The sequence below is a fragment of the Colias croceus genome, chromosome 17 (assembly GCF_905220415.1).
Source record: "Colias croceus chromosome 17, ilColCroc2.1".
In the NCBI taxonomy this organism is placed as follows: domain Eukaryota; kingdom Metazoa; phylum Arthropoda; class Insecta; order Lepidoptera; family Pieridae; genus Colias; species Colias croceus.
Window position 1 is genome coordinate 761,134 of NC_059553.1, and position 144,179 is coordinate 905,312.

The 144,179-nt window shown below is 31.9% G+C and overlaps 2 protein-coding genes across 3 annotated transcripts; both read left to right on the plus strand.

Moving 5' to 3' along the window:
- Positions 1–7,525: 7,525 nt before the first annotated feature.
- On the plus strand, positions 7,526–93,575 carry LOC123699409 (transcription factor SOX-4-like). 2 transcript variants are annotated; one of them, XM_045646357.1, is made up of 2 exons: positions 7,526–8,044; positions 90,701–93,575. In XM_045646357.1, exons 1-2 carry the CDS (start codon positions 7,925–7,927, stop codon positions 91,412–91,414), a joined length of 834 nt encoding a protein of 277 aa, XP_045502313.1. In that variant the 5' UTR covers positions 7,526–7,924; the 3' UTR covers positions 91,415–93,575. The 2 variants fall into 2 exon arrangements, with proteins under 2 accessions (XP_045502313.1, XP_045502314.1); XM_045646358.1 differs by lacking the exon at positions 7,526–8,044 and adding an exon at positions 76,092–76,194.
- LOC123699408 lies at positions 33,632–35,065 on the plus strand. The gene is made up of 2 exons (XM_045646356.1): positions 33,632–33,775; positions 33,870–35,065. Exon 2 carries the CDS (start codon positions 33,944–33,946, stop codon positions 35,063–35,065), a length of 1,122 nt encoding a protein of 373 aa, XP_045502312.1. The 5' UTR covers positions 33,632–33,775; positions 33,870–33,943.
- Positions 93,576–144,179: the final 50,604 nt, after the last annotated feature.

The following is a 144,179-nucleotide window of genomic DNA, read 5'->3' on the forward strand; positions in this document are numbered from 1 at the left end:
GGGTATCAAAATATCTCCATACTAAATTTCATGAAAATTGGTTTAGTAGTTTAAGCGTGATTGAGTAACAGACAGACAGACAGACAGAGTTACTTTCGCATTTATAATATTAGTATGAATATAAAGTTTAAGGATATAAACTGGATTGAAATTAGTAATATTTACGATGTAGTTTTTAATACTAAAGTTCATAATAAATATAGAGTCTATGTAAGTATGTGTAGAAGTAGAGTAAGTGATTACTTACAATAGATAGTCAAAAAGTAACTTAAATCAAAATTTCATCTTCCCAATACCCCGTGGTAATTAGATTAATATTAATTGATTCTATTAATTTCCAACTATACATCATCCAGTATTGAATCCACGACCATTGCAACTGCTTTAACCTCTGAACCACCGGGTCAATCATATTAAAATATAACAGCCTATATTTCCGCCCGAGGCTTCGTCCGCGTTTTCAAAGAAAATAGTATAGTTCCCGTTCCTTTGGGATTTCCGGGATAGCAGCTATGTCTTATTCGAGGTCTTCAGCTACTTACATACCAATTTCATTGTAATCGGTTCAGTAGCATTGCGTGAAAGAGTAACAAACATCCATCCTCACAAACTTTCGCATTTTTAATATTAGTAGGATCTCAAAAGAAAATCAGATTACAATTACTTGCCTTTAACTCTCTTACACTATGAACTCGACCGGTTATAGTGTAAGAGGGACAGACACACAAACAAGATAGAGTGAAAGAGACAGCGTAGCGGGACCACTAGATGACCTATCTAATATTGTTCACCAGGCCGTTACCAATATACGAACTTCAAAACGAACCTTCGATGGTACAAAATTGTTTAACGTACATTGCTTCTTCAATACTAATTGTGTTGACGATCAGTGGTAGTAACAACTCATTGTATCTTGAATTGTGTTAGTATTATTTGGTTGTATGCTGTTGGGTAAGTTAAAAGTTGATCTTGGCCGGGTCTCTTGCGCATGTTTTTAACGCAATACATATTATAATAATCATATGACTCTTGTGAGGTTATGTTTTCTGAGGCTTTAAGCATGATATACGTTTATAAGGGATTGCATGTTACCTATAGTTCTAAATTTTTTTCGGACATAAAGACGATTAGAATTCATTTAAAGCGAAGGTGTATATATTATAAAGTTTAATTTTCATACCTTCACCGTTAGGTTAGGTTATATACAGGAATAATGTAATTACCAAATATTGACCTGAAAAGTCATATTTAAAAGCTGGCTACCTAAAATGTTATTTACTCTACAGTGTTTCCGACTCCTTTTAAACTGGTCGGGTAAAAAATGCATGGTACCTAGACGATAACTCAAAATATGTACTGTTTCCAAACGCAATCTATACAATTTTTATAATTATGTAGATCTACTAATATTATAAAGAGGAAAGCCTTTTGTTTTTACACGCTTTATATTAGCTTCACCTGTATGTTTGTATGTTTGTAACCGACTTCTTTGGGCGCGATTTTGACCCACTTTAAACGGCCAGATTTCGTTCAAACTTTGTAGATTTATTGAGAACCGATGACAATACACTAATTTGATAAAATTTTCTATTTTTTAGTTCGGTTTTCTATAAAAAGCGTGTTTTTTAGTTTTTTTAAACTATTATTATTTTTTGTATTATCTTTACATATTTAGCTACCTATACAACTGACAGATGTTTAATGTTTTATCTTATAATTTTATAAACATAAAATTATTTATTTAACGAGACCACGTTTTGAGGTGCTATTCAATCGTCAAAATACAGAAAAATAGTGATTTACGATCAGTACACACTAGTCTGTCTTTGTCCTTCCATTACATATCATACCATAAAGAACAATAACATCAAAATAATTGGATCACGTTGAGGTAGGTAACTAATGTTTTAGTCATATTATGTTTATAAAGGTATCGAATATCTGTGTCTGAATCATTGGACGAAGGAGTCAATGTAGAGTCAGCGAATTTTGTGAACTACTGTTTTTGTCTTGCTTTACTTTTCATTTTAATTCCCTAATATATGGTGTTATAATTATATTTATTTTAAAACTTTGAGTATCACGAGATGGTAAGCTGTCATTTGGAAGACTTGGAAGCCTCCAAAGAACTTAAAACACGCAGCATTGGTAATAATATTATGTAGTTGCTTTTTAGATAATAAACAAAAATGTATTGTATTGGAGACATAGGTATGATAATAAATATGTTTTTCTAAAAAATGAATACCTAAAGATTGTCTTACTTCGTTTATTAATGATGAACGAGGATGAATAAAAGAATCTGTTTCGAAATTAATGTGATTTAGATTAGTATATTAAAATATTGTGATCTAATTAAAATATAGAGCACTGAAAAGCTCAGTCCATCTATGTTAACCTTTACAAGAACTCATTAACTTTTATTAAACGACAACCAATCTGTTTAATTTATATCTCATTCGATTATAAATGTTATGTTTAATTTGTATATATCTTTAATCTGTTACACTACTTAGATATGAAAAAAGGACACACTAAATTGAAAATATTCAATATCAAAAAGAAGGTGGGTACCTATTATAATGAGACTGCTTCTTTTAGCATCCATCATCTTTTAAATCTCAATCATTAAGATATTATTAAATTTTACTGATTTATATATCTATTGATCAATGACACATAATATGATGCATGGCTGACTATACTGTGTCAGCATTTTGTTGATGACTCAATATTTCCTATGTGTTTAATTGTTATAGCAGTTATAATTGATTTTAAATGATTATGACTGTGAAATTGTATCAAGGTTCAGAAATCTATATTAATTATTAATAATAACACTATTTTATGCTTTACATAAAGCAGATGAGTTTGTTTGAATGCGTCAATCTTAGGAACTACTGGACCGATTTCAAAAAATCTTTAACCATTAGAGATTCGTGATCCCTGAGTTCCACGAGCGAAGCCTGAGCAAACCGTTAGTAAGTAATAAAATTATACATAGCTTAATGAATATTGCTAATATAATATCGGTAGGTACTCATTATACATTGTATAGGTAGTCAGACAGAAATGAGAAAAATGGCGTATATTATGCCAAGCACACGTGTCAGAAGTGAAACTTCTTTGGCAAGATTCAAAGGTACCAAAATCATCGCCTTACTCCACATCACGTGACGGTATTGCCATGACGCGACCTTGAAATATAATGCTCTCAACGCACCTAAAGAAGTTTCATTTTAAAATCGAATTTTACCTTTTATAGTCTTATTAATACTACCCGAGCAAAGCCGGGTCGGAGGTCTAGTATTAACATAAATATATACATAAACAGGTAGCCGATTGAATATGAAATATTTTCAGTAAAGAATTTCAGCCCCTACCGAAAATAAATCTTTCGCGTGGAATAAAATTCCATAATTACCGAGTCGAGCCTTTAACAGAATTCCAAATATTTTGCGTTCATAAAATTGATGTGCTTTTGTATGTATGGTATGTTGTATATCGGGAAACTCTTCGATACATTTTTGTTCAATAATTACTTGTATTTTAAAGTTATTTATTTTAATTAGTTAATTATTATTTAGTTGCGTTGCTCAAATATGATGAGATATATAAAATCCTACTAAAATTATAAATGCGAAAGAAAGGATGTATGTTTATTATTCTTTTACGGGAAAAAATTACTGAACGGAATGTGATAATACTTGGCAAAGATGTAGTTCATGTACCAGAATAACTCTATGTAGAGTTACTAGCTGCTGTCTGGGCAAACGTTGTTCTGCCTTACTCTTATCACTGAGGGATATGAAAAATATCTAGATGTTGGCCGATTTTCAGGCCTACCCGATATGCACATAAAATTTTATGACAATCGGTCCAGCCGTTTCATAGGAGTTTAATTAGAAACACAGCGACACGAGAATTTTATATACATACATACTAGCTGTGCTCCGCGGTTTTACCCGCAGTGCTCCGCTCCTGTTGTTCTTACCGTGATGATATATATAGCCTATAGCCTTCCTCGATAAAAGGGCTATCTTACACCGAAAGAATTTTTCAAATCGGACCAGTAGTTTCCGAGATTAGCGCGTTCAAACAAACAAACAAGCATACAAACAAACAATCTCTTCAGCTTTATAATATTAGTTAGATTAGACAGAAATTCTATAGATACCTATACAATTAATATTATACATTTTAATATACATTTTGAAATATGTTTATTCAATATCAATAATCAATTGATATTGACGAAGCCACGCAATACAGCTGCTGGCTATTACATATTTTTTGTGCTTTTTTTACGAAATAAAATGGTTCTCGATTATTCCATCTAACGTGTTAGATAAAGTATGAAATGTATCGAAGTAGGTATTTTTATTTCATTATTAATGCTTATTATATTAGAGAACATCAGTTGAATACGTTGAGTAAAAATATATTATGTACCTACCGTGGACACCTGATAGACATTTGTATGAATATTGTTTATAATATACGGGCGGAACTGGGATATTTCTGTTACTTATAGCTTAAGAGCTGGTGAAATATTTTTATTTTATTATGTGTTATTTGAATACAAATTGCTAGCTAAGGCTCCGCGCAGACAGAGAGCGTTCTGCGTTAATTTATTTTTATGTATGTAAGAGCGACCTGTAGGCTGTACGTTGTATAAACACATTAGGCTCCGCGCAGACATACAGCGTTCTACGTTCCGCGTTCTGCGTTCTGCGTTCCGCGTTCTTTGTGATGCGAAGGATCTATAGCGCAGCGCCGCGGTCTGACTGCGTTTTGTGTGCGCCGGCGCTATAATTCCTTCGCATCACAATTCACAAAGAACGCGAAACGCAGAACGCAGAACGCGGAACATAGAACGCTGTATGTCTGCGCGGAGCCTAATGTGTTAATACAACGTACAGGTCGCTCTTACATACATAAAAATAAATTTAACAAATAATAATGTTCTTTCAACTACTTACATTTTTAAATTGAGAGAGGAATTTAATATGTTAACAATAATAACGAGAAAAAATTACGTTATAGCCGTATCCCATTGCCCGTTGATTTCTTTGACTAAAACAGAGTCTAGGTTTCTTATTATCTTAAAGTTATACAAATACAGATGTAGCTTTCCATTGATAAAAAAATCGATAAAAAGATCGAAAAAATGTTTTCAAATTAAATTATAACAAATGCGTAGATATCTAGCTCTTACGCTAAGCCAAGGTAGGTACCCCTATAATGCAAGTAAAGACCATGATAATTTCTAGATATTATGCATATATTTATATTTTATACTAATCCCCATATTTCCGTTGACATGTGCGCAAGTTGTTGCTAGGCTGAACCTGATTAGGTTTTGATAGTTTTATTTTAGTAGGTATGTACTTTTAAATCGAACTTCAAACTTGACCGATTTTAAACATTATTTCTGTATTAGGCGGTAGACTTACATTTTATTAGCGTGTAACTACTTACATAGGACAATATAAATACTATAAATATAATAATATTTAGTATTTCCTTCTCTAAGGATTTACCCTTCAGAATTATGTCTTAGGGTTTTAAATATCTCATAAAACACCCTAATCGATATCTTAATTCTTAAATTCAATATATTAAATTTTAGTATCAATACTAGATGTTATCTACCTAGTACCTAGGCATACACCTAATTCGATACGCATTTCCACCTGTGTGTGTCAATGAGATCAAAACTCCCAAACAGATGAACCAATATTGATGAGATTTTAGTCAAGTGACTGATTAGTAAAAAATGTAGCTAGGAATTTCATACTTTACTTTTTCATTGGGGATTGTTTTTAATTATAAATGTATATTTGTAAGTATTCAACTGAGGACATCTTTAATTGATTACTTACTAAACAAGTTATATTAAATTATTATCTGAAGGAAGATGTCAATGTGACTAATGGATTCAATTGTTCATAGGTACAATAGTTTCTAATTTACACGTAATAATTCCATTACGTTTTATAGTTTATCTTCATGATGGATTATGGTAATGGACTAAAGTATAATATTGTAGAAACAATTCATATGTTTTTTTAGTACGCAATAATATAATTTTGTTATTTCGTAGTTACAACTCTAATTGAATACATTATAAATTATAATATTTGTTTTTCCACATACAAAACGATCTCATACATCAACAAAACACGTTCACGTTCGTGTCATAAATTCAATGCTGCATACGAATCGGAAATAAACTATAAAACTAATTTTTATCGTGCATTAACGTGTCGATGCTCTCTGGACTGTAAATATGTGCGTTTAGCTCGACGGGTCGAGCGCGAGTGAGGCGCGCGGGGCGGGGCGCGTGCGCGGCGCGGGGCGGCGGGCCGCGGGGGACGGGAGGCGGCGAACAGCTGAGCGTTAGGAATGGGTCGTCGACGCATTTTTCATCAACGAGACTAGACCGTTAAATGTCGTTCATCAACTAGTCGATCAACTAGTTAAAATCTTCGACTAGTCGATGTGTAAACTGAAACGAATTGACAACGATTGACACGGTCGACCGACGCGCGACGGTATTGGTAATCGAACGTTCGTTACCTTGAACTGAGGTCTACACTCTACATGTAAAATTCCACATTCTTACCACGAAGTTATTACGAATTATAGATTTTCAAAGAATTCAATGTCAGGGTTGTCTCTAGTAAAGAAAAAAGTTGTGTGGTTTTATGAAACCACGGTAAAAGTGAAACTTTTTTTCACACTATAGACATTTAACTAAAAATTATCGTATTTGTACGATAATTATCGTACGTATCGTGCGTCACGCAACATGCGCTACACAGACCAATAAGTTTGAGACGATGTAATAAAAGTTTCACTTTAAAAGTCAAAGCTATTTTTTAACAATTATATATAATTATATCACCTATCTATTATCAAGTTTTTGTTTATGATTTAACTTGTCGTTTTAAGTCGTTAGTTATAGTCGATATATTAACATTATTCAATACATTATTATAGGTAGGTAATCCTTATGATATGTAATAAATTAACTGAATAAAAAAAATATCTTAGATTTTTAAGACAATTCAATAATATAAATTTATATATAATATTATAATATTTAATTCAATAATATCAAATTAATACAAATTAATCTCCTTTTTTTCAATATTTCGAGCATTGATCATAGTAATCTCATTAAAAGTCAAACGGAATTAACGGTAAAAATATTGAACTATCAACTCGCGACGCGTCGCGTCGCAAGTTGATAGTTAATACAAACGTGTCGACTGACGAGCCGTCTACGACGAGTCGTTTAACCGTCTACGGTGGACTATTATACGGCCACGTCCGTCGAAGAGTTAACCGTCGCGACGGTCGCGTCGCGGACGCGTTGACGAGCGTTTCGACTCTTTTGTTTAGTCGTTGAATTCAACTAGTGCGTTGGTGAGCGATGGACTAGTCGAATCGTTGAATGTACATAGACGGTTAATTTAACTAGTCCGTTGATTCAACGCCCATGCCTACTGAGCGTGTATATTGACACCACTCTGCATGTTGCCGAGTAGTTAGTAAGATCTCTGTCACCGCGGAGTGCGCACGTAGCCGCCAAACGTTATGCGACTTACGCCGCTTGATAAATAAACGTACGCGGCACACTGAAATTATGACTTTTGGACTAATCGCCGAAACAGAAGAAAGCGGCAGATTATTAGTTCTCGATCGAAAATTAAGAATAGTGTCCAGATATTGGGAGGTCGACGGCGATTGCACTGCCGAGAGGCTCCCCAAGCAGAGGCTACTTTTTGGACTTTAAAAGTTTCGCGAAAGTTTTTTTTTTTATAGACACAAACAAATTTCTATTAGTGTTAAGTGCAATAGGTGAACTGTGTTGTGTTGTTTTTATTTTTGGGGGATTTTTTTTTGGATTCACAAAATGGTTCCGCAACAAATTTCGGATGTGAGGTCCTTAACGCCTACGTCCAATGGTGTTCCTGTTTTTGGTTCACAACTAGTCGACAAAAATTCGTCGACACCATACACTGATGCCACTCAGGTGAGCCCCTAGGATTCATTTTGAATTTGGAACTTAGGTGCTAGAAAACGGTTGAAAATTAACGGTCCGTTTCGTTCGAAATTAGAACTGTCAAACGTAAAAAAATATTTTTATTTTTTTGTTTTAATCGCGATTGTGAAAATAGTAAATGGAAATAAAACTGTGTTTATAAATTAATTGAATAAAAATATCGTGGTTATTTAATAATTTTGTTCTAAATGACGGAAGTGGAAAATTAAAATATTATTACTGTTTAGTTCGAGTTTTTGTAAACATAATGTAATTTGCAAATATAATATATTATTTATTTATCATACATCTCATTAATTTATGGGTTACGTTCAAATGATTTGTTTACAAACTTCACTAAAAATTTTGCAATAATTAACAACAAAAATGGTTCCGCGTTCAAACTACAATCACATTTGTTAGTAAGTATTATTAAAATATTAACAATAGTAAATTAGATATATATAGCTTATGTATATGTATAATACCTATTCGATTAAATAAAATGCGTAATATAATGATGACTAAATTGGATATATTTGTTAAATAAAATTGTAAACATGTTGTGAAAATAAAGTGCGTAGTGTGGTTCAGAATATAGATAAAAACGCGTAAACTTGGTACCTATTTTTGATAAAATAGAAAATGCAAATTCGTTATCACATATCTCATAAAATCATTTCCTACACTTCGGTAAAATAATAAACAAACTAAATTGTAAAAACTTGTACCTATCTAGGTACCTAGTTAGGTATATAAAATAAATATTTTAACATTTAAATAAATTAAAATTACCTACCTAGTTCAAATGAAATCAAATTCGAATTAAGGATACATTTAAATAGGTACATCAATAATTGGTAGATAGGTAGGTAATAATTGCTGGAAAATGTTAAAATTTATACCTAGGTACGTAAGCATTCAATTCACACATCTTTTTTTCTATCTAGATCTTACCTATTATACCTAGGTAGGTAGGTAGGTATGTATTAAAATACTTTTGAAAAAGCCTGTGACTACATATACCTAGGTACCTATTGCGCTATGTAATATTGAAATTTTGACAACAATATCATAACCATATTTTATTATAAACGATATTATTTGTAAATTACGTAGATACCTCTTACCTAGGTAGATCCTGAAATAAAAATATTATATCACGCTAGCCACTAAAAATAAAATGATCAATAGTTCTACAATATTTTTATTTAGGGACTTGAAAAATATAATGTAATCAAATAAACCGTAGAGACTAAAGAGAATATCATAAATATTGATTTCAGAAGTCTATGTACTTACCTATGTAGGTACCTGTCTTTTTATTAAATTACGCCCTCAAATTAATTACCTACGTTTTATTAAAGTAAATTTATTGCTTGTCAGGAAAGTAATTTAATAAATAGAATCGGTGTATTTAGACATAGCCCTGAGGACTCTAGATTTTAGATTAAAAAATTTGAAACACGACAGAATAAATTTTAATTTCGCGTGAGCTAACACATTGCTAACAAATTTTCATAATTAATTGCTGTTTAAGAAATTTTTGGCGTTACTGTTGCGTGTATTTTTGATAAAAACAATTTAATATTCAAATAATCTTTTAAACAACAAAAAGGACTCATAAAAATCTACATAAAATACCGTTCTTACGCTAAGCGAAACAATTAATTACCTATATATTTAATCTAATTAATAAATATCCTAATAAAAACTTCGTTTATATTTTTTATAATAAAACTTAAAATATGTAATTATAATTACTTCAGTATTCACTTAGTTTTTGAATTAAAACACTTCCTTAATTTTAAATGAATGTTATGTTTTAATGTCTTAAAATTATAATAAAAGTTAATAAATCCATCCTCACGAGATATATTACATTGATTGATTCTGTATATAATATACCTAGTTTAATATTCTATATTATACAGATAGATAAGTTTCCATTTTTATTAGTCATTGCTACAATAATAAATACCTAATACCTATGTGATAGAAGGCACGTAATCTTCGACCACGTTCGAGTTGAAATATATATTTTTAATTCTACTAAAATACCTATGAAATTTATTTTTTTTTAAACGCTTAGTCACGCCACTCAGAGCTATAACGCTCATATAGGTATAAAATTAATACATAAATAATAAAAAGTATAAATAAACATCGCTATTCAAGGCCTGTAACTCGTCCTGTATAAGGTCATGTATCTAGAAGGTATAAGATGCACTAAGAAATACCAATTCGTATGAAATTGTCGATTTTTCCACGTTATCGCATCCCGCTCATTCGACGCCGAAGCACAAAGTTATAGCCGTCGTAACAATTGATAAAATGAAATTATTGAGTCTCGGTTTATTGCACAGATCGAGTGAAATACGTAAAATGCGCCAGCGAACCCCAGAGTGCATTAACATTTCAATGTCAACTCGTAATATTTTTAGTTCCCCTCGCGTGTGTGCGTGGCCTTTCACGTCCACATTCAAAATACTCGTTCAGTACTAGGAAACGTTCATCTCGGGTCATTCGCATCTCAATCGAACAAAACATTGAAATCATTCTAGTATCATTCGCTCGTTGGGCCCTATTGATTTTGGCTAAGCGCTAGATTATGCCGATCACGACGCGCAGAGTCTCAGCAGGTCTCCGAAATGCCAGGTCGACGCTGTTAGTCATTATACTGTCACTACGGATAATAATTTGAGCTCGAGGCCTTTGACCTCCGCTAACCAGCTCACTTACAATAGCGTATTAAAATTTTACAAGCGCAAATCGTGCCTGTAATAATATAAGGAAACGATTAATTAGGATTGTAACATTGTTATGTGATAAATTACAATAGCGCTTGTAATTATAACGATTTCAATAGTCACGAGATGATATTGTATGCAAAAATTTAATTGTGTTCTATTACGCTTATCATCGATTGAGAAATTTTTAAGGTCATAGATTACACGAGGTAAAAACAGAATAGTTATTTTTTATTGGCAATAAAAAATAAAAGCGTGGAGATTCGGACTGTAATCCGTCCGACGAGGAGCGAACCTCTATCGTGTTTTTTGTACTGTTTTTTACTCGACATGTATCGAAGTCAGGTATAGCAACGAGATCTATTTTCAAGGTTGTGCCGCACGGCAACGTTTACGAGTTGCGACCGTAGCATTCACCAATAGTTAGATTAAGGATCTGAAAAACTATCCACGACCGCTTTTAATTTACTTCTAAACACTTCCTGCAAATAAAAGGCACGACCAAAGTTGGCTTTTTCTTCGTGCTAGTCTGCTATAATGTCGATTACAACTTCCACTCACGAAACTCCAGGTCTCGGTATTTAGGGAATTCTCATTAGCTTTGCTTTAAGTTTTTCGATTGCATCTAAAACCTGGTGATAACATCGTACTTGACTTTCCAACGATCCATTTGTGTGTTCAAAGATACGGCCATAATTCCGAATAAAATACGATATTAGCGCGAACTGTAGAAGAAGTGGAGTTATTAAATTTATGGATTAAGAAATTTTCGTCGTGGAAAGTAACGAGATATTTTCATGACTTAAATTGAAATTTGAATGAGGCGCCGGCACGGTAAGACAATAAATTAAACGTTTAAGGCTGGACGCTTTCAAAATCAATTTTGTGTGAATCCTTTCCTCAAGTTTATCGCTTAAGTAAGTAAATTTATGTACCCTAATGCGCCGTTGGCAGCATTGGAAATCAACGTTTGATTGTAAAATACGTGCCCATGTCGGCGTATGCAATTTGCTCTACACTTGTGGGTGGCGTTTTAATGGTGCCATTATAGTGGAGAACGGCGATTGTTGCACAAGAATTACCTTCGTGTATAGACATATTACCTGGATGTTTGTTTGATATTAAAATCTCAATTTAATGCGAACGTTTGCTGACATTTCAACGGATTCAATTTATATCGCACAAGTTCCGCGCGAGTCGGGATATCGGATCGGGTTCTCTAATGTTTATATTAACGTTGGCGAAATTTAACATGGGAATTTTAAAGCCACAATATCAAGTTGCGAAACTCAGCCGGTGACATGTGAAAACAGAAAGTCCAGCGAATAGCAATAAATCCTCGGCGGCCACGTCGACGCCGACTGAAAATCGCAACGAGCAACTTCCCCACGAAACACCAAAACTCAACCATATATCTTTCAATTCCGCATAAGCTCGAGTTCGCCGGTTGATTGTAAACACGCCGGATTTTAGCAAATTAAGTTGAAATTCGTTCATTCAACCTATTTACGTTGTTTTCGCAAACTGCTATAAATCTGCATTATAGGAAGGGGAAACAACAGGATAAGATTACCGATTCGACGCTTTTGCTTTCCTCGTCTCGTGCATTAATATGTGAAAATTGTTTCAGCGTAACCAGTTGTCATTAGGGTGAATCACTTTTAAATGACAGGAAATCCCACTGTCCGTGGCACTTTTCCACGACTATGAGTCTAATCAGACATTTGAAGCTTTTAATGACTAATATTGCACAACAGTTAGCTTTAACGAAAAACACCAATTTCATCGATTTCTTTACAACTATTCATTAGAAGCGACTATAACCCTTTAACGATCCCATTTGTATAGACGGAAATGAAGCAAGATCTAATCAGTAAATAAATTAGAAACTCTCTACTGAATGTCGATTCAGTAGCAACATGGTTTCGCTTATTAATGTCCCGTGTCTGATTATCTTCAGTTTAGCGAACCAATTAACTTTGGACGTCCAAATTGAATCGGGATTGAGCTTCATTAATGTCGCTCTGTGCTCTATTAGATCTCTTTTATTTGAACTGCAGCTCACATGGACTAAAAAGGCAACATTGTAATTGCGAATTCTGGATAGTTCCGATAAATCACAAATTGACTGCGGGATTGTAATTTCTTTACAGCTATGATTGTTGGGAGGTAATAAACGGAATGAGGGCATCAGACGCTCGAGCGAGCTAAAACTTAATACGTCGTGTTTACTCCTTTCCAAACATTTCCATTTCGATTTTATTGGCGCTGATATTTCTTGTGAAATATATATTCTCGTCGGGGTACGTAATTATCTGTACTCATATTTGCCTTTAGGAAAAGTAGCCTTAACCCTCGTACGAGTTGATTAGGTGTTTGTACAGGGGCAAGTTTATTGTATAAGTTTGATTGGAAAGTAATGGAAGGTCGTGGAGGCATAAAACTCACATTATTGGTGTTTTTTCGTCGGGTTACGGCTAACAATACTTTCGTTTGTTGATTTGAGATTTGTTTCTTGCGACTTGTTTCTTGCTGACCTTCTTATTGTGTTTATTCCGTATTTGTAATTGAATTTATTGCTAATTTCGCGTTCAATGGACAGTTTTACAATATTTTTTCCGTAATGCGCCGTATTTGGTGCGGTTGTTACTGTCTTGTTTTTCTATAGGCAGTAAAACTCGTATGTTAATGACTGTAGATTATTTTCATAGTTTTATAAATGTCTCGGACGAATTATTTTCGCATTATGATATCGGTACAAAAAGTCAAACGTCTTTAATAGTGTCATTAAAGTTACTTTGAACTTTTCAAAATAAATGTCGACCTTCTATAAAATTTAAAAGGTTACGTATAGCTAATAAAATCTGTCAGGTCAGAAAAATTGCTTCTGATAACGCTCGTTTTATTATTTTTTAATGCGCAAATTTGAATACTAATTTTATTATGTGCCATAATTGCTACTATTTCGCTTTTACTGAGTCCTTATTTTCCGGGGGAAAGCTTGAAAAAGGCGCTTTATTGAGTTAATTAAGATAGCAGTATTTGAAAATTGTTTAATGGAAGGCTCTTTTGACTTGATAATTAGCGAAGACGAACAATCATTGGTAATTGTCCATTTTCGTTTAATTCTGCACCACGGAACATTGAAAACCATAAACTTTACGACGCTCTCAAATTGCAGGACGTCTTAACTTTCTAAAAAGAAATTTCTTAAAACTAGAACCTCTGAGCTTCGAGTTATTTAACTTTATTACTCCCTTCCTTATCAGCTGTCTTGGTTTACGGCGTAATTAATTTGCTTATATGTCTTGCTGAGGCTAACATTTTTCCTGCTGTGTCGACGACATTATATTGCCTCTTTTATTTTTAATACATTTTTATCCCACAATTATTCGCATACGTCTTTGATAAATTATTGAAACAAACATATTTCAGATAGTTGTTACAGTCGTTTTTTGTGTATCGAGATTTCCTTTTATGTTTCTCAATCTTGACCTCTAAGTAAACGTAACAAAATCCAATTTAGGCTGGAAAAATTCACCTTTTTAGTTGTTGCCGTATCGGCAATGACCTTTAGAACTTTAATTTCGTTCAGTTGGAACCGGTTGCGATCTAAGGCAGACCTGTTTCTATGTTCTATCGATCTAATCTCGTGTATTTCATGTTACCGTATTATTATGTTTAACTACATATTGCTTTGAGCGATGGAATCACATTTGGCCGCACAAATTATCATATTTTCTTTATTCTCGATGGGAGTTTGTAAAAGTTTCGCTGTTGCTAACTGAAATTATTTTTTTAACTGAACATAACGAACCTTCTGGAGCCTCGAGTGAAATCTCGAAAGTTTCGGACCGGGAACTTTTCCTCTGATATTCACTCGCTCCGGTAATCGCGTTAGCCGTTTAACTTGTGGACAGATTCTTTTATACAATTAGCTTCTTATTCAATTGGAAAAAAAACTTGCGTTTAGCGAAGTCCGGCTGGCGAGAAGCTACGAACTTCCCGATTCAAAAAACGGCAATTGGGCTCTAGATTCGTGATTCATAACCGAATAAATTGGGTCTTTGGAATCGATAGCATTATAGTTACGTGAAATTGAGAATATTCTGCGTGCAGACGTGGTATGTTAGGAGCGTGAAACATTTTAGTCAGGTATACAGTTAAAAGTCAATACAGAATTCTTTGCGGGCTGCCGTCCTGGGAGTTAACACGCTTAAGTTAAAATTTAAACACGTTGCAGCCAGCCACGATTCGTTCGCAGTAAGACGGGTTCCGTCCATATTTCACTTAGAAATACACTGGTGGTTGCCTCGTAATTCTTATTAGTTTTAGCGTAAGAGTTATCTTTGTCTGTTGTTTTATCTAGTTAGGGAACCGCGTAATTTGTTTCGTTATTTTGTTGCGCCCCAAGAGGTTTTGGATGATTTACGTCGCCCGTAGCGTGACTTAGAGAACTGCGAATCCCTTGGATGTCAGTGAAATTAATCACCCGTCTTGAATTTCCCCTTGCCTTCGAAATTCCCTTTTACGCTTTTTTTTACAAAGTCGAACATCTGGTTAAGTTAACAGCTGATTTTAATAAAGCGGCCGCGATGTTATGGCCAATATTTCAAAGGTATTTTCGACTAAGATAAGTTTTTATTGAAGATAAGTTTTTATTGAATGAATGAATGAATGAAAAATTCTTTATTGCACACAAAAATACAAGATTACAAAAAAGAATGATACAAGCTATAATAATGTACAGAGGGCGGTCTTATCGCTGTAAGCGATTTCTGCCAGACAACCCGAAAAACCATAAGGATTACATATTTTATGGTGGTGGTACATTACATTTTATTATTTATTGTGTTTACAGTATTTTTTATTGTGTTATTTTTTTAAATTTATTTGCAAGTATACAGTAGATATTGAAAAAATATAAAAGCCATATTCAAGTTTATCGAAATGTTTAGTAAATTGAAAAAACGTATCGCATTTTATAACCCTGAATAAAGACATAAAAACATAGCTCAATAATTCATTAACAAATTACTTTTTATCGTGAATGCTGAAAAAATAACCCTGATTCTTCTAAATTCACATTTTATTAAGAAAATAGTGGATTAACGCCCAAAATAATATCTTAACGTTAGGTTAAAATGTTTTGATAGTTCAACTGTGTCTAGACGTAATTGATTTTTATACTAACAACAGGGCGAACAAATTTTGTTTGATATTTTTACGAGCCAAGACTTTTTAATGGTCGTGAATTTAAGAACGAACTAAAAATTATGGAAACTTTTTTGCAAAGTAAGATAAATCAGAGTATTTTTTTATTTATAAGCAATACATAAAATTTGCTGTGAATAGTTTTTATAAACCAGGATTCGTCTGTTTTCTACTCGGATAAAAATTGCCCTATACAAGACGTTTTATTATACTATTTATTTATTTTAGTTGTTCATTATATTATGCCCCACTAAGTTCTATGGATATGGATTAATATGGATTGTGTAGGACCATAAATGTCTGTCATTATTAGTATGATATTCTCAACTTATTAAATGAACATAAAAACTGAATTGGGATGTCCTTTCGAACGTCATTGTGGGATTATAAAAATTTAATGAACACAGATATCTACATATTTCATTTAATTAAAAAAGTTGGAATATATTTTCTAATATAGAATTTACTCATATATATAATTAATTAAAATCGTGATAGTATATAATATATAAAGCATAGTGCTTAATATACTCGTTATATTTTAATATTAGCTTCCGCCCGCGACTCCGTACACGCGGAAAAATTAAGATTAATTTTTTCTACGTATTTTTCCGGGATAAAAAGTATCCTATTTTATGCCCAGGATAATAAGGTATAATTATACCAAGTTTCATCGAAATCGAACCGTTAGTTTTCACGTGATGCCTGAACATACAGACAGACAGACAAAATTTTTTTTTATTCACATATTTGGGTTTGGTATCGATCCAGTAACACCCCCTGGTATTTATTTTTTCAATATTTTTAATGTACAGAATTGACCTTTCTACAGATTTATTATATGTATAGATTAAATGCTAATTTACCATAAGTTAGTTGATGATAATACTATTGATACCTATATTTTGTTTTCAGGTACAATCAATTTCTTTGCTAGTAACGACTCGTATTGTAAGTATACAACAATCTCCAATAAACAAGATGCGAAAGTATTATCAATATAAGTAGAGCCGTTTCAAGCGAATTTTGTTCCAAACAAATTGGAAATTGCATCCAGCTAAAAACATTTGTATTTTAATATAACCACACTAATCAACCTGAATCTAAATTCAATAAAAAAAAAAAAACAAAAAGAATCATAAAATATAAAATAAAACCTACAGCATCGTTCTTTCATTATTAATTATCAGCCAATCAAATAAAGGTCTTAATTAACTAATTCAAGCAAGTATTTGCATAAAATTCGTCATCGATCCTTAATATTAAAATGGTCAAGCAATAAAATAAAAAGGATTATATCTTTGAGTCACCTTAATCAATTTGACATGTGATGCGGTGACACGATATCATGCATTGTGCATGACGATTTGGCGTCATGCCAACTTTTGGCTCATGCTTATACAGTGTTGTGTCTTGTATACATTTTAATTTAGAAGTTTGTGTACATTTATCGAAGGTAAACTCTTGTGATGGAGAAATCGAAAAATGTATTTGTCTAGTGACTGTTTATTTAAAAATGTATTTACTAACAGACTAATTTACTAAATTTGTTTATCAGTTGTCTAGTTTTCACTGTAGAAGTCTAGTTCAGTTTAGGAACAAGATAAAGTATGTAAGATTAGGTTTAATTAATTAATATGATCAATAAATTCCTAATCTTCATTGCCTTGAAATAATAAAGTAAAGGCTTCACTAAGACATCGATACAGTTGAAAATGCAATATTATCTATATATGCATGCATGCAATTTAAGTAGTTTGTAATCCAAATAATACGCTTATCTTCTTTTTAATGCATATTGCAATTTATTGACGAGTCTAGTAAAGGGTTATCATGTATTAACTGCTAGTTTATATAATTATTTTATTTAAATTTATTAACGTCTAGTATTAAAATAGTTTTATTAACAGACTATCTATTTTCAAATATTGTTTTTATGTACGTATTAATACATTATTAATAGTTCAAAAATGCTTTTTAAGTGTCCTACTTCTTCTAATATTATTAATGTGAGTTTGTCAGTATGTATTAATGTTTGTTACTCACTTAAAAACAGCTGATCGAATTTGTATGATATACTTAGAGATAGATAGTCTAGCACATAGTTTACTTGCAATGCATGCACGAGTGAAGCCACGGGCTCCAGCTTGTTAAAAAAACTTTGTGATTGTGTGGATGCAGCATAAAAAATAAGGCCAGACCGGTCCGGTAAGCCGATAAGAATCTTGCGCATCATTTTCGGACTTATTAATTTATCATTTTAAAATGAACGTCAACAACGCATTACTGTCCCATAAGTTAAAGGGGCTTAACACCGTTAAAATATCATTTTCGTGAGCTTTGTTTTTTTATGTGTTTTTTGATAACGTCAAATGCATGTGCTGTTTGCTTTCATGTTTAGTTGTTATAGTAGATAAGTCAAGGTTTTAGAGATTTCGAAGTAGGTCGTTATGATATTAATTTTTTTTTTAATTTAAATGTGAGCAAAACCGCGAGTAAAATCTTGTTTCGAAATGTTATTACGTTTGACAGAGCGGTAATATTTCGCAAAATTGGAATCTGCGACTTGGCAGACGTAATTAAAATTTCAATATACATTTTCCTATTTGAACTGTTGCTAAGTGAACATAATTACGAAGTTTACAAAAAAATACTTCTATAACCTTCGTATTTAATAACGCTTAAATTAGAATGCATTCGTTTTCATAGAAATAAATATTTATCTACAATTAGTGTTCAACTTTTGAATAGCTGAAATTCCCCGAAAACGTTCCTACTTAAAATGTCAAAAACCTATTTATCCGCTAGCGTAATCAAAACGTTCCTCATTTCGCAAACATCCACGCTTAAAATACCCTATTAAATGTATTTCGTGTCTGTTAACTAAATTTTCACGAAACTTGAGACTCGCAGTAAATTTTAATACCGTAAAATATATGACTGTCGTTTAAAAAAAGTATAATGAATGCCGCGTTCAGCGACATGTAAATGTAGACGATTTATGAAGATGGCCGCCGAAATATGGCGTACACATTCGAAGTTTTCCCGCGTTTTTCGGCGAACTTGCAAATACCTGGATGAATTGATATCGGTTCGTGTCCCCTTCATCGGTTTTCTTCTAGTTTTGTTGATTCCGGTAAATCGTGATTGAGTATAGTTTTCCGGTATCCAATTTTATTTATGCCTCCGTATCGGAGCAATCGCAGTAAATAAGTTGGTAATACACCATTAAATAGATGTTTGTTATTTTACCTCTTGGCCAAAATCAAAATCATTATAAGAAGAAAACATATTGCTGTGACTATATTATGATCTAATTTAGTAACCTAGACTAAGTTCAGAATCTGAATTTATACATTTAATTTATATTCTTTCTATCGAATTTAAGACAAAACCGTCGGAAACGACTAGTCTTGAATAGGTGAAGCGTAGTCAGACTAATATTTGCTACCCTCCCTTAGGACCTAGTATGTTTGGATTCACAAACAACTTGTTCCATAGATCTAGATTCTAGTAGACTAAAGGTAACTTTATGCATACAAATTGCTAGGTTATGGAAAAGTTGATTTGTTGAGCCGATTTCGATAAAATTAAAATGCAACTTTATCGATATATCATATAATGATATTAAGTTACTAACAAAGATAGGTGATTAATAAACAAATTGACAAATATATCCTCTCATTTCCTATACGCTAATGCTTTATAAATCAGTTATTCAATTAAATCTTTTTATAGTAATACTATCTAGTCTTCTCTATGTCCATACTCGGCTACACTCTATGGACTCCGTTCCGCTCTAAAGAAATATAACCGTGTTAAGTTTGTGGTTATATTTTGTTTGATTTTATGATAATCGTCTGCATGACAAATATTTAAGGCACCGTTGACAATACTCAGACTATATTAGACTCTATTATTGTTGATAAAAGGTGCGTTATTGTTCGTTATAGTTCGGACCATTTCCCTGACAAATAGAATCACAGAGGAAATAGTTATGCGATGCAAAGGAGAATAAACAGTAATAATGATCACGATAAGTATTCTATGAAGAACAAACGGTTTAATAGATCTAACAAATAGTGGTAGATATTAATGTACTTATATTATTGTATAGGTAAATAAGAAACTAGCTTACTTTGCAGAATCTTGTGTTGATTTTAGGTGAATAGCATTTTCATTAGATACGCTGAGAAAACTAGACGAGATAATATAAAAAGTGTAGTTATTAGAAGTGTGGTTATAACATAAATAAAACGAACGACGCCGGGGTAAATTGCTAGTAAACGAAATAACCTCTAACGTGGAGCGTAAATTAATCAATGAATAAATAATGCGGTACAACGAACAAACTGAAACACTTTCAACAATTTCAGCGGAAAGTATTCAAGTATAAATAACATCTCCAGCTTGATTGAAAGTAGATAAAATAAAATATAAAGACTTTCGTTATAAAAGCTGACGCTATAAAGATGTTCTTCGAGATAGTTACGGCATAAAATATCGGATAGTTTCTCATCTATAATACATTTGAAGTGATCTGTAATGAAATTCATCGGCATTACGATCGCTTAAACGAACGTAAAGTGCTCACTCCATCGAGGGCCGTAACGAGCGAGCACCAACTTTTTATTAAGCGCATGTGAGCTATAAATTTTACATTTACAGCGTTGAAAACTCGACCACTTTGTTGGTAGGCCATAAAAAGTTCAATTCCTAACAAAGTACAGGATCGCTTCCAACGAATCGCATCTGCGTCCGTTTCTAAACTTATTGATTGGCTGCATCTGGCAGAGGTTCGTATGCTAGACGTATACGTCATTCCGCATCAAAATATTCAAGTGGAATCGAGATTATCCCAAGCGGTTACTAACTTTTCGACTCCAGTATCCGCTTTGAATATCAACTGCGAGCGTTTTACGGCGCCGTTTCCCGGACCCGTGGAAGTCTAATCAGTGTTGATTGTGACGCCTGATTCTGGCAGGTCACTCCAAAAGGGTGAATAAGTAGTGGCTCAGATTACGTTTGTATCGACTCGGTAATGCGCCTCATTTCCTACCGGAGCTAGAGGATAAGAAAACTTCTGACGACCCCGAAAAGAATGGCCCTTAAGTCGAGCGCTCCGATACCTTTGATCCAAAGTTGAAATTAACTCGAAAACAAAGACAGCCCTGAGTATTCGGAGTCGAGTAACTCGTTCAAAGTTTAATTAGAGCTGTTTTCTAGTCCATTGAATAGTCTAATTAAAGCGATAAAAACGGTATCATGTAAATCAATGAATGGATCATATTCCCTTTTTCTAATGCGATTAATGAAGCCCCGTGTTCTCTACAGATACCTACATTCTTTTGAAATTCTCTACGATGAATTACCATAAACCTACGTCTATAATCAATTATGAAAATGTTTTTTTATTAATGTTTATTTATAGAGTAAAAGTTACTCAATAAATTGGCTTGTCATTACCGAAACTCGAGATTATGAGGAGTCGTTTCTTATAAGATATCAAACGGAAGGCTCTGTGCAATGCTCTTAAGGTAATGTGTTTATAATTATACGTTTATGTGTGTCTCGGTTCGTGACAGTAACGGGTAAATCGAGGTAATGGTCTGACCGTGCTTTTACGAGGATCAAATGTGTTGGTAATGCTGTTTTGTGTTTAATATGAACTGGTAATATTGGAAGCTTGCTTGGCGGTTTATGATACGGTTTTGAATTGGTTTTGTGTGTTTCTTTTTTTAAATTATTGTGCTTCAGTTAATGCAATCAGAGGCTTCTTAGCTTAAGAAGTTGAAAATATAAGAAGTCGATGGCTATTTAATAGAAAAATAAAATAAATTGCTAAATTCTAATTGCTAATTCGCATAATTCCAATGACAATGTTTATAAACCTTTATGCAGTAATAAAAAATATTATTATGCTTACAAAGTAGTTCAAACATAGGTAAATGAGCTATCAAAACCAAAAGTACAATTTTGAATATAAATTAGTTGCTATGGCAACTAGTTAATTAGGTATTTTAGAACATGCACGCTTTGAGCCCACACGACCATAAGTAACAAAAATTAAATCACACACTTCATTTTCCAAGTCGGTTAAGTCGCACAGTTCCCATCAGAGCCGTTATTTCAAACATAGTGGCTAGCGAATCGGCCATAGGAAAATTACGGTACATTTTTTGTTCTCATGCTATGATGTCATTACATAATTATATCAGCTGCTTCTGCGTATTGCAACGTTGGTTTCTATATATTTATCCGATTACTGGTGTTTCTTTTCAGTGGGTATAATTAGGGGGAAACTTCACCATCAGACAATTTCAGATTGAGGGGAAACCTCACCATCAGACCATTTCAACCATCAAAACCTATATAAAATTATAAAACTATAGGAACTTTGCAATCGTCAGTGATATTTATGCAAAAATGAAAAACATTTCAAACTCTATGGCCAAGTATTTCAGGTAAGGCGAAAGACGCGGGTTTGAATCCCGCTACCGGATCGTACTTGTTCTTTTCTTTATAATTTCTCATGTAGTAGGTATGAAAAATATATCTTATCACGATTGATTAAATAACTAAAATAACTGCATAAATCTTTAAAAAAATTGTATATAAGTAACAACTATTATCTGGAAGACGTTTTCCTCCAATCATTATTATAGTCTTCCTCAAATAGTCTCAAATTCGATTCCCAGTGAAAACACTCTTCAAAGAGCTTCGTATCAAAGATACCATGTTTATCCAATTGTCCAAAATTCACTTACGAACCAGGATCGTAACCAATCTAAACAGATTAAGTGCTAAATCCAATCTAGACTTCAGTTTGATCACTAAAGTCTAGAAATAGTTGCACGTGTATGCTACGTAAATGTTACGATAAACTATAGTTAACTAGGTATATGTATAGACTTATTATCTTGAATACTATGTTGGATTGATTTTGATGATCACGATGTGCAATTGAAGTTGATATAATACTAGCTTACCGCCCGCGGCTTCGCCCGCTTTGTCAAAGACCTAATAAATTATATACTAAAACTTTCCTCTTGAATCACTCTATCTATTTAAAAAAACCGCATCAAAATCCGTTGCGTAGTTTTGAATATTTAAACATACAAAGGGACATAGGGACAGAAAGCGATTTTGTTTTATACTATGTAGTGAAGACGCATATTTTGATAGGTTGCCATATTATAATGTTTGTAATTACATTATCTTACATTAAATTATTACTTAACCGCACTTGAAAATTCTTTTACATTTTTCATTATTTTGCAGTGACATATGCTATTATAATTTTGTTAAAATCCAAACGCAGAGTTAGACAGGCTTCTTCTTCACTTGAATAGAAACATCTTATTACTCTAATATTAAATTGACATTACCACGTACACTGTATTTTTATGTTGATAACCATTAAGCATTGAACCCAGGACCGTGGGTCAAAATGAGGTCCAGTTATAACTATGTCACTTCACTGTCACAGAATATGTGGATATGAGTCATGATACATTCTCGAAATAAAATAAATACGTATTGAATGCAAATTTATGAAAAATACTATAATATGCGGTTATTTAGGCCACTGGGTCACTACGTAATTATGAATTGAACTATTTACTTTGTGGCTTTTGTTTTAAACTACAGTGTAGTTCCTTTATTTTGATGCATATTTTGGTAATGCTTACTTCCTTATGTATAAGGAAATACATATATAGCTAGCGTATTATTTAGCATATTATACATGTACATAGTATATTACTAGCTGCGCTCCGCGGTTTCACCCGCATTGTTTCTCCTCTTGTTGGTCTTAGCGTGTTGATATATAGCCTATAGCCTTCTTTGATAAATGGGCTATCAAACACCGAAAGAATTTTTCAAATCGGATCAGTGGTTACTGAGATTAGCGCGTTCAAACAAACAAACTCTTCAGCTTTATAATACTAGTATAGATTAAAAGGAAAGTGAGTATGGATGTTTGTATGTTTCATAAAAAACAGCTTATCGAATGCGTATGTAGTAATTGTAAATTTAGCACACACAGATTATAGCCTAGCTTTACATAACGCGAGTAAAGCCGTAAGCATCAGTTAGTAATATTATGGAAAACGTATATAAAAACTTATAATTACTTGCCGTTCTGTAAATGGATGCTTCATTTATTTCACTTGAATTAAACATTGTTGTCTGTCTGTATGTTAAATTCTACGACGCGATTGCTAAACAAATTTTGATGGAACTTCATAAAACGCAAATAGCAAAGAGTGAATGACACGTAAAAATTTTATTCGTTTGTTTTGTATAGTGAATACTGAATAGTAAATAGTAATGTATTACGTATGTCATAAATTATTGGCGTCTTACCGTCTGTCTGTGTAACGCCAAGTATATTGTAAACAGAGTCGTTAACATTATTTCTATTAATACATATTGTTATTTATAATTTAAATATATTTTTACGTTGTACATGTGTACGGTCAGCAGTGAAAGTCGATATTTTTTATGTAAATTAATGGCGTCATTAACTTAATTGTAAACAGAGTTGTTAACATTATTTCTATTAATATAAAGTGTTGTTAATTTAATGTATTTTACGTTGCATTCTGTACATATTCTGCAGGTACGGTCAGCAATTTAATATACAACGATCAATATTTTTAAATTAATACCATCATACTTTAAAGAGAATTCTCGATTAAGAGTTACTTTTTGGCAATAAATAACTGATAATTTTAATTTTGTTTGCTGACCGTTTTAACTACGCGTCTGAAAATACGACCGAGTTAAATGTGAGTTTCTGATTTAAAAGTTATTAAAATACATTTGATAAGGAATAAGGATGAATATATTTTTATACTTAATTAAATAGATTTTATGAAATTAAATAAATATTTTCTCTTCTTTATTGTATATACCTACTTACATATAAATATAGTAGTTACGTAATAGTTGAGACATGAGTACACTTGTAAAATTCGTTTATCTTTAGAATACCATTACCTTATACCAATATCATAATACATATTATAAATATGTACTATTCTACTATTCATACTAACTTCTAACGAACCTTTCAAAACGCTCTCACGCAAAAACAGCTGAACCGGGGGGTTAGACAAGTGGCTTTCGTTTAGCGTAACGTTTGATAGAATAGATTATGAATGTATGAGATTGACATAAGCTGTAGATAAATGTATCGACAGCTTACGTCAATCTCATACATTCATAATCTATTCTATCAAACGTTACGCTAATAGAAAGCCACTTGTCTAGGGGGGCATGTTGATAATCCTTTTTACTTCCTCAACTTTACATTTCAAACAAAAAACCGAGCAATGCCACAGTACAAAGCTAGTTACATAAACATTACTATCTGTTACATCACTACACGCGCGATATTAATGCACGTGTGTCGTTAAGGCCTAGGTTATATACATGAGCTAGGCGAGCGATTTAGTCCTAGGATAATATAATAATTGTTTTATTAAAGCATTTTTAAAGAACTATGCTGTTGTTAGGAAAAATTATTATCTAGCTATTATATCGAAGGGACGTAATTCCTATCTGTACTAATATAAAATGTTCCTAAAGATATTTTCTTTTCAAATTAAGTGTCTATGATAATGTCAAACTTATTTTTAAAAAAAATCATTAGATATGGAAAAAAATGGATTTTAAAACCGTTCAATTACATGCAAACAAGCCAATTATTATTAGTCTTATTCTTTCGAAACGACTGTACCGATTTTTATGAAACTTTTGCAATCTTATAGGTCTAAGAAAATATACTTCATACCGCTAGTTTATTCTTTATCAGCATACTATTTGCCGGGTCAGCTAGTCTATAATTAATGTAATATTAAATTATTTCATATCGCTTGTAGATAGTGCATGTTCACTATGATATCATTGTGTATTATATATACTTATGTCAATATAATGGTACTACACTGATAGTGAATATAATATAGGTTTTATTTAATTTAGTACCAAGTACTTAGGGTCATATTTGACCCTAAGTACTTTATAATTAGATGTAAAATAATGTTATTGATCAAATAAAAATAAAAGTTAAAAGTTTTTCGTATAGTAGATTGTACAAAATCATGTTTGTTTATTTGTCTTAGAAAATGGTACAACTCTAGTATTTTGTAAAGCAAAGAGATGTTTGAATTATCTTTATTTAAAACGATGGTTTACTTGAATACAAAAACCTCATCGAAATCCGTACACTATTTAGTGATTTACATTAAAACTAACCCTATCAATTCTTATCAAATTTATCACAACAATTACGTGTTAATAGAACAAAAAAACACAATAAAAAAACTCGTTCCTCTCAATAAAAATGTCCCAATCAAGGAGAAGCAATTATTTATCTCGACACAACACCGGGCCTTTGCCCCCTCGAAGGACCACTTATGATAAAAGTACTTAAAGATAGTGGACCACACGCCCTTTCATATATTATTATACATTTTAATTATATCTATACTAATATAAAGCTGAGTTTGTTTGAACGCGCCAATCTCGGGAACCACGATTACAATTTGAAAAATTAGTTCAGTGTTAGATAGTCCATTTATCGAAGTCTGTAGGCTATATCTCATCACGCTAAGACCAATAAGCATTGCGGGTAAAATCGCGGAGCGCAGCTAGTAAGTTTTTAAAATTATTTTCCGAAATTTCGTGTACCTAAACCAGAATTTTGAATTAATAAACTTCAAGATAACTTAGGCCATACAGGCAGGACATTAAAGACAACCTATTTACTAATCAAATTACATCAAAAATGATTCAGTAATTTTACATATCAAAGTAAAGAGTCACGCAGACTTTTCAACATAATATTATCTACTACTGAGTTGCCAATTTCTATACTACTCTTAACATTATACATAACTTATAGGTTATGTTATGTATACGAAATATTATTCAAATTACAATTAATATAATTAATTATTATTATTTGGCACCGATTATTTAATTAGAGCGACGTTATCAGAGCAAATATTTAATTTCGTGGTCGATGTAACATTATCAAATAACGTGTCCTATTTAATAAATGAGGATCTATTACCAGTTAAAATTATTTGGTTATTTTTTCGTATTTTGAATTCGCAATGAAATAAAGGTTTTGTTCCTAGTAAAGTTTGGTTTATATTTAGTTTAGGAATGGGAAATCAAAATGATATTTATTAAATGCTGATTCGAAATATTATCTTATGTTTTATTATATTGTATGCTACAATCATTTTTAATATAAAATTTGTTATTATAAATTAATGACGAACTTCATTTTACGAAACGAACGACGACGAAATATTATCAATTAAGGATTGAATACTACAAAAATAAATAATATATTCTGATGGGATACTAAATATTAGTATCCCATATACGTGGGATAATGGGATAGCTTTTAATTAAATGTCACTCATGTATTGTCAATTAAATACGCCACTGCCACGGGTTATACGTAAATATTTTTGGTACTACACGTGTACGATCATATCGCAAGGCTACGATACATTGCGCGTTATGTACAACCGCAGGATTAATATCCAAAACAAAAACAGCAATGTACGATCGATTGCAATGTACTACGCTTTTTAATAACACGTAAATATTTTTGGTACTCACACGTGTATGCGTGCACAGAAATGTTAACATCCATTGCGCGCTACGTACTATCAAAGTATGTACATTCAAAACAAACGCAGCAATGTATATCGATTGCAATGAACTACGCTTTTAGATTGCACGTGGCTCTAGTTATCAGCGTTTACGAATTGCGCAACAGTAATTTTACGTCTTACACGCTCGTTACATAGTAAATAGTTGAATATAAACAATAGGTATGGATATTGGATGCGTAAATAAGTTGCATATAGCCAAATGCCAATATTATAATTTATATTATTATAGTGGTTTCTATGAAACTAAATTCAGCACGCTTTCCACTGCACGTATCTCGATGGAATACATTGGACTAATCTGTGTTGTGATAGGAAACAATCATAATTATTTATTTATTATGTAGCATAGCTATGTATTGGAACACTTATTAAATATATTTACGATAAAAAGAAGCCATTGGACGTCCACTGCTGGACATAGGCCTCCCCCAAAGGTTGAAGAAGGGCTGATCACCAGCGGCCTGCATCCTGCGGCTTCCCGTTAGCTAGGAAATGTATCTATTAATTACTAATAAATTAATACTTAGATATTAATCATTATTATAATCAATCTTACCCTTCACCAATCTATTGAAAGAATAAAAAATTACACAGAATATTATAAAAGAGTAAAAAACCGATTTAAATATCAAGACAAAGCTTAAAAAAAAAAGAAAAACAATTTTGTGATGACATTTAACCGTACGTACGGATCATCGAAGGAAGTTTAAAAATAAACACTTAAAATAACATTTAGTTTGTAACGGAACCGGTTTTTTGCAAGTCCATCTTAAAATATCGTTAAATATACGGTAATGCAGTACCGATTTATTTACACTTTAAAAAAGGTCAGATGAGTAAGTAATGATTCGCAAATATATTTTTTTTTACTGTTTCCTTATCAGTTAATGCGTATTTATTTCTTAAGCTTGCCCATTTTGGGGTTGCATTTAAGTTTATTTGGATTAAGATCATTTATTTTAAGAGCCTTCATAAAGAAAGACCAACCAATTTTTCTTTATTTGTACATATTATAATACAAATTATATTTGCACTGGAAACTATCAAAACGTTTTAATAATAATAAACCGACGTTTTAAAATTTCTTCTCTACGCATTAGATAAGAGAATACATAATAATGCCTAGTAGTTCTTAGTTCTCCAAATAGTGTTTTTAAAAACTTGTAGTTGAATGAAAAAATATATTTTGAGTTGGTCATCAATCGTCTTCAACTAGTTTATACAACATCGTAGTATTCTCTATCTGATCTTTAATGATATAGAAAAGATTGTAGATAAAGATTAAACCTTATAAAGATAAAAACTACCAACATTCATGTGGTCAATACTCAATACCTCACTTATAGTTAGTCTTCCAATTAATGTCAAATCACTCCATATAAGATCTCAAAAGCGTCATAGATAAAATCGAGAGAATCCATAGTCAAGCAGTTGTATCTACATCTATACTTAATATTATAAAGCTGAAGAGTTTGTTTGTTTGTTTGTTCGAACGCACTAATCTCGGGAACTACTGCTCCAATTTGAAAAATTTCGGTGTTAGATAGCCTATTTATCGAGGAAGGCTATAGGCCATATATCATCGCGCTAAGACCAACAGGAGTGGAGCACTGCGGGTAAAACCGCAGGGCACATCTAGTAACATAGTTTACATATAGATATCTACTATTGTTTTGAATTCATCTGCTTTAATACGAATTAATAACGCATTTTGATTCGTTTTGGCTGTAGTATAATATGACAGGTCGTTTTGAGGTGGTTCTTGTAATGTCGGGCTCGAAGCTTGCTGCAATTTCTATGTGGTAAATTGGTAATTTAGGGGTTTGGTTATCAGGTAATTTTATTAAAACAATATGAAGTGTTTAAATGAATATAATACCATACATATATGTATTTACTGTCACAAAGAGAATAAAAAATTTTAGTCCCATATTCCAAATTTCAAAAAAGTAAATATTTTCGTGTTATTTCCAAATGATAGTTTATGTAACGATAAAAAATTTAAGTGACTCAATTAACATTCTCCGACCTTACAAGCATTGTAAAAATTCTTAGTCTCCATTAAAAATTGCTGCGGTATTTTCTAAAAACAATCGCAAAATGAACATCACTTAACGTCGACGTAAACAGAAAAAAACCCTGCTATAGCATCATATTTTCCTTTGCAAAGCGACCTATAAGTTTTTTATACGAGATATAAAATATCTTGATCGTTAAAATAGCTTACACATTGTTCAATTAAATTGTGAATTTGTCATCGCAATTGTTCATTCCCGTCCGTCGTGTTTGCGATCTTGCTTATAGTTTCGAAACCCGTTTTCTCCTGCTATTTACCAGCCTGATAAACTAAGACCATATTTATTTATAGGATTATGATAAATGTAACGTTTTATTTCTCTTGACAATCATTAAATATTAGATATGTATCTTGGAAGATTTATTTTCTGTTAGCTCGTATCTTATTTCGTTACTGTCTTTACCAATATTTCTTTAACTCGTTTACATTATTTATCTTTTCTAACAATGGCCAATTCTGTATGTATCTGCTGCCAAGGATGCTCTGATTAATCGCAATTGTCGATTTGTTCGAAAATACAACGTTTTCAAGTATTAACATCAGTTAGAAATCTGGCGTGCGCTTATTGACGTAGCTGCCAGAACGTTGAAAGTTTTTTTGCATTTTATTTCCATTCCAAGTGGAGCTCGGTTTTGCAAGACGGTAGTTCTGTTTAAAAAGATGTTCGGGGATTAATTTTAAATCTAGATCAACATTTCTCTTTTACAAGCCGGCGAAATAATTCTCGCTAGTCAGTTACACCACGAAGGGGTATTTACACTGAGATAAGCGCGCAAGGCAGTAAGACTGCACAAATGTTTGTCCAAACAATATTTTCTCAAAGCCCCCACTTAATGTCGACATCAAATTAAACAAGTTTCAAAATAAAGCCGCTTTAAGAATTATCGTGATAAAATGTCGGTGAAATGATAAGGGACAATTTAATAGCTGCGTCGTTTTCAACAATGAACCTAAACATTATGTTGCTGTTTGGAAATGGGATATTTAAATTACAGTAATGATGGGGGAAAGTTCGAGTTATTTACTTAAGCTAACGGGTTAATGACATGTGAAGTAATGAGTGATGTTAATTAAGTTTATCAAGTTACACTAAAATTTCAGAAAGTTTTTTTTTTAATTTACCAGATATATCACTATACAAAGCAAAAGCAAATGAATAATAATGTAACAAAAAAAACATACTCTATTAAATTGAATTTCATAAAAACGAGATTTAAAGCTTTAAGTGTAAAATTGGTCGGAAGTGGTAATTCAAGTACAAAAACGTCAGGTAAAGGGACGGTATGGTCAAATAATGCTTCGCTCAAAGGGGACTAAATTGTAGGTTGCAAATCATACCACCTGACTCCACTTGTCCACATTTTTTGCAACTGAATAATGGAGGAAACATCTGTTTTAAGAAATTCGAAACAGTTGTATTTGATCATCTGCGCAAATAAATTGCTATTTGTACGAACTTTACACAAAATCTGTTTTTCCCTATATGACTAATTAAAACTGAACAATGTAAAGTAAATCTTCATCGTTTCAGAGAAACTCAATAATTACTTCTAGATACAAAATAATTGCTCCGCTAATTTATCCCAGTTTTATAGCCGTAGACAGATACCGTGAACAAAAAGTAGATAAAACAACTATCCCCCATTCGAGAGAAATATCAACGATGTTCGTTCTGCCATAACAGATTTAAAGGCCAGATTGCTTTGAAACAACGATGAGGGCCATGTAAAGTGAGGAAGCAAATAAAAAAAAGTAGCATCGAAAATGGTTTTTAAACGAAAACATAGTGAAGATAAGGCTGCGTTTTATTGTACCACAATATGGGGGCCCACGACAACACGAAAAAAACTCGGCCGACACAGGCTGCTCGAGTGTCGCGTTACAACAAAAACTGGCTCTTCGAATTCGAGAAATGAATATGTGACTATACGATTATATTTTTGAAGCCAAAAGCGTGAAAAAACTGAGCACGTTTGTGGTTACCAGGGTTCTATTCCACTGACGATGCGCTCATTCCTTAATAGTTAATATCATTTCATGGTGTCTGTTTATATAATTACAATCGGCTAGACAATATTCACGATAGTTAACACATGCTCCGAGTTGCATAAATCACTTATCAAAACACAAGGATAAAATTGAACGCCAAGATTGTTAACCATTTATTCCTAAACGTTTCCTTTGCGAACGATAAAATATACATCACGATTATCAGAGTCAAGCTCCGTGGCACATGAGGCGATATGTATCTAATAGAATAATACATCAAAACGTCCTGTTCTATCTGATATAAGTCTACCTGTCTTCATCAATAATATTTTTTATGGAGTTTAGTATTGTCTAACGCGTCTCTTTTGATTGATGCGAGGAATACGGAGGACTTTGAGGATCAGCTTTGACGTATTCTGACTTTACCAGACTGACTTTCGGATACAATTTCTTATTTGTTTTTTGTTTGAAAATATTTTCATACTGGAAAAGAATGTAGCTCAAATCAAATATCGCGAAAGCTTCGACTAAATTGTATTGTATTGACAGCGATTTCCTTTGAAGTATTATTTGCGACAACAGGTCAAGTCTAGAACATGTTATTTTTCGCCATATAAACGAAAGTAAAACAAATAAATAAACCGTTAGCAACACAAAAAGCTATAAAACTACATTTATCAAACAATAATCTTAACGCGGATAGCAATTAAACACCGGACATCGAAACATATTAACTGTATCCAGCTACCTAAAGCGAAATGCTCATCCGGCCAATCTTGATAAAATTGTATAAGAAGATTAAAAGATTTGTTGTATAAACCTCTTCAAAGGAGAATTTCGGGCTCCATTTTATTTTGTCCGTTTGTACGTGCTCAAGCATAACTTAGCCAACGTTTAAGGACATTTATTTAGAATCGTCTGTATTTTTATATTGCGTAAATAGATATGGAGATTTTATCGGCGCTGCTTCGGGATTTGCTCAATACGTTGAATAAATAAGTAGACTTGCATTTCATTTGGTGTTTCAATGTTTTTTTGACTGGTCTATCTATATTCTATACGTATTTGTTTGTTCGTGATATCAATAGATAGTATAAAACAAAGTGGCTTTCTCTGTCCCTATGTCCCTTTGTATGCTTAAATCTTTAAAACTACGCAACGGATTTCTATGCGGCTTTTTTTAAAAGATAGGGCGATTCAAGGGGCAGGTTTTAGTATATAATTTATTAGGTTTTAGACAAAGCGGGCAAAGCCGCGGGCGGTAAGCTAGTTTTAGTGAGTATCATGCAGTTGATACGCCTAAACAATTTAATAATCAAATACTTACTAACTCTGAAAACGTGAACTTCAAGATTATCAACTAGTTCAGAAGTTTTCTTAAGTAAATTTGTCAATTTTGTTTCCAAATTGCCTGAGGTGTCTTCAAATAGGTGAATATACAATCCACTACCAATTTCTGTTACAATCACATTGCCTTGTTCCACGGTTTTGGGTGCATGATCTCAGGTCACGATTCTGACTTAGGTCACCTCGTGATCTTTTCTAGTTCAATCGTTATTCGTTTATCTGTTCTTCATACAACTGTTGGTTTGTTTGTAGCAATTAAGCATTGAAGTCAATTAAATTCGTAGATGTACACGATATTTTATTGTTATTTTCAATTCAATTGGGTGTTCTATTAGATTAAATTGGATGGTTAAGTTTAAATCTGTCTCCATGCTTTTAAACGTCTCCCTTTTAAAGTCTGCCTTGAAAGTCTTCTATATATGTAATGAAATGCCATTTCATCAATATTCAAATTTGCCGCAATTCGTGCGTTCACGTTATCTGTGGCACGGATTGACGTAGCGGTAAGGAAAAATGGCGAGAAAGGATTAAAGTATTGTGTGCTGGTGTGCAACGCAATTTATAATAAAACTGAAAGATAGAAGGGATATAATTGGGGATTTATTATATGTGGACTTTAAATGTCGTTTCTTTTAATTTACAGGTGAGATTACATATATGTTAAGTTGTTGTAGTAACAAACTATTTGTATGTTAAACTATTGTGAAAACTATTAAAATAAAACTTTTAATTTACAGAGAAACAAATTGGTTTCCTTGAAAATCCTCAATAATATATCTTATAAAACGACATTTTCGTTAACTAAAAGAAGATGGACCGGTTGCAGTTTGAGTTTACGATGATAGCTTCAAATGATGGCAAATCCAATGTGTTAGCCATAACCTCAATTACTACAGAAGAAGGAAAATGTTATGTCTTACCTGATGATCTGAAACCGGTCATTCACCATACATGTATTGTTAAAATGAGTACATTCTCGAAAATAAAAAACAGCATAAAGAAGAGGCATCAAAGCCGAAAAATTTGGATAAAATTAAATGAGGATCAAAAGAAAACATATACAGATGAGGAAGGTAATATGCAATTTTTGGATCAATACTTGGAAGAAATTAGCATCATACAACCAAAAGACAAAGATAGTAATTTACAAAATATATTAGAAAAATTAATTGAAACTACCACGAATAAAGAAAATCAACATAACCTAAGACATGTCTCGGAGAAATTTATTATTGAAAAATTCACAAGTAAGAATTGTAATGCATTGCAATGGATAGAGAATTTTGAAAAAGAGTGTGACCGCTTCAGTATTACAAAAGATGAAACAAAAATTGAAATATTGAGATTGTTTTTAGAAAAATCTTGTTTGGATTGGTATAGCTCGATGGCCATCAAACTAACAGTAACTTCTGAATGGAAGGAATGGAAAAACAATTTTTTGGAAACGTTTAAAAACCAAGGATGGGACATGGTCTCATATGCTTTTTCATTCAAGTATAAAGAAGGATTATTAATTGATTATGCAATAAAAAAAGAACGACTCATACTAGACATAAACAAATCAGTAGACTCCAAAACAATAATAGATCTTATTGCAACAGGCTTACCTGGGTTTATCTTAAACAAATTAAACAGGGATGAACTCAACAACACTACTGATTTGTTCAACGAGGTAAGAAAATATGAAGGTATGATGTACAAGAAGAACTCACCTATGGTAAGAAGCGCTACTTTTCTTCATAGAAATAAAATTAATGAGAAGAAGCCGTGTAAGACGTGTGAATCTTTAGACAAAGGAATAAGATACCATCCAGAAGAGTTGTGTTGGTTCAAGAAAAATAAAAATGAATCTGAAAGGGGTACCAAAGCCAGAACTGTGAACAATAATTCAATTATTGAAGTAGATATAAATACTAATAAAAAAAACGAGTAAGTACACCATTAATCAAAATCAAGCTTTTGTTAGAAAATAAAATAGAAGTAAGCGGAATTTATGATTCAGGCTCACAGATCTCTTTGATAAATTCAAGACTAATAAAAGTAAAAGAAAATAAAGATAATGTTAATGTTGCATATATGAAAACGGTTAATGGTGTGAAGAAAACAGATGGCTTGATAACAATAAAAATAAAAATATTTGATATGGAAGAAGAAGTGGATGTATATGTTGTAGAAAATGAAGATTTTGATGATTTTATAATCGGATTGGATATGATACAGAAATTCAGACTTACTCAAAATGAAAACTTGCAGATAGAACAAAAGAAAATAGTAAATAAAAAAGACAGAATACCTAAAGAAAACGAAAATATAAAAAAATATAAAAAGACTTTTGCAATAAACTTCAATGAACATATAGAAACAGAGGAATTTATAAGTATGATTGAACACTTAGATACTGAAAAGAAAATTGAGATAGAGAAAATTATAAAGGAATTTAAAACAATTTTTGCTAAAGACAAGTATGATATAGGATCAGTTAGAAATTATGAAGCTCACATAGACTTATTAGTCAATAAATACTGTAGTAAAAGACCGTATAGATGTACAATAGAAGATAAATTAGAAATTGAAAAGCAAATATCCATGTTACTAAAGAATAATTTAATAGAAGAATCTTACAGTCCTTTCGCTGCTCCAGTGACAATGGCATTTAAAAAAGGTGAAAATAAAAAATCCCGCTTATGCATAGATTTCAGAGAGTTGAATAAAATTGTTGTACCGCAAGCTCAGCCTTTCCCATTAATAGATGATTTAATTATTAAAACTAGAAATTGTAAATATTTTACTACACTGGACATAAATTCAGCATTTTGGGCAATACCACTAAGGGTGGAAGATAGAAGTAAAACAGGATTTGTCACACAGGAGGGCCACTACCAGTGGACCTGCCTCCCTTTTGGCCTGAAAACCTCACCAGCAATTTTTCAGAGAATTTTAAGCAATATTCTAAGAAAGCACAATCTTACAGGATATGCAGTAAACTTCATTGACGATATTTTGATATACTCGTCCAACTTTGAAGAACATTTGAGACACATTAGAGATGTATTAGAGGCAATAATAAAAGAAGGCTTTAGATTGAAGTTGCAGAAGTGTACCTTCGCTTCAGACTCGGTAAAGTACCTAGGACATGTAATTCAGCACAATTCGGTAAGACCACTTAAAGACAATCTGATCTCAATAAAACATTTTCCAACCCCTAAGACACAAAAGAACATTAGACAATTTTTGGGTAAAATCAACTTCTACCACGAATACATACCAAGAAGTGCAATTATTTTAGACCCATTACATAATTTATTAAGAAAAAATGAAAAATTTGTGTGGTCAGAGAAGTGTGAAGAATCATTTAATCAAATAAAAAATTATTTATGCTCTCAACCTGTATTGGAAATATTTGATAATGACTTACCAATTAAAATTTTTACAGATGCATCTTTAGGGGGTATTGGGGCAATACTAAAACAGACACAACTAGACGGCAAAGACAAGCCGGTGGCATATTTCTCAAAGAAACTGAATGAAACTCAAAAACGGAAAAAAGCAATATATTTGGAATGTCTTGCAATTAAAGAAGCAGTTAAGTATTGGCAACACTGGCTCATTGGAAAACAATTCACTATTTATTCTGACCACAAACCTCTAGAGAACATGAATATTAAATGCAGGACGGATGAAGAATTGGGAGACCTTACATATTATAGGTCTACCAGAATCTGATGGCATATTTTTATTTATGAAATAAAAGATTTTCATGTGGCAACTTATTTGACAACTATCAAATTGGTTGTCAAATTATTTGTCTTTTTTGCAGTTGATGAATAATTTTTAGGATTTTGTCTAAAAAATCTTCGAAAATGTCGAAAAAGCCGCTGTGATCACAAGCAAGAGGTGTTGTTTATAATGTGTATAGAAAAACATTCGATGAAGAAGGGTCAAACACATCACAATTTTCAATTTTGAAGATTTTATTGGTAAATTGGACTTACCCGTTTTGATACTTTAAATTAAAAAAGATTATAATATGTAGGTAACTATAATATTGTTTGTTGATTAGAATATAATTTTATGAAAACTTATTATAGGAGTTTCCAATACGGCTATTCGTCAAGTCCAAGCTGTCCAAGTCAATTTTATAATATTGTGTGTATTTGTTAATACTTTAAAATAAACTTTATTTTATTTTTATTTTATTTTATAAAAAATTATAAGCAGTTTTGATCTACATTATAATTATATCGATATTTTCACATGGCATACCTACTGGTAATGAATATACAAATATAAGTATGTGTAAATAATAATATTATATATTACCTGTATAAAAGTAATATGTATAATTGTATATTTATGTACCTACTATCATATTAAGTGGATATCTCATTATTAAGTACAGTATTGTCCACTTATGTAATGTGACTAATGATATTGAGGACAAAATAAAAATAAGCAGTATCAAGATCGTTCAGTCCATTTTCCCCAGGGTTGCACACTCAAAATTTTGATTTCCCTAATTGCCATCAGATTCTGGTTTACCTATACCTATCTCAGTATGACTTTACAATAAAATATATACCCGGCAAAGAAAATGTTGAAGCTGACTGTTTGAGTCGAAACCCAGTATTAGAATCAGAAGATAACAAAGAGGACCTATTGAAAATAGTTAATTTAATACAGATAAAAGATGTAATTGAAGATCAAAAGAAAAATGCAATAATAATAGAAAATAAACAAAATCTTATACACAAAAATGAAATATACTACAAAAGAATAAAGAAAGATGAAAAGATTATCCTCTCAGAAGAATTCAGTAAAAAACTTATTAAAAAGGTGCATGAAGATTTATGCCATATTGGTATCAGACAATTGCAGAAAAAGATAAGCCCTGTATATACAGCTAAAAATCTAACAAAAAATATCATAAATATTTGTAAAACATGTGAAATATGTATAAAAAATAAATCAAGATGTCAAGGAAAATTTGGACTAATGTCACAACTGGGACCAGCAACAAAACCGTTTGAGATAATGTCAATAGATACTATCGGTGGCTTTGGAGGATCTAGGTCAACAAAAAAATATTTACACCTTTTAGTAGACCACTACACCAGGTATGCATTTATTGTAACTTCTAAAACACAGAATGCAAGTGACTTTATTAAACTAACAAAGAAAGTTCTCGAGACAGATGAGATTGGAATAATTCTAACAGATCAATACCCGGGCATCAACTCCAGAGAATTTAAACAATATTTACAGGACAACAATATTACATTAATATTTACAGCGGTCAATACACCATTCTCGAATGGCTTGAACGAAAGATTAAATCAAACAATAGTAAATAAAATAAGATGCAGAATAAATGAAAAAAATAACAAAAAATCATGGACAACAGTCGCAAGAGAATGTATACAGAAATATAATGAAACGGAACACTCTGTTACAGGATTTGCACCAAAATACTTACTTGATGGTACAAATGTCACTATTCTACCAAACGAAATTAAAACAATACAAAACGAAGACAAGTGGATTGCAGACAGAAGATTAGCATTAGAGAATACAATAAAATCCCACAATTACAACAAGAAAATATTTGACAGAAATAGAAAACCGCTAGAATTACAAATAGGGAGTGATGTATACGTGGAGAATGGAAACAGATTAAATAGGAAAAAATTAGACGAACTATTAATAGGCCCTTTCAAGATTTTGGAGAAAATATCAAACTCCATATATAGGATTGACACCGGAAACAGAAAAACAGAATCATCACTATTTCACATAACTAAATTACAACCAGTAACAGCAGAATATGAAGATTACGTTTAGGATATAGATATATTATTTAGAATTTTCTCTTTTGGGGGGGGAGATGTAATGAAATGCCATTTCATCAATATTCAAATTTGCCGCAATTCGTGCGTTCACGTTATCTGTGGCACGGATTGACGTAGCGGTAAGGAAAAATGGCGAGAAAGGATTAAAGTATTGTGTGCTGGTGTGCAACGCAATTTATAATAAAACTGAAAGATAGAAGGGATATAATTGGGGATTTATTATATGTGGACTTTAAATGTCGTTTCTTTTAATTTACAGGTGAGATTACATATATGTTAAGTTGTTGTAGTAACAAACTATTTGTATGTTAAACTATTGTGAAAACTATTAAAATAAAACTTTTAATTTACAGAGAAACAAATTGGTTTCCTTGAAAATCCTCAATAATATATCTTATATATATACAACTTGTATTGTTTCAATTCAATTTATTTCGCCGTCTGAATGAGATTAAGAATGTCTGTCTGTCAGTATTATAGATGGATGCAAAAGATGCACATTCTAATACGATACATCTGTAAAATCTTTTATTTCTCGAGAATAAACTTAATTTACGGTCGCAGACAGACGACAGTTTTTACAATAAACCAGACTGATTTAAGTAAGATAAAGATAGGTAATTAAGAGACGAGACTTGAGGTGTTTTAATGTGTCCGATACGATTTGTCGTTAAATGTGAAGGTGGTTAGGAAGAGAAAGTAGATGGAATGCATCTTTTATATTCTTTTATCCAGAGGATACTTCAATCAATACTGAATAACATGCGTGCAACGGTAACCACTATCTTATTATACTTGAAAAAGTTTTTAACTTCCTGTGACATTTAAATAAATTAAAGTTTAGTCTTAAAAACTACTTCTACGTATATTGAAATACTCATAAGTGTATAGTAATCTGTGACAAAAAAATGAAACAATAAAATATCGCCCGACATTATTATCGTGTCGGTGTTTGTAAAATATCATTCAAGCAACAGCTACGATTCTTTAATAAATTACGGAACCTTGATTGAGAAAATGAGATTAATGTATTGAAAAACTATGCTTAAAGCATTATTTATGCGATCGACGAGCTTTTTAATTGTCGATACGATTTTTTATCGTGTTCAATTTCTGAATCTGTAAGTGTAAGTAGGCATTGTTTACGTTTGTTGTAAATTTTAATTCAGTATTATTTACATTAAAAACTTACAGCTAAATATTTATACTTACCTGAGTATGTTATTAAAATGCTGTAGATATGTTTAACTAATGATTAATTTGTATTTTTCAGGTAATTATCATTTAACATATCCAGTTCAACGATGGTAAGAAAAAAAAAAAACTTTTATAAAAGGCAACTTATAGCATACGATATATAATTATCTAATCTTAACCCACGCCATATTAAAATCAACCACTCAAATTCCTATTAAAAAGTCAATTTCTATGCTTAAAGTATCATTAATAAAAATAAACTTTCTTCTCTATGTATCGTCAGTTCTCTTTTTAACCGTCTTCAATCAACCAGCTTCCTAATAACGTCCGATGTCTGTCTGTACTCTCGTCAAAGTATTTATTACTAATAAAAAAAACTATTTTTATCATTTTTCTCTATAACTCGTCAGTTGTACCTAATTAAACTTAGCTAGGTACTTCCATTTCGAAATCTCTACTAATCCCTACTAATATTATAAATGCGAAAGTAACTCTGTCTGTCTGTTACGCTTTCCCGCTTAAACCTCTCAAAAACGATTTTGATGAAATTTGGCACAGACAATCTTTAGACCCTGAGAAAGAACATAGGCTACCTTTTATCAAAACATTACGCGGGCGAAGCCGCGGCCGGAAGCTAGTTATAAATAATCTCAATATAACCCAAGTTGTTAATCTAGGCATTTCAGATATTAACACGTTTAAGTAGTAACATCCTCATTACCGTTTGTTTGTGCTTCATCTACCTTAATTTTAATTGCATCGTTTGTCTCTATTAGGAGGTATAACACTAGATTGTGAGATAATTCTGAGAATTACTATTTGAATAGCTTCCTTGTAGCGTTAATTCGACCCTGAGTATGTTTTAGCGCTTTTAGACTGGTTGGGACTGTTTTGTTATTACTATTACTAATTAGACGATTGATATTAAGTTGGTTAATATTGATAAAAATGAAAATCTCTCTTGGGTTAAATGAATGGGTTTTACTCTTTTTAAAAGCGCTTTTCGATTGATTAGGCAGTAAGCATATTTTAGGTATTGACTTTTTCAATATAATATGTGCTATGAATGTTTCCTTTTCTTTTAATATTATGATATATTATAAAGCTGAAGAGTTTGTTTGTTTGTTTGAACGCACTAATCTCGGGAACTACTGGTCCGATTTGAAAAATTCTTTCGGTGTTAGATAGCCCATTTATCGAGGAAGGTTATAGGCTACATTTCATCGCGCTACGGGCAACAGGAGTGGAGCCACGGTGGTGAAACCGCGCGGATTATGATATGATTGTAAAATTTGTAAAGGCACATAAAACTGTTAAATAAATAAATAAAATAAATATGATTTGTTATCGCTTTATCTGGTTAAAAAACTATATTCATTATACCTTGGTCGCCTATGATACCTAACAAATAACTGAACGAAATAACAAAATAAATAAATACCTATCTATTCTGTTGAAATTAGGTAGTTAGTAGAACATTTCTATGTATAAAATATATATTACTGAAGAATCAATATTCAAACAGCGCTAAAAGCACAAACGTATACTTAATGTTGTCAGTATAATCCGGAGGTAACAAATTACGATTCAACACAGCAACAAAATAATATTAGAAAATAATAACAGCGTAAACAACGGAGCGTGTCTCAAATACAAATAAAGACTTGTCATACGCAGCCGAGGCAATTCGGGACTCCATTTTACCATAGTATAAAGAGAGAAGTAAGCCGACTCTTCCGTTTAGGAGCGCACGGTACCTAAACTCGCGAGACTTGTCACATTGATATCTATACTAATATCATAAAGCTGAAGAGTTTGTTTGTTTGAACGCGCTAATCTCAGGAACTACTGGTCCGATTTGAAAAATTCTTTCGGTGTTAGATAGTCCATTTGTCGGGGAAGGCTATAGAGTATAGACCAACAGGAGCGGAGCAATGCGGGTAACACCGCGGGGCACAGCTAGTTTTAAATAGTTGTATAAACAAACAGCAGCAATGGCGCGGCCCTCACGAGAACGGTCCATGAGGAGGAACCGAGCGGCGTTGTGTGCGTGTAAAGCTTGCGTACGACCAAACGGCGCGATGTAGCTCTGTTTGAAGATAACTTACTGTTCTCTTTATACTATGATTTTACTTTACTTGATACAATATGATCCAAGGATAGTATTTTAGACGATTAAGAATTACTTACGGTTGACCTGCTTTCAAAATTCTTTGACGGACATTTGCCTTGTGCTGATATTTCAGCTTTTATTTCTAAATTATTATCTAATACTTTAAATGGATAGCTTTCAACTTTAAGTTACGATGTGTTAACATTTAATGGAACTTATTATTCTGTTTATGATTATCAAAGATTTCAAAAGCTTAATTCCTTTAAATACAGCGCACAAAAACGTTTCTAATTGTAGAAGTCAAAGGAAAAATTAAATACCTCAACCTCATAGCTAATTCGTCTAGTAATTTAAGTGAAATTGTGAATTTTGTTCCAGTAAAGCGTCAAGGCAAAAGCCCAATAAGATTGAAAAGGTTTTACGAGCCTCAAAGGGTTGGGGATTTATTTAAATATAAAATCGTTAATCCTCAGGTTCTTATTCGTGGTTCACGCAGACGTGCTGCGGGAGGCAATATTTCATTTGTTACGTTTAATTTTATTTGTGGACTTGAAAATGTGTATAGTAAATTATATTTTTCAACGCTATAAAAGAGGTTTGCTGTTTGTATAAACGTACAGATTTTCAAATGACATTTTTTTTTATACTATGTAGTGATATCGAACCCACGATCTAACGTTAAATAAATGATATTTTTCACCGCTGTAAAAAGCATGCTATTTATATTATGCACATAGACATCTTCCAATAACATTGTTTTATACGTAAACATCGAACCCACAATCTAGAACGGTAAAATGGTAATACCCCTCCCATACATTATGAGTAATGAGCATTCACTTACAAATTGAATTTGGAAACAAAATTGATACTGAACTTGATATTAAGGAAACGGAAGTGGCTTTTTCAATTGATACTGCGATAATGACATTAGGGGAATGAAACGAACCTTTTTGTTTGCGACAAAAACACTGTCATATCCATTGAACTTCCATCACTTGACAAATTGTAACAAACGGAAAGTCGCTAACTTCTTCAAAAGACTCCATTACTGCGCTAATATCAAAGCTTAATTAAATTGAATGAGATTTTGATGAATATTGCTATTAATGTGTAGCCTATTTGTTTACATTACTGCTGGATAAAGCTGCTTTACAATTATGGATAAACTAGCTTCCGCCCGCGACTCCGTCCGCGCGGAAAAATTAAGATTTATTTTTTTCTACGTATTTTTCCGGGATAAAAAGTATCCTATTTTATGCCCAGGATAATAAGGTATAATTATACCAAGTTTCATCGAAATCGAACCGTTAGTTTTCAAGTGATGCCTGAACATATAGACAGACAGACAAAAATTTTTTAATCACATATTTGGGTTTGGTATAGATCCAGTAACAACCCCTGCTATTTATTGCTTCAATATTTTCAATGTACAGAATTGACCCTTCTACATATTTATTATATGTACAGATGAAAGGGTAAAACACACAGTTTTATAATTGTGTGAATTTTATAAAAACTAATGTGAAGATATATGAATGCCCAAGGGATAACTATCGTAAAATGTCAGTGTCAATGCCTTTTATCGCCATTCATTCGTTGACACGACTAATGAATTGCCACAAAAATTGCTGCGTCATTGTAATGAATAAAGCTACCTATTTGAACAGAACAAACCAACAAATAATACAAGATATCGCTGTATTTAATTCAATGGACATAGCATAGAAAAATGATAATACAACGAATCCTTTGAAGCCCATTTTTTTCTCTAAATTATGTAGTATAATGAAGCAGCGGGAAGTGAGTTAGCATTTAGTATTCGCAGTGCCAGAGCTGTGCCTGTCGAGGCAGTTAAAATTTCACTTGGCTAAGCAAAATTTTCTGTCCGCTGCAAAAATCATCCCCTTTTTAGGGCGAGGGAGTAGCGAACGAATTCTTGCATAAAATTTACATCGAGCGGTCCATACAAATTACCATTTCACTTCTTACTCTGATTAAATGTTGTAGAAAAAATATTGCGCTCTAAATGGAAGAGAAAATTCTCGGTTTTCGACTCATTAAAATTGATGTTTTGTTTTTTTTCTGCCGTCGCCCGCCTGTCCGAGACTTCCTCGGCCCGGTGTTTGATCGCTGTGATGTCCCATTTTATGTTTATGTAATTGTTTTACGAAAAGATCAATGTAGCGTTCAATCCTCACGATTTACCCTACTTATATAACGATCTAAGAACGGTGAAACAGGAAAATTCTGTGAAGCAAGAAGTGCAAAGTTGGCATCGTACATTAGGGATTTCACCAAAAAGGTGTGCATTAACAGTATTTTTTCGTAAAAGGGTGAGAAACATTGAGAGGGAAGCGAAGATATTTGGCAGGCACCTACAAGCTAATGATCCTCTTGATTGCGGTAAAGTGTCGCTATAAAACGTCTAGATGTTGCCAACTTGGAAAAAACAGTTGTCTTTGGGAAGTGACTATTTTTCTGGCAGCGAACAGATATTATGAGATAATTGCCCCTTGTGGTCGGAAGGATTCCGCTTTCGTTGGTTAAATCGTTAATTGTTATTGTCTTGTTCGAATCGTTTGGCAGTTCCGTTAATTAAATGCGAGTACCCAGGAAGTGTACATGAAATACGACGTCGTGGCTGGTACAAATTTACGAGTTTTATAAAACGGAACGGCATCGAAGTCGGCATTGTCTTGAGTCAGTCATCTGCAGTTGTCAGATAAGTTATTCGAGTATAGCCCATCGAAATAGCTCACGGCGGGATTCCGGAATCAATTTTGAATTTGTAATTTAATTTAGCAGCGCCCGTGGCTTTCAAAATGTTTAATTTACTCGTCCAAAACACCAGGGACAGCCTATTGTATTGTTCTTCAACTTTTCAAACAATCCTATATCTATTAGACCCTTTCATTCGTAGAAATTCGAGTATCTATTTACTATCGTTTTAGGCCTTGTTCAAGATGGAATGTTTGACTTTCTTTACGATCTAAGGTAACTTTAATTCCAGCTTTTAGGTCGAATCAAAAACTTATACGTTTATAGAAATAAATTTTCTTCTGTCTTCAATGAAACAGTTATAACATTGATATTTCGAGAGCATTCCTTTAAATATATTTCTAACAAATGGTTTGAAAATTCAATGCTACAATTTCTCTTGTTAAATTGTATTCTCTATGAAATATAAAATACATGTGGAATTTACTCGACATAAATAGTAGTACATTTATTTGTGTTGACTCAAGCGAAAAAATAAATAAAGGACGCTTTGTTATAATTAAAGTGGGCCTCAAAGCGAAGTTGGCGTATTATTTTTGAGCACTTTATTAAAAGTTAGCAACTGCTACCACTCGAAAGTTATATTTTAACTGAAAACGATTCAATATTCCAAGATTCATTAATCAAAGTAATTGACAGGAGGGGACTTGCGATTCTTGAAGGTTTTTATTTTATATTGTGCAAATATTTAAACATAATTTGATAATGGGGAAAGTAACTTGCTAAATGAGCTTTGCTAAACTGGGGTATATTTTGATCGGGGGAAGTGCCCTGGGGAATATTCTTATTGATTGGACATTTTATTGAACTTGTTTGATGTGGACGATGTTGTAATTGTTGTTGACATAAATTAAAATGAAATTGATACAAAATTTAGTAATGATGTTTACACAGAAATTGATAATGATTTTTAAACAGACATTGATAATATTTATACAGAAGATGAAGATCATTAAAACGTTTCAGTAGAAAGCTTGTTAAATACGTATATAAATTCGCAAACATTAATCGAAATGTAAAAATCTGAAGGAGCTTTAAGAGGCTATAAAGTTAAGTAGATCTTATTTAAAAATTCGCCGTAAAATCCCTTCACCGACTAAAGATATAATCCAGAGATATCTATAAAAATGCAGATGAAAACCTTTTCCTAACAATTGGAGAATGGTTGAAACTTCTTAATAGACAGTAAAGCTTGAAACACTAAAATAAGACTTCGGTTTTATTTTTAAGTTTGCAATCCTACTAATATTATAAATGCGAAAGTTTGTATGGATGTATGGATGTTTGTTACTCTTTCACGTAAAAACTACTGAGCCGATTACAATGAAATTTAGCACACATATAGAGGGTAACTTGGATTAACACATAGGATAGTTTTTATCCCGGAAATCCCGGGAACGGGAACTATGCGGGTTTTCCTTTGCAAACGCGGGCGAAGCCGCGGGTGGAAATCTAGTACTTAATATTTTCTATAATATACTTAGTATTAGTTGAACAAGTAGAAGAAGTAGTAATAGTTAGTTCATATACAAAGTATCTGAACGACAAAACAAACTACAATGTGATTATCCGAGGGCAAAAAGCAGATAAGTTTCACAGAAAAAACACATTTATGGGAACCTAAATTCTAACGATTTGCTAAAATACAAATGGTGTCTTCACATTTAACCTAACGTAAATTAAATACCATTAAAGCGTTCATTAATTAATAACGAATCCATCATAAATCAGATACAAATATACGAGGAGTTTCTTGATAAATTGCTTTCAAGAGCTTCTCGTATCGAATGTTTAACTTTTATACAGTCATTTGGGAGCAATTTTTATTAAGTTTCAAGGAAATGGGAGTTTGTTCAGTAAGAGGGTGAGGTTTTATCGTTTGTTTGAGTTAGATTTTGATGTAGTTTTTGAATAATGTGATCTTTGTATTGATCTGAAGTTATTGCAATTGTTTTTAGATGTCTTAATAGAGACGAATATACAATCTTAATGAGCCGAAGTCGAAGATAAAAAGTATTTTAATTCTTAGGTAGCTAAGGGATATTTTTGACAAGGATATTCTAGAGTCGATAACCCGTTATCAAAATTATCTCGAGAGATTTCGAAGTTTTGTCACTTTTTTTAATATTATTTTTACAAATTTATCAATTCTATAGACACAAGTTAATTACAATATTGATCTAGAATATCTAATATTTGCACGTGGGATATCGCAACCACCAAGGTGAACCCATGATGAAATATAGCCTTCGCGTCTGCTAGGTGCCGCAATTGATTAAGGACGTGGGTTCGATTCATTGGTGGTCAATTTTTGGTAAATTTGTGTATGTATATATTCATCAGATAATTTTTCATCAACTACAAAATAAATAAAAAAAAATGCGCGAAAAATATGAAAATAAAAAATCATCCATTACCTCACTAAAATCATGATAGGTGTCTAATAATATGGGTGATGTGGCAATGCAATTAATAAGCTATCAATACGCAAAATTACCATCCCAATCAATTCAGCATTTGCGTAACAGATTGAAATACAATCTGTCACTTTTATAATATCTAGATATACCATAAACCTATGACCTCAGAAATGATAAAGGGCCAATAAATCGTATTACACGAATTTGAAGTGTATTACTATGAAAATAAAGTCGAAAATAGAAATTACGTGGGCGGGTTTCGAAAACGACTGGCCAAGTTATCTAAACCCAGGAACGGGGCTTAGTCATGAATGATTAGATTGATTAATAAATCTTGGATTTTGCGACAACAATATATTCCCTCGATGTGGGCAATATTCTATTTGATAATAATAATCTTTCTTAATATATATAAATCTCGTGTCACAATGTTTGTCCTCAATGGACTCCTAAACCACTTACCCGATTATAATAAAATTCGCACACCGTGTGCAGTTCGATCCAACTTGAGAGATAGGATAGTTTTTATGAAAAAAAAAACGTAAACATGTAGGTACCACGGGCGAAGCCGGGGCGAAAAGCTAGTATTATTGTATTGTTTAAAAGCAAAATAACTGTTATTTTATGGGCTTTTGAAAAGTCCTAGAAATACATTCCACCTTTCTATTAAAATGTGTAAACTAAATTAATCTTAATAAAAAAAGAACAGTTTTATTTGCATAATAGCTTCAAGTTTTGTTGTTCACGGCTTACCAATATTATAAGAGGTTTTAATCTATCTAACCTACAAGTTTTAAACAGAATCTGCTCAGTAGTTTAGGAGTTTTCTGTTTCTAAAATAATTATCATGATCGGATCAGTCTCAATTATTAAACACATGCAATATTACAAACAACCTCTTAATATTAATATAGATAAACTCACATAGAAAGCTATACGATACTCACACCATTAAGTAATCTAACACGGACGCAACCGCATGAATACACTAGTCTATCTGAAACCTGAGGCGCATTAGGTACTAATGAAGCATGTAGGTTTAAACCGCAGTTAATTAAACGATTATTTGTATTGATACTTATCAGTTTACCTTATTAAAGACTTTTTAAATTGTATACTGAAGTTTATAGATTTAAAATTTAAATTAGTGATGAGATTTAATGTGTTATGTAGTTAGTAGTTACTAATTAATAAATCTATACTTAATATTATAAAGCTGAAGAGTTTGTTTGTTTGAATGCGCTAATCTCGGTAACTACTGGTCCGATTTGAAAAATTCTTTCGGTGTTAAATAGCCCATTTATCGAGGAAGGCTATAGGCTATTGTTATACAACCCGAAATATTTTTTTAAACTCTTATTATAATTCAAATCGATAAATCCAAAGGTTCAGGCTCTATATTTTCGTATCCTAAATCAACGCATTAAAACTTATGTTCAATACAATTTAAACTCTATTCCCCTGTAATAGAGTACATTTTTGTTAAATTTAACAAATAACCGTGGAGATGCAAATCTCATACGTCCTATAAAAATAAATGTAAATGAAAAACCGGTTTTTTTATTGATTTGTAAGCGTTGGCGCCACTATAACACTTTAAAGAAATGACCAATTTAGGACCTGTTTTTTTTTAATAACGTTCTTGGTTTCTACGGGAAGTAATGTATGGTCATAGTATTGAGGAAGTTAGTATGTTTGTTTATATGTATACCTAATGTTGGGAATTGATTTTATATGACGATATATGTATTGTAATTATTCTTTAGCATATGCATTTAGGATAATCTAAAGGCAATAATATTATTTCGATTTTGATAAAAAGACCTTTACTTTCAACTTTATAGAGATCATAGCTTCATTTATCCTTGTTAAAATTGTAGAAATTCATATATTTTTTTCTTAAAATATCATAATTCTTTAAAATAATAAGAAATCAAACTTCAATCCATATGCATTCGGATAATTTAATTCAAATACAAAAACAAGGTCAAATCTTGATAACGTAACATCGGCTAAGCACGTAATGATACCTCTTGCTAAACTCGAGGTTATTTATTTTATATGGATACTAGTTGGTCGACCCGGCTTTGTCTGTATAAGTTTTCTTAAATAAACAGTTACCTAAGCTAAGATAAATCAAACACAAAAATCTTTAAAATATGTAAGTAAATGAAATTTGTATATATTATATACAAGCTGTGCCGGTCTTAGCGTGATGATATGTAGCCTATAAGCCTTCCTCGATAAATTGGCTATCCAACACCGAAAGAATTTTTCTAATCGGACCATTATAGTCTTTTTCAGCTATGATGATTCCTGTGACACTTCATCGTGTTCCGATTTACGTATTTTATGTTTAAAACGCCAAAATAATTTTAGTGCATAATATTTTTATTTTATGGCGGCATTATTACCAAAAATATAAAAATGAAACATCTTAAGCTTATATATAAAAAACAGTATTGTTTAGTTTAATATAATGAAAAATAAAATAAAATAACACAAAAATATAATACCTACGCAACTCGTGTACATGAAATGGATCGTTGAAAAATCATAGAGTTGGAAAATCATATATTCGGCGCCCATCTTGTGATCGTTTGTCAATCGAGTCAATCGTCTGTACGAGTGCGTCAGCCTTATAAACAAGTTGCATTTTTATATTGATACTTTAGTGGTATTCTGTTATTGTTACTAATTGTTATTGTTGACTTTTTGTTGCTGTTTTTTGCTAAGTTTCCTTAGTTAATTGATGGCGAAATGCCGAAAAAACTAATTTTGGTATATTATTCAAATCGATTTCATTTCCATATAAAATATTATTGATTATCGGAAACAATTGATATGATTTCAGTACAGACATCTCTACACGTGTCAAAAATCGATGTGTCACAGAAATCATCTTAGGTGGAAAGGACTATAGTTCTTGAGATTAGCGCGTTCAAACAAACAAACATTAGAACATTATTTTGCATAAATAAGACATAATATAAATTTCAATATTTTTAAAATTACTAATTAATGTTTATTTTTTTCATTCGGGAAGAAAATATTTTTATAGCACATACCTTTTTGCTGAGATGGTTTTTTTTCTGTTAATGGAATGGATGACCATTAAAATTTAAATACACCAATTAAGAAATGATTATAATAAAATGTAGGTTTTATACATTATTATATAAATGTAATATAGTTTAAGGTCGTAACACACATATAAAATTTTTGCAGCGTAATACAAAAATATAGTGTAATTAAGCATTGTTTTTTAAATATCTTTATGACTTATTTTACGTATTTTGAAATAGTAGTAACTAGTATAGAATGATATCTATGCATATATTAACAATAATGTATGTTACAAGGTCTAAAAAATTCAAGGTTACAAAAATATTAATAAAATTTATTTCATGAATTTTCATCCGGGGAGGGTTTATAAATTTAAAAATAAATATAAATTGAAAAAAGTTTATCTCGAAAAAAAAAAATACAGATCCAATCAGCTGGTTATGATGGATGTAGGATATCCTACATCCATCATCACCAAAGTTTCACATCTATTACTTTAGTATTATAAAGGTGAAGAATTTGTTTGTTTGTTTGCATTAATCTCAAGAACTGGTCCTATTCTAAAAATAATTTCGGTGTTAGATAGCCCATTTATCGAGAAAGGCTATAGGCTATATGTATATCATTACTCTAAACAGGAGCCGAACATTGTGGGTAAAACCGCGGGGCACAACTAGTTTATAATATTTGTTTGATTTTAGCAAGCAAGAATATTTCTAGGAATCAAAACTTGATCTCATTAGCACTGATTTCACATACCCTAGTCTGTTATCTGGGACGAACCCTAAAAATAAATACTAAAGTACTATAGATAATAAAAAAGTACTGTTAAAACATGAGTATAAGGTAAAAGGAAATAGATAATGAAGATAATGTATCTTAAAAGATAAAATAAATTCTAAAATGGTTAAAGGCTCATTAACTTTAAATATACCGTTATTATATACCTAAGGATTGTTTAAAATAACAATTATTTAAGATCGCAGAGAAACTAATTAAATTGATGCTTATTATTTTTCTCGTTATAATATTTATGTGGAATGTTTGTAATAGTTATAATGTGAAAATGTCTTAAAATTACGCCCGTGTCTAATATTAATTATTTTTAACTAGCTTTTCGCCCGCGGCTTCGCTCGCTTTGTCTAAAACCTTATAAATTATACTAAAACCTTCCTCTTGAATCACTCTATCTATTAAAAAAAAACGAGTCAAAATCCGTTGCGTAGTTTTAAAGATTCAAGCATACAATGGGACATGGGGACTGAGAAAGCGAATTTGTTTTATATTACTATGTAGATATCTTAGAAATAAGTAATCTTTATGTTTTGATTAAGGACCATTTATAATTGAACTAGCTGTGCTCCGCGGTTTTACCCGCAGTGCTCCGCTCCTGTTGGTCTTAGCGAGATGATATATAGCCTATAGCCTTTCTTGATAAATGGGCTATCTAACACCGAAAGAATTTTTCAAATCGGACCAGTAGTTCCCGAGATTAGCGCGTTCAAACAAACAAATAAACTCTTCAGCTTTATAATATCTATTAGTATAGATTAATCAGAATGAAAAGTTAAATAATTGTACATCCAAAATTACAAATTACTCCATGTAGCTATAATAACAATAACATGTACATAGGCCGTCTTATCACCTTGAGCGATCTCTGTCAGACAAGCCAAGCGTGATAGTTTTCACTGCATTTCCAAATTAACAGCTAATTGTAATAATTAAAGCCCAAAGTAATAGTATCAGTGATCTTAATATAACCACCTGACGTGACGTCTAAATTCGCTGCAATTATCACTATTACTATAACACGAACGAATTAAATGAACACCGCTATAGTACTATAATGTAATGGCGACCTGCATTTTTATTTGGCTGGTTAAAATTTCCCCCAAATTTAATGCTGAGGTATACACGCAAGATGGTTATCAACAATGGTTCTACGAAATGAGATTTAAGCCTTGGTTTTTAGATGGAAACGTGATAAGCGAAGCGGTTTAAGTTTAAACTTGGTTTAGTTTGTTGTATTTAATTCTATGAGTTTACAAAAAAATGTTCAAGTGATTTTAACTGATGAATTGTCAAATTATACAATTTGGTATCGTTTCGGAGGACTTGTAAAATTTAGTTTGAAACAATTTGTTGCCTTGTTAATTAATCGCGTAATCACAGGTTCAATTTTATAGTTTTAATGCATTTATATTACGCTACTTAAATATTTCAAATTTAACAATATTGAAAATGCAATGAAACTGAGAAACGTCTTTGAATCACGAATAGGTACTAACTCGGTGTAAAGTGAAAGTAAAACGCATTATTATATTAACGAGTACATTGAAATTTAAAAGCCGACAATATTTATCCCGGATTTATTATACAAAAGACGGACTAAAATTTAATGTATTTTAAACTTTTATTGCGTTTTTAATGTGTCACTTTTTAAGTAACTTATTTTCATTTTTACGATCTCCACGTCTTATAAATGTACATTTTGACAAACTATTTTCGTGTGTAATAAACGTGTCGTGTTGACTTTTAATTGTTTTTATCTCGATTTTGAGCTTTGAGTTGTTTTGACAAATTGTACGGTATCTTAATGTCTGGAAAGACAATTTATAGGAGTTATAAGATATTTTTCAAGTGCTCGTGAAATATTTTTGGGCTGAGTTGTTATTATGTTATTTAAATTTTGTATTCATAGTTAGTGATTCGCTATCTTTAAATAGGAATACAAAAGTTTGTTGTAAACTTTGTCATGAAATCAGACAGTAACAAATTATCTATCGTTCAATACAAATAGTTACTAAAGATATATGTACTACTTTACCATTCGTAAATTGAAATATGTACATGGAAATTTTATTTTAGCCTAAACATGAAATTGCTTACCTAAATGTAAAACTAAATTAATCTAAATCCGCTACCGCTTATGCAATATAACCTCAACCGCTGCGTGATTTTTATAATGAAGATCTCGGGAATATTGTTGTTTCGTGAAAAAGATGTTATTATGTGAATCACCGGAGTAATTATCACGTTTACACCTTAGTAGGTAATTATATTTTATGTACTTATAGTTGTTCCGATCCGTTACGCTAAAGGATCTGGCCTTAACCCAATTGAGTGGCAATGTGTGTGTTTGTTAGTCAAGTACTCGGAAACGGGTGGATCGATTTTGTAAAATTTCGATAAATTAATAAGTGTGTGAATGTGGATATTGTGTGTTTATATGATGAGTTGATGACATGTACTGTCGTTGTAAAAGTGAATTTTTGAAAGGAAGTGACAAAGTAACTAAATAAGGAATACTTATAACAATGTATCAAAATTGTGAAAATCTATACTTTATTTAAATTTCTAATTTTTAAGCTTATATTTCTAGGCTTTCTACTAGGTCGCAAACTACTAACCTACTTCTTCAAAAACTTACAAAAAATGTTAAACATGAAAAATTAGCAACATAATTAATACTGCCCATCCCAAAACGTTGGGTAAAGTAAATTGTGTTCAAATACCATTACATTAAGGTCAAGATTAGATTAACATAATCGCGTTGCGGATGATTGGGTGCAGCGCCCACGTGCAAAGCCCATAAATGGATGGGTCATGTTACATAGCTTTATTTTGTAGCTATTTATTAATTTAAATATAATAAAAATAAACTATCGGAAAATGCCAACGAGATCGCTTAGTTTTTTTTTTTATAGACGTAACGTTTTTTGTAATAAATTGCTCCGTTTTAATAATATTAGAAAGTCCCATAAAAATCGACGCCAATACAAAACAAAAACATTCAATTTGTATATTATTATTTTCTTTGTTTTTTATAAGATATTAGATACGGACTGTGCTCCTATCCTATTTGACTAAGTATCTAACAGTGAAATATTTTTTCTAATCGGACCCGTGGTTCCTGAGATGAGCGCGTTCAAACAAACAAACTCTTCAGCTTTATAATATTACCTATAGATATCACTAAAAAGCTGCTTACTTAACACAAAGACATCCAAACCCCAAAAACATGAATAAATAACCATGTACCTTTTTTCCTTTCACATGTAATACTTAATAAGAAGTGCATGCGAGCGAATCCGCGGCGGAAAGCTAGTCTACATTAAGCGTAATTTAAAACACGGAAGCCGTGTTCACCCATAAGAACCTTTTATGTGCCTTTATGTAGCCTCGTAAATTGAAGGAAATTTTGTCATATTTTAGCGATTTCTTTTTTGTTTCATCTTACAGCTTTAGGGGTTAATTCTGGGGTTTAATAAGATATGGGGTATGTTTTGTATTCATAAAACATATCTTGTGTACGGTTTGAAGTGTTCTTTATATGTTTATTAAATAAGTACCTATGTGAAATAAATTACATTTGCTGTAAAGTGGTAGCATCCGCGTCGGGATGAATAATATAATCAAAAATAAATTCCAGATTTGTTTTCTATTTATATGTACTTACATTATAAAATATGTATGTACATCCAAATCTGTGTAGTGAAGAAATTGACATAATTATTATTTTCATTCTGGTTTTCCTGTAATAAATAAGTTAATTACAATCCCATTTCGTTTTTATAATCTCTCTTATTTAAAAGCAAATAAATATGTAAATGGTTAAAAAAATCTCTTTATATGAATAAAAGAAATATATTTTTGTGTGCTAATTGAAAAGCAGAATTCCATTTTCTAAAATAATTCAATACACATTTGAAATTACGAAAACATTTGACAACTGTTATTTTTCAATTTATTCCGTAAATTACACATTTTTTCCTCCCAAAAAAGCATTTTTCAGTATTTTTTCAATAAAATCGCAACTGCATCATAAAACCTCGAGTAAACAAAAAATAAACATGTTCAGTGTTGCCGCGCTAAAAACAATTTCTCCCAATATACGTAACTTTATTCAACGACACCGTATTTAAGGCGAGGTTTGCGCGAGTCGCTCCTAGCGTCGGCTTGTCAAGAAAACGCGTGACAACGTTAAGTTCTCAGATATAATATGTATTTAATAATTACAGGGCTTCAGTTGAAAACCAAAATTTAGCACGTTTTCTGCAGTACATCAAAATACATATCTATATATAAAAATTAATTGCAAAATCAGAAATTTCAGTATTAAATAATTCGTTTTCGATTTTTATTTTAGCCTATTTTTATTATTTTATATGATCGAGCAAAATACACGTGGTTGTGTAACAAATTAGCATACTTTTTAGGCAATATCTTGAAGTGTATTGATTATTTTTTCTAAAAGTGTCATATAATTGAAAAAAAAACATGAAAAATTTGATCTTGCAAACCAATTCTACTCCGCTTCGCTGAAGGGACTCCCCTTAACTAGTAGGTAACACCGTAGCTTAGGGATATTTTGGTAATATTCGGGGTAATATAGTACGGTTATGGGTACGGTTAGTCGGTTTTCCTTTGTTCATAACATTGGATAAGATTTAGTTGGATATTGTTCTTTGTGCAGCTCTTTTGATGGAAAGGTAAATGATTGTGTATACGTGTTTAATTGTTAAAGTTTAAGTTTTAAATTAGTAAAAAAATCATATCTTATATTATATCTAAGAGTGCTTTTATTAATAAAAACGAATTATCTGAAAAATTATGTTATATGACATAGGCACTAGTTAACTTCCCGCGGATTCGCTCAAAAATTTACATAAAATTTGTGGGTTCTACAGATCTATTCTTTAGATCAGCTGCTTATGTACTTAAAATGAGTAAAATGGTTTATTAGAATAAAAAAAAACTTCTCTTATAAAAGTGTACCTTGTTAATAATTTTTATTTTTCTTGGCAGATCACTGTGTTATTCTTTCAGTAGGTATGAATAATATTTAAACCATTTTACGTGTACATTTCTATTCATATATAATCCCTTTAAAGCCTGACCATTCAGCCTCCAACATATTTGCTTATGTGCAATTCAATAAACGTATTACTTACCTTGTGTACCTTTTGCAAGGTAGTCTCTTGAAAAAAGGCCGAAAGTACAAAAATATTTAATTTTAGACACTTTTTATACAATATTGATATATCATCAGTCAAATAGTTAAGTAGACTGGTGTGACTAATAACGTGGTATAAGTAGTTCTAGACTCGAACCTCAGACTATGAAGTCAGAAGCTCTAACCCCTTCACCACTCCATTCGTAATCTAAACGTCAGATCGCGTCACAAAACGATATCACATTATTCTTCTTGACGTAAGACGCGCGGTTGAACGACCGGCCAAATTCTTACACATCTCTCGAAGCCCAGATATTGACATGTAAAAACATGTTAATACTATGTATATGTTTACATTATTCATAGCCAAGAACCATATGGACTTGTGAATGGACTCCATTTATATATTCATGTATGGGTTCATCGTTTTTTTATAAGTGAATAAATAGCCGGAAACCACGCGAATATCGCGCGATTTTATACGTGTATTGGAATCAATTATTTTGATTTGACAATATTATGTAGTTAGAAAATAGCATGTGCTATGATTACATTTGTTTATTCAGTGTATGCTGTTCTCAATGCTTTAAATATTGTTTTAATCAAACATATCCTGGAGCGGGCAGTATATGAAAATTAATGCTATTAATTTTCAAATTACAGAATCCTTTTTAAAGTGTCCACAAATTTGTCCAGACTCAAGCTGACCAGAGCCTGTAGACAAAGTAACAATTAAAAAACGATAACGAAGTTAGAAAAGGCAAAAATGTATGGAATTGACATACGCCGCGTTAGATCACGTGGTCTATCTAATGTCAATCCCATACATTTTTGCGATTTCTAACTTCGTTATCGTTTTGTAATTGTTACTTTGTCTACGGCCCCTGACCCTTTAAACACCTATTTATTTTCTAAACATTACTATATGAAATACTAACCTATCCTAACTTAACAACGTAGATTTTCTACCATGCATAATTTTATTTTATATGAAAGTAATAGAAAAATACTACACGTAACTAACACGCCGTGACAAAACCATTATTATTATATAAACAATTTTTAATTTAAAACAATAAAATCATAAAACGTAGATTGATAAAACTACGTACCTATAAAAAATATTAAAAAAATACTCTAAATGAAATTATTATGTGTATTGAAATAATTGTTTTTTTTTTCTTAAACACGCTATTTATTATTTTTTATTATAGGAAGCGGAGCTGCTTTTTTTCAGAAATAACAAAAAGTTTTTAAATAGTTTTTTCACATCATTGTACTAGATATATTTAAAACAGCTGTTCAAAGAAACATAAACACCCGATTATTAAGATTTATAGTTTATAATCTACATTTATATCTATTAATCTTGTTTATAATATTTTAAAATTATATTCAAACAAACTTCTCATTTTACAGGTAAGATCCAAAGAAAATGAAGCAAACGGTACAGTCAACAAAACAGGTACCTAACGAAAAGTTCACGTGTATTTGAAAGAATACACCACGACCTGTATGGTCAACAGATTAAGTTACATTCGGAAAAGTATACGTGATACGTGAAGTATACGTATGGTCAGCAAAAAAGGTACAATCCAGAATTAAAAAAATAACTTGTATAAATGCAATAATACACTGAGAAAAAAAATTTAAAACAGTCCGTTTAAAAATAGAATAGCTATGAATACCTACGTCTACGAAATTATTCATTTATTGATACTTTAGCGAGGTCAACAACCTCATTATCAGAACGAAGATAATATATAGGCCAATTTTGCAAGCTTATTACATTTCGTCATATCAAATTCAAATTTTAAATGAATAAATCAAATTTGATTTCATTTACATAGATTTGATTTAAAAATTTCACATGACGTTAACTTGTTAAATTCGTAGTTTTAAGGCTTTAAATTAAAATTCTTGAATATCTTTGAAAAATACATAGATATGAGGGAAACGTCACTTTGACAGTTCAAAAAAAATATTTGTTATTTTTTTTTTCAATCGTTAATAAAACACAAATTTATTCCTGTTAGGACGCATGTCTATTAAATCGCTTTTAAAAACAGCCAAATAAGAACCCTTCTGAAGTTTTTAGTCGAGGTCGATTTGATTTGATTTGATTTCAGAGCATCGTGGGGTCTTTGAACTAAGTGAGGACGTCTATTGACTTTAGTTTTTAAATTTATAATATTCGGACTGAGATTAGCATAACTGAATTCAAATTTGTTGCTATACGTTCGATGTTTTGATCGGGTTAAGCGATGCTCTGAGAGTCCGGAAATTGGATGGGTTGAGTTTTTACTATTAAATTACAGAAAAATTACATCGTGTCGCTTTTTTGAGCATTCGACAATTACGATAATGATGTATGAAATAAAATATAATCAATTATCAAATTACATTAAACGGCCGTTACCTTAACCGTAGATTAATCAAAACGTAGTTTAATTTCGTTTACAGTAAAGGTGCACAGAGGCTAATCACCGGGTAAGTAACCTCTAAGGATCTGTCTCGGCCGATGTTCAGTGGCACAACCTTGGTTTACGGTATTTTTTATATACCATACTTATAATGCGGGTTTGCTTGCGTTTTGTAGTGAAAAAAAAAACGATATTTTAATTATGGTATAATGTAGGTATAATTAAAATATTGTATTAATTCAGTGTTGGTAATTAGTTCTATGTAATCTACAAACAAACATAATTAATACTCACATGTTATATTCAAATAATGAGTATAATTTTATCAGAATAAGTAATTTCTAAATTAATGGAATAGTCATTTTAAATAACTTGTTCTAATCAATTTGAAACGAACACACTTTAATTACACAGTAGTTTCATACAAAATAAATTATTTTATTCAAAAATGTTTGGTCGCGTCTATACATTCATAAACCTATGTCAATGTACCGTCAATTAACCAAAACTGAGTTCGTTAACTCGTTTTTTGTATTCGCTCATTAATACAATTGCAATTTAGTATTTTATTGTATGGTTTTAATTTACTAATGTATACAAAGATTGGAATTTATTTACAAAAATATGTAGAGTTAAGACAAATAATATTTTAAAAGCATATTTGTCTGTTACGGATGAAATTTGGTATGAAAATAGTAGTCCAGGGTCCCGTAAGCATTTCTTAAAATAGGCTATTAATAAAAAAAATCTCGAAATTTAATATTGTTGGATGTTTGCTACTCTTTAACTTCAAAAATGCTGAACAACTTGGGTTAAAATTTGTACAGCTTATACATTTATAAGATGTTAATTTAATATTGTTGAATGTTTGTTCCTATTTTACGTGAAAAATGCTGAACTGTTTTGGTTAAAATTTGTACATCTTATACATTTACAAGATGTTAGACACTACTGATTAAATAGTAATCTAGAAATTATTGTTTATATAATTATTTAAAATATTATTGAACGTGCGACCCACTTTTGATAACTGTCGACCTGTGCCTTATCTGTAACCTGTCTTCCGTATGTTTATGTTTCTAGGGTGTTTCTAGGTGTTGAATATGGTTCAGTGGTTAGAGGTTTTACAACTAGGTATTGGGTTCGAGACGAAATTTTATTAAAAATATCTATTAGGATAATTTGCCCATACACATTAGAATATAGATTAGGGAAAAGATAAAAAAGTGTTTGTCGCATAAATTTTTGAAAAGATTATTGAAAATCGTTTCATCCAGTCAAAAGTTCTAAGCTAATAACACCAAAAAAAAAAATACAGTTGATTTGAGAATTTCCTCAAAAAAGCATATTAATTTACAAATTAAAAAAAGATACATAATATTATGTAGATATTTATGTTTTGAGAGCTGCAGGCACAATCTTCTCATATTTTATAAAACGACAAAAAAGTATTTATTACAAAATTACAAAGATAATGTGACCCATTCCATCTTTTTGTCCAATGTTTTTATTGAAATAACGGTTTTGCAAAGAAAACGGTAAAGAATAATTACTAAAATGTCTCATCAAAGACAAATGAGGATATTAACAAAATACTAAGTTAATTTTTGAGACTTATTTTCATTGAAACTATAAGATATTTAAAATGGTAAAAATTTACAAAATAGTATATGTGTGATACTCTACATATTGTTGAATAATACAACTTTATGTATCAAATATCAATTATACTGTTGTAGTATATAAAGACTGCACCTCTTTTGAAACTTAAACTCTAGAGTAAGTCTAAATTTTGCAAAGTAAAGAACAAATTATAAATTTATACGTAAAGAACAATTATCCTTTTTATATTCCATTTACCGAACTAAAAAAAAATAAAAAAAAATAGTTTATTTATTGCAATTCGCGAAGCATGCGTACGCGCATCCTATCGCACGCCATCGGGGTCAACAACCCAACTACACATTAGTAGACATTCGTATAATACTTATTTATTTTATTTAAATTTATTTTTCCTCCGCCGTTTTAAATATTTTTGTGAAAATTATTTTAATTTTATGGCATTCTTCGTAATATTTTTTTTGCTCTTATCGCAAATATACAGGAGTTTACTCAGTTGAAAATTTATTTACTTATTCATACTTGTATAATTTGATTATTCTAATTTTTATTAGAATATTATAGAAGCGGAATTTTGAATAAATTTGAACGAAATTTTGAATTTTGAATAATTTGTTCAAAAAACGAACATCTTATCAAATTTAAAAAAATAACTGTAAAATTTAAAGATAAGTAAACAATTTCATCACGGGTAATTAAATATTAATATTCATTTGTTTTTATATTTATGTAAAAAAAGGAAATTATAACATGCGTAGGTACGACGCTTTCAAAAATAATTTAAGTATAACTTACAAATATTTTTGAGACATCTTTATGTTATGAGTATAAGAGAAATTATATTATACTTCATAAAATAAATAAATAAATCAGTCACTAAACCGTATCAAAAACTGTCGCGCATTTTCTCGGATAAACCGTGTCTCTCAACCATAGATTAACCACGGCTATCGACCGGTCAACACAGTTAAGCCGGTATCAAAATGTCGAAGCGGCCATTTTTATCCGGATTATTTTGACTTTTGGTGTGAAATGTCCTTAAGCCAATCCTATCCTACTAAGCTAATATTATAAATACGAAAGTTTGTTGTCTTTCACGCAAATACTACTGAACAGATTGCAATGAATTTTAGGACACAAATAGAGGGTAACTTGGATTAACATATAGGATAGATTTTATCCCTGAAATCCCACGGGAACGGGTACCTTGCGGGTTTTTCTTTGAAAACGCGGGCGAAGCCGCGGGCGGAAAGCTAGTAGGTAGACTAGATAGTATTCTAGAATAGGTCTGTGAAGTGCTTTATAAAGAAAACTTATTAAAATATTTAGTATAGAAATGTTCTAGCTAGGATTCCTAGGACTATGGCTGCCTAGAATTAATTTTGATAATCTTGTTCAAAATTAATTTTAGGCAGCCATAAGCTTCATCAGCAATAATCTTGTTCTAGTAGTAACAGATTCTAACAGCATATTTTTAACGTATTATATTATATTATATTACGTTTTTCTTAATAATTAATAAATTTAAAACACAATTTTCTCTTATTTTTTGTTACTTTGAAATCTAGTCAATTATTGATTCCTTCCTCAAAATGGTAACTTTTTATTTAGAGCTTAAATAAAAGTTATTGCAAAAAACTTATTACCAACGTATACTATAAAAATCAATCAATAAACTGATGCATTTGCTTTGGTTTTACAAGAATCTTAAAATCGAATGAATATCTCAAGTTTTGTCCATCGCAGCTTTTTCATAACTTTTCCTTTTGTGTTCTCGAGTTTGGAAAATAAATAAGTCGGGGCGATGTAAAAGAGAACTTTCTGGAAATGTTAATGCAATATTGTTCATAAACTATTAACTTTTGCGCAGTTCTGTGTTCGTGTTTTATTCTCATTTTTATCCGACTTCGAAAAGGTGGTGTGGATATGGTATTTTTTATTTATTTCAAAATCAGATTAAGTCAAAGCGATTCGCAATTGCTCACACACTCCACATCGAAACGGCTGTATCAATTTTGATGAATTTCCACATATTTAAGGAGGACACCTTGTAGTCTTATATTTGAGTAAAATTAAATTTGCTTGAGTAAATTGAACCGATATAAATAGGATTATGAAAAACCAGAAAAAGGCATCATTACATAAAGTTATTTTGTTAAATATTACGAGCAAAATCGTGGTAAATCACTAGCTTTCAAGCCCTTTACAATATTAACCGTTACTAGGTATCGACAAAAATAACGCTCGGCTCGTGACCGAACAGTCACGACATTTTAATTTATTATCCCCATTCATAAAAGCCTAAAAATATGTGTTTTGACAATGAGTTATTTTGGTATTATTTATTTATTTGGTACTTTATAATAAGTTGAATTTGAAAAACCTATTTAATATATAGCCTATATGCTACTTTTAAAATGGTAAAATATTTCTTACAGACATTAAATCTATTCTAATATTATAAAGCTGAAGAGTTCATTTGTTTGTTTGTTTTTTTAACGCGCTAATCTCAGGAACAACTGGTCCGATTTCAAAAATTCTTCCGGTGTTAGATAGCCCATTTATGGGGAAAGAATTATAGGCATATATCATCACGCTAAGACCAATAGGAGCGGAGCAAGGCGGGTAAAACCGCGTGGCACAGCTAGTTTTATTATAAACCTACAGTACAATTATACGTTTCAATTATGAATATAATGTCTTTGTACAAACTACGTCACTTCAGAAAATGCTGTTCATATTTTGATTATTCTTTCTCTAATTAAACCATCTAGTACACACTTAACAGTACAATCGTAATATGAAATAAAGCATTGCTACTGTAAGATCCTTAAATCAATTCCCACTAGACAAAAACTTATATGTCAGGTTACAGACATTTTATGCAAAACTGATGGGTTACAATTATGAGATTTTCGGTCGCTTTTTCATTTTGCTGATGAGGTATTTGTTACCTGTTAACGTACCTATATCTTCTCGGTATGGCTTGATAATTTTCACGTGAAACATTGGTTTATTTTTGTTTTAAAAGCCCTTGTAAATCATAATACATAAACAAAACAAAATCAAAAAGCACTTGACTGCGTTTCATTGTAATTATTTCAACTTTACGTACGTACTTTAAGGTCTTATTGTGAAGGTAGTAGGTACTAATAATTAAGAATGTACTGGCCATAAAATTTTCATACGGACCATTTCATATTTTCCATATACCTGCAGTTATGGCACCTTCACACTCGCCCTGGCCTCGAACTGAGATCGTGCTGTGTGAACGTGATCAGATTTTATATAAACACGTTTCCTTATTCGTTTTGTTAAAGGAAGATTGTGTAAACTGCTGATAGAAGGTTTTTGAACCGGTAAATAACGTGTGTATTCAAGAGCATGTTGATAATTGTGTGTTTAAATTAACTTAATCTAACGTTGATCTATACTTACGTTTGAGAGGAAAAAGTTGTTTAGAATGTTCAGCGTTATACTAACTATACTAGGTTTTAATAAAGGAGATTTAATCCATGCACTTTATGACGTAAATTGTATTCATTATTTATCATTTAAACCGACAGGGTAAACAGACTATCACGAATCAATGAAATCTAACCGAAAGAATCCCGCTTCGTGGTCGAATTTTAGGAATCACGGGTGGCCGAGTGGTGAGGCTTCGCCCCGATAAGGCAGATATCTAATTTTTTCTAATATTTTATGTATGTCATTTTGTAAGGTATATATTCAATGGGTCTGTACAATTTATTATCTGTAACCTGAAATGTATGAAATAAATAAATATTCTCTAAAATGTATTCTCAAAAAAGATTCAAAGCGAACATTCGCGCGAACTTCGCCTCGCTCGTGTGAACACGCGCACTATTTTGATTTCGTTTTGTGAAATTGGATGCAGACCAGATGGTGCTGCTTTATTGCGGTGTTATGACTGCCATTCGGGGGTTTAACAATGCCGAATTTAATTCTGTAAGTGAATACAATGAGATATTTTTGAAATATTTTTTGTTGCTATGTGCGTTCAAATTCTGTTCCTGTTTCCATTTGGCATTCTGTAGATATAATAGAAACTGCTTAAAAACTTAATTTTCAATAAATTATACCCTCAGAACTTATACATAATATGACGGTAAAGAATTGAAATCGGTCCAAAAGTTATTTAATTTATTTGTTACAAACATTAACAAATACAAAACTCTTAATAATATAAGTACCTAGGCATTGAAAGAGTTGATATCTCTTTTTATAAATCTCGTTAATACGTTATCATATAGTTCTAGATTCGATTCCCAGTAGATGAAAACTATCCTGATGTGATAGGAATGAAATGACCTACTTATCTAGAGAAAATCGATCACTCAAAGAGATAATAAATGTATCTACCCCACAAGAGACAGGATTTATATAAAAAACTAGCTGTGCTCCGCGGTTTTACCCGCATTGCTCCGCTCCTATTGGTCTTTGCGTGATGATATTATATAGCCTATAGCTTTTCTCGATAAAGGGAATACCTATCTCACACCGAAAGAATTTTTCAAATTGGCCCAGTAGTTCCTGAGCTTATCGCGTTCAAACAAACTCTTTAGCTTTATAATATGGAGTACAGTTACATAATTATATTAAAATCACATCCTCATAATTATAAATTTAAATAAGATAAGGAATTTGCATATTTTCCCAAAAACACGCCAATGTTCTTAAATTGGGCACAAAATATGTTGAAATTAAACAAAATAATGTTGAAATTAAACAAAATATACATTTTTCTTTATATTTTCCATTCTGATTGCTTTTCCGCTATTAAGTATAAGATAAGTTGGTCATTAACGGGATATATGAGTGCTTTGAAAGTTTTTTTTAAATATATTATTACTTATTAATAAATACGTTTTTCTCTTTCTCAGTTAACTAATCAATTCTAGGAAAAATATATATCAAAATAACAGTTTTGTTGTCTTTTTATTTACGATTGAATTCTATAAATTGATTGTCATTGTCAATGTTAACTATCAATTACTCTTTTTTACGTCAAGTTGGTAATTCACGGTGATTTGAGTTTGACGACCCGTCGATGCTAATCCTGTACTCGTTGCTATGGGCAACTGGATTTCTATTTAGAATGTAATTAAATATTATTATTTTATCTATTATCTAAAAGTGGCTAATAAAAAAGTACGCTTGCCATCTAAAATTTATGTATAGGAAACAATACACATTAAAAAATCACACAAACACACACAAACGACACTTATATTCCTCTGAAATCAAATCAATCAAATTATCATATACTAGCAAGTAAATTTGATTTAATTTAAAATATCTGCTAACGTTCACTTAAACAAACAAACAAACAAAAATACTTTATTGTGCACCACAGAGAGAAGTACAAGCAAGGACACAATACAATAATTAATAAAAGTTAGAACACAGACACAGACACTTACACAGAACTCTTTCTATATGCCAGACTTATATAAAGGCACTATCCAAAATAATATCCCCAAATTGGACAAAGGCAAAGCTATCGTGATATCAAAAAGCGCATCCACACAAGCTGAGGAGCAATCTTGTTAAAATTTAATAAACCGTACTACGCGAAGTGCATGTTACTTTGAAAAATGATCCAAAGCACAATCATTTTAGGCCCGAATACTTAGGGTATTGCGTTCAATTTACTTTGAAATCGACTTACCTTGGTTTGGTATTTTAGCAGTTTTCAATACTGACTTAGAATAGACTGATATTGTTATTTGTTATTTAAAAAAAGATACTTCTTCGATCTTCCTATATAGACAGTTTTTTCCGCTTTTTAATTTAAAAGTGTCAACCAATCCGTTCCATTTGTAAGTTATTAATAATGCACTCAAATACGTAACTGCTAATTTTTCAAAATCTTGACTCTTTATCGGATCTATTGTTTTTAGTCTTAAAAGTGCCGACACCAAATTAAACTATGACTCTTTCAACATTCCAATTTATCACTATTACTATAACCTCATACACAATGATAATATATTATTTCTACAAAAATACGTCATACATATTATTGTATTAAAACTGAAATAACCGTTACAAATGAGCAATCGATACTCGGGGGAATCAATAAACCGTCATATCAGCTGTTTGATAACATTATTTGTTGCGATTGTTTACCTTTCAGCAGATGTACAGATAACGGCTTTAAAACACGTTTTATTTTGATTATTTTTCATACAATCACTTGGTTATAAATTCTTAAATGTATAAAAAAAGAAAACAGACATGTGGTACAAAATAAACACACATAAAGGTCAGATATTTTTGTTCTAATAATTATATAATCAATTCTAAACTGCAGCTTAGTTAACATCGTTTATAATAAAAAATCTATTATAATTACAAAACAAATGCATAAACTATTTAAATAAGTCCACCGGCAAGTTGTACATTATGCATTTTGTTATTTACATTAACTTACACATAATTTTATTACATTACTTCATTTTAATACGTTCTAATAGCCCTCGATTCAATACCACCAAATCCTTAAGTTGTTGTTCAAAACGAATTCCGTCTTTTTATCAAAACTAAAGCTAAAACCCACACCAAAACAAACGACCGATTAATTGTTGCCGTAATTTTATAGTTTCCTTTTAAAACAATTGCGAATCGGGTCGTCGTAACCGAGGCATTACGACTCATTCTATCCACGAAGCCACGAATAATGGCCGACATCAAACTCAATTCTAGCACAAATTAAATTCTGCTAATGCATCATTCCCATCACTCGTTAGTCGCAAATAAATTGCTTAGATGCATCCGTAGTCGCCGCATGCTCGAACTAAATCTCTATAGTCAAATTATTCACTTTCACAATACAAGCAAAGCCCCACGCTCCTCGCTCGTGTAATATTAAATTATAGTGGCCCAAGTAAAGCATTTTGAAATGGAAAATTGTATCCAGCTGTACGTTTTGTCAGAGCTCTCATAAATACAACTTTGTTGCTTTATCGCGTTTATTTTCAATAAGTCCCTGATATAAAATTCCGTTTGCGGGATCTATTAATGGGGTTCGGCCGAGCGTATTTATGCAGACGATTTTGCATAGAAATAAAATTGCGATCGATTGCGGCTAGACATGTTATTAATGTTACCTTTATGAAATTTTAGTGTTTCGTTTGTCTCGCGTCATATGTATCGTCGAGGGATTTGTGCACAAAAAAATTCTGATGCTATAGCATTTTGTGAAATTTTTTATCCCGCCAGTACAAAGTATAGACAGACAACCTTGAGTATTGATTGTAAACCTTCATAGTTCAGTCTGTTAACATTGGCAACAATATCCAAAGTTTGATTAGAACGACGAACGAATATTATTCAGAATATATTCCACTAAAAAGATAACGGAGTAAAGAGACGATATCCTCGCTAGTACAAGCGCTGACTAAATTTTGATTTATGATCGGAGATCGCCATGTCAGTCCTTTGGCTAGGAAGAATTTATCGTGGCTCCGAGCGCAGTGGACAGACAAAAAGCTGAGCCAAGTATATGTAAATGATATTAAACTGTTGCAAGCGGAGATTTAATAAATTCACATTACATGGCGGAGGTTCTTCGAAACACGTTCAAGTAATATCGTAGAAGCACTCGCAAAAGGCAGCGCAGAATAAACCGAATCCTTACTTTTAATTTATTCTCTTTCCGCGGCTGGACGTCATTTCATTTTGCGTTAAAACAACACGTTTATGCTTTTATTCCTCCGTCGGGACTATAAAAGATATTTTCGTCGGACTACCCCCGCCGCCCGGGGTCTGCTGGAAGTTAATCCGTAATTTGTTTGGCTTTCTTAAACAGTTAGTTATTTAAAGTTTCGGACGAGTCCAGAGAGGCGATAAGCGAACAAACTTGTCTCATTTGCTTTGAATTTAAGTGAATTACGCTCTGTTTAATGCCAAAGTATTAAGGTGCTTCGGATCTCGCTCCCGAATCGAGAGTTTCCAAAACTTTGAATTATAATACGGAATTGCCGAGTGGTAATAAAGACTGTCTGTTGTTTATGTACGCTATCAAATGGAGATAGCACCGGCTCTACATCCCGGGCTTAAGTTAGTGTCATTGTTTTGTAACTTACAAGTCTAAGCGACATTTCACAACAACGCTCCGCTTTAACATTCATGAATATCATTAAACATCCCTCTCTTGTTTTGAATATTGTGAACCTCTTTCCAAACGAACTTTGCCGGAGTTTTGTTTACGCTTATTGCTTTTTGGGCGACTTTGCGACTTATTATATCAAAAGATAGTGTCGAGTTATCCTCTCGGGACCGTTAAAAGAACAATCCTATGTTCGGTGGCAATAAGTATCTGCTCGAACGATTCCCGGGCGATTTGAAGACCCGATTGCAGGCGACATGCAAAGTGTCGTATTTAAAAAGAAAGAAGGAATGGAATAAGCAAACAAAAGAGTTGGCTCGGAGCGCTCCTCGACTCCATTGAAACAACTTTTCCCTATATATTATTAAGTTGTGCTTGAGTTAGTAGTGAGTTTTAAAGTCACTATCGATACGACTTGCTAGACCGCGAAACAGCCTGAAATACTTGGCAAGACATGTCTATTTGTAAAATAAACTGGGCAACAGTTTGTCGTGTATTTGTGAGATTTTTTATCGTATTGCTTTCTGTGCTTGTTTTAATAAAAAGAAAAATTGCATCGAAGAGTTTTTTTTTAATTTTTCATTAGCTAGAAGTTATAAATTAACTTTATAGTTATTTTCATGTCTATAAAATGAATGTCAACTGCATTTTATAGCCTTTTTAACGACTACGCTGAATGGAAGACAATATGCTAGGGCACTATACAATTAAATGTAATAAAACAGATGTCTGCCGATTGTCTGTCTGTTAATTTGTTCGCCCATCACGTAAAATCTTAACGGATTTCGATAAAACTCAGCACACCGGTAGACCACATCCTGTAGAAACTAATAGATTATTTTATACGTCAATTATAAGGTATTCCCAAGGCCAGACGAGCAAGCTCTCGACCTGAAATACGAGCTTAGAAATAATTACAAAACCGGGCTTACCCGAAATATTTGAGCCACTTTTATAATTATGAAAACTTAAGGGATCCATAAACCTTTGCGAAATAATGAGTAATTGCCGCTTCGTCAAGCCTTAACGAGGAAATACGTTAAATATGGAGTTAATAAAACTGAACGAGAGTTCTACGTTGAGGGTCAACAAATTGGCAGTTCCACTGATATTTGCAATTCCCGACCCTCGGGGACAATTTTGACAAATAGTTGTTGGACTAATAAATTTCCATTGAAACCCTGTAACTTGGAGTTTCAAATTGGTACATTTGAGATGGCTGTAACGTAATTAGTCGTTACTTTAGTGCGATTATGTCTGGTAGCTCCCTTGCGTATTCGTACGTTTGGACTTTAAATCAATCCCCTTGAGAATTCGCAAATGAAGATGGATGGTTGAATTATCTTTACGCGTTATCAACTGGTTTTATTAATACACAGTGGTACTAAGTTCAAGGAAAAATGTTTTGCCTTTGAAATTGTTAACGTGTTTGCGTTTGCATGTAGATTGCATCAATTAACATAGTTACATGAATATTAGGAAGCTGGTACATTATTACTATTATCAATACTAAAATTGAGATCATCGAATTTATTATTTACTTCAATTGCTTCAGCAATATTTACTGTTACAAATATAACTTTATTTGTTTCTTTTTCGATATAAAAAGGAAGTACTTAGTCATTGATTTTATATAATGCTCCAAATATTAATCTTCGCTCGTTTTTGTACTATGTATTTCTAATCATAGCTCCTTCCTATTGTCTATCAGATAAAAAATATGCTGTAACAGAAATAATGACACTATAATTATCAACAATGTAATTCACATCAAATTCTCATTAATCATTGTGACGGTGAAAAAAATATTCAACAATTTCACCATACACAGTAAATTACAGACCAGTATATCAAATGCTTTACGTACTGTACCTAATTATTAAGATTAAATCTGCTCGTGGCGTGATCCCTTATGCAAATTAATTCTTGCCTTTTTTTCTTGACCGCTATCGCAGTTTTAAAGCCTTGATTTTATAATTAACAGTGTGAAATCGGAGTCAACATTGTATTGGGTGTATGTTTTGGTACCATGTAATACGTTTTTGTCAGAAAACACTCCTTTTATTCCTACTTCACTAATAGATAAAGTACCAAGTGAAGTAGCAATTTTTTGCTTCTTTAGGTACCTACTTTAACATTTTAGAGAACTGAGAAATGTTTAAATAAATTTAATTAGTCTCTAAGTTTAGGCTTAAATATAACTAAAAGATTAGTCACAAAACATTCGCGTCTATAGATGACGTTACACAAAAAAATGTTTCGCCGTCTATGTTTTGATATTTGTACGTCGAAAATTCCACGATTCCGATATAGCTACTCGACATTCAATAGGGTTGCATGTCGGAAAATTGTGAGCAAAAACTTCGCTGCGACGTTCATTGAGAATTTACGGACGTTCAACCTCAACTCGGATGAGCTGCAAAAATTTTTAGCGAAGGAAAATTTAATACTTTATACGGACGGTGGCTGGCTATGAAATCGCAGAGTTTGATGAACCAATTTTCAGACAGACGCCGAAACTAGGAACCTTGTTACCAGGAGCTTAGTTACATGATTATTTAAAGAGCCAATCTGTCTTCATGGCTCGAGTAAGTTTGGACTTTTCTGCCTCTTCTTGTAAATAGGTTACTCCATTATTTATACTTTTATCAAATTCTGGGAGCAGAATTTCTTATTTAGGGTTCGCTTCTTTACGTTAATTAGTTTCTTTTAGTGGTATGCCCGAGTGAATATTGAATTTCACGTCTTTGTAATTAAGTAGAAATACAATTTTAACGAAATTGTTATAATTGTATTTATTTAGCGTTCATAAACATTGAGTAAAAAGTGAAAAATTTATTAATTTACGTGTTCTGAATCAAAAAGTTGTTTTCTCTAGAAATATACACCCGAACAACATAAAAAAACGACGTGTGGCACTCGGGGACTGCCGCGGTGCATGCTATGCCTTCAAGCCACACCTCCGCCCGTTGGAGTGGGGAGCGTGAGGTTTTTTCGTTACGGAATTTCTCGATTCGGTCCCCGCGCTCATGGCCCGCGATAGAAGCTATGCAATAGCTTAACTTTTATTTCGCAGAGGGCTCTGGAAGTTCCTGAAATTGGCTTAGTACTCAAATATTTAGTCATACAAAGCCATAATCGTATTCACCTGCCGGCTAACATAGTTATAATTCTCCTGTACACGCTAAATGTGTTTCGGAGTTATGCGTACACGAGTCTGTTAACTAGGTTTATTTGTAATTGCTTTGATGTAAGATTTTAGAGTATATTTTCTTTATCTTATGGTGGAATGGAGTCTTGAGCTCTTTTAAAATCTACTAGCAGTCCGCCCCGGCTTCGCCCGTGGTACATATTTACGTTTTCTCTACATAAGAACCATCCTCGTACTTCAAGGAATATAATAAAAAAAGAATTATCGAAATCGGTCCATCCGTTCTCGAGTTATGCGCTTACCAACACATTTTGCGATTCATTTTTATATATAAGATTATATTTATGGAGTCTTGGAGTTTTTCGTTTTTAATCAAACTATAAAATACATGGGTTTTGGTACATTGGTATCAATGTACCTAAACTTGGAATTTTGATTATTTCATTTATGACTAGCTTTCCGCCCGCGGCTTCGCCCGCTTGGTCTATCCTAATAAATTATATACTAAAACCTTCCTATTAAATCACTCTATCTATTAAAAAAACCGCATCAAAATCCGTTGCGTACTTATAAATAAAGCATACATAGGGACAGAGAAAGCGACTTTGTTTTATACTATGTACTGAAGTTTAATTTCATATACCTATAAATATATTGATTCAAATAATATGAAAAACTTTTAAACTTTCACACTAGCTATAAAATAAGCTATCGTAGAACCCCGTTAAATACAAAGTCACAAAATTAAGGCTGCAGTCGTTAAAATTCACATTAAGTCCATCAACAAAGTACTGAATGGCTCTTACCATAAAGCCATTTATAACATACATGTATGCACACCCGTAGCTGCTTGCTATTGACAATACGCACACTTAATAACTTATGATTTATTCCTTGCTAGTACAGGCTTCGCTTTAGCATTATTTATATTCCAATACTTTACATAAGGTTTTATTATGTACTCAAAATATACTAGGGAAATCATTCATCTGGGCTTATATACAGTTTTAGTATTCATATAACTATATTTTTCTACTGATACGATAAAAACCCATGGAGGGTTGTCGCGTAAAAACCACAGGATAGTTCTTTGGCATATTATGATTATAATGTACATATTATGTATTTTGTAAAATTAAATTGTAAAACTGACATGATTAAAAAGAGCAACTATGGAGTTTCTTGCCGATTCTTCTCCGTAGATACTGCTTTCCGAATCGGTGGTAAATGTGAAAATATGTAATGACGTTTTAAAAGTGCTTCTAAAAGAAGTCTAATTGACTAAATAAATGTTTGAGTTTGAGTTTGAGTTTGATATTATAAATGCGAAAGTTTGCGAGGATGTGTATGTGTGTGTTTGTTACTCTTTCACGAAAATACTACTGAACCGATTACAATGAAATTAAGCACACATATAGAGAATAACTTGGATTAACGCATAGAATAGGTTTTATCCCGGAAATCCAACAGGAACGAGAACTATGGAGATTTTTCTTTGAAAACGCGGGCGAAGCCGCGGGCGGAAAGCTAGTCTTCTATAAATGTGTTTATCTATACTTACTACGTACCACTAGGTAACTGATATTATTTGTTATAAAATAAGTGATTAATTTTACGTATTTTTAGAAACGAAACTTCAATTAAAGTTTAATAAATAACATAACTACTTACATTAATAAAACGTTATTTTACTTTGATATAAAACTAACAATGTTTTATTCACAAGAAAATTACGTAAATACGAACAATTAAAAATTCAAAACGTCAAAGTTAAATGTCTGCTCGTTTTCAAAAGGAAAACTCCTTTGCGAGTGTAAAGTTACGAATCTTAATGTCTTAGCATAATGATAATGTTGATTGTGTTCTGGAGTTACATAGAAATGGTTTAGTTTTGATATTTTAGAGAGATTTTACAGAGAAAATTGAAACGATAGTTATTTAAACAAAGCTTATAATAAAATTAAACATGCTCGCTTAGTATATATTTGGTACATATTTCGTTTGGAAACATTCATTATTAACTTATTCTGTACTTAAAAATTTACTATAACTTTCTACTAAATTAATGTTTACTAGCAAAAATTGTAACTATATTATTATGTTTATTGAACTTCGAAGTAATTTGATGAAAATAGTGTTAAACAACTTCACAGTCATAATTAATTTACGTTTATAAAAGTTCACAATTTTGTCTCTCTCAAGACCTTAACTTTTTAAAGTTTTTCTATAATATTTGGTCTCATGTTTATAGTATACTAGTGGTCCGCCCCGGCTTCGCCCGTGGTACTTATTTCGCAATAAAAGGTAGCCTATGTCCTTTCTCGGGTATCAAAATATCTCCATACCAAATTTCATGCAAATTGGTTCAGTAGTTTAGGCGTGATTGAGTAACAGACAGACAGACAGACAGAGTTACTTTCGCATTTATAATATTAGTATGGACTAGCCACATACTACCTTACCGCCCGCGGCTTCGCCCGCTTTGACTTAACCTAATAAATTATATACTAAAACCTTCCTCTTGAATCACTCTATCTATTGAAAAAACCGCATCAAAATCCGTTGCGTAGTTTTAAAGATTTAGGCATACGAAGGGACATAGGGACAGAGAAAGCGACTTTGTTTTATACTATGTAGTGATATTTGACATATAACATTATTATTTCAATTCCTAATCCATACATAATAATTTACAACAAAATACCAACAAATTTAATAGAATAAATATACTAAGCTTTTATGACACGAATAAAATCTCTATGTCTCGGTATGAGACGGTGGACGCACTCATAAAAGACAGACGGACTGCATTACCTTTTTATATGTACATAAAATTGAAAATAAATATATACATCGGGGAATGGCTTTGAGATTCAAATCTGGATTGTTCATTTTTGAAATGTTTTGTTTTGAAGTAGATGGTTGTATGTGAAGTGCTTTTAGCGTGTTTGAAACATTGAAATATAATGTGTTTTCTTTTAGTTTTGAAGTAATGAATTACTTGTTATTTGTTTTTAAAATTGGGGCTCTATTCCCCAATCGTCTAATAATAATTTAGTAGAAAGAGACATTATAAATATTTTAATATTATATTAATAACTTTTATCAATAAAAAATTACCACAATAAAACGTATCCAGAATATAATTATTATAATTCACTTCCGTATATGACCTCTTATCCGTAAAAAATCCTATCAAAACCGTAACAGCAAACCTTGAACTTTCGCGACACTAAGGTCATACATACACTGGATTCAATAAGCATTGTGTTGTGAATAAAAACTGCTTATCAAGTGAACGTGATTTGTTAGTAAATATAAAACAGATGTGTTTGCATGTCTGTATGTTACTCTATGGTAATAGAGTAGTTAGTGGTTTCAGTTGGAAAAGAGATAATAGTTGAATATGATGTACTATATTTAACAGAGAGCTAGAAAAAATATAGTATATCATATTTGTAGTGTATGAGCAACTTTTACATTTTTAAGTAAATAAAAAGCGTACCTATACTTTTTTTTACAAAATAAGATTCAAAAAGTATTTGAAAAACTATTTTCAATATTGTTTTCAATAAACTTTATAATTAAAATAAGCCTTTATTGCCCTTTTTAGGTTTTACATTTATTAGCTAGGACAATACATATACTGCTATATTGTTCTTCAGTAACAGAGACTATGTATTTAAAAAGTGCATGATTAAATCTTTAAAATATATGGTAAGAAATAAGTACACATCTGTTTCACATACTCTATGACAACCTTCGTTACTCGCTCGCATACATTACAATACAGGAAATCACGAACTGGTCCACAAGTCGATTTATCTTCTAAATTCATAAATTCTACCGTAATGATATTTTGCATCCGACATGTGTGGTGTTTATTTGGTGAAACGTGTGTTATTTTCTATTAATAATGAATTAGTTTAATGTAATTGAGTTAAATTTAAAATAGTTTATTTATAGTAATCTTATGAAGCTGTAGTTTGTTTGTTTGGTTCAATGAATCTCAGGAACTACTGGTCCGAGTTGAAAATTTTATTTCTAATATATATTATCACACTAAGATCAATGGGAGTGGAGCAATGCGTGTAAAACCGCAGGGCATAACTAGTGATGGATATAAATGTAATTTAATTTATTGTCATAATCATAAGAAAAAAAGTATTTACTTTAATATGAATGTAAAATTAACTAATAATATTTTTATTTATTTTCAGGTAAACTACCGCAACAATATACTTACTAATTTTGGTTAAGTATGTTCAATTAATCCAAACAGTAGACAGTTTTCGGTAGAACTTTTGTGGTAAGAAAGTTACGAGTGAAATCTACAAGGCAGTACGTATTTGGTAAGCGATGGCAATGGTTTAAAGTCCAAGATTCCATTTTTATTGAACATAAATTGTATTTATTATTTAATATATGATTTTTTTTTAATAAACGTTAATTTTAACATGAGTCATGTGTTAAATCTATACTAATATTATAAAGCTGAAGAGTTTGTTTGTTTGTTTGAACGCGCTAATCTCGGGAACTTCTGGTGCGATTTGAAAAATTCTTTCGGTGTTAGATAGCCCATTTATCGAGGAAGGTTATAGGCTATATTATATCATCACGCTACGACCAACAGGGGTGGAGCCACGGGGGTGAAACCGCGCGGAGCAGCTAGTTATTAAATATGTACCTAGCTATACGTATTTCTTATTATTTTAATTCTGATATAAATATTATGGTATAGTATTTTTATTTTTTTTTTTAATTTATGGATATAAGTAGCTTGACGTAAATTTTATCGTAAAATACCGACTTTCGTTTGAGTTATTTCATATTTTCTTTTTGGAATTACCTATATAGGTATAACAATGAAGTGAAGAAAAAAAACTTTTTACCTATAAATAAAACATCAGCAAATGCAATATAATAATAATTTTAAAGACTAACATTTAACTTTTAAGTTAACGAGTTTCCAATGGCACATATTGGAGTTGATAAAGTTTGTCTGTTTGTTTAAAATTTTCCATCGCAGCACTGCAACTGCTTGCTTTCTTTCTGTATCCAATTTGTAACAAGTTTCAACTTAAAAACTTATTAAGTAGTACATGTTTTAAACAAATAAACATTAAACAGTTTAGAGTTGATTGTTTTTTTAAGTATCTTTACATTAAAAGTGAAGTCCCATGTCCCCAAGGGGGATAAGGGGCAGATGCATTATACATCTGTTTCACTGATCGATTTTCTTTAGGGACAAGTAGACCGTGATCAGCTTTCTGTGTCCTAACAAACCGAGACAATTTTTTTCTTCGTCTCCACCGGGAATCGAACCCAGGACCTCTCGGTATTACGCTGACGCGTGAACCACTGTACCACGGAGGCGGTCTTCTCCATCTTTACATTACTAATGTTTTAAAGCTGAAATGTTTGTTTGCTTATACGCGCTAATATCAGGAACCGCGTGTCTGTTTTGAATTATTAAACAGTTAGACAGTCCATTTATCGAGGATGGCTATAGGTAGATATAGGTATATCATCACGCTAAGACCAATATGAGCGGAGCAATGCGGGTAAAACCGCGAAGCACAGCTAGTAAATGATGCATAGATAGAAATATCTTGATGTTACGATAAAAAATCTTAGTTCTAAAATAAACTTTTTCATGTTTCCAATTGATTAAAATAGTACATTACCCATAGCGATTTCACCGCATGTTACAATCAAAAGCTGTTGCACACTCTCCCCTTCAAACGAGTTGCATGACCTAGTGCAAACCAGACCTAAGCACTAATTTACTTATCTATCTGAATTATAATTATAATTATAGTTTTACTTTCCTGGTTTAATGTTATAGTAGAAAATGTAGATAAACGAGGCAAAAACTTTTTAGTAACATATTTTAAGCTAATGCAACCAATTTATAAGTTACATTTTATTAACATTTCGATCATGATTTTTACTGTATCCTTCTTATTTAGATATAATTTAGGTGACTTCTTAGTAATTTTAACATTTACTTTAAATGTTCTAAGCACAAAATCTTAGTGATTTTTTTATAACAATAGTTTTTTGGGCAATTTTATTTTACTTTTCCTTCCATCCAGACAATCTAGATTCTTTACAGAAAAAAAAATATAATAAGCTTCAAATTTAGAACAACATTTTTCTATACAAAAAAAAAACAAAAACCTTCGAATTTATAACAACAATTGCTAAATAACAAACATGACCGTTACAGTTCTAATATGTATATCAATTTAAAACAAAAAATGTACTTTCGACCTTCATTTCACCTCCACAAACTACAAAACGAGCTATTATTTGTGGTTTTTGAACAAAAAACCAAGTATCATTACCGACTAGAACGTGATTCGAAATAAGTACCGTCAGCAAAAAAAAAGAATTTATTGTTAAATTTAGACGAATGGATGTATTGATCAATTTTTGTTAAGTGATACATAATATGTTACATGTCTTGAAACAGACTAAATTGAATAACCCATGAAAATCAGTTTAGTAGTTCTTGGTATTAACCCTAAACATTATTTCCTTATGAAATAATATAAATAATAAATATGTTACATATGAATAAAATATATGAAATTCAAAATGTAGTAGGATAAATTTTTTTTAAATAGATTTTTCATATTTAGGGATATGATATCTTTCTGATGTTATTAAAAACCTTAAGAAATACTTTTATTACATATTTTTTAATTAGAAATATAAAATTAATTATATTTTTTTGCTATCCATACACAATCTTAAGATACCGACCCAAATTATAAAAATGATAGTTATAAAATATATGCTATTATTAAAAAAGCGCTCTAGGCGATGGCCTTGTAACAAAGATATTTGACTTACTGATCTCTTTATATAATTAACTTTGAGTTACGTAATTTTAAAGTTATACTTTATGAATGCGAAAATGAAATTGGTATATACTTTTATAATCCAATTTTAGTAGTAGTTCCAGAGATTAGCGCGTTCAAACAAACAAACTCTTCAGCTTTATAATATTATAGTAAGCATAACTCAGCCTAGTAATAATAAATTAATTTAGCCTTTCCCGATATTAAAAACACGTGTCACTATTTATTCAAACCACGAGTTAGCGATATCAACAAACAATATAGAGCATTTGCATAAAAACATACATACATACATATATATACATAAGAAAACGATTTAAATTCTTAACATGTAGAATAGACAAGTACAAGTAACTGTGACCCTTGATAAAACTTTTTTATTTTTAATATTTTTCTATTGTTTTTTTTTCGTGCAAACTGCTTATCAATTTGTAATTGTTGCTGTCCTTTCTCATGTTTAAAACTATCTTTTTATCTTTATACCAAATTTCGTCCAAATCGGTTTAGTAGTTTAGACATGAAAAAGTGACAGACAGACAAGAGTTACTTTCACGCTACAATATTAGTAGGATTTATTGAAGTGAAAATTTTTTAGGCGCGTTGAGAGTAAAATTTCAAGTTCGCGTCATGGTAATACCGTCACGTCATGGTAATACCGTCACGTCATGGAGTAAGGCGAAGATTTTGGTATCTTTGAATCTTGCCAAAGAAGTTTCACTTTTGACACGTGTTATCGGCACACACACTCTTTTTTATATTAGTAATGTTATAAAATTTGTGATAAAACAAACAACTACTAATATTAATAACTATATAAAAACAATATTATTTTAACTCTATATAATATTATGATACATATCAAATATACAGTATGAATAAAACATGATACGGCTTGAGCTGTTACCAAGAGCCATTGAATTCGGAGCCTTAAGGCTTATAGATGACACCCTGTATATAGACTGGCTATGTGATCTGAATTTATTATGTTTTAAATTAATACTAATTGATATGTACTTTAATACGAATTAAAATGATGTAAATAATTGGATGAAATTTTGCAGTTATAATGGTGCAGATTTGTTGAGAATTCAGGGCTATTTTTTGCCAAAAATGTTGTTTGTGTTTGTGATCGCAGGTAAAACCGCGGGGTATATTATATAACATCTCTATTATTTTTAATATGTAACTGTTATTGTTCAGAATGGAAATGGTTGTAATATTTTTACAATATAATAAACTAGCTGCTCCTCGTGGTTTCACCCCCGTGATTCCTCCTCGATAAATGAGTTATCTAACACTGAAAGAATTATTCAAATCAGACCAGTAGTTCCCGATATTAGCGCATTCAAACAAATAAACTCTTCAGCTTTATAATATTAGTATAGATTACCTATGTGGTTTTAGTTTACTACCTATCTACAATGTTTTAGCAAAAATATATGATAGGCTAAACATGACTACTAAATTAACCCAAATCCATTATTATATTATGAAATTCTATTTAAATTGATATATTATATAGATAATTAGATATGTAGGTATATTGTACCATTATCACACAAATTCGTTCAATCAACCAATTTACTGTACGCAATAATATACTCTAGTTCACAAGTAATAAGAACGATTACCGCGTGTGGTTTGAGGTGTAATAGAAATGATTTGTGTGTACAATTTTGTTTGTGGTTACGTTTGATAATCTCATTAGTTAGGTATAGTTATGTACCGTATAGTGGTTAATGCTTTATTAGAGGGGCTTGGGTTCGATTCTCAAGCTTGTAAATAATTTATATGCTCTACCTTCTTAGGTATGTGTAAAAAACATTTGATTATAAAGAGTTAAATTATAAGGTAATAGTTTTTTTCATAGTACTTACTATTGTAGAGCTGAAGAGTTTGTTTGAACGCGCTAATCTCAGAAACTACTGGTCCGATTTGAAAATTCTTTCGGTTTAAGATAGTAATGTAATCATCATAGACAAGCACTGCTGGTAAAACTTCGGGGCACAGCTAGTATCAAATAATTTGACAGCTCAGTCAGTATTTACAGATATATTTTTTACAGAACATAAACGAGCATAATATTATGAAAATGCAAGAGCCTTAAATCGTTAAAATAAGGTGTGGTCAATATTAGAAATCCAAACATTTATTCAAGACCTTAGATTCAAAAAAGCTAAACAAAATGCCCCTGATCCCATCCGAAAGTCGGCCGCGCGTAGCTCCGCTTAACCTTACTCGCTCTATGAACAATGAACACCTAGTATGATAAAATTACAGCATAAACGTTGTTAACCAACAGAGCGTAAAAAGGGTGTTTACAGCTACTAATTATGATTTTAACACTTAAAAACTAATAAGTATATTATGGTCTACATAACAAGTCTATTTACTGATTATCACTACATAGTATAAAACAAAGTCACTTTCTCTGTCCCTATGTCCCTTTGTATGCTTAAATCTTTCACTACGCAACGGATTTTGATGCGGTTTTTTTAATAGATAGAGCGATTCAAGAGGAAGGTTTAAGTATATAATTTATTAGGTTTAAGTCAAAGCGAAGCCGCGGGCGGTAAGCTAGTAAAAATATAAGAAAAACCTAAAATTATGAATCTAGAGCGTAATTAGTATATTTTTATGTTTTTATTGTAATCCTTAGTTATTTATACCTACTTAGGTTTTAATTATTATGATTGATAGTGTTAAAGTTATGAATTTATGTAGTGTTATATCCAAGGTAATTTAAAAACTACTGCATCATAAAAAATATAACTATTTCGTATAAATATTTTATTTGCGCTAAATTTAACAAAATTCATCCAGGTTTTTTGTTTAAAAATTACAAACGTACGTACAGTTTTTCGTTTTAATTATACCTGAATTATTAGATAAATAATATAAATATCTAAATATATGTATAACTCAAAGGTGACAGACTGACTGACATAGTGATTTATCAACGCACAGCCCAAACCACTAAACGGATCGGGCTGAAGTTTGGCATGCAGGTAGATCGGCATAGGAGCATCCGATGAAATATAGGATTTTAATTAATTCTACTCCCAAGGAGATAAAATAGGGGATGAAAGTACCATGAAAATTTATCTTTTCCACGCAGGCGAAGCTGCGGGCAACAGCTAGTTTCTTATAAAACTTAAAACTAATAAGTATCTTAAATTTATTAAACAAACATAAAGATTATAATTATGTATATATAGGCTTGTGAAATATAAATCGTGACCTAAACCTACCACGCCCGTGCAAAGGAGGAAGTCATTAAATATGAATTGAAATGCGTTTCCAATCTATAATTATATGAGATTTTATTTATCATCTGTGTGTCTGTTTCGTAATCTCATTGTATTATTTATTGACTTATTTATAATGAGATTACGTTAGTTTTAAGAAACTATTATTGTTTGTCCTGGTATATTATCCTGTGACTTTTGCAATATTAATCTTTGACAATCACTACATAGTATAAAACAAAATCGCTTTCTCTGTGCCTACATCCCTATATATATAAATCTCGTGTCACAATGTTTGTCCTCAATGGACTCCTAAATCACTTAACCGATAATAATAAAATTCGGACACCATGTGCAGTTCGATCCAACTTGAGAGATAGGATAGTTTAAACACGTAGGTAGTAGGTACCACGGGCGAAGCCGGGGCGGACTTCTAGTATCCCTATGTATGTTTAAATGTTTAAAAGTACACAACGGATTTTGATACGGTTCTTTTAATTGATAGAGTGGTTCTCAATGAAGGTTTAAGTAGTTAATTTATTAGGTTTTAGACAAAGCGGGCGAAGCCGCGGGCGGAAAGCTAGTGAATAATAAATGTATGTAACAGTCTTCCAATGTACTTGGCTAGGATTTATAAGTTTGGAAAGCCCGAAGTTTGAACTGACATGGTCAAAGGCTGGCGATGTGGCTGGCGACGTACGATAAACCTTATTGTTAGCCTAACGTCACTTCCTGCCCTATATCCTAATAACATAATAAATGCGAAAGTTTGTGAAGATGGATGTTTTTTACGCAAATACGACTGAACCGATTACAATAAAATTTGGTATGTAGGTAGCGTAAGAGACAGAATTAGACACAGACATATACTTTTTTTCTCGGATATTCCATGGGAACTTTTCGGGTTTATATTTTAAAACACGGGTGAAGCCACAGGCGGAAATCTTGTACTCTATATATCAAGGCAATATTCTATGATATAGAAGAGTATGATTTGTACAAACACCCAAAACAAAAGCTACCGTACCCAGCGTTATCTCAAAGACAATTTAAATTTAGTGTTAAACGCGTAATACCTCTTTTGAATGAGTAAAATATTAATGGAGATGTTGACAATCCCCATTCCTTGACAAAGACCCTATTAGACCCATTGTATGAGTACAGATGAGCACCATTGTTCGTGGGTAATGACAATAGTCCAAATGAAACTTTTCGGGACCTTTCCAAGACTTATTGACAATGACTATTGAAATTACAAAAAGAGGACTTCATTTCGAGTGGATGTCAATTTTTAAGGGATTAACGTGGTAACGTTTAGCTTTGTACAAGTAGTTAGCTACAAATTATCAAGGTGCGCTAATATGTATTTGACTTAGTTATAAGGCAAATTATTTTTAAACGGAAACATTTTAAAATATTTCGAGTTTTCAAAAAGAATATTGATTCCTATTATCGATTCCATTTTCTAAACATCTCCCTGACCAGTTTATTATCCTAGTGTGTTATTAGTTAAGTATAAATAGGACAATGTTCACCGTTTCCCATAGCAACGGAGAAGGTTTTCGATATGGGGTACGGAACCCTCGAAAAATATCCAGTTTCCGCTTGACCGGAGATTTTATTAAAGTTCAACCTTATTACTGAAGCAATTTGATCGGACCGTTGAAAATAAAGAATGAAATTTAGTCGCCATCTTGCAATATTGACTCGGATTTCAGTCGGATTGTTTGTGTGAAATTATAGAATTCACATTAATATTATTGACTGTTTATCGCCCGTGGCGACGGCTGCTTTATTATATTATTTCTGGAAGTGAGGATAACTTTCTGACGGATTTAAAATGCGATTTATTATTTATATTAGTTATATTACCTACTAATAATAATAGTGTTTATTTATTTATTTATTTATTAGACACACCAATAATGACTCAATTAATACAATTTACAGAAGTACATTAATCATAATTTCCTAAACTGAATTGGCCATAAAGCAGGCGTATACAACAATTATAAAAAAACAGGTCTTAAAATTTTTCAGTTTTAAGTCTAAAAATACATAGTTAATCAAATTTATCATCCATTGAAAAAAAAATAAGTATAAAAACATAAAATTCATTACACAATTAAAAATTTATCAAGAATACATAAAATTAATACTACAATAGTTAATAACATGATTAAAATTTGAAATTTTGTACATCCATGAAAAAAAAAAAAAATGTTGTTTGAAACGTATTTATTAATATATTTCTGATGTAAACACTTAAAATATTAAATTTCCTGAATGTACCTATAATTACTGGCGTAAAATCGTTGTAGTAATGGAAGTAATTTCAAGCTAATTCGTATATTGGTATGTTTTTGATAACACATAAATTACTAGACCGGTGTTTTTGTAGTTTATCTGCGTCGTAAATGTGATTATTAGTTTTATGAACATTTGTGATGAGAAATATAATGATTTAGATGGTGAAAGAAATCAACGAAAAATATAATTGGCGCAAAAACTATCGTTATTATAATAGTAAGGGCCGATTTTTCAATGCCCAGATAAACAGCTAGATAGACTTTATTCTTCAGTTAACAAAATATTCAATTTTTCAATAGACGAATAGGACTTATCTATCGAATAACTACGTTATTTGAGGAATAAATCTATCTGCTGCTCCAACGGCCAGATAGCGTGCTATTCGACGATTAGACGTTTGAGTTGACAACTGACGCGTCAAATTTGGGATATTTTCGTATGTAATAACATAGAGCGTAGAATTTTTACAATAAAGCCTCTTTCTATAAAATAATTATCAATTAAAATCATATTGAAATTGATGTTTTTGATAGTACCTACTGATGATCATGCCATTGAAAATTTGCCAGACGCTGCCTTTATGTCGTTTCCATCGTAAAATATATAAATTTTAACACAAATTTAATCAAAACTCTTTACTCGAATCAAAACAATAATCAACAATCATAGAACACAAGATAAACTTAAAATGCACTCCTGACGTGAGTCCTAATGACGGTTTTTGACATATTGCAAGTTGACTCTATCCCGCTCTAACCTGACTAATTTAATATCTTTGTTTCGCCACTTCAAGAGCAGAGCTGCCAATATGGAAATATTTTGTCAGATAGTTATTCATCAAATAAATCACGATTGAAAAATAGGCGAGCCGTTATGAGTTAGATAAGCAATTGAATAAATCTATTCGAGGGGTAGTTATTAGACTGTTTATCTGGGCATTGAAAAATCGGCCCTAAAACGATTAAATTTATTTATATCATGCTTATTTACATATGTCATGTTTTACAAATCAGTGACTAGCCTAATTAAATTAATAAATAATAACATTGGACATTTTTATGTTATTTTATGTAATTATCTATATATAAATTATATGAACAGCTTCCGTATGTCGATTAAAAAATAATTCGAGAAGCCAGACATTCAAATAATTAATTTTATTAATTACGAGCTATTAAATTTGGAATTTTTAGTATCGAGTAAATAATTTTGATGAGTTTAATTAATAAAAGGTCGAATTCGTTAAAATAGCGAAATGGCTTAGTGGTTATGAGTGATACCTAATTAAATATCGCAGGTTCGATTACGAATTAAAGAATTTTATAAATTAGTTTTTGCATGAATACTTTATTAAAAAAACTAATATATTTGTTAACATTCCATTTTTTAGATTTTAATTGGTAAAGTCCTCTTAATATAAACTCAATACATTTTTGACGGGTAAATAAACCTCAATATATTTTTGACGGGGATTTAAATCCGTTAAAAACTCCAGGAACAAGTTAATATTTAACGCAATATATTTTATAATATAAAAGCAACAGCCATTAGATAGTAAGTGTCTTGGGAAGGACTTTCAAGGATTTTCACATCGGCTGTGATCTAGGCAAATCTAGGCTATATTTTATGCTAATTTTGTAGAATGTATGCAACTCCCACTTGACCTTTTTTTAGTATTAATATTCCTTAACTTAATAAAGGAAAATCTAAAGCACAAGTGATAACTGCGTTAAAAACAACCGACTTCAAACTTGCACTTGCAAAATTCACAAATACCTACAGACAAAAATGCTCATAAAATAAAAACTACTGGGCCTATCCGAATAAAATTTTTATGGGACCAATTCGACACCATCCCGCATCGAACAAAAAAAGAATCACGTAAATCGGTTCAGAAACCTCGGAGTAATCGGTGTACATACATAAAAAAAAAGTACCGGCCGAATTGATAACCTCCTCCTTTTTTTTGAAGTCGGTTAAAAATGTACTATATGTAGGCTTGTAATCGTTAATTAAATACATTTACCTACTGTATTCAAGTAATATATAAAATTCATACTAGGTAGGAGAACACAAAAAATCTTTCAAATTATGTAACTCATGCTATACTTTTCTGATCAATATACGAATATATTAATAAATAAACTCTAACATGGCTTTTAATATGTAAAGTTAAGATGTTGTTACCCCTCTGCAAATAAACAAATACAATTTTAATATGCCAATCTCATTTACACTTTAAAAACTGCGCCAATTTTTAGCACGTCTGGAACACAGCTCAAAACACACACATATCGAAGCGTTTCCTTTTAGGAAGTTGTTATAAATCATCTTTAAAAAACCTTATCGCGGCCTCGGAGTCGCGAAACGGCCGGAATTGAAAAATAAACGTGCTCGAAACACGGAAACCGATGGAGTCGCCTCAGCAATTATTTACGGGTGTGGCAATGGGGAGTCAACTCCTTTGATGGGTTTTGGTGCTTAGATTGGTAGAATATAGAAGTACAAATCTTAAAAGAGCAAAAATACCTGCTGTTAAAGTACAGACGTAGGTCTTAGATCATTCAACAAAATGATTATCTTCACTACATAGTATAAAACAAAGTCGATTTTTCTGTCCCTATGTCCCTTTGTATGCTTAAATCTTTAGAACTATGCAATGGATTTTGTTGCTTTTTTTAATAGATAGAGTGATTCGAATGGAAGGTTTTAGTATATAATTTATTAGGTTTTAGACAAAGCGGGCGAAGCCGCGGGTGGTAAGCTAGTCTTTTATAATTTAATATGTCTTTCTATTAATTTTAATTCATAGTTGTACCTGCATATAGTATTGCCAATTGCTTCCTTCCTCGATAAATGGGCTATCTAACACCGAAAGAATTTTTCAAATCGGACCAGTAGTTCCTGAGATTAGCGCGTTTAAACAAACAAAGAAAACAAACTCTTCAGCTTTATAGTATTAGTATAGATGCATATGCAATAATACAAATGTGCGATTCAAATTTCTATAATTCTCTCATCTTGTCGTTGCGACACGATCAGTTAGAACCAAGTAACTCAGTGGCTCGAATAAATTGGCACACAAGTGAATTAAATCTTAATTTACTGAAGATTGAGTATTCACACTCATTTCGCAATCGACCGTGTGCTCATATATTATAATGAACCTTGAATCCTACATCGTAAGCTTTATATTGCCTTATAATAAGCAAAAGGTTAATATTGAACCGTAATCTATACTATTGTGTTGCGTTTTGAAATACTCGGTAATTGAATTAAATGTCATGGGATATACTTTGAATTTTTTAAATCTGTCGTGATTTGCATTCGATGTTTCGATAAGGAGATACTAAAGAAGATCGTTCTTATTAAATCGAAACAAAAAATTAATTATTAACACAGTCAAAAATGATAAAATGGTAACAGAGAGATTTTCACTGAATTTATATTTTTTGGTTTTTATGGCATTCAAATGCTTTTATAAATATAAATTTATAAAGAATAGAAAAAATTCGATCACGAGGTGGGACTAAACCCGCATCCTTCGCGCCATTCCGGGGCGGATGCCTAACCAAGTTGGCTAACGAGTGGCTGAGTTGGTTAGGCATCCGCCTCGGAATGGCGCGAAGGATGCGGATTCGAGTCCCGCCTCGTGATCGAATTTTTTCTATTCTTTATAAATTGAGATTTTCACTATTAATTTCATATTTATTTTAAAAGGCATCACTATCACCATCACTATCACTATTATTATTTTCAAAATAAGACATATTAAAAAATATATAAGAAGAGACGAAATAATTCATAAACTAATTAAATAAATAATACATTTGAATTATCAGTTCATGTCAAAAAGCCTTTCCCTTTGAACCCTCCTAAATGCAGCTTACGGTATCGATAATACACAACCAAAAGCAGCTAAAAAGCCTTCAATACAGAGTTCAGGAAGTGTTATGCCCTTGTGCGTGCGCGCATGTGTTGCCTAAAATAGAAGGTTGTACCGCCATCGGCGTTTGATTAGGTTCCGTAACAGAATATTAGGTTTTCCTTGAGTTAAACTTGAAACCCATGGTAGGAACTAGTTCCCACTTCCTTGGAGGATATGGGATTGTCACGATACTGCTATTGTGTCTAAAAATCTTATGAAATTGGCTATAAACGCTAAATACGTTGACACATTTGTTTTTGAAGAAGAATATAAAGGTAGCTAACAAATAAAGAATTCTAGAATAGCACAATTAATAAATGTAAAATCAATAAAGAACTCCAATACACACTTAGATTCTCAAGACGATTAATATAATTGTTAACTATCGAATGATATTGAAAGGGAAAGCCTAGATTAATACCAGACCAACCTCAAGTATTTGGAGCCTCGCCTCCGTCTAATTTCCCTCTGATAAGAGATAATGAGCACAACGACCTCCCAATTACAACGCAAAACCTACTCCGTGACAAGGTCTTGTAGAATATATATAATTTTAAAATTATGTAAATGTACCTGAGCCCAACATTCATTTTAGAAGGCCTTGGGTTAGCACCGTTTCTCTTAACCTCTATTTCATGCCAATCCCATATATTTTTCTCGTAATGTCAAAAATAGTTTATAGTATGCTTCAAGGCATGGTGATTAAGCAATGAACATTTTTATCGCCGCTCAAATTATCAAGAATTGTGAAGTATTTCGAGTTTTATGCACAGTCGTTTGCTTCCTAGATCTGGTTGTTTAACATTCACTGTACATTCATAAAGTTCCAGATTGATTGCTAGATAAAATAATTATAACAAGTCGTCTAGAATAAAATATGATTCCTTTTTGCAACATTCGTAATGTCATCTATAGAAATAATAAATATAAATGTATAAAAAGAAAAGATTACAGTCCTGTATCAAAATTACGAATAATTGTGTTTAGTATATTATGCAAACGTAACATTAAACCCTAATAAAAGCCTATTATAACAGCATAATCGCATAATAACGCTAAATGCGAGCTAAATTACAAAGTCAACCCGTAATCACAAATGTAAAGAAAAATAAAAGAAACTAAAACAACTTTGAAGCATTGAAAAATTTAAAAGCACTCACAAATTATATGTCCGCTAGAAATCAAGTAATTTTCCCGTCGTAGAAAATTGTCAATTTACTCGCAAATAGTTTCTTATCGCTTTACAAAATATAACTTCATTTGTAACCTTTATAAGCCCTGAGTTTTTTATGTTCTTTTTATACTGCTGTCCCTTTGCTATCCCCTTTTATGACTTTCAGCTTTGAATGAAAATTGTTTTTATTTTATCCTAGTTATTTTCTTTGAAAGCGTTTCTTTAAGCTCGAATATAGAATGTTAAATTAAATATTTTTATTCACAGACTTCAAACAGATTTAACATTTTATTTAGCGAGTGATTAATTGCTTCTAAATTAAAGTTTAACGAAACAGGATTGTTACCTGTAGACGGTTCGCCTTACCAAATACAGAAATCGTGATCCTACAAAACCGAACATATAGGTTAGAGTGGTTCCAAAAAACAGTTTAGTTCACCTTGAAAGTCGCAGTGGGCGTGCCAAACTTGATTTAGTCGCCATCTGACAAACCCTTTTTTTGTCCTGAATATAAATAAGACGAGCAAAAAATATAAAGTCGAGTGAGATTTTTTCCCCCTCGTCGTTTCCACTGGGACTAGGCCGAGTTTAGCGAAAGTAAGATTTGAATAATAAAACAGATATTCGCTTATGTTCTTAAAGTGCGGTGTTGTTTTTGTTCCTCCGCGAAGATAATATCGTAAAGTTTTCCATGCCACGAAATATGCTTTGAAATTCGTTCCTGACGTAAGAGAAAAATGATCAACAATAATCCCTCATATCGTAATATCGGAGCGTCCTCAACGCTTCCTATACGATTTGATAATGACTTCCTGCGTCCTTTAATATCCTCGTTAGGCGATTCGATTCAATGTTTTATAACATTCGATTGAGACGCGGAAGCGAATAAGAGCACTTCACATTACATTTACGCACCAGATAATTTGAAATAGAAATAAAATTGGGTCACGCGTAACATGCACCATTCGTGAAATCGAATTATCCAATTACACATTCGATTGGTGTGTTATATAAAATTTTCCAGCGGTTCATTACAATTTATTACGTTTAGACTTGTTTGTAATAATAGTAATAATTCCTATGATAACAATATCATTAATAGTAAGGACGCAAACTTAATGGTACCACGTCATGCATACTAATTCGGTAGCCAGCTCTTTGCCAGCGCTCGCCAGATCGGACATGCCTGAAATAATAATCACGTTCTCTACATTTTAACTGATAACACCGATTTTCTGTTTCAACCATAAATCTACTTAATAGATTCCACTTCGACCATTAATTTAGGGAACCTTTTACGTTATTAATAGTTTCTCTCTTTGTTCGCAGACGAAAAAGAACAATCCGAACCACATCAAGAGGCCGATGAACGCATTCATGGTCTGGTCGCAGATTGAGCGCAGAAAAATATGCGAACAAACACCGGACATGCACAACGCGGAAATATCCAAAAACCTCGGCCGTGTTTGGAAAACTTTGAACGACGAAGAGAGACAACCCTTCATCGACGAGGCGGAGAGACTCAGGCAGCTCCATATGCGAGAGTACCCTGACTACAAGTACAGGCCTCGCAAGAAGACTGCGAAACCGGCGCAGAGGAACGGCGGTGTCACTAAGCAGAAGCGCAAACAACGCGCCGATACGAATAACAACAGAGGCGTTACCAGACGGCGATCGCGGCCCACACCTCCCAGCGTCCCGATGATGCCCATAGAGACGCCCGCACCGCCAGCTCTGCCCGCATCTCCTGCTGGCTCGCCAGATTCTCCCGAATCAGCTTGCTTGTACGATGACAATTCCCGTCGCGAGCAGACCGACTTGACGGACCTGTACTCAATCACGGACCTCCTCCGCCTGCCCGCAGACTGCGAGGTCGACCTGGACGTGCTCACGGACATGGAGTCCTTCGAGACCGCGTCGTCCTCCTCGGGCTCGCACTTCGAGTTCTCCTGCACGCCGGACGTGTCTGACATGCTGAGCGAGATCGGCGTGACGAGCGCCTGGGACGAGACCGCGTTCTCGTCGTACCTCACGTCGTCTTAGAGCGGTGTAGGGTCGCCTCGGCCGCTGGCCGGTACCACTGATCTCATTTTCGAGCCGCCACACGGGGGCCGACGACGCGGCGACCGCTCGCCGCCCCGCCTAGAGAGTGCCTACATCCAATTGACGTGTCGACATTTGGATTCAATGTACAAAGTTATTTAATAAGGTTTCGAGTGTGTTTAGTTCGCCGATCGGCCACGTGGCCGATTCACCTTGGTTCTCTCGGTTTATCGTTTAGTTTAGAAAGTTAAGCCGGCGTCCTGGAAACGCGAGGTCGGATCTGGTTAATATAGGCTGTGAGTTGGTTCTTTTAAACCGTTGCTTTCGTTGATTTTTCAAATTTATCGGGGTGATTTCCAAACGGCACGTCTCAGACGCATCTCAGTAAATAATCCGTCTTACTCTCCGTCGCCTGGTTAGCAAGCCGCGGAGCTTGCATTGCCGCACGCTCGCACCGCGTTGTCGCGTCCGTATATTCTATAAGTGTACATTACTCGAGTTGGCTTCTTTATAGTAAGTTTGCAACCCTCGCTCCCTTACTTTATTTTATAACTTTTACCCTGTAGACAATTTTTATTTACGTTAACTAAACATGTATAATTCGTAATAGAAAATTAAACTAGTTTATAGTCATCTTCTCTTGCGTTCGTACGTAAGTTCACTTATATTTTGATGCACATAGATGATAGTTGGATTATGATTTACTGGCGGAAGCTGATCGGAATGTCATTGGTAAGAATTTCGGAGTGCGGGATTTCGAGTAAGCTATTTTTGGGAAGGGCCCTTGCCGTGTTCGCATTTTGCAAAGAGCCACGCGCGTACCACTTTTGTCGGTTATCTTTTTTACCGTTGCGCGCGTGACTCCTTCCAAACCTTTCGTTGGACGCACGGCTCGGGGAGCGTAGGTTCGAGTCTCTATGTCTCGCTATATATACGTTAGGTTGCTTAAGATAAGGTTTCTACGTACGATGGTAAGGTATAATGTAAAGTTACGACGGCACCTCAGGATCGATGCTAAGGGACACTTCAACTTTCTCCTTGATTTCTTTGGTCTTTATGCTTCACAAAGTCTATAGAAAGATACATATCAATGAAGGGAACGTACTGTATCGCGGGACGGTTATAGTCAATCGAACAAAACTATAGCTCGGTTTCACTCAAATATTTTGCTGTTTCATACTCTGTGATTTACTTTACGGAATTTCTAAATTATAAGGATATATAGTGGAGACTGATATCGCATAGATTAGTTTTAGCAGCGCTAGCTTCTCGAACTTTTTTTATTTTTAGAACTGGGCATAACTCTTAATGATAAAACAAGACATATTTTTGATATTTTGCTTCTCTGTGGCAATCGGGCTTGTAATTACGAACATAGCTACATTTTCAACCCAGCCCGTCTCGATTACCACAGCAAAGCGCTCAACAAAACTATTTGTATTTTCATAAACTGTCAATTCATTGAAAATCATGTCAGTTATTTGCGTACTATATACAAACTAGCCTCTCTCGTTTTAAGATATTTGTAAACTCGGTGTAAACTTTACTTCAGATAACGAAATCCATATTTGTAGATAATCTGTGTCCCACATATAAAATAAGGGATCCGTTGTGCTCTATTCATAAAAAACAAAATGCTTTACTTATACTATTATATTCTTATAAACATATTGTAAAAACTTCGTGTACTTAGTGAGTGTCTACGAAATCCAATTATTTTTAAAGATGCATAAAACGTGTTATCTATACATTATTTGTATTGCAAATCTGTAATTTATACTATCTACTGTGTGTTGTAGGGCAATATGATATATTATATATACAATCGATACTTTATAAAAGATAAAAAAATAAATTCGTGCCTAAGAAAAATTTCGATTTCAAATGTATATTTTAGTGATGCTCAAATTTATCTTTATAAGCGAGTAGATGTAGTTGCTGTTATATCGATGTGAAATTATTAACACTTAGATTTTCAATTACCAGGTTTGCATTTTGTATTGTTTGCTTTTAAACCTTACGATAACGAGTTCTACCAATGTGTACATTCAGTTGTATCTATTTTATGTTAAACATGTTACGTCTGATCAATTTTTAACCGACTTCAAAAAAAGGAGGAGGTTATCAATTCGGCTGGTATGTTTTTTTTTATGTATGTACACCGATTACTCCGAGGTTTCTGAACCGATTTACGTGATTCTTTTTTTGTTCGATGTGGGATGGTGTCGAATTGGTCCTATAAAAATTTTATTCGGATAGGCCCAGTAGTTTTTATTTTATGGGCATTTTTGCAAGTGCAAGTTTGAAGTCGGTTGTTTTTAACGCAGTTATCACTTGTTCCGTATGTACTGCACACTATTTCAATATATTCACATTCACGTTTTGTATGCTTTATTTCACGAGTATTTGAAACTTGGACAATAAAATTTTACTTCTGTATAAGTTTGGAACAGACTTACGAGAATGTTCGTGCGAGTACGTTTTGAATACACCTCAGTTTTACCACTGTCGTTTATTTTTATGGCTTCTTACATGCTAAATTTTGCTTTCACTGCATATTTGGATTCAACGACTCAAAGCAATAAACTTATAGTGACGAGAACGCTCAAATTAGTGTAAAACCTTCTCTCTGGTTTAAATTACAACACATGGATTAAACTTTATTACCACTCAAGTTCTTGCAATGCGTGATTGTAATTTGGATTCGAGAGAAGGTTATTAATGAACCCCTGAGTATTTTTAAAACAACATCGAATTTAATGTATGTAGCGCTTGTTGAGGTTCAATATTTGGACTTATCAGGGTTTGATGTTTCGTTTAAAAATTTAGATTGTAAACGTTGTTCGCCGTTGTCGGTGTAAGTTGTCCCACGTGTGTTTTCTTTGCTTGAATATAGGCTTCTTATCTTAGTAGCCTTTGTCTTTTCAAATATGTAAGTGTAATAAATGTAAATAAGTATTAAAATTGTTTATATTGAAAAAAGTCAAAATAAAGCGACACTGTGAGAAATATTAGATTATAAATATATGCGTCTCAAAGAAATGAAATATCATAGAGGACGTAGTATTTGTTGTAGTTTCGTAATTAATAAAGTATCTTTATGAAAGAAATTGTTGTGGACTTCAAAAGCTATCTCTATATTTCATTTACTCTTTCTTAGAACTTCTTTCACTTTTCTATAACTCTCATTCTAATTGGTTTATTTTATTATGAATCTTAAACGAGACATTGTTTTTACTTTGCTGAAAAACAATATAGATTTTCTTTCTGAAATCAAAATAATAAATCGACCGATAAGAGAATGAAAGATTTGTTTTCCTCTTGTATCTGTGTAACCACGAAATAAACGTGAGTGTAGAATCAAATAAGATCACTGTAAAAATATAAGCTTGTACTATTATTATGTATATTAATAGGTCTTTTAAATTCGTTTTAAAAATGTTAGTGATTTATTCACAGAACTGAAAAAAAAGGTTGAAATTATTCTCGTTATGTTGTTTGTGAAATTTGAACAATTATATTACTTGTATCATATGTATGTATTGTTGATTTTATGGATAAGCGTCTTCTATAAGGTTTATAATCTTTTCCACTTTGAGACACAACGAACTTCAGCTTTCTGTTAGCACTTACTTAATTATAATTGGTGTCTATAACTATAATTCGTAAACAATATTAACCAATTAATATTAATGAATAAGACAACAAACTGTAGCGTTTGCGTATTACCGTATTAAGGATCTTGTTGACGTAGCTGTGTCATAAATATTGGTATTATAAATAATGATAATGATATTAAATATAAAAAACAAAATTCGCACAATGAAGTCAAGGAACTAACGTAGGTGTAACAATAATAATAATTAATATTAAAGTAAAAATAAACATTGTAAGCGTGATAGTGTTTCGTTCCATATTTGCTGATGTATCTAGGTGTCCCCTTGTATGGAACAATTTTTACCCAATGTACTAAACGCATACACACGTCAAACTTTTCAGCGTTTGTATGCTTTAGTACACAGCAACAAAACTTATAATTTTAGACATATTCCATTCATTTCCAATGTAAATAAATTATAATTTAAACGAAAATTTTATAAAAAAAATGGTCCATTAAACTTTATCACGTAACTTTAAGGTAGTTTGTTAGCCGCATACGTATACCCTTTGGAATAGTGTGTGCTTAAACTGTAAAGCGCATAATGCCAAACGAATTTCTATTTTCGAAGCTAAAAAGCATGGCTTTAATGATTGGACTGAAGTTTTGATTTCACGGTCATTTCTGTAGTTCTGTATTGTAAATAGCTTATTGTGAGGCCACACTAGACTCGCTCGTGTGAAGTTTTCTAGTCTAGAAGTATTCGGGCAGATATTTGTGTTCATTTAGACGTTCTGTAGCAGTCGCTTCGGATCAACTTACGGTGGCCTTTCCATGATTGATACCTGATTTTTATTAGATTGTTTTTCAATTGATACCAAAAATAATTGATGCTGTTAGACACCGTTACCGATGGATCTCTATATTAAGTAGCACTATGGCTTTCGGCAGACCAAATAACTCTGTTTTCGATAACATTGGTTCTAAAATGTATATAATGTGATGTGATGTAGATGCTTTGAACCGATTCAAGCCCGAGTGGGTATTTTCATTGGGCAAGCAGACATTCGTTCTTGTAAGGATAAGTTGAGGAATCCCGATTCCTCGTCGGTGTATAAATTATTATCTTGTATTTCTAAGATACTATTATTGCATATAATGTACGTAGTTTTTTAAAATGTTAAGTATGAAGTAACATTACTGTAGTAGTAAGGCAAACGTGTACATTTTGTATCGTACTTTGTTTCAATAATGAATATATATTATTATATGGTAAAAATAAATCATCCAGTTTTTAAAACCGGCATTTTATTTTCCTATCCTTTTTTGTAACAATTAAAAAATAGACTTTTTTATACATATTATGTGACACATACACTGGTGTGGTTTAAATTTACATTTCACAAATAACAACTAGTAACAAATGGAGCTATTATTCATTGACATAACTACCTGTATCATATACAACTCAAAATCCTCTATGCTCCTTATGTAAAAGAATCATTAGATCTTGGGTTCGATTCCTGGTATACAATTATTTGCATTAAAAAACTCAATCAATACAGATGATAAACAACTCACTAGTCTAGTTGTAAATAAATGGCGCCATATTCATTTACATAAGTACCTGTATCTTATACTACTCAAAATCCTCTATGTAATATGTAAAAGAATCATAAGATCCTGGGTTCGATTCCCGGCACACAATTGGCGCTAAGCAACTTAATGAACCAATACAGATGATAAACTATTTACTAGACAAACAACAAGAAAAAAAACAGGTTTTTTTTTCTTATATCTTACATAAGTGGCTTTTTTCATTTCACAAATTACAAGTTGTAAGCAAATGGAGCAATAATATTAATTGACATAAGCGTCTGTATCATATACAACTCAAAATCCTCTACGGAGCGTAGTACCTAAGTAAAAGAATCATTAGATCCTGGGTTCGATTCCCGGTGTACAATTGGCATTAAAAAACTTAATTAATATTAATTGACATAAGCGTGTGTATCATATACAACTCAAAATCCTCTACGGAGCGTAGTACCTAAGTAAAAGAATCATTTGATCCTGGGTTCGATTCCCGATATACAATTGGCATTAAACAACTTAATTAATATTAATTGACATAAGCGCCTGTATCATATACAACTTAAAATCCTCTTTGCTCCTAAAGTAAAAGAATCATTAGATCCTGGGTTCGATTCCCGGTGTACAATTGGCATTAAACAACTAAATATTAATTGACATAAGCACCTGTATCATATACAACTCAAAATCCTCTTTGCTCCTTAACCCATTGAACCCCAAGCGACCCGATCGATTTTCTATTGTGTCTGTGGTTCCGGGGCCTGAGTTATTACATAAAAGAATCATTAGATCCTGGGTTCGATTCCCGGTATACAATTGGCATTAAACAACTTAATTAATATTAATTGATAATTGACATAAGCGCCTGTAGCATATACAACTCAAAATCCTCTTTGCTCCTAAAGTAAAAGAATCATTTGATCCTGGGTTCGACTCCCAGTATACAATTTGCATTGAACAACTTTTAATCAATACAGATTATATACCTACTATGTACTTAATTTTAAAGAAAATGATTTACTTTCTTACATAAAATGAAACTTGATTTATGACTACACTTCATACACAATATAATATGCCTATGCACCACCTATTGTTAAAATTATAAATTACTAGGTCGAGTGCGTGTGCGCACTTAATTTTCTGATCTATCCAAAACATCATTTTTTCTACTATGTAATTAAATGATCATATGGTACAGTAATTTCTACTGTATGTATGTATTTATTTTCACAAGTAATCTATTAAAATAACTGTCATTATTTGAGGGTGCTTAATGTTCTCTCACTTTAAAACTAGGTGCTGAATCAATTTGCATAATGTTTCAATGGGAATTAACGGACTACATTATCAACTTGCTGCTAAAGTCAGTCATATTTAACTTATATTTCTATAAATGTTATTTTAACTGATAGATAATTTGAACAATATATCTACTGGATACTGAAAGATTTTGCGAGAGTAGTCACGGGCTATAACGAGTAAATATGTAAATAAAACATTGTGCAACTGATGCACAGTATCATATTGTCTTTAAAACATTTAAATAAAGTCAGGTTTTACTACCACAATAAACTTCACTCCATGATTGTTATTTATTACATAAAATTTAAACTACAATGTAATGTCTATGAAATATAAGAATAACTAGGAATGCCTAGGGCCTGTGCTAGTGGTCAAAACTCGACCTTCTGAATATAATGAAATATTGGAAAAAGCTGCATCTTGATACTGAAACAACGATATGTTATATCTATATGTACGTCGAGAGAATACTTATAATGACTACCTTCTTATAACTATTACGTAATTAATTAAAATTTTCTTCTGGGAATCGAACCCAGGATCATTGAACGTTCACTATGCAAATATATCACTATATGCACTATGATAATATTATAACGCAATCTACCTATTCAATAGTTATTATTTAATGAAATTAAAAGACCTTAAAAGAAAAAATGTAGGTCCATTTTTTACCAATGAAATACTACCTAATAATAAACACAGCACATAGCACAATTTAGTTATATATCTAGCTCCCGTGACGTCACGTTCACCCATCCACCACTCGACCGCGCCCACCGACGCTTGCCCTCGAAGCAACCTCCACGAAGACACTCGACGGAAGGCCTCAAGGAAGCAGGAATGTAGCGCCGAGGTTATATACATAAAGTACATAATAACAGATAATTGTCAAGTGCGAAATGTCGACGAGTAATTTCTTTGCATGTAATCAAGGAAATGATTCGCTAATGAGGAACACATTACTATGGTAATGTAAACCAATGGGGTAGTGGTTAGTGCTGGTTTTTTAAGGTATCAAGGTTCGATTTAGGTGAAAAATATTGTGAAATAAAACCACTTTTACTATATTCATATAACGTATATTAAATATATGAAATACTAGCTGTGCCCCGCGGTTTCACCCGCATTGCTCCGCTCCTGTTGGTCTTAGCGCGATGATATAAGGCTTCGCCTTCGCCTTCTTCGATAAATGGGCCATCTAACACCGAAAGAATATTCAAATCGGACCAGTAGTTCCTGAGATTAGCGCGTTCAAACAAACTCTTCAGCTTTATAATATTAGTATAGATATATAATATACTTCATGCCATTAGCAGAAACATTCTGTAAATTCAATTAACAAACACAAGTTGGGACATTGATTTCGTAATTTACATTGGACTTTATCTATTTCAACTTTCTCTATTATTGTTAAACTCACCCTTCATAGTTTTCTGTTAGGGTCTGTGAGACCCATTAGCTACAGGGCCGGATTCAGTAATACATAAATAAACTAAGTTTATACGATACCGATAAGCAAACCGACACAGGAATGTTTCTTACAGCGGCCGTACACGGGCAGTTCGAGCAGTTAACGGCTGAGTGACGTACACGGACGGCTCGAACGGTAAAGTATCCTATGCGCTATTTAAAATTTTTATATCTACACTATCTCAGGAAATAAAACTGTAATGATCCATTTTGTAAAGTTTATTTTTCTTGAGAGTAATAATCACCGATCTAAATATCGCCTTAAACTTTCGTATTTTAATTGGTAGCAACATACCACTTATTTGAATGTTAAAAATAATTGCTTCGTCCCTCTACAGCGTCATTACTAGACATCGGATTATATGCATTTGCATATTTGCATATGCAAATGCATAAAACTCTCTAATTACGGCGTTAGTGCATATTTTAGCCTTTTTCCCCAATCGTGCATATTTCGTGCATAAATCGTTAAGTAGCGGGAGTTTTGATTGGTCGACTAACCTTTATTAGCCAATCAGAACGCTCAGCGAGTAAACAAACCCTATTTTGGCATGGTAAAATGGCAAAAAATTACAAAACAAATTACAAATGGTACATTTTAAGTAAATTTTGAGCCATTCAAAATAGGGCTAGATTACCCTTTTGGGGCTAAAAAGGTAAAACACGGGTTGAATTCCAAAAAAGGGCTAGATTTAGACCGGAAAGGTCTAAGGTGGCAACACTGCGCTCGCGGGTGACAAACATCACAAATTTGCGCTCGAAAATTTGGTAAAAATGCTTAATTGTATATTAGCACAAAAACTATACTCAATTTCAAGAAAATTTCAATGTTTTTGTACAATCTTTGATTTAAACATATAAAAATAATAAAGATTTTTTTGATTTATATGTGCATATTTTAGGCATATCAGTCGTTTTTAGTGCATATTTCGGCCTTTTTTAGTGCATATTTGCATGCATATTTTGGCATTTTGTTAGTGCATATAATCCGATGTCTAGTCATTACACTCACAAGATTACATAACAGCTTTCCGGAATTAATTTCACCAACAACATAATAAATGTTTACAGTCAAGGGCGTCAAACCGCGTCCCTCCAATCCGGCCCTGGCTACAATGACCTAAAGGCCGTTTAATTAAGCAAACTCGCAAATAAGATTCGAGTACCGTCCCTTACTGACTATTATTCAAATTTATCGCCTTAATTTTATATGCCCTTTCCGTATATTAGTCGACGCATTACTCATTTTTGATGACGCCATCAAATTTTGCCCAGAATTCAGAATTTAATTTAATAACGAAAAATTGCGAAAATTATGTTCGAGTGAAATGGCCTCGTGGTATAACGACATTTTTATTATTTTTTTATTAATTAAACAAATGAACACATATAATAGGTACTTACTTTTACGGTGTCTGTCAAGTCACAGAATATATTATAATAGTGTCAAGTGAACGATTTCTTGAACCTTAGAATATAAGAAAATACAATTATATTTCACAGGTCCAAGAATAGGTTGTAAACTATGTTTTGTAAGTAAACTATTATAATTATAAAAACCTAAAAACCCCTTAATTCATGTAGCCAACTCTGATGATTACAACGACACCTCATTAGTTATAAAATTAAATCGTCCAGTGATAGAGACTTTGGGGGTGCCAAAAATTTTACATACCTACATACACTCGCAAACATAACTTCTTTCGCAGTCGGTTAATAAAACAAAACAACATGTAATTTATTGAAAACAGAAACATTAAAATCACTAGATAGTATAAAACAAAGTCGCTTTCTCTGTCCCTATGTCCCTATGTCCCTTATTTGTATGCTTAAATCTTTAAAACTACGCAACGGATTTTGATGCGGTTTTTTTTAGTAGATAGAGTGATTCAAGAGGAAGGTTTTAGTATATAATTTATTAGGTTTTAGACAAAGCGGGCGAAGCCGCCGGCGGTAAGCTAGTAATACATAAAAAATAAATATATAAATATTTTGATTATCGGCATTGAGTATTTTGAAAATGATCGTGTTAAATAATATTTATTCATGTCATTGAATTCTTATCTTCAGTAAATATCAGGAATTGGTTTTAAATTTAACATCTTAAAATACGCCGTATGTATAAAACATGAGTTAAAAACGTGAATTACTTGATGAATACGTTTTACTAGCTTTACACTTTGTTTCCATGGTGACGAAATCTATAATATATTTTTTATGAAAAATTTCATCAAGATTAGTTTAGCCATTCTTTCATGAATACTTATTTTTCTTGTCTGTGACATACTATTGTGTAATGAGAATGAATTCACATTTTCTTTACGAACAAATAAACGGTCAGCGTTTGTGTAAAACCACCACATTTTACTTAGTTTGCACCGGGAATCGAACCCATTACCTACACCTGAAAAAATATTAAATATCATTAAAATGGTAATTTAACTAGGTAAGTACCAAACCAAATTGTCGCACAATATTTACCAAGGTATCGAACCCTGTACCTGGCCTTCGCTAACCACTGCGCAATAAATCTAGGTTAGGTTTGAGAGGAACTTAGCAACGATATCTAAACTACATACATAACCGTGTTATATTATCTGTGTGCTTATTATTAGAGACGTTATCTACAACTTCAATAGGGTTTGAAGAAGCGGCAGAACCAATTGAACGGAAAATACATATATAGAGTACAGACATACAAACACTAGTGCACGCTCTATTCTATATGCTATTTTCTATTACATAGTAGGTACATAGTAGTTACTACGAGGGAATAGTCATTGGTCAGTAACACGGGAGATATAGGTACCTAGGCAACAAGTTTTTTTTATTTTAATGAGAATAAAGAATTAACATTAACATACGAAGGTTCCAAACAAACGGCTTATATAACGATGCTTTTGTACCAAATGTCAAGATTCTGTGTTCACGGAAAGACCCTGTACATTTTGATTCCCTTGCAAATGTCGAAATTTGCGAAAATTTGCAGTATAAACCGCTGTATTTTGATAGCGTTGGCTTAGAAGTTTTATTTTTGATTGGCGTATTTGATGGGTTCCATTTTTTTTCCTTTTGTGGTTCGAAACCACATACATGATGTCGAAGAGGTACTGAACAACTAATTTTAATAGAAAAATAATAAAATATTAATATTAATTTATACGACACGTTTACTGTTATCGTTATCAGGCACTTCAACTAATCGACCGTGCCAGACAATCTGTCGGCGATATGGTTTATTTTTAAATTGAATTGTTATATTATAGTGTTTTTTTGTTTGTATTAGATAGGGTGGGAAAGTACTGAATCGATTTTGATGATTTCACGAGCAGATAGGTCAAATTTCCTGAGTGTGGTTGGTATGATTATTTATATTCTTTATGTTATTAAAATAATAAATTATCACGTCTATTTGTTAGCATGGTTATATAAAGCACTAATAATATAAAGCTGAAGAGTTTGCTTGTTTGTTTGTTTGAACGCGCTAGCCTCAGGAACTACTGGACCGATTTCCAAAATACTTTCACCGTTTTCCAATGTACGTGGTCCTTGAGTGCTATAGGCTGTGTATATTTAATAGCCTTAAAATTTAAATCCATTATTTAAGGAATTCAAAACGTAATTTTAACTGCTTTTCGAATGTAAATAATTTTTATGAATTATGACGATCCAAAATTGTAAAGGTGGTCGAGTTGAATAAATAAATGTTTGTGTTTAAGTTTTATTTATTTCCTTCACATTTTCCTGATGCTCTTATAAAGAATAACAATGGTAAGTGATAATGAATATTGACATCAATTCGTTTCTCAGTTGAGGATAATTATTACAGGGATTATCTTGTTATGATATTCTTATAAAATCGATTGCATAGAAGATGTAATATTAAGAAATAAAGATGAATAATAAATTCAAAATTAAAACAGAAAATTAGAATTTTTACAATTACAATTTATTCAAAATTTCATTTCCTTTTACACATCAACTAATCTATACTTAATATTATAAAGCTGAAGAGTTTGTTTGTTTGTTTGAACGCGCTAATCTCGGGAACAACTGGTCCGATTTGAAAAATTATTTCTGTGTTAGATAGGCCATTTATCGAGGAATATATCATTACGCTAAGACTAACAGGAGCGGAGCTACGCGGGTGAAACCGCAAAGCGCAGCTAGTATAACATAATTTTCTGAACACTATTTTATACTGACATGATACTTATATTGAAAATAAAACCTTAATAATGTTTGCTCTTAAATCGAACCCATTACCTCTCTCTGCTCTTTAACCACTGCACTATAGGGTAGTACTTAAATACACCGACAGGGCTACTTACAAGATCCATTCGCAATGATAAATAATATAATCACCTTATCAATTAGTACTCTGTACTCGATTTCAACAACTCTCAACATAGCAATTTATCATCAAGGAAACTAGGCATTATATTTTGACGCAATCGGACTATTTAGTCATCTCTACATAGTATAAAACAAAGTCGCTTTCTCTGTCCCTATGTCCCTATGTAATATGTATGCTTAAATCGTTAAAACTACGCAACGGATCGATGCGGTTTTTTAATAGATAGAGTGATTCAAGAGGAAGGTTAGTATATAATTTATTACGTTTTAGACTAAGCGGGCGAAGCTGCGGGTGGAAAGCTAGTCTATGTATAAGAAAGAATCAAGAAATATTGTAGAGAACGCTTAACCAAGATCTTAGGTACTTAAACAAAATATGCGTCTTTTCATAATTATTTAGATAGTTGTCGAAACTTTTTAGGTAGTTGCTGATACGTCATTTTTAGCAAAAGATAAAAATAATGGTTGCAAAAAGAAAGGTTTAGATTATTTGTTAAAATGTGAGCCTTCTTTAAATTAAAATCCAATGAACCCCATGTAATTTTCATTTTGTAAGTGTTATATGTAGTTGTTGAGCAGTACATAATCTGATATTGTATGTTAGTGAATATTTAAATTTTATTTTTTATTTTTATTTATAGATAGGTACTGTGTTTACTGTTTACTCAATGATATTATAAGTAATATAACAATTATAAAATTTCCGTTCGATATGAAATATGTATGCGTAATGTAAAACAATTATGACTTGTAAATTTTCCTGCACAATCTAAAAAGTAAAATTTCTCCGATTACAGCCGATAATGAAAGAGATAAATTTTAATCTGTGACGTCAGAGACGAATGTCATTGACCGGCGCTCACAGCTGATTGGTCTGTTTATTCTGACGTCACACTGGTCGTTATATTTTCCAAACGACCTCAAATTGTCTAGGACGTGACATTAGATATGTTTATATGTTTGTCAGTCAGTAAACATTGTTTTGGTTTTCTTTTTTTTTCAAGGTCGCAGTGCCTGATATGGAATTTTTCTATTTTTTGTTTGTTTTATTTTTTTCGTCATCATTCCGTTTTTGTTATTTCAATTGTATATTTAGACACACACAAGTACATGTGTGTATTTTTGATAAGAGTCGTGTTTGTAAAAAATATATTGTACCAATTACTTTGTACTACGACGATTCAAAGTTGTATGCTTCTAGACGAAGTCTAATTGAATAAATACGTCATGTTTGAGTTTGAGTTTACACAAAGTGACTATGTATTTATTTATTTATTACATACTAGAGGTCCGCCCCGGCTTCGCCCGTGGTACATATTTCGCAATAAAAGGTAGCCTATGTCCTTTCTCGGGTATCAAAATATCTCCATACCAAATTTCATGCAAATTGGTTCAGTAGTTTAGGCGTGATTGAGTAACAGACAGACAGAGTTACTTTCGCATTTATAATATTAGTACCTATGGATTCAAAGTCCGAACTACAACACACAATAAAACGTATTAACATATTTTATATTTTTTGCCCGCTATATATATATCCTTTGACCTAACCACTATAGATTTACCGATGAAAGGAAAAATAACAGTAGTATATACTAATTCATATAAATAGTGAACCTAAAGTAGTTCCTATTTAGTAATCTGTGACCTAACTCAAAACCTATATAGTATATATACCTTGAACAAGCGAATGAGTCAGTTTTCATAATACGATACAATTGTAAACAAATGACTAGTATTGAGCCTTATTGTGATCTGATCTAGATTATTTATTAGTATTAATACTTGGTTATTATAAAGTTCATAAATCCAAAGTGCACTTCTTTTAAATGTGTTTAATTTTAATTATATATTTTATCTCAACTAGTCTATGTTAAAGACGATTGATTTTTGTGTTTAAACTGGATAAAGTTAGATACTGCTAAACCGATTTTGAAAATGTACACAATAGTTACATTGCTGTAGAATTAATTATACCTAAATGACAAAAAAAAACCTATGTATTTATATCAATTACGTGGTTTGATATACCTTCTTATAGATTCTAAACGAGTAGCATTTTATCCAACTACCGTACGAACCACGCCGCAGACTGAACATAGTTTAAAGTTTTATATAAATGACACATCGATGCACTAATGTTTATTGTTATTATAATTATTTTAATAAACACTTCAGGGATAAGTACCTTAATCATATAAGTCTTTATATGATGTAGTTTGATGATATATCTATAAAAGAAAAGAAGAAGTAAGAAAATAAGCCTTTATTTTTACTACTCATTTAAACACACAGATTTCATAAAATTCATATATTTCAATAGGTTTTATAATTAACTTACCCACAAAATCAACAAAAGAAACGTTCCATAATCCATATATTCAACTAGCTGTGCCCCATGGTTTTACTCGCATTGCTCCTCTCCTGCCATTATAGACATCCTCGACAAATGGGCTATCTAACACCGAAAGAATTTCAAATCGGACCCGTAGTTCCTGAGATTAGCGCGTTCAAACAAACTCTTCAGCTTTATAATAGTATAGATTCATGTACCACAAATTTAACTTTTTTTTAATTGAATAATCATGATATATAATAACACTATTAAACATGATCTCGATCTTGAGATAAAACTGAATGTTAATTGAACACCAATGACCTGGTTACTCGTCCTATTTGATTGTAATTAAATAAAACATTGAAACAACGCACGAACGTACATATAGACGGTAATCACTATGTATATCGACTTCACATCTTAAATAATAAGTTATATTTGAAAATTATTTAAAAAAATATTGTCTTACTAATTAATATCTTCAGCAATGCCTGTGTATTGTATGTTCATATAAACACACATTTAATATTCACAATTATACAGATGGAACCAAATGCAAATTATGTTAATTAGCACTGAGTTTTATTACCTGAAAATTTATCTAGAACACCATGAACGTAGAAATATAATTTTGGATAAGAGTTCAAATCTACCTACCTATTTAATTAGTTTAAAGTAAAAGCCGGCTGTTGTTTTTCCCAGAAAGTACAATCTGGATTTATTCCAAAGAAATATTTATAGGCATATATATTATTATTAAGGCAAATATGCTCATTCCCAGACCACGTTACCATCAGACGAAGTGATGTTCAAATTACTCCTAAAATTAACAAAAAAAAAATAAAGTTACAAGAAACATTTTAATTTTTAAACACAGTCTAACTTAACCAGGGAACTGTCACTTTAATAGTTGTCTATGTGAAATACGACAAAATCAGATTAAAGAGAACCCGCACTTAAGTTAAATCCTGTCTAAAGTTTTTGTGGTAGCACAGTTGGTACAATAATGTAGACTACAAAATAGATGCATCATCAAAACAAATCCCAAGTCCGCATTCACAGTAGCCGTACGCGCACGCGATTTTTGACTCATTCGTGTTACTTCCTACATAATACATAAACATAAGTTATAATTTCAGCTTAGTTGTATCTAGGTTAATAGTTTGTGATTCATGGCCGAGCCCTGAGATTAAGCAATACTTGATATAACCAGCGCTACAAGCCTTGAAACTAGGTTTTACGTAAATCCTAATCCTAGTAATGTTACAAATGCGAGAGGGTGTACTATGTTTGTTTGTTACTCCTTCACGCAAAAACTACTGAAACGATTTTCATGCAATTTGGCACATATACGATATACATGTATGTATTTTTCTTTATCGTTCAGAACTATGATTTCTGGGTATCATTATAATCATTGTAATATTACATCACAAAGTATTATGCGTCTATTTATGTATTGCGTATACTAATCGTTTAGTTTATAGGTGTATTATTGTTATAATTAAAATTAAATGAAAATAAATAATCATTTTCATAAAATATACTATCTTACTAAGAATTGTTTTCCAGTACACAATCTTTTTAATATTACTTTCACCAATTTGAAACTCGAAAAAATTGTGTAATACCCCTTATCAACTTTCTACCAAGGTCGTTGACCGCTTATCAGAGATTATCTGCTATTTATTATAATCTTTTTATCTGTCATCATATTGTTATCAATAACATTGTTTTGTAGATGGAGGTCATCAGCCTAAAGTGCAAAGAACTTTAAATCATCATTATTATTGAGTTTAAAAATATGAATAGTGAGGTAAATAATAAGATTTTGAGTAAAGTATCGTATGATATTACAATCCCGTCCTATCTTACTATTTATAGGACTTTCGCATATATTATACATATATGCGAAAGTTTGTGAGGATGTGTGTGTTTGTTACTCTTTCACGCAAACACTACTGAACCGATTACAATGAAATTTAGCACACATTTAGAGGGTAACTTGGATTAACACATAGGATAAGTTTTATCCCGGAAATCCCACGGGAACGGGAACTATGTGGGTAGAATTTTATGTAGTTTATCTATAAGTAGAAATAGTTCCAAAACATCGATCTTAAATATCGACTGTAATATTTGTAATTACATTATTTTTATCTAAATTTATTATTGTGTTTTATTATTATTACTTGTGAGACGAATTGCATAATTTTTATTGACCCTTTTTCTATTATACTGTAATATTTATATTATTGTAAATGTCGTAAATAGTAATTAAGAAAAAAAAATTATATTATGTGTTAAAATTGCTATAAAAAGATTTAAATAAACTGCTAGTTAAAATATCAGAAGATCGTAAAAAGTAATCGCAAATGACCGTCAAGTATGGAAATCCAGTCAAAACAAAATACACGAGTTCAACGTTCTGTTATCTATGTACCTGTTATCATTTGAACTTATTATTGGAATATAAAATATAATAAAAACTATATAGATTTGTTATTTTTAGATATATATTTGAACTTTGTAGTCTAACGAATTTGTGGAGTTAAATTTCGTTAAAATATAAGCCATATTAAAATACATATTATTATATATTCTAGTATGGTTGCCTGGCAGAGATTGTCTTTAGCGATTAGCCTATCTTTCATATATTATTACTTATTGTAAGTACAATACTTTACATTTTTACTTTTTATAAGTGTTATCAACTTATTACGACCAGGAATCGAACCAAATACCATTTTAAAATCATGCTAAAATTATACATACTTAAATAATAATAATAACACGTGCAGGTCATAACAGCATCGGGATAGAAAGGTCAGTGATAAGAGGTCATTGCCCCCGCGCTTATCAGCCGCGTGATTATTTAGAAAATTAGATTCGTAACAGCGAAATGTTATTTCGTATTATCTTGTGCAAGGTTTGGTGATTGATGTTTTATATTTATAACATTGTAAAACTGTTATAAAACTAATAAATAAGCAAATTATGTAAACATAAATTTCATCCAATAGTGCTCATTCGTTAAGGAGTACTTAAGAGATAAACGTCAAAATATACACACAAAATATAATATTTATTAAGGATTAAATGTATCGAATAAGCTTATATTATATGAATAAAATATCTCCAAATATAGAAGGTCCTTCACTATAAGTAGTCATGTTGTACAAATAAACAGACATACAGCCTTATAAATAATTTATTGAAGGATGCATAAAGTTTGATGCGGAAACCTTTGGTATTTTTTACCACGACATAGAGATATCTGTTTATTATGTGTATTTGTCTGTAGCATTGGAGCTACGAAATCAATTAACTGTTATTAGTTAAAAATATATATACGAGTGAATTGTGAACATCCTATTTTTTTGGAAGTCGGTTAAAAAAGAAAAAACAGAAGAAGTTATTTCGAAGATATTCAACACTCGTTCTCATTATCCCTAAAATTGTATATAAAAGCTACTCGTTATTATTGAAGTGAAACTTCTTTATCGGGGTTGGAAAAAAATTAAGTGTAACATTTTTCGTTACGCGTGACACTTTTCCGTTACGCGCCATCTTTTTCTTATCCCTACCACGCGTGATTCGATGTATTACTGTAAAATTGCATATTATAGTAAATTATTTTTTGAAAAATAAGGTCATTAAGAAGTTTCACTTCTTACGTGTGTACACTAGAACACGCACACATTTTTCTTTGCTAAAAGTAATAAATACATTTTGTTAGTATATAACATGTGCAGTTTTATTTGCATTTTCCTTCACTATCATTTTCAGGTCATTTACGTTCATTTAGTTTTTATTATAATATCTCAATTCTCACATAAGTATGTATTTTCATTTAATTTCATTAGTTTTTAACGTTAAATTATTTATTGAACCGATAATCTAATATTAATTTCTCAATTACTGTTAACCTCTATTTCCTTTCACACATTAGGGCTATCTGAACCCCTTTCTTGTCAACCCCAGGGGGTCGATATAGCTAGGAACTACGAAAAATTTAGTTTGGGTACCAATAGTAAACTTAAGCATATTCTCATATAAAAACCATCATTTACAAGCATTTATTGAATTGGTGTATAATAATTTAACATTTAGAGGAGTGATTGGGAGCAACTCTCGATATGAATAAGTAATGTGAGTCAGCCCTGCGCGGCCTGCGGCACGAGGAATAACATTTTCTTTGTGAATGTACATATTTGGATTTATTATGATTTAATTAAATGCTTGCGAAATATATTATAGTTAATTTAGTAAGAGAAATTTAAGGTAGGAGACAAAATGAACTCATCATATTAAAGTCTAAAGAAAATACCTACTTAGTAGTGAAAAATCTAACAGTGATGTTTAATATTTCTGTCCATGGCCCTAGTTTTAACAGATAATATTATTATAAAATTTGCTATCTATAATATAGGTAACTATTTCATACGTACCTATATGGAAGTTTGAAAGATGTTCATTTCATTTATTATTCATCTGGCGAAATTATAAGATTTACCATTAATCGCATAGTATTTAATAGTTTTTTTTCCATTATGTAGATATTGAATAAGTATAACATTTAATCATTTTTCTCATGTAAATATTTTTTTTAATAGTGTAATGTTTAGTATATAGTGTCATATATGTACACACACCCCTGTCTGTCTGTCAGGTTGCGTAAACCAACATTTGGTTGTCAGTTACCGCATGTAATTGTAATATTGGTTATCATTTGATAAATCATTCATACATATGTGTCAAGTTATGCCCGCGGCTTTGTCCGTCTTCTATAGCTAAATTGAATATAATTTATGTAGATATATTATGTACTAATATTATAGAGCTGAAGAGTTTGTTTGTTTGCATGAACGCGCTAATCTCCTGAGAGTCCGATTTGTAAAATTGTTTCATTATTAGATAGTCCATTTATGGAAGGCTATAAGCGTCACGTTAAGACCAAAAGAAGCGGAGTAATGCGAGTAAAACTGCGGATCACAGCTAGTAATTTAAAAACGGTTAAATATTATAAATTCTCGGACTAGGCGCAAATCTTTGAAATCCTCATTTCTTGTAAGAATTACTACTGTATTCTTAGATCTATTTAAATATGTAAGATTTATTTTGTTCCCTGAAATTAAATATTGCTTATAGGAATCTTACAGAGATTATTCGAGATTGAGTTTTTTCTTGTTATTATTTGTATGAATAAGGTTACTCAAGGAATTTCTTTACTTACCACTACGCAATTAATATAAATATAACTAAACTAAATATCTTTTCCAGTTTTTAGTACCACATATACCGCTTTATCCTTCATTACATTTTGCAGCAAAATAAAAAACAAATGAAAGCAAGAATATATAAACTGCACTTTAACTGCATACCCCTCCCCCCTTTTTAACTCCCCCCTCTTATTAGCATAGTATTTGTGCAGAGAGTTGACTCTTTTATGAACTTGATTTGGCACAGTATAAATTATGAAAATCCGATACATAAAAAGCTAAAATGAGACATAAAAAGCGACTTCTATATTTCTTGAATAAAAATTTTACGATCCAACAGATTTAGTATGTAACGTTGGAGATTATGTCACGAATGTAAGATTAAGACGTTTGAAAAAATTTCGCGTCAAAAACAGTATTATAGTCGTATATCGTAAATATTTGTACGTGTTGTGTATTTGTATGCATAAAGAAATAAGTTGTAGTCCCTTTGTAACGTTAACATGACAGATATTAATCGTATTTGAAAGAAGAACCTATAAAAACCCCGTTTTGTACCCTGTGAAATGCAGGACCAATTTTGGCGGCACTTTTCCGATAGCTATCGAATAAACTCCCTTTGTTAACACAATTAATTAAGCCTGTAATAAACCCGCTATATTGGACAAAATTCAGTCAGGTTTCCTTATTAATTATACAAACATATATACATCGCCTCCCCCCATAAAAAGTCAATCAGGCTCTTAGTAGTCGATTTACAGATTCGACTGTCGTTTGATCAATCTTGTGTCCCTATGTACGCCTGAATGAAAAGTGTAATAAAAGTTAATTAAAAAATTGGGGATGTTGAATATAAGTCGTAAAATCTGTTTATAATATTCGGGTTTTATGGTATTGCGTTGCAATGTTGGACAAATCTGGAAAATTAAATTTAATAATTTTTAGTTGTTTATTGATGTCAGAGTTCTTATATAAATCATGAAAAATTAGTATGGAGTAGAGCTTTTTAACATCTACCTACTTAAGTAAGCTACATTATTACTTAGTAGCACGGACCATATTTAATACCGGATTAACCCAGGATTGCTTAATTCTTTACTAGCGGTCCGCCCCGGCTTCGCCCGTGGTACAAGTTTACGTTTTCTCTACATAAGAACCATCCTCGTAGTTACTTCAAGGAATATAATAAAAAAGAATTATCGAAATCGGTACAGCCGTTCTCGAGTTATGCGCTTACCAACACATTTTGCGATTCATTTTTATATTATAGATTGGTTACATTTTCATCCAAAAAGCTGATCGAATATGGGTGCTTTTTCATCAATAAGCGTGGCTGTGTAGCGACTAGCGAGTATGATTGGTTCTTTACAAACACATTCCTCGCTACATCCCTCACCTTATTGGTGGAAAAACTCCCTTAGTATGATAATTACATTGATATTGGATACTTTTTACTAGGGTACAAACAAATCCGCAGGATTCAACTAGGTTTACATAATTTAAGCGCTAAGAATTACATATACTCACTATATACTCATATCTGAAACGAGGAAGTAACATAACCTACGATGAATATTCGAATTACACGTACAATGATACTTACGTTCAAAAATATTAAACATTCATACAATAAAATGTCAGATGTACGCGAGTTTCGAGTTGCGTTTATTAACGTATTAAATGGTTCCGTATTTTATTATTATTATGCATTTAATAAAAAGATTTTAATTTGTCATTATGTATAGTTTCTCTTCACTAGCTTTTCGTCGCGGTTTTGCTTGCGTGTACTTCATGTTAAAAACAGCCGTACAATATTACTTCCCATATTAAATCAAGTTTAGTTTTCTAGATAAAAATTTTATTTATGTAGTTATTAGTCAATCTCTGTTCTAGATATTATAAAAAGAAATCATGAATATCGGTTCAGTTGTGTAGGCGTCTATCAGACCTACAAACATTCTTTCACATTATTAAGGACTAGCTATCCGCCAGCGGCTTCGCCCGCGTTTTGAAAGAAAAACCCGCATAGTTCCCGTTCCCGTGGCATTTCCGGGATGAAACCCATCCTATGTGTTAATCCAAGTTAACCTCTATATGTGTGCTAAATTTCATTGTAATCGGTTCATAGTATTTGCGTGAAAGAGTAACAAACACACACACACATCCTCACAAACTTTCGCATTTATAATATTAGTAGGACGTATTAGAAAAACATATTCCTTGGTTCCGTACATGTTTTCTCTCTACGTATACATATATCGTTATTTCTGTATTACAATACAGATTTGTCAAATACAGTTTCTATTTCGAATTGTGATACATACAATGGAATATGGGTGAGATTCTCTCGAGTAATTTCGACCAATATAAATAAACTCCAATACAGAATTTCACGATTTATATGATCTAAATACAATCTGGTAAAATTGGTTCAATATATTTGGCATGACATACAAACAAACACTTATAGATACTCATTCTACTTGCTTGAATCTTGTCAAAGAAGCTTTTCCTGACACGTGTGCTCGGCACACTCTTTTTTATTATTTATATAACACTTTATTGCATACATAAGAAATAGCAAGAAATACATAAAGATAAAAAAGGAGAAAAACATGTACAAACGGTTTTTACCTATATTCACGGAACCCCAAAATATGATATACAATCTACATTTCGTATAATTAACGATTTTCCCAAGTTGACGTCAAATGTTTTTTGCCTACATTAAAAACTTCAAGCACATAATTGTGACAGCGCTTGCACTTAAATTTCATTTTAATGTAATTCCACTAGTTTTTCTTTTTACATGTAATTTCGTTTTATGCGACTCTTAATGTAAAATAGCTAACTAATAGCAACTTTTTCCAGTTATGCTATGGAGTGGAGTAACATTTTAATATTTTCATCCTTATAATAAACTGTACGAAATATGTATGGTACATTATTATGTAGTTTCAATTCATTTAAATCGAAAATTTAAGGCAATTTCGCATTATATGATGATGAAGAAGATGAAGAAAAAATTTCATAAAAAATATGACTTTATTTGTCATGAAGGTATCATTATCAGGATTAATGGAATAAGTACTTATTTCAAAAAAAATATCCAAATCAATTTGTATACTATGTGTAATTGAGCTGAACATCCAAGCATAACAAATACTGAAGACGGCGGCCGGCCGCGGGGTAGCACCTGAAAAAAAAATGTATTTATTTATAAGTCACGAAGCTTAAAAACAATTACATCTAATGAAAACTTATCAATATTCTATGATCTGAAACACAAATAACAAATTCAAAAAATAATGACGACGATTTTATTTATCATTTTGTATTCTCATAATTTTTTAAAAACCTATCACGTAACGTTACATCGTCAGATTTCGTCAACCTTTTTAGTGTTTTTTACCTCAAAACTACATAGGTAACCAGTTCGATTCCCATCACAATAACAGAATAAGTAAAATACTATTAAATGGTAGTGTCGGTTCAATGCTTACGTTTCGAAACAAGGTACATCTCACCTCGGTATCCCCTTAAAGGGCTGGTTAGAGCAGTTTTAGTTGCAACTTTGTTTATTTATCGTAGGTAAAACCATTAGCCCTTCAAAAGCATGAAAATACGTTTTTTAATGAAATTTATTAGTTGTTTCATAAGTTAAAGCACAATACATTTAGTTCCGACTTTAAAAATTGCTCAATATTTTTGTATCCAATGGTAAATGCAAATACATTTGTATTTCTTTTTACGCTTGTGTGTGTGTGTGTGTGTGTGTGTGTGTGTGAGCGTTTGTATGCTCATATTACAAACACACAAATTCAGATTCTATCCTACTACAATTATAGACGCAATACAGCACATGTGTGTGAATTTTAATACTTTCAAATAAATTCTAAAAGATTGCAACCAAAAAGAAAACAATATTTTTGCCAATAAAAAATAAAACAGAATATTTTTTTACTTTCTCTGGTCAACCCTATCTAGTGAGATCTGTATCCAAGCATATTAGAATGTCTCCGGTACAGAGATTGGATGCCGGGGTGCTGTCCGCTATTGAAAATATTTGTTTATTGCTTCTTGGAACGCTCTATTTCGTTAAAATGTGCTTTAGTTTTTCATAAATATAGCAAGGAATCTTCAATCAATAAGGACATTGGAAAGTCAAAGCTGAAAGTTCTTGACCTATAAATGAAAAAAATTATTGTTTTCTTTTTAAAATTTTGCAAAAGAACTATAGATAAAGGCTACAAAATTTGTACATTTTTTTATATTTATCCTGGTATTATTAAAATAATCATTGAAGTATTTATTAGAATTTAAAAATAGGTAATTCGCGAATTCCATTGATATGCAATTACTGTAAGAAAAAACTTTAAGAAATTACTCACCATCCCTTATTCTTGTGTATTGTTATCATGTACATAATATTTGTATAAAAAAGTTTAGTTTTGGAAAATTGCCGCTTTTGGGATAAATAGGAGTTTAATTTGTTCAAATGAAAGATTATTCGTTTATTTCTGACGATTTAACTCAAAAACTAATTGATTCAACAAACATTTTAGCCTTAAGAATATCCTTACGGAGTACCAATATTCTTTACCCGGGTCACTTCATCTAGTCACATACTATGTGTTTCCACTATCACATATAAGACGAATTATAGAGGTACACAATCTGCACCATTCAACTATTCAAACAAGAATGCCACTATTCCATTACAGATAAAAAATCCAGCTAAAAAAGGCGGTGCATAATTGAAAATGCCTAAAATAACGGCGACGCAGGTTGAATTTTTTCACGAGTGAAGTTCGCGAGCAATTCAAATTATTTCTAGCTACCGTCATTTTACGTGGACGGGGAATTTAACGTGTTTTAGTTAATTAAAACTAGAGGTTCTATTGGGTTGTCTTTTGTGTCGTCCTTGGAGACTTCTTTAGTGAGGATTTTGAGATTCTTTTGCAAATGTTTACCGACTTCGGAAAGTTCTTATCTTATGTATTATATAATATCTATGTTATGTTATTGGCCTGCTAATACCTATGGTAATAAAATCTAGGTACATATGTTTGTCTGTCTGTTTTGTTGAAGAACCGATCTCAAAATTTACACAAAAAATTTGAAGTAAGTACATATTTTAATAGAAATAAGATCAAGCATTTTCCAAAGACGTGCCTTTTTATTTGCTTATTTAAACTGTTTAAACTAAAAAAATAACTCTCATCGAAAAAAAATATCAATAATTATTTAAATTCACTTTAAGAATATTAACGCCGTAGAAAAATAACAACAATGAAAAATAAATAAGTTTAAGCTATCAAGCGTAAATTGATACAATTGTGACTTGAGTCGATCCGTCGTAACTTTGAAATGACTTTATTAAAAGTGGAGCTTAAGTTGGCCTGTGAAGTTTTAGGCTGATTACAGACGTGCGATGATGCGACTAAAATTACAATAATTTAAATATACACAATATCATAAAGATTTTATACAATAGGTAATTTATGTGAGTTTAAATTATTATCACTAATAATAATTTTAAATTACTGACCTATCACTAAATACATAGCTATTTTTATAAACATAGGTCCCGCATTTGTTTGAAAAAAATTTATCACAAGCAAAATAATAATATCTACAAAAATAGAGCGAAGGAAGTTTGGAGTTAAATACAAAATAATTGCAATAAACTCAAAAGACGCGTATTAAACTTTGTAAGCAAACTGAGCAGTTATATCAACTCCATACATAAGTCTTATAAAAGTCGCTCATGTGTAAACAGCTTAAAATTTAAACTTGCTGAACTTGGTAGCGGCCGGTGTAATTTTAAAGTCTGACATGTCCTGTCTTTTTATGATTAAAAAATTATTGAAAATATATTTTACAAATCTGTCTCGAAGGACCAATAAGATTTTTATTTCGTCTCTACAGATAATATACTCGTGGGTACCAATAGATATTTATTTAGTCTCTACTGGTATTATAATCTATACTAATATTACAAAGCTGAAGAATTTGTTTGTTTGAACGCTCTAATCTCAGGAACTACTGGTCCGATTTGAAAAATTCTGTCGGTGTTAGAAAGCCAATTTAAGCTCGAGGAAGGCTATGTATATCATTACAATAAGACCAACAGGAGCGGAGACACGGGGAAGAAACCGCGAAGAGGAGCTAACAAGAAAAAGTATAGAAGATTGATTTATGAAACGAAGTCCGTGTGATTGACGAAATTTGTTGCATTGTTGTTATTTCGGATCTAAACATAGTAACCGTATTGTTTATGTTATTGTTTTTATGAAAGATATCCGTACATACGATGCAGTGAAAGATGCTATAACTTAACAACCCTACTAATCCTGAAACCTATGCACCAGCACAAACAATACCTAAGATGAAAATATTACCATTATATACCGCCATTGCTGTCCCGGAAAACGTTATGACTTACTCTTATTACTTAGGGGGGATGAAAAATAGACGTACGATTCTCAGACCTAGCCTATTTCAAAATTTCATGAGAATTTGTCAAGCCGTTTCGGAGGAGTATGGTTACTAACATTGACACGAGACGTTTATATCAACACTAATATTATAAAGAGTTTGATTGTTTCAATTGAATAGGCTCCAAAAGTACTGGACCGATTTTAATGATTTTTTCACTAGTTGAAAGCTACATTACTGGGACGAAACATAGGCTACAATTATATCGTTTTCAGCCCGAGCGGCTAGTATTAGACAATGGTAATATAATAGTTTTTTTATTGTGTTTGATTTTACGCGAATATTATACATGTAGAAATTAAATATTTGTGCGAAACGTCGGTATAATAATAGTATGAATAAATCGCGTTTAAAATCCGTTAATATCTTTAATTTGTAAAAGCATTAGATAATGTTAATATGGTAAGTATTCCATTAAATTAGCATTTCGCTATTCGCTCAATAACTTAGCCCAGTCAATAGCCGGGGGGCCGATCACGCTTCGCCAAAGAGTTTCCAAAGAAAATTCCCCATTTTCGCATGTATAACGAAATTTTCTCGCTTTCCGTTCGCCGGATTCCGTACGTTTGTGACGGGTGTAGGGTGGCTAATAATTTTGTGTAATGTGAAACTGCTAGCACTAGCTTGCATGCAAGCTTAGCACGCACTTTTATGTGTGTTTTATTTAAAATAAATTTCATAAGTCTAAATTATATTAATCTTTGTAGATTATAATCATACTACTCAGATAATAATCTACAAAGATTAATATAAGTTATACTTATGAAAATTATTTTATATTCATCCTTGTAGATTAATATAATTTATATATTTTGTATTATTATATTATACTAGCGATCCGCCCCGGCTTCGCCCGTGGTATATATTTCGCAATAAAAGCGTAGCCTGTGTTCTTTCTCAGGGTCTAAAGATCGTCTGTGCCAAATTTCATGAAAATCGGTCCAGTAGTTTATGCGTGAAAACCATACATACAAACCTTTCCTCTTTATAATATTAGTATAGATATTTTGTATTGTATGTATATTTTGTAGTTATCTACACAAAATATTAGCCATCCATAACCACAGTTTTTTTTTGCATTAATAGCTTGCTTTATGAAGAAATACATTGAAAAGTAGGTACTAATTACATGTCCCGCAGCCGGAGGCCCCAAAAGAAAACTCAGATGTACTTAGAAACTACATTTAATTACTAAAGTGAGACTTTACACCCATGTCTGCACGATGCAGACCGGAGTCAAAGAATGAATTTATACATTATAATAATTATAAAGACGTAAGCTTGGATGCTAACTAAGGGAAATCGCACCCACATTCTATTCCCGTGCGAACGGCTTATTCAGCAGTTTTGTATGAAGGCAGGGCCGTAACTCCTCCCGCCGAAGTTCAGCGACCATTTTTGAATTTTGTGAAAAAATGTTGCTGGAAGCTGGGGCTCATCTGCTTATCTGTGGTCCTCTATAAAGTATGTGTCGATCTGCGTCACATCGTGTACCAAATGGCCAAAATTAAGACTGCACCAACCAGAATTATGTATATAGGGATAGTTGTTTGATATATTGCAGGATCCTTTTCTATAGCGATAGGGGTTTCTTCCAAATTAACTGAGTTGAGAATTGCGTATCTTGTATATTTATTTCTAATGTCCTTGATATAATATGTACCGCGTATCTTCAGTCAGTGGCTGTTCCTTAATTATGTCATTTACATTATAGATCTTGAAATTCTCCGACTCGAACATACATCCAGTAGGTATAGTTAATAAGAATGTACCTTGGAGTATCACGAAGTCCTCTTGTTGCATTTATAGTGAGATTTTAAATGAGCGTGGTAAATATAGTAAGTAATGTATTATACTTCGGGCATTCAGCCTCTATGTACAAGAATGAGTTACTGTTAGTTGCTATATAGGGATAGGAAGGCATGAGGGCCTGCCTATTCTTATTTGGAAAAATAGCTAAATGAAATAAATCAAGAATATCTGTAGAAACTAATGGAAATTTAAAAATTATTACAATTTGCTTATTCGAAAAGTAGTATCCAGGCTTAAGTATATTATAATATTCCCTATACTAAAATTCTTATATTTGATTCTTATCATAAATGTTACCTAATTTCTTAATCATCTTCCTAACTGTTTCCATAACTAACATAGAATGATGATTAGCTAACTTAACGTATCTAATAAGATTATAGTTATTTAATTTTTTTTTTTCGAATTGAATTAGGTAAATAATATAATTAAATGATTTTCCAATATCTAAGAAAGAATACTATGATGGCTATTTTAAATCATTAGATGATATATAAACTAAATGCTGATTTTTTTTTTGAAAATCTTAAATGAAATTTTCATATTTTATAATTTATAGCATCATTGCAACCCAAATTAATACCGGTAATACCTATGATGATGAATCTTCACAGTCAGTAAAGCTATTACTAGCATAGTGTGTAATGTTCGGATCATATGTATACCGATAAGGCGTTTCACTATAATTTTAATACGAATAATTCTCGGAATAAAAGTCAGGGCCGTACTCAGGTGGATATAATTCGTGCATATTCATTTCATGCATTTTCAAATATGTAATTTTGTGTTAAAGGTAAATCTCTAATGGGTTTGGAATTAAATTCTTTTCTATCATTTTTACTAATTATTAAAATTATTTTTATTCTGTAAATAAGATGCATTTAATTCTTTATACACAAATTCTAATGATTCAATTAAATTAAATTTAAAGAAAAATTTAATTGTCACAATTTTTTAAACATTTTTTTTCAATTGAAATCGACCGCATACATTGAATTCTTGAGCCTAAGGCCTCTGATCCGGCCTCCATAAACCGCGAATAAAAGCTTGTAGAAATTTTATTTATATAAAGTGTACGTTTTGCCTCTATGGTGGTTACTACTGAATCATAAAGCGAAATGTAAGTCATGAAATTAGGTAATTTTATTCAATTTATCATTGATTAAGAAATTAAGCTATTCACTACCTTCAGTAGTACTTATATAACTTTATAACCTAGTTAATAAGTATATAATCTAGTTAATAATATAATTAATTTTATAGTACTACTACCTAAACTTACTATTATCTAAAACTAGTCCACGAACAACCTAACTCAATGTAGTGCTCTCGGGAATTAGACTTTCACGGATGGAAAATCATGGAAAGGAAATAAGGACTAAAAAAATAGGTATAAACTGGTAAAAGGAAGCAACACAGAACTATTCTATGTACTTACCAATTAATCTGGTTACTTTTCGGGATCGATGTTTGATTTAACCTCCAGGCCGCAGAAACCGTAGATTCTGGATCCTCAGCTCCGTAGCGATAGCAAGGTTACTATCTATGCCACGTTTTTTGAGGATCCTACCGACTGCGCCAATTACATGTCCCGCAGCCGGAGGCCCCAAAAGAAAACTCAGATGTACTTAGAAACTACATTTAATTACTAAAGTGAGACTTTACACCCATGTCTGCACGATGCAGACCGGAGTCAAAGAATGAATTTATACATTATAATAATTATAAAGACGTAAGCTTGGATGCTAACTAAGGGAAATCGCACCCACATTCTATTCCCGTGCGAACGGCTTATTCAGCAGTTTTGTATGAAGGCAGGGCCGTAACTTACTTCAAAATATTGTTTGTATTGTTTAAAATTATAACACTTGATTTTGTTGGATACGGATTGATATAGAATAGAATAATTTGGAATTGAGCTAGAATTCGATATTAATTTAAATTAGTCATACACTTAACCAATAAGCCTATTATAATTACATATTCTTCAATTAATTTATTGCATGCGTCACTAACCATAAAATGACGAATTGTTTGTTTGTCTAGTTACACATTATATTGGTAGTTTAATTTATAAAACCACAATACTATAAGCGAAAACAAATAAATTACTCCAATTAAGTATTGTAAACCATTTCAACCACGACATGATATTCACGAAGGGCATATAGAAATAATGTCAATATGCGATATTTAGTTCCATATATTTAAGCGGTAAATAAGTGTTATGTATTCCCTAAATATCATGTAAATCTTATACTAAACGGTTAATCAGCCAAGTTGTAAACGACGCATCAATCAATCAACTTATCTATTAATCATGAAACTTTTAATTTCATGTAGCATTATTTTCACTTTTCTTTATTGTATTCATATCTATTACACTATTTTTAACAACAATCAATCAAAAAACTGATTGATTGATGGATAGTCCGTAATTGACCGAAATGCATGGTCACCCGGCTTTCCTCGGTTTTTCCAACGAATAGTTTCGCGGCTGTCAGCCGTCTTTGAGGGGATTTATTATTTTTGTTATTGTTTCAACGCAAGCTTGGGCCTTACTCAGCAAGCTATGAGCTTATTAAGCTTTTGCGCTCTTTTGTAAATGGAATTATTGTTATATTTGGTTTTTATAACGCTTTATTATACCAGTTTCGTTCTTTTAACACAATTATGGACTTATTACTAGCGTAAATAATTAAAGCGATTATACAATTCATATTTTTGCTGCTTTAAAATCATGAAAAGATCGGGGCTGTTTGTTAAGTGAAACTGCTATCAAAAACACAAATATTTATTTGTTCATCAAATATATTATTTTGCATCGTTAAAATACAGAAAATAATAATTAACCATATCGCATGTATGTGTACGCAAAACCGCGTGTAGAGCAATACATACTGATTTAATTTAATTGACCATAAAGTTACTGAAAAAATCTATACTTCAACTACAGTCAGTTGCTAAAAACCCAAAACCATTACCAAATAACAAACAGCGTCGCCGAGCCAAAATAATAACGTTTCACTCAAGATGAATCACGGTAATGATACGTTAAATTTCACAGATTACGCAAACGATGTCGTGAACCAAAATTGCGAACCCCTGGACCCGGTTTCATTAGAATTTATTTGGCGTCATAACGCTGAATTAAAAATGCCCCAAAATGGTCGTAAATCGTAATGTGGGTAGCGTGCTTTGTTGGTAGCGGGTTCGATTGTAGACAATTTTAGGACATAGTTATAAAGAAACATTAAATATGAAGCATCGACTTCGACGTTATTTTAAAGACTTCAGTAAATGCGAAAGGGTCCAATATCAATAAATATAATAGGTATGTACAATGTGTCATTTTGAGATTGCATTATTTCGAATAATTGTTTGATTTGATTTGATAAAATCCATAGTGGTCGGAAATACAGGTGAATATGGATAAAAAGTATATAAATTCCTTCTTTCACTTCTTAATAGAGTGATTTGATTAAAAAAATGATTATCTATACATATAATAAAATCGTAGGAAAGTCAAAACTGTACATTGAATATTTTTTTAAAAGAATACATAATCCATGATCTATAATCGATATAGAAGCCAAAAACATAGCTTTTAGAATTTTTGTCTGTTTGTCTGTTTGTCGGTTTGTCTGTTTGTCTGTTTGTCTGTATATTTGTCCGAGCTAATCTCGAAAAGTACCGCATAGATTGACTTCAAATTTTGCATGAATATTACTAACAGGTCGGGTGAGGCTTTTATATACACATTATCATGCTATCACCTCCGGGGGAGGAGCTGTGAACCTTTATTTTTCTAACGTATTCCTTGTATTACACAACGTACAATCTAAAGACTCATGTTTAAATGTTGTTTTTGGGTAAGCCACGCTATTATCTAGCTTTACACTATAAAAACAACGTCATTTACGTAATTTTGGCAGAAAAACAGTTTAATGAATCTTAGTAGTATAAAGACAAATTTGAAAGAGCGCCATCTATGAGACTTCATTAAAATCAAATCAATTTACATGTTTAACGCTTCTTGCAAATTTATAATTAAAAATTAAATAATATGATGTTGGTGGGGTTTTTAATTGTACTTATTTATTTAACTTTTTAACCCATGTCTTCCCAGAGTCCACTTCAGGTGCTTATATTTTATGTGAATATACTAAATAAAATTTTACAAGTGAGGGTAGATGTTTATTATTTGATGTCAAACAAGACACTATTAACAGTTAATTGTGACATTTAAAAAAATCCTTCTTGCGTTCTCCCACAAAAGGTAAGTTGTAGCTTTTATATTTATTCTTTATTAATTTATTATATAGTTAGACTCATGTTTTTAATTAGAATTGAAGTTACGACAAAATAAGAAAATGATGAAATTTTATTTTTATGTATAACTTACAAGACTATATTAAACGCCCAAAGAAGGTCACTTTAGTTCTTGATAGAATTTTATTTGTTAATAGCTTTTTAATAAAAATTAGGTAAAGTAATGTTTTCATTTTTTTTATTTACAGATTCAATGTTCATAAAAATTAACGATTTGCATGAGGATGTAGTAGAAATAAGTATCCTGGCGCGTGGTCAATTGTTGACTATAGTTAATTTCCAACGTATGGTACAATCATTGGAAGAATCTTGGGTAATTTTAGAGGATATTTTTCGGGAATGAGAAAAGCGGCAGCCAACCACGTATCAGCGTGCGTGCGTGAGAAACTACCTACGTTTTAGTACCAAAAAAAATGTTATTTTGAAACGTAAATATTGCACTCACAACTACTGTACAAGTATGATTTTTAATCGTGCTTTACTGTCATCTGATTGTTTTATTATCGTTATGGCTATCGCGGTACAGATCGTACTGGGATCAGAGTACATATTATTTATCAATTGGTGTGGTAATATACGTACCACACCAAGTAAAATATTTACAATCATACCAAATGGATTAACACGGTATGTACATAAGGCGGTCTTATCGCATAATAGCGATCTCTTCCAGACTGCCCAAGGTAAGAGATAAAGAATTATACTCATGATCCAGCAATTTTCAACCGAAAAAGAAGTTTTTCTGTAATTGGTAGTTGTTTCATTTATTTATTTTAAATACCTAATTTTACTTTTATATTTGCCCATTTGCATTACATTCAGCTTCCATAAAACTTATAAACTGTCTAATATAAATACTCTTTTTTAGATATAAATAACAAAAACAACTTTTTTATTAAAATTTAGTACCTTGGGAAGATATTATCTATGTGTTAATAGAACAATACATAAAGGAAATTATGTTACGATTTTATACAATGAAAATATGTAAAAAAATATTAGCAGGTGTAATTATTAAATTGATCCCGAACCCAAAACTGTAGTTAATTTTTTTGTCATTTAGTGTTTAATTCATGTCAATTGGTTCATTAATAAAAAAAAATTATGATCATTTAAATAATCACGGCGAACATTTGCTAAGGCATTCATGTACAAGGTGTAATCGTTCAGTGTGCACAGGCGATTTTTTTTTGTAAGTATTACAGATAACAAAAAACTTTAAACTGATATCGAAAGTACTTAACCTAATAATGGCCGTAATCATTTTTTTTAAATAAATCGAGAAATATCAAAAAAAATATCTTTAAACCCTCCCATACATTAAGTACATAATATGAAATATGAATATCCCATATACATTTAATATGAAAGATTTTAGCTTTCTTTTTCTTTTTTTGGTTGTCTGCTTTAATTACTTCGCAAATTTGAAGTGGCATTTTCCACGCTTTTTCCGGACATTTTCACGCATTTTCCGGATATTTTCCGGGCATTTTCCGGGCAATTCCTCACGCATTTTCCGGGGATTTTCCAGGCATTTTCCACGCCTTTTCCGGACCATTTCACGCATTTTCCGGATATTTTCCAGGCATTTCCCAAGCATTTTCCTGACATTCCCCTGACATTTTCCGGAGATTATCCAGGCATTTTCCACGCTTTTCCGGACATTTTCACGCGTTTTCCAGATATTTTCCGGGAATTTTCTGGGTAATTCCCAGGAAATTTCCGGGGATTTTCCAGGCATTTTCCACGCTTTTTCCGGATATTTTCCAGATATTTCCCAGGCATTTTCCAGGCATTTCCCAAGCATTTTCCAGACATTCCCTGACATTTTTCCGGGGATTTCCAGGCATTTTCCACGCTTTTTCCGGACATTTTCACGCATTTTCCGGATATTTTCTAGGTATTTTCCAGGCATTTTCTGAACATTTCCCTGACATTTTCCGGAGATTTTCCAGGCATTTTCCACGCTTTTTCCGGACATTTTCACGCATTTTCCGGGGATTTTCCAGGCATTTTCCAGACATTTTCCTGACATTTTCCGGGAATTTTCCAGGCATTTTCCACGCCTTTTCCGGACATTTTCACGCATTTTTTGAATATTCTCCGGGCATTTTCTGGGCATCTCTCAGGCATTTTCCGGGGATTTTCCAGGCATTTTCCACGCTTTTTCCGGATATTTTCCAGACATTTCCCTGGCATTTTCCGGAGATTTTTCAGGCATTTTCCACGCTTTTCCCGAACATTTTCACGCATTTTCCGGATATTTTCCGGGTATTTCCCGGACATTTTCACACATTTTCCGGGGGATTTTCCAGATATTTTACAGGCATTTTCCGGATATCCCCGGAAAATGCCCCGGATTTGCGGAAAGTACGTAAGTTTTTTAGCTTAGATTAGTAATAAATTCTATTAACAATTCTATGAATTGTTTATGGTAGTACGTGTTTACTAAATAATTGTATGTAAAGTAGTAACTACTATGCAGTCGCTATTCCACGCGGACGAAGTCGCGGGCACAGCTAGTGTTTGAATATCAACTAGTTAGGAGACTAGAAAATGTCATAGTGTACTTTTTACTTTTTAAATCTCATTTCCACGGGAAATTCCTAAATAGGCGAAGCCGCGGACAGAAAGCTTGTTTCTGATAAAAATAAACAATCAGGCTGAATACGATAAACAAATCCAGTACACTTTCTCTGTCCTTCATGAAAAAGTTCATTGAACGATATCTCAACTCTATGATTGTGGTGCAAGATATAAACGATAACGTTTAAATATAACCGCTGCAGCTGTAGGTAAGTAGGAAATGATATAGGTTTTCTGTGAGATATTCTGTATCATTTCTCTTTTATATATGTAGGTTAAATAGTATTTGTCTCAATGAAATAATTTAACCTTCACTTAATTAAATAATACCTCTTAAATAACTACCACATTGGAATAAAACCTACTAATATACGAACTGTAACAAACAATGTAACACATATTTTGATAAAATTCCTGCATTTATATAAAGTAGGTAGACAATATCATAATCTCAGGCAGATAAAGAGAGAAAGAAATAAACATTTAACTCAGAACACATAAAATAATACAACTAATACAAAAAAAAAAGTGGACCAAAAGATGTAGCCACTCAGCCTACGCTGCATGTTGCGACACTGATGTCAGTAGTCCCTCAATACCGATTTGAATAAATCATAAATAGAGTTATCACACATCCATTATTAGAAAAGATGAACTTTTATTAATAACTGCTGTTATCCCATAACATGAACCAATCGAAAAGATAATCATGATAATGCAGTCGCGATCAACCGTCAAGGTGTGAACTGGCAGACATAGCGACGACTAACGCACGATAACGCTTTTTATTGCCATAAAGTTTAAACAACTGATAATGGGAACTAAAATAACCTTATGCTATTCTTGACAAACATCTGCCTTGATGTATCTAATTGATTTTACTGCATTATTGATATCAATTGCAAAAAATGTTTTAGAAGGGCTCACAAAGTCTTTTACCGGACTTGTCAAACATTTTTATATTATATGATATACTAGCATACCGCCCGCGGCTTCGCCAGTTTTGTCTAAAACCTTAAAAAATTATAGACCAAAACCTTCCTCTTGAATCACTATAATATCTATTAAAAAAACCGCATCAAAATCCGTTGCGTAGTGTTAAAGATTTAAGCATACAAAGGTACATAGGGACAGAGAAAGCGACTTTGTTTTATATTATGTAGTGATAAGACATGAATAAAATGATCTTTTATAGTGAATAAATATAAATACATAATATGTAGTTTCTTAGTAAAGTGTAGACACCATTTAAATACATAGATTATAGGATAGTCGATTAATGGCTTCGTTCGTTCTGATTCGCTTCGATTCGTCCTTAGCGAAATATTACTGTTCTAGCTCTAATAAATACATAGATCTAACGTATGATCTTACACTTCCGAAGAATTAAACTGAGTCATTTATCAAACTCTCCAAGAGTTCTAAAGCATTAACATACATATTTTATGACATTATATACTACTAGATTTCCACCCGCGGCTTTGCCCGCGTTTGCAAAGGAAAACCCGCATAGTTCCCGTTCCCGTGGGATTTTCGGGATAAAACCTATCCTATGTGTTAATCCAAGTTACCCTCTATATGTGTGCTAAATATCATTGTAATCGGTTCAGTAGTATTTGCGTGAAAGAGTAACAAACACACATACATCCTCACAAACTTTCGCATTTATAATATTAAGTAGGAAGGATTCTATACAAATTTAAATTGGCAACTTTGTCCAATGCAATCAGAACATCCACGAAGACAATGTTTAATCACAATTTAACGAATATGTTGCAACAGTATTTGACTGTGCTATTAATTAGTTTACTGCTTGTGTAATAAATAGAGAGTAATTGGAACAATAATGTTGCTAGAATTATTTGAAGGAGAATTAGTTTTAAGATTTAAATTGTAAGGAAAGTTTCGGATATTTTACCTATATTATGCTCAAAAATAAGCATCTTCTATTTCTTTTAAGTATTATTTTGTGTAGGCACAGACTATAACTGAATAGTCATTTATAGGCATTTATAGGCATTTATAAATGGTGTTAGCGATAAGAATATAATCGAAGAAATTAAAATACGCATTTTAGAAAAAGGGATATTACAATATTTTTGGCTCTGGCACGAAATAAAAAAAAAATGTTATTTTTGGATCGTTTTTCCTATAACTAAGTAAAGAAAAATCTATCAATAAACAGGGCAAAGCCTAGAAGGGACTTCCCATTTATAAATATATTAAAATTCTATTAGGGCCAAAAGTCTGGTAGTAATCCAGCAAATCTAAAGGCCTTAATCCGTTGATCTGACGGACGATAAATATTTACTGCGTTTTAGCCGAGCCCTGAGAGAAAATAATATTGTATTTAAACCTCTATACGAGATAAATGTAAAGATATTTTTGATTCAAAATACGTTAATAATTATTAATGTTATTGAAGAAAATTAATTATTGTATATGGATGGACTGAAAATCAGTACAGGTTGTTTTCAGATTGCTGAGACTTTTTTACATGTAAGTATATTAAGTTCAGTAATAATTTAGCAGTTTAGTCCAGCTTTTTAGTCTAGTTCTTATGGACGTTTTAGACAGAAAGAAGAAATAAGGTTCAAATACTATGTTAGACCAATTTCAGATTCTTACGATTTTTTTACCCCATTTAACAGCACTATACCGAGATTCATTTTAAAATATAATTTTACTCCAGTCAGATACATTTTTGCTCAATCCAGGAATCAAATACCTTCAAAGTTCAATCCAACCACTAAACCTTTATTATTTTATCTATACTAATATTATAAAGCTGAAGAGTTTGTTTGTTGGTTTGAACGCGCTAATCTCGGGAACTACTGGTCCGATTTGAAATTTTTTTATATTTGTATATAATAGTTAGATAGCCCATTTATCGAGGAATGCTATAGGTTATATATCATCTCGCTAAGACCAGTAAGAGCGGAGCTACGCGGGTGAAACCGCGTGGCACAGCTAGTGATCAAATATGAGAGGTTAATGTCCGTACAAAACGAATGTCATCCAATAATGTCTAGACGTGTAATTATGGAAATAGGTAAACAATGTCACTGCGAAACTTTTATCTGATAAAATTACGAAATGTTTTCATAATGATTATTATTTTCGTGTTATTATGAAAACAAGAAATTTCCGGATGTTTGGAGGCAGTTCTAGGAATATTGTTGGTTGGAATTTATAGAGCTTATAAATAGCTAGTTTAATAAATGTTTAAGAGGCATTTTTGCTACATCTTATATTTTATTAAGGCCGTGCCCTGAACGTAGACGAATCAATGCGTGGCGTTTTTGGCGTGACGCTTTATGATTGTATTTATTTTTATTTTACCTCGTTTAATTTATAATGTTATTGTTGTGTGTTTGTGTGTGTTGAAATAAATAAATGCTTTCTTTCTTAAAACAACTTCTATTCTTAATTCTTTACAGAGTCAAATAATTATTATGTCAAGTGTATATAAACACAAAAACCTTAATATTCTGGCAAATGTGTTAAAAAGTAAGAGTCATAAGTAAGTATATACGTAGCTTACATATTATACATCTATAATACTATTGGAACCTATATAACTATGTACCCTTATTTCAGCCTAAGGTCATACCTTACATTGAATTGAAAGCCCTAACGATTAATTATTTAAAAACCCTTTCATTACGTGTTAAAATTCTTATCGTAATTTCCAACGCCTGATTATACAATCTACATAGATCAAAGATACCGAAGCTATGATGTTGCAACTATGTATGAAGTGATCTCAAACGTATCGGACGATCTCTCTGAGTATTTGTGATACAGGGTGTTTTTCAAGTGGTCTCCCGGACTATTAGAACGAAATTTGAAACTAGATAAAGGGATTTTGAACTTTAGTGCTGTCGATTTATAATGTTAGGTGTTGTTTTTAAAATTTTGCATATATTTCTGTGATATACAAGTTAATGAACTTACAGATTTTAAGTGCAATCTTTTTCTTATCTATACTTATATTATAAAACCTGAACAGTATGTTTGTTTGAACGTGCTAATCTCGGGAACTACTGGTCAAATTATTAAAAATTCATTCAGTATTAGATTTAACACATCTATCGACGAAGGTATAGGCTATAATATTATATCCTCACGCTAAGACCAACAGGAGCGGAGTACTGCGGGTAAAACCGCGGGGCGCATCTAGTTAAAATATATAGTTGAGAAGGGCTCTATGGGATAGAGAATATAACACATTTTTACTTAATTTCAAACAACTTAATTTCTATGTGATTTAAGCATATTTCTCAAACATTAATTTATTCAATTAGACTTCTTCGAGAAGCACTTTTGAAACGTCATTACATATTTTTAACATTTACCACCGATTCGGAAAGTAGTATCTACGGAGAAGAACCGGCAAGAAACTCCGTAGTTGCTCTTTTAAATCATGTCAGTTTTACAATTTAATTTTACAAAATACATATGTTACATATATCAAGCCAATATTCCAGAAATAACGTGGCACCTCTTTCACTTTTACAACTTATTTGAGTAGTTTGTACCTAGTTATAGAAAACGAAGTGACACTATTATGTATAAGCTTTCCTTTGCCCAGTTTTAGTTCAGTAATAATTGTGCGTGAAAGTGCTAGTTTCATTAACCCAAATTGAGAAAGCCTTAGAAATTTACTTTCTTAAAGTTCTAAAGTATGTTTACATGTTTTATTCGATTATGTGCTTAATAGAATAAAAGAAAAATGTTGTGTGGTTTTATGAAACCACGGTAAAAGTGAAACTTTTTTTCACACTATAGACATTTAACTAAAAATTATCGTATTTGTACGATAATTATCGTACGTATCGTGCGTCACGCGACATGCGCTACACAGACCAAAAAGTTTGAGACGATGTAATAAAAGTTTCACTTTAAAAATATTATCTTTTTTTATTTTACACAACTTTATGTTATACTTTTGAGTTAGCAGGTCTGTGACAACAACTGTTCTTTACTTTAATAAAATTTATTTAAGTTTATACTTATGTATAAAAATGGCCCCTGTCATTTTTGGAAAGGCTGAACCGATTTAAATGAGACTTTCGCTTTAGTAGGGCAGCATATTGGTGACATTTTTGTTCACTTGAAATGGCTGAACCGATTTTCATTGATGATTGATGAATTGGGAGCCCAAATATTATATTTCGCTAACGTGGACGAAGTCGTGTCTATTAATAATGAATATAATCCCAACTTTCTCCAACACATTAAGTTTCCTTAACAGGAAATGTACTATCTTTATCAATACAATAATTTTATTACTAACAAATACTTACTATAATTGACGTATTTAATATTCTGCTTATTCCTTAAATTGTCTCGTTTCAAAGATACATCGGCAACTACCTATTGTCCTCAGGGGACTTACAACTACCTCTGTACATTGCCTATTACATTATTCTACTTGAAAATCAACTCTAATTACATTGAGATAAAACTCAAATTCAAATGGTCTGCATGTATCAAAATCGACGCTACATACATGGAAATTTTGGTCGTCTATTTCTTGACATACGGGTGAAAATAGCTTGAATGTGATTTGAGTTAGAACGGTCTGGTACTGAAATGGCCTGGTCATTGGATAAAGGGTTGACCATTAATCGTAAAATGATAATATCGCTCGGTAATCGCGAATTTCTAAACGATGGGTGAGCGCACTTGGTAATGTCGATGGACCTTTCAGTGTGCCTAGTGCGAGTTTTCATCGAGTACGAAACGTTACTATCGCGTTTGCGTCACAGCCGAATTAGTATGGGAAATCGAACAGCGCCCCTAGCGGACGTATGGGGAAGCTTTGATTCCCCATACAAATTTCGCTGTGACGCAGACGCGATAGTAACGTTTCGTACTCGATGAAAACTCGCACTAGGCACACAGGCGATAAGTAGTAGAGAAGTTTCCCAAATTGTAAGTGTTTTGTTTGGGAAAATTTGTATCGAATTTGGTTAGATGGAAGATAAATAAAATGTGTATGATACTTTATGACTTTTAGCTATATTCTATGTAACTACATCCAGAAAGTGCTTTCATTGGAATACAGCAAGCATTTTAAATTATTAGTATTCTGTCCCTAAGGAGAGTGGTTAAAGAATGAGCGTAGAACCGAGACCCTGGGTTCTCTAAGTCTGGTGTTAAAGTAAATCATCGTCGCTGAATCTAACTGGACAAGAACTGGATACATGAAATCTTAATATTAGGTCTGTAATTAAGATATAATAAGATACATTTTAATTATAATATATTATAAACGCGTTAAAAATTTTCAGTCATTAAATAAAAATAATAATAAATAAAGGTGAGATCGTCGAAAAATTTCTTCCAAACGTAACTATTCAAAAATAAACCTCTTACAGACTCTAGATTAAAATCTCTTCAAACTATTATTTTTTAAGTATAATTTCTCGGAACGAACTTGAAATGGAAATAGCAGAACTGGACATATGGTAGCTGTTCTACGATTTCCAACCTTATTACGTACACAATAGAGTTCCAATTATTCTACGAAAAATTTCTAAGGATTAAATGATATTGAGCATTTGAGAAATGAATCGGCTTTTTATCCACTTCAGTCGCCGTCCTATTTTAAGAGTTCCTATAATCTACTTCATCTCACACAATTTTACTCAAGTTGACTAAGTACAGCACTTACTACTTAGATCAATAGTTTTCAAGTGCTATATTTATTTGGATTAAATTGTAGTGGAATAATTACTGATTGATAGAAAGAGAAACGTTTATTTTGTGTGGTAGAAAACATCGATGATTAACCTGTGATTAAGATTGTTATAAAAAATGAGCAAAAAAACTCTTAAAAAATGACTTTGTTCTTCTAATCTCTCTCATCTAGATACTAATATTATAAAGCTGAAGAGTTTGTTTGTTTGAACGCGCTAATCTCAGGAACTAGTGGTCCGATTTGAAAAATTCTTTAGGTGTTAGATAGCCCATTTATCGAGGAAGGCTATATATTATCTATAATATATCATCTCGCTAAGACCAACAGGAGCGGCGCCACGCGGGAGAAACCGCGGCACGCAGCTAGTCTACAATAAAAAAAATTAACAGGCATTTCTATATTTTATTACACATAAAAAGCACTAAAACACGCATCTCCAAACAAGCAAGCATATCACAACTCGGATCAAACTGTTCTCAATTTTAACTGATATTTAAAAGTTTATTGAAACTCCAAGACTCCAAAGCCTCTTATAACTTGGAAAGTTCCAATCAAATTTCAGTATAAGCTAATTGAACTTCGCGAAACTGAAAAAGCTCTGAACATTTAAGCTTAGTTAATAAGTTGGAACTATTTTAGGGCCTGTGCCAAAATTTTGCTAGTATAGCGGTTTTAAAATCTATTAAAAATTTAAAGGAGCTCTCTTTTGCTACGCAGCGGTAACTTTTTTAAAATATAGAGTTGTGTGATTATAAATAATTTATTTTACTTTATGAATTTTGGTTGTTTTAATTATTGCGTATGCTAATTATTGTGTATGTATAAAAAATAGTGGACATTAACAATAGGAACTCTATTTTTATGTTTACCTACTATTTTGGAGATTAAGCTCTTCCGTTTTTTACAATTAATCAAAAGCAATGTATTAAAAGATTTTTTTTTATTTTCGTTATAAATAATTAATAACAAATATATTATATTTATTTTTTTTTTTAATAAATATAAATTACCATATTTGCATAAATGCACATAATACATGCAAAAAGTATTTATTTTCATTTCACACTAAATTCAGGGTGTTCATAGTTCAATGACGGCGACTGACCAATGACCATCGCTCCCAAAAAAAGTTATAGGCCAAACTATTACGGATTTAATAAACAATCGAAATAAACAATTTATTTTAAAATAGTGTGACATTAACACTGAATATCACGGTCTACGGGTCAAGGACCTGGGTTCGGTGACCTCAGCTGAAAATCGCATACCCGTTTTTTGTTTACTTATAAAATATGAGTTCTTAATTAGTTTGCCCACGTGAATGCAATATGTGATAATAATGGAAATGTCAATAAATGTGCATTTATTTGTCGACGGTACTTTTTTAAAATCTATACTAGGTAATAATATTATAAAGCTGAAGAGTTTGTTTGTTTGAGCACGCTAGTCTCGGGAACTACTGGTCCGATTTGAAAAATTCTTCTGGTGTTAGTCTTTTTATCGAGGAAGGCTAGGCTATACATTATCATCTCACTACGACCAACAGGACCAACACTGCGGGTAAAACCGCGGAGCACAGCTAGTATAGATAATATATACGAAAAATTTGTGGAGATTTCTTTGTTGTAATGTATCTAGTATTTATCCAAATTAAATTTTATTTGTTGCACAATATAATTTTCTTTTCAGGTCTTCTGAACGTAGAATTTATTTCTTTAATTCTATGGTATATTTATTCCTTAACCTGGTGGTATTGAATTGAAATGGAAGTTATTAAACTATAACTTTAAGAAAATACAGATTTAATATAGCCTAGAACTATATGCATCATAAATGCATCATCTATACATATAATAAAATCGTAGGAAAGTCAAAACTGTACATTGAATATTTTTTTAAAAGAATACCTGGGCCGTGATCTATAATCGATATAGAAGCCAAAAACATAGTTTTTAGAATTTTTGTCTGTTTGTCTGTTTGTCTGTTTGTCTGTTTGTCTGTTTGTCTGTATGTTTGTCCGAGCTAATCTCGAAAAGTACTGCATAGATTGACTTCAAATTTTGCATGAATATTACTAACAGGTCGGGTGAGGCTATAGGCTACATATTATCAAGCTATCATCTACGGGGGAGGAGCTGTGAACCTTTATTTTTCTTACGTATTCCGTGTATTACGACAGCGTACAATCTAAAGACTCATGTTTAAATGTTGGTTTCGAGTAAGCCATGCTATTATCTAGCTTTACAAAATAAAAACTATGTCATTTACGTAATTTGGGCAGAGAAACAGTTTAATGAATTTAGTAGTATAAAGACAAATTAGAAACAGCGCCATCTATTAAATGTTAATTTACACGTTAACTATTGGAAATTAATAATCAAATGACGCATATATAAATGTTGTTTGACAATATCTAGATTGACACTATAAAAATTATGCCATTTAAGTAACTTGGGAAGAGAAACATAGCTTAAAGAATGTAAGTTGTATAATGTTAATTTTGTAACAGCGCCATCTATGAGATTTCGTAAAAATCAAATCAATTTACATGTTAACACTACTGAACACAATGTTAAAAATTAATAATTTAAATATAATTATGTTATTTATTTATTTAACTCTTTAACCCATATCTTCCGTTCCCTATAAGATATATTTCGTGTAAATAATAAACTACATTTTTTTTAAAAGTGAGGGTACCTACTTAGATGTTTATTATTTTAAGTAAAAATAGACACCATTATCTACAGTTAATCTAATGATTGTGTTCCAAAGAGTATAATAATATATTGTTGTGTTCATTAGTTACAATTTTTAAAATCTTCGTGTTTTATAAATTTACTAGCTTACCGTCCGCGGCTTCGTCCGCTTTGTCTAAAACCTAATAAATTATGTACTAAAACCTTCCTCTTGAATCAGTCTATCTATTAAAAAAACCGCATCAAAATCTGTTGCGAAGTTTTAAAGATTTAAGCATACAAAGGGACATAGGGACATAGGGACACAGAAAGCGACTTTTTTTATACTATGTAGTGATATTTATAAAGCAATTGAATGCCATAAAACCAAAAATATCAAATGCAATCTTCGTGTTTTGTGAATTTTCACCATCATGCGTTCCCACAAAAGGTAAGTTGTTACTTACAGGTATTTATTGAAATGAAATGAAATGAATGATTCTTTTATTATTTTGAGGTGCATTGGGAACAGAAGTTTTTGATAAAATTTTATTTGTAAGTAGCTTTTTTTATAGATTTACAGTTAACTTTTGATTTTTTTATTCAATGCTAATAAAATTATATCGCCTTTGGAAGACGATTTCTGCTGATATTTTTACTACACCACTTGAAAATTGATGATTTGATGATAAAGACAGTAGCAGCGAGGATTAAGTGGAAATTAGTAATCATCCGCTTCGTCAATTTTTGACTGAAGTTAATGTCCAACGTCCAATGGTTCAATCATTGGAAGTATCTCGGGAAATTTTGGAGGATATTTTTCAGGAAGGAGAGGAGGGGCAGCCAACCACATATCAAACTACTACGTTTTAGTACCGAAAAAAATGTTATTGCCAAATGAAACGTAAATTTTGCACTCACAACTTTACAAGTAATGTTTTTATTTTGACTTTGCGGTTATCTGATTATAATATTTATCGTTATGGCTATCGACGTACCGACCGTACTGGGATCAGAGTAGGTACATGATATACAGTTCATCCGGATTGCTTAGAGCATTTTCACACTGAAAAAGATGTTTTCTTTGAATCGTAGTTGCTTCATTTATTTATTTTTAATAATTTTAAATAATATGTTTCATATTTTATAAATATATCATTTTCATTATTTAAGTAGATAAAATAAATTATGTAACGGTTTTATAAGAAAACACATTATATTTGTTAGGCGACGGTGATTTCTTCCAGGCAAAAGAAATCATCTTCAGGATGGAATCATCCTGGATCATCTTCAGAATCATCTTCTGAATCATCTTCAGGATGGAATCATCATCATGGATCCAGATGGGGGTCAAGTGACGCGGGCCACGTACCTACCACAAACATGCTTAGTTTGTGGTATCGAGCGCGAAAGATAGTCATCGTGTTTTTAGTAAAGTTACTATGTAAACTAACGTAATTTAATACTTAGGTACATATTCTATAATGGTGTGCTCAAACTGTTAATCTACATTTAATTTAGATTATTATTTGATACTAAGTAATGTAGAATTTAAACCACATTCATGTTTTCTTCAGATTTTAAGATTTTATTATCAGAGTGTTCAATTTTAATGTAGTTAAATTTTATAAGAGACAATAATTAAGAAAATTTTAAAATAAAGTGTCACGTATTTTTTTTAAACAACGAATGACGAAAAACGACCTAATCGCGGACGAAGTCGCGGGCAACAGCTAGTAGACCATAAAAGTGAAGTCCCATGTCCCCGTAGTGGGGTAAGGGGCAGATGCATTATGCATACATCTGTTTCACTGATCGATTTTCTTTTTAGGGACAAGTAGGTGATCAGCCTTCTGTGTCCTACCAGACCGAGACATTTTTTTTTTCTTCGTCTCCACCGGGAATCGAACCCAGGACCCCTCGGTTCTACGCTCACGCGTCAACCACTGTACCAAGGCGGCGGTCATAGACCATAGTGTGACTTAATAATATTATTTTTTAAGATTAACCTATTTCTAAATAAACCCATGTAATTTCAATATTGCAATTACTATCTATATTATAATGTGCACTGAATTTACTAAATTACCTAACATTAATCTCTACCTCATCTATACCTCTAATACCTGTTAACTCATATGTAACTATTAAAATAGACGCGACCGCGACGCCTCACTACTAAATGCATAAAATATTTTTCTTACTACGTTCTACAATGAGTCACTTAAGTCATCACTAGACACTAATTACCACAAAACCGTCAACAAGTTAAATATTAATACCTTATTTCCTGAACATAAAAACGAGATCGAAAATAATACAAAAAGCGTCGCCCTTCGAAGCAACGAAGACCGACAGGTCACGACTTGTTGGAGTCACTGAACTAGGCTTCAACACCTAGCAGATATGCAACGCTGTACATTGCTTGTTTTGTTCCGGACTAATAACCATTATATTGTAATATTCCAACTGATGCAGCAATGGAATGAAAAATGTATCAGACGAGACGTACTTAATGACATTAGGTATACAAGTTGTATGTATCATGTTTATATATGATTGAGGTATAATTAATATTCGTTTTGATTTTTTTTTTTGTTAAATGTATCTGCTCTGTTAAATCTTTGTACATAATAATAAGCTTTTTTCCAAACTATATGGGACTATATAGATTATAGGTAGTCAAAATATACATAGGTATCAATGCTAGTACTCATACTCAAACTCGAACTCAAACATTAATGTATGCAATTAGACTTCTTCTAGAAGCACTTTTAAATCGTCATAACATAGTTTAATCATTTATTATCATACTACAACCAATAACCATATATTGGTTCGGAAAGCAGTATCTAAAGAGAAGAGCCTTACCCACTAAGTTGTCTGGCGATCTTAAATCCCTTGAGAGTTATAAAAGCCAGACTAATTCTGGCACAGAAGGCTGATCACCTTGTCTGCAAATCGATCAGTGAAACAGATGTGAAATGCCCAGTAAAGGGGCAAGAAACTCTATCAAAAACCATTGGTTTCCATTCAGACTGGACATTTACGCTCATGTGTCATTGTCAAAAGAACGAAGCCTGGGCGCAAGCTAGGTTCATTTTTTACTTAAAACATATTTTAATCGGTCCATACGACATAGGTTGTCTGTCTCATTATGATTTCAAAATAATTGAACACTTATAGTTATTAAAATGATAGGTACTAAAACGACCTTTTCTTAAAAAAACTTTCTGATATTAATTTTGAGAAAAATTTTGTGCAACGCATAGGAAATTTTATATTATTCTAGCACGAACGGGTGAACCCACATAAATAGCCAATAGCATACACTAAACAGTAAACACGTACTTATCTAACAATGAAATAATTTTTGATACGAGTACAATAGTTCCTGAGATTAGCGCGTTCAAACAAACTTCTTAGCTATCTATATCTATATATAAATAAAATAGTACACATAGATTGTATACTAATCCCAGAATTATCACCCGATTAGATATTTATTACTGACCCCTACGACCGGACTCACGGACGAAGCTAGTCAAAATGCGCAAGTCAGATCACGAGTCATTGAACTAAGAAATTTTGCGAGTGTGCTAGGTCATGGACGATGTTTATATACCTACGTGCTAATTGTGTTTTTACATGTGGTAATAATGTACATGATTTTTAGGTAGTTTGAAAACAGCTAGACCAATTTTAGTGTTGTTTATTTTAGAATGTAATGTTTGAATTTTTTATACAGGAATCCTGTCCAGGCACAGGATCGTTTACTGCATCTGAAATTATAAATACAAGTGTTACTAATCTTTTAAAGACCATGATACATAGTTATGTTTCGAAACTACCTCTATGATTAAATTCATTATTACCAGTTCAGCAAATTTAATGTCTTATTTGATATTTTATTTCAGTATGAGTAGAATTATGGAATTTTTGTCACTATCAATGACGGTACTAAAAAAATCTTATCAAAAATTATATTGCATTAAAATAAATTTTCCGTTATCACTGCCAATTCAAAAGATGAATTAATACGATAAATATAAAGTTACAAACAATTGGTATCGCGATTATCTGAAATTTAATGCAAATTACATCCTAAGGCCATTAGCTGTGGGTTCAATGAACTTGGGGTCAGTATTTTTATTGAGATATATGATAAGATCGGAAGGATTGTTCAATTACTATTGCAGTTGTAAAATAATACTGTTTTAATCAGTTTACAGGGCCGGATTTGATGGTTTGTTAAAGTGTGTTGGGAAAGGTCAAGGACATTGTCTTTGACATTATTGACGGGTAAGTAGAAGTAGGTATAATTTTTTGGTGTGTGTTAAGTGATGTTAATTAGAAGGTCGGTATTTCAGCGAAACATGAATCTCATAATTCAAGCAATGCAAGTAGGTAACTGAGTGCTCGAACAATGTAGTTCAGACAGAATGTACACATACATTTATTACTCAAATATAAATAATAATTCATCATCATCATCAGGCCATAAGTTCCCACTGCTGGAAGTTGGAACACGGCCTCCTATGAGGGTACTAATAATTAAAGAAACTAAATAATATAATATACATATTAATATAGTATATGTAAATTTAAATTAATACTAATAAGGTTTTGATGAGGTGCAAAAACAGCCTGCGTGGTGCGTATCTATTAATACACATAGATCTATTAATACACATAGGCCATTTTTCAATACCGTATTTTCTATCGAGGAATAAATAAATCTCAAAGAAATATTTAAGAAACAAGTCCGTCCCTGGACTCTACCATAAACTTAGCTACGGGGTAATAAAATTAAACGCAGAAGTATGTTTTAGAATAATGTAATCTATCACAGTTCGCTTTGCGCGATAATTGAGGAATATTTTATATAAGGTTCTAAGCGGTAATTAACATTAGTTTAGCTATTACTATCTTTATGTTGTAAAAGTAAGTAATAAAACATGTGCATTAAAACGGTAAGAAATGTGCAATATACATTATAATACTTATTTCTTGCAAATAAATTTTGTAAACAAAAAATGTAGACAGCCCCCCCACTTCCCGAACTCGGTTCGACCGTAATTTATTTTTCCTTAATTTTTATCATATTCCCCTCCTCTTCTAATGGGTTTCATCCTACTGTGCGTTTTTTGTTTTTTATCATTTTTAAAGGGATCGGCACTGGTCTAATAGGTAAAAGTAGAAATACTATGATAATAATGCGATATTTTACGTACATAAATTTAAATTTCGCGTTGGCACAACAGAATACATTGCTATTTTAATACTGCTCCAATATATTACTATAAAATAAATAATAATACAATTCATTCATACACACTTTCAAAAGTTTACATAAAAGTTTTACTTTTTCATTTTAGAGCTTTTAGTTTAGTTTATTATGATCAATATTGGGAGAAGCCTCTGGCTCCTGAGACACAGTTTAAAACTAGTTCGGGAGCCAAAGGATTCATTATTTAGACCTGTGTAATTATGTCAATAAAGAATTTTATTATTATTATTTTTTTTTACTTATTCAAACCTTTCAAACATAAATCTAATCTAATTGCTACTCAAGTCAATCTAAAAATACTGTTACCATGGCAACCAAAGATTTGAAGATAGCTTTTAGATCGGGTATCAATGCCGAAGCAATGTCTAAACTTTAAATTAGATAAGTCATGTTTCAGGGTCCATTACGTTAGAATTTATATAATAGACAGCTTATTGGATATTTCGATTATAATATTCTAATATTGGACTTGAATGATATCTGAATATTATGGTTAAATGTACCTATAGTGGGAGAGATCAGTGCAAATTGTTGAAGAAAAATGGATGTATTATGTTTGTTACTCGTTCACGCAAAAACGGATGATTGGATATTGATGTAAAAGTCTGTATTTACAAATATGTTTCCGTTTTATATAATAATTTGCTGCTAAATATTATAATTATTATCATAAACTTATATACGTATACGAGTTCTGTAACGATATTAATAAATTTTAAGTTCTGTAACGATATGAATATAAAACTATCGATTTCATAAATATTTTATTATAATATAGTACTCAAGAACGGCTGTACCAATTTTTATAATCCTTCATCCTCTCCCAAACCCAAAAAATAAACGAATATTAACGAACAAACTAAGATAACAATATTTAATTCGAAACCGTAAATCAACGAAGTTTTCTAATAAATTTTTAAAACATTATCTCGAGGCATCCCACGGGATATTGAATCCATAAATCTGGGGAATGTGTTTTTGTACGGAACCTACGAAATCTGATATCTTTTATTCTTATATTTAGGTGTTGTTAGTCCTTATCTATACATATAATAAATCTGTAGAAGGGTCAATTCTGTACATTGAAAATATTGAAAAAATAAATAGCAGGGGGTGTTACTGGATCGATACCAAGCCCAAATATGTGATTAAAAAAAATTTTGTCTGTCTGTCTGTCTGTATGTTCAGGCATCACGTGAAAACTAACGGTTCGATTTCGATGAAACTTGGTATAATTATACCTTATTATCCTGGGCACAAAATAGGATACTTTTTATCCCGGAAAAATACGTAGAAAAAAAATAAATCTTAATTTTTCTTAATTTTTCCGCGCGGACGGAGTCGCGGGCGGAAGCTAGTTTGGGATATATTAACAGGTTCTAGGTTCAAAGCTTTGAAAAGCAGAAGCTTTTTTGCTTTTAATTAAATTTATATGAATAAGCTAATTAGAAACAGGTTGTAAAAGTTAAATATTCTGGAGAGGGTCGAATTTATTTTGATATGAGTAGAGCCATCTTGAATTTCACGACTCGTTTAAACAAACCACACCCAAATTGAATCATCTATTTGGGAGCTATGATGCCACAGATGTACAAATAATAAAATAAACGGAGAAATTTATGGGATTGAAAACTTAATTTATTTATATGCAAGCTACCCGTGACCATGCTCATTGCTCAATGTAAAAACTTCGAAACATCGGATAACTAATATCACTACATATATATTAAAGTCGCTTTTCGCCGTCTGTGTGTCTGTATGCTTAGATCTTTAAAATTACGCAACATATCTTTATGTTTTTTTTAATAGATAGAGTGATTAAAGAGGAAGGTTTTAGTATATAATTTGTTATAACAGAGAGAGAGAGTTGTAATAACAGAGAGCTAGTCCATCCAGATTTATTTCCGTTAAAAATGTTTCCGTTTTAATTATATAAGAGACACGTGTGTGTTTTTATAGCAGTATTGTTAGACTCCGGTTTGTAGAAAATCTAAAAACAAGTTTCTACTTAATCTATGTGATAAGTAATTAATTGTAACCAGTCGTAATTAAAACTAATAAGTGTCTGTAATAAGAAACACTTATTGGAACTAGTCTGTTTGTTCTACGTATTTTATTCGTTTATTTATATCCAGGGTTATCATTACATATTTAAATCATCATTATTGTCAACCTATATTTGTCTCTTAGACTATATTTTTCCTTAATACGAAAAATAGACTAAGAGCCGGTTGGTAAATGTCATTAATGTTATCAAACTTCATTAACATGTTTTTATTAGTTTTACCTGTACATTTGTATGTAACTGTCATATTTTTATGTACCTACCTAATCCACTCCTTTAGATTCTGAACAACTTTAAAGGGACAGATTACCTATATTCAAACTTTGTACACTCATCAAGGATCAATGACAATACTACAATCTATGCTTTTATTCTTTACTTTTATGATAAAAAGCGTCTTTTATTTTTAAAAACTACATTTATTATTATTTTTATGATACGACAAATAGGCTGAGAGCTAGTTGGTAGATGTCACATGTTATCGAACTACATAAAGTTCATACTGTTGTTTACCTTCACTTTAAGAACTACGTTGTTATGAAGTGGATAATGTGATATTTCACACGCCTTTACTCTTGCAGGCTAAACTTACGTTTAAGATTACCTTTACCACTAAGCTACTATATAGAAATAAATATCAAATACGTAACTAATTAAACAGTTAATCATAACGCAATAGCTTTAACACAGCCTGATTGAATATTGAAATCAATTCCTTAAATGGACACAAAACAATTAATACATATTCTAGTGCTGCCATAAATTATCGTGACAGTGTATCGACAGTCGACAATCCAACAAGAATACAATTTGTAAGATAAAATAATGATTAAAGTTGCGAAACGTTGCGTCACGAGCAAGCCACGGCATGATTAAACTTGCAAAAGCAAAATACAACCCAGTAAAG

Coding starts and splice junctions, on each gene's coding strand:
- LOC123699409 (XM_045646357.1), top strand. CDS start 7,925: ATGGTTCCGCAACAAATTTCGGATGTGAGGTCCTTAACGCCTACGTCC. Junction 8,045..90,700: donor CATACACTGATGCCACTCAG/GTGAGCCCCTAG, acceptor CTTTGTTCGCAG/ACGAAAAAGAACAATCCGAA.
- LOC123699408 (XM_045646356.1), top strand. CDS start 33,944: ATGGACCGGTTGCAGTTTGAGTTTACGATGATAGCTTCAAATGATGGC.